Genomic DNA, 144,179 nt, shown 5'->3' on the forward strand with positions numbered 1-144,179 from the left:
TGGATGGACCAGGGCTCTATGAAGCAGTGAATGGAGACAAGCCACTTGTCTCTCCAAGTAGCTTCTCCACGAAGAAACCAGTTTTTCGAAGCACATTTTTCAGAGCTGGTGCCCAGGTCTCTGTCAGCTGGGTGCTGATCTACAGGAGAGGAACCTGCTCAGAGAGAAGTCTATGTGCCTCTTTGCAGTTGCAGGGGGTTTGGCTCTTTGGGGAGTGTGGGCAGTGGGATCACCCCATCCCTTCTTCCCCATGCCAGGGGCGTTGTATCCACATGTAGGCTAGAAGCTTGCTGAGTGAGAAGGGCTGGGGCTGATTTTAATATAAATGGATTTCTCCTCATTGCTTTCCAGCAGCCTGAACTGCTCTAAAAGGATAATTAATTGGAATGAATATGCCAGCTCTGGCTCCTTGGAGCAGGTCCTCTCAGGGAATTCACAATGCTTGTCTTCCTGCCTGTCACCCTTCCCGCCCCCACCCCGCAGGCTCCCTGTGGACTACTTCAGCATCTCAGCTGCAGAGGGGTGTCCCTGGCCATGTCCCCCTGTGGGGCAGGACGTGGCACTGAGGGCTTCTTACTGAGTGGCCACAGGTAGGTCAGTTTCAGGAGAGAATGCCATTGGTGATTGGGGGGTGGGGAGGGTCATGGGGAGAGGGCAGCACACTTGGCCCGATCCATGCCACAGGCACCTGGTGGTCCTTCCCCTCGGAGGCAGAGGCATCTCTTCTGGCCCAGCCTATTGTCAACTTCTTCTGTTCTTCAGAGTAAGACCGGTAGTGAAGTTGGGACATGGGTACTTCAACTGCCATTGTCACGAATTCTCATCAAGTACTTGAGTACCAGGCATTTTCCAAGTGCTCTGTGTGAATATAGAGCCTTCACAACTGCCCAGTGAGTTGGGTGCTATTTTAATTCCATTTTACCGGAGCAGGGACAGGAGCACAGAGAGGTTATGCCACTCGCTCAAAATCACACAGCTAGCATGTGGTGGCCTCGGAATTCGGACCAGAACACTTGACTTCAGAGCCCTTCCCTGTGCCCTGGTGCCTGGCTTGAAGGTAGAGGAAAGACAGAGCTCGCATACCCAGTTCCGACCCCTTGGCCAGTGCCTCTCTCCCAGTGATTAGCCCCCTGGAGTCTTCCTCTTCCCACTGCTAGTTCCTGCATAATCACAGTTCTGTTCCTCTCTCATGCCTGCTTTTCCCCCACAAATGGCCCTAATCATGGCTGGCTGATCAGCTCCGTTGTGAGGATACAAAGGAGATCCTGTGTTCTGATGTGAAATTGACATAATGAAGAACAAGAGTGCTCAGCCTCAAAAGCCCTTGAGAGATCCCAGAAGCCCCCTTCAGAATCGCCACCACAGGCTCCATGTACCTCCTGGGCCTCCCCTACCCCGTCTGCTTTCCTCCAGGCCCTGCCAACCCATGGCAAAATACCCACCACTGACTTCTTGGTGGACATCACTTTCTGTAGGGTTTAAAAAAGTTATGTTGGAAGGAGGGTGCCTCTTATATTCTCCAGGACAGAAAAAGAGAACAAGTATCAGAGCTCCAGGGTTGCCCAAACGGGCTTTTGAGGGCTAGCCTAGGAACCAGTCTACCTTTACAAATATGTTTCTGTGGAATGAGCTTGCCGGGTCCCAGAACCCTGGCAGGGGTGGACGTGACTTATCCATTGAACTTCTTACAATCTCAGAATGCCTCTGGCAGCAGAGAGGTGAGGTGCTTGGGGGAGAAGAAAGGCCTTTCTCCCTCAGTCTTCCCTACCCTAGCCCTAAAAGCATCAAAATGCCCATCCCAACCTCTTCCTCCCATAAAGCACTTTTCCACACCCATCCATAATGCAGGGGGCAGGGGTGGGGAAGGAGGGAGGAGACAGCCAGGGATGTTGTAGAGTAGAAAGCAAGAGGTGGCTCTATCAGTCTGCTGGGACTGCCTTAACAAATACCACAGACTGGGGGGCTTAAACAACAGAAATTTATGTTCCAGAAGCTAGAAGTCCAAGACCAAGGTGTGACGAGGGTTGGTTCCTACTGAGCACCACCCCCCACCCTTGGCATGCAGGTGGTGGCCTTTTTGCTGTGTCCTCTTATGTGTGGCCTTTCCTCCATGTGTGTCTATGTCCATGTGTCCTCTTCTTACAAGAACACCAGTCATCCTGGGCTAGGGCTGACCCTAATCCCTTCATTCTAACTTAATTACCTCTTTAGAGACCTTATCTCTAAATACAGTTGCCTTCTGAGGTACTGGAGGTTAGAACTTTGACACATGAATTTGGGGAAGGGGTGGGCAATTCAGCCTATAATGATGGCAACTTGACTATGTGAAATTTCAAGCACCCTGTGTGACCCGATGCAGGATGTCTTAGCTAGGTATGAGGTTGTCCTCACACAGCATCAACCACAATGGAACCACCTGCTGTTCCCCTGCCTTTTGTAAGGGGTTATTTGGGACCACAGAGCAATGAGCTATAGCTATATAGACTATATATAGAGACTGGTTCAGTTCATGGCATCTATAGACATTTCATTGACACTAAGATGCTGCCGCCATCTTGGGAGCAGGCTGGCGTGTTCCACACCTAGTGCAGAGAGATTTTGCAAGAATCTCAAGTTTCGATTTAGGTCACTGCCAGTCAAAAATCCCTTTCCACTGCCATGTTTCTCAACCCAGGTCACCACAATGGCCAGGACAAGTGACAAGTGCTTTATAAGCAGGAACAGGATGAGTAAGCCCTCCAGTGCCCCCGGCAACCCCAACTTGAAGAGGTTCGCCTTTTGTGTCTCACCTAATACTCTTACCTCCCTCTGGTGACTGGCCCATGTATCCTGAAACATTTCTGGGTGTATCTGGGATTGACTTAACACCGTGAAAGTAAGGCTATTGATTGGGTCATTTTATACCTGTAGATCATAAGATACGCAAAATGGCAAAAAGTGTACCTGTCACCTATAGGAAAGGTGAGACCTCTAAGCCAACAGAGAGCAGGTTACACCCAGGAGGCTTCTTTTATTTAATACAGGGCAAAATATAGGGCAACTGAGTACCTGATTCTGGGGAATAAGTCAAGAGGAGTAGGGAACAAAGTAGATTTGACTACTGGCCTTCGCTGCTTAAGAGGGAGCCTACTATAGCCCCCTTCAATGGGAAGAGCCCAAGATTTGGGGTCTAGAAGACCTGCATCCACATCCTGGTTGTGTAACCCAGGTAAGTGACTTACTCTCTCTGGATCCTCAGTTTTCACATCTGTAAGATGGGGATGAACAAATGACATCATCTATAGAAGTGATAAGCTGCCCAGTGGCTGGCACATAATAGTACTTAGTATATGACAGTTCCTTTTTCCCCTGTTCTCTCTTCTCCCAGTCTGTGTTTTTGGGTCTTCCCACACTCACCTTTCCCAGGCAAGGTGACTGTCTCATCTCTTCTTGCCACTTCTCCACAAGGTTAGTCATATTATAAGACAAAAAGGCCTGATATATGCAGTATAATTGACAATTCCTTGGTTTTCCAACCCATAAAAGCGTTGGGTCTGGTGGTATCTGAGTTTCTTCCCATCTCTGACTTTCAGGAATATTATAATCTATGGGGCTGTGGGACCTTGGCCAGAAATTCTATTTGGGGCCAGTTGGGACCCAACTCATCCTGATGAAGAAAGGCTGGCCTGGGGGACAGTTCCAGGTCACACAGGCCACTCCCAAACTTACAGAGAGGGCCGTGTGGGTGGGACTGGCCCAGGTGACAGAGCTAGGGGATGTTGCTCTAAAAACAACAAGTCTACATTGATTCCACGCTGACACTTTTCTACAGAGTCTGCATGACAACCATGACTTGTAAGAATTCTTTGTCAAAATAATTTCTTCATTAAAAAAGGAAAAATTCTTGCCAAAGCAGCAGAGCCATACTGTCCAGGTCTCTATGAGAAAAACTGGCTCAGAACGAGCTCTGAGCAGGGAGATCTGTCTGCTGGCCCTGAGAGACTGGGGGCCAGAGTGGGCCTGAACTCTGAAGGGTTTCTGGCTCCAAGTCTGGCACTCCAAGGTCAAGGTTCCACAGAAGGGTATGGAATAGAGATGCTTGGAACTCTGGTCCAACCTAGAGGGGAATACAGACTTGTTTAAGGTCTTGCTGCCCTCGCAGGCAGCAGAGCTGGAGCCATCTTATTCATGACTGAGAACTGGAGGATGGAAAAGGCAGCATGTTCCATGGTGCTCCCCTCTTAGACTCCGTTTTTCATTTTGAAAAGTAGGGGTAACAATGCCTAAGCTAGGGGTTTGTAATGGGGATTAGATGAGATGGTATATGGAAAGGTGCCTGGCTCAGTGATGATAGGGACATACATTCCTGAGAGTATTCTATGAAAAGGCAGAGAACTTGGATTCAGGAGACCTGGGTTTTGGGTCTAGCTCTGCCCCCTGGCCAGTCACTTGTGTTCTCTGGGCCTCAGTGTCCTCATTTACATAATGAGGGTAATAGCGCCTTCCAGGCCATCCTCACAGGGCATTATAAGGAGCCTCCTTTCTGAACAGTAAATATAATACTATACCTCACCAGGCAGGAGTAACAATAAGAACTGGGGTTTTCAGAATGCTCCTTAGGAAGCAAACCATAGTCTGTCCATTTTATAGATGAGGAAACAGAGGCACAAAAAGGTCGAGTGGCTTGTCTGGGATGGGCAGTGCAGGAAGCCTGGTTCCAATCTCTGTGCTCTTGATTATTGTACCACATTGTCCCTCTAGAAGGACCATGAACTTCTATAACAACAACAACAGTATAGAAAATAATATAAAAATAAAATAGTAGTATAATACAATAATAAAATAATAATATAATAATAATAACCTAAAGGCCTTCTGAACAACAAGTGTTTTCTTAACGACTAAGTTCTATGAGGACATTCTACTCACAAAGGAGGTGCTGGGGCCCGTGATCCGCCGACAGCATGGGGTCCTTCCTCCACAGTTCTACCTAGGGAGTGAGGATGTAGAACTCCTGGGGACAGTCTGGGTATAGGAGTTCCCCTCTGGGCTCTAGGCTGGTGTATTTCTCCCTCTTTCGTTATTGACCTTTTTATCTAACTGCCTGTGAAACAGCTTTGCTCTCCTGAGCCCTGGGCGAATCAGGCTGAAAATCAAAATGGTGGCTCTCCCACAATTCCCATGAAGCCCATGATAAAATGACATATCCCTTCTCCAGGGAAGTCTCCAAGACTTTGGTCTCTGGGCCACAAATCCCTAGAAGCTCTGGATCATCTTCCCGATGCCCTGTAAGTGGGCTTTGGGGAACAGCCTGTGTGTCTGTGGGTGACAGCCCAGACAGGAGTCAGGATGAGTCTAAGCGAGGGCCCAGCAGACTGTAGGCTGGCCTGGGCACAGAGGAGATGATGGCATCTTGAGTCCCCATGGCAGCCACAACACAGGCCTAAGGGGGAAGCATGTGGCCTTCTAGCAGCCCTAGAGAGCACCAGCTCCAAGCCCCTCAGGTTTGAGAGATGGGAACTGTAGACCAGAGATGGGAAAGGAGTCAGCCAAAGTCACACAGCAAATTGTTTGCCAAGTGGGACTAAACTAGATCTTGGCAGACCTTGTAGGATGCATGTTTGCACTCTTGAGCCAGTGAACAACTAAAGGCAAGTAGGATAGAGGCCTGGAGTGGAAGAAGGAGGGTCATCTTCTTCTCTGAGTTCTAGCTGCCCTCCCAGTGCCTCTACTATTTAGCATTGCACTGCTTGACCAGTCAGGGCTCCAGGTTTGGGAGGTCAACTTAAGACCCTGTCAAAGGGCCTTAATCAGGACTCAAATTTATGGGGATATGAGCCATTTCCCTTTAAAAATGGTATACTAAATGTCATTATATGGCACCTGGCTCCTTGCCCTTGCCTTTCTTGTGACAAGTGACCCAGCCAGAAATGTCCCAATTGGAGGTTTCCTGAAATAAGAGAGACCACAGTTCAGAAAGGGAGGCTTGCTGAGGAAGTGGCTTTAACTGGGCACTTACTATGGGACAGGCATGTACTGAAGCCTATATATAAACCTTATTTAAATTCTCATTTAAATCTCATATGAGTTGTGTGAGGCAGGTATTTTTCAATTTCCATATTGCAGAGGTGACAACTGAGGCTCAAAGAGAAGAATTTTTTTGCTCTAAGACACACAGCTTGTAGGCATTAGAGTCAGGATTCACAATCAAATCTGTTCAACTCTGAATACTTTCATCACTTCAAATTATTCTTTTAGGGGAACAAGCAATATGGGAGAATTCCCCCTGGTGGGCAAGAACTTGGACGATATACCCCAAAGCCTGAGACTTAGAGGAGAAGGGACACAAGGACCTTAGAGAATTAGCCATCTTTTACCTGGTGCTTTGGATTTCAGGCCCAACTTGTGGTATGGGCATGACACTCATCTCAGCAAGACCACGAAGCTAAATGTACAGATGGTGACACCAAGGCTCAGAGAGGCCTGTATACCAGTTCAAGATAACATTGTGTTTGGACCAGAGTCAGAACTTGAACCCAGGTCTCTGGTAACTCTGGGTTCTGCTGGTTTCCTAGGCTCCAGGGAGCTGTCCCTGGTGCTGACCCAAGATCCACACTGGCTTGGATTCCTACACTAACGGGCCCTTAAAATCTTATTTTGGTTCAGGAAGACAAAGCCCTGACAGGACAAGGGACTTGTCCAATGTCACATAGCAGGTCCCTGTGCAACTGGAGTTACCTTTTCACTCACACGGTCACTTGGGGACTTTGCATTTCTAGATTGACATTTGAACTTTTCTTATCTCCTGGGTTTCCCAAAATGCTGTTTGAGACTGGACTTGAAGCTTGTACTGGTCATTAACTCTGCCAAAGTAGAAGATAGAAATATCTCACAAGTTTGTGTTATTTGCTAATTTGCAAGATGTCTTCATCTTGAATTTGATGGAAAATAGAGATAAAATACAAGAGATTCAGAAAGGTTAAGTGACCTTCTTAAGTTCACCCAGCTAGCGAGTGGTAGAATCTTGAATACGGTTCTTTTCTTTTCCCTTCTAATCTTGATGTCTCCTGCACCAGGGAACAAAATGGGGAAGAAATTTTGCTGGTTTCAGACCTCTTGGGAACTGGACATATCTCCATCTGAGCCTGTGCCCCTACTCTATGCCTCAGCAGGCTTCTTAGCACCTGTTGGGGGGGTCTAGCTCATCTGGCCTTGGTAGATGCCTTCTTTACAGCCATGCCATGAGGGAAAAAGAGGTAGACCATTCACAGCCCATTCCCACCTTCCACTTCACCCCAGGCTGTGTCAGCCTCAGGGACTTGGCCAGGAATTCATATGCAAACTGTAGGAGAGCCCACAATCTGGACTAAAAAACCTTTCAAAGACTGGAGAATGAGCATGAAGGAACCTTCCTGGAGGCTGAGAGAAAGAAGACTGTGGAGGCAAATAGGAGTCAGAATGAAAGATGAGTACCCACCCACACTTCATTCAGCCTGGTGTTCACTGTCATCACAGGGCACCGTGACCGCAACACTTTCACAGTGTATGCAGACCTCTTTTGGGCTGGTAGATTGTGAAGATATTGGCAAGGTGGTTTTAATATATAGATTCAATTTCAATTATGGGTCCCAACCAGGTTACACATAATTTCAATTATGAGTCCCAACCAGGTCTCCACTTCCTATACTCTGTTCTTCCCTATTAATGAGTATCACTTCCCAAGGAGGGGTTAGTGACCATAGCCACTGTGTTTGTGAGTATGTGTATGCAAGGGATTAGGAATATATCAGTCCACCCTTTCTCTCTTTTATCTCTTTCTTCTTTTACCCTCACCCATCCCATACTTTCAACCAAGCAGAAGTGGGTGAGGACCAAGCGATCTAGAACCCCAGGGGATGATGGTGGGGGAGGGAGGGGAGCTGGGAGTGAGAAATTTCTCATCCAATCAGGTGATGAAAGAAAGACCTGCTTCTTCCCTCCTTGCCCTCACCCCACCCTTTATCCGTAATAAGCTCCCTTTTCCCAGATTGCCATGGAGGAGGAGGAGAGGGTGGAAAATTATTCTTGTTCTGCTCCTAGAAAACTTTAAAATGCTATCACCATGGAAACTGCTCTTGAGCACTCATGGAGCATGCTGTGGGAGACGGTGAGGCAAGAGAAGGGAAGTGAGGGGAGGATGAGGATGGTACTGAAGTGAGATGCACAAAGGGGTCTTTGTACCACCTCACCTCTGTTACAACTTTTGGTTTAGTTGATGCATGATGGAACCAGGCTATGTGGACCGAGAACTCTCCCTTAGAAGTGAGTGGGCACAGAGCCATCTCTGGACTGAAGGGGTCTGGGGATCTATTCCCTGATGTGTGTGTATGTGAGTGTGTGTATGAGAGAGAGAGAGAGAAAGAAAGAGAGAGAGAATAAGGGGAGGGGTACAGAGATAAAACACAAGCCCTGCCCTCAAAGGAATTTGATAATTAGAGGAGGAGAAAGAACTGTGTGCTCCAGAACTGACTATATGCCATGCAGTTTATTATATATTTCTTTTTTTAATCCTTGTGTTGGCCCTGTCAAAACAATCATTTTTACTCCCATTTTACAGAGAAGGAAACCAAGGCTCAGAAAGCCAAGTCACTTTTCCAAGGTCACACTGCCAGATAATAACAGAGTTGGATTTGAGAACTGGTCCTCTAGCTCTAAGTGATAATGACCAGTTACTGTTTATTCCATGTCTACTATGTGTCAGGTGCTATGCTAGACAATATATTTATAATTCTTACAGCCATGTGACCAGGGGATTTTTCCTTTCAATGCACAGAGAAGGAAACTGAGACTCAGTGAAGATAAAGAAATTTCCAAAGATCATACAGCTAAGAGATGACACAGCCAGATTTAGAAAGGTAAATGGGAAAGTCAGGATTTGAACCCAGGTATGCCTGATGCTGAGAAAAGCAGTGCATTTCCCAGCATACTTCGCAGCCTGTAATCTAGATGAAGACAGTAGGTGAATGCTGAGTGCAGCCTGGGGCTAGACTGCCTCACCTCGAGAGTCCATCATGCAGATGGATATTACAACATGGCCACTTTGCACACATTGTCACTAAGGCCATGGAGAGTTTGGTCCAAACGTGGAGGTGAGGAGAAGGCTCCACGACGAGCCCAGTGACTAACCTATCCTAAGGGCATGGACAATGGCAGAAGAAGCGTACAGTGGGCTTAGTGGAAGGAAATGGTTGAACAGGAGGGCAACTATGAAGGGCAAACCCTCTTGCAATTTAATTGGCAAGTTCTTCCTTTCCTAGAGGGAAAGGGGAAGGAAATATATCAGTCAGAATGGGTTAAGTTATGCTGTTGTAATGAACATCCCCAGAGATCAGTGGTTGAATACTCCTAGCTTTATTTCTCACCCATGCTACATGGTATCAGTTAGCTTTTGCTGAGTGGCAAACTACTCCAAAAGTTAGTGGCTCAAAAAAGACACATTTTATATTTTCCCTAATTCTCGGGGTTGGCTGGATGATTCTTATGGAATGTGGCAGTTTAGATGGGGGCTGGGTGTATACCACTCACATATTTGGAGCTTCATTTGGGACAGCGGAGGCCCTTCTCTGTCTCATTCACACAGCAGCTGAGTTCCAAGAAACAAAAGAGGGCTAGACATGCACGCATTTCACAAATCTCTCCATCACATCTTCTTGTATTCCATTGGCCAAAGCAAATCACACAGCTGAGCAGGTTCAAGGAGTGTAGAAATGGACTCCATCTCTGGGTGGGGGGCAGGTAGTAGCAAAGTCATGTTGGAAGGGGAGTATGTACAAGGATGGGAGGACTATTGCTGCCATCTTTACAATCTGCCAAATGCTGCTCCATCATAGGTCAGCTGGAGGAATCTGCCCATGTCGTCCTCATTCCAGGACCCAGGCTGCATGGCTCTATCTTACTGCTGCCATGACTATTGAGGCTGGAAAAAGAAAGCCTGGTGAAGTGCATGTGTGTTTTTAAAGTCTCCCTCAAGGGTGACACCCTGCTTCTGGTCTCATTTCATCAGCCAAAGCAAATTATATACATACCCAATTTCAAGGAGGGGAGAAGCAGGGTCCTACCATGTGCTTGGAAAGAGAACTACAGACCTTTGAGGAATGAATAACTTCTGATAACTACCATTGCCATCATTTATTGAGCACCTACTATATACCAAGCAATTTAAGAATTCCTCGGGGTGTTTTCCTGGCATCTTTCTAAAGTAGGGGTGATTATCACTGTTTTGAAGCAAAGCTGGTTGAGGAAACTACCTAAAGTCACACATCTGATAAGAGGCAGAACCAGCACTAGGACCCAGGGAGTCTGACCCCAGAGGTGATATGCTTTCCAGAATGTCATGTTCTTCCTCTAGCTCATGATAGAGAGGACAGATGAGATATTCCATAGGTGAATCTGGCTTCTTGCTAGAAAGGTGGCTGAGGTGACCTTTGTATCATTTGTTCACTTAGTCACTTACTCACTTGATCCATAATTATTTACGTGCCACCATGGGCAAGAAGAGCAGTGAACAACACAGATGGCATCCCTGCTATCATGGAGCTTATGATTTGAAACTCCCACTTCTGATCCCAAAGTCAAGAATTCTGTAAATTCTCAGCCTTAGAAAATGGGGAGTTTCCAAGGAGGAGGAGGACCTCAGGGTCTCTACTCTAACAGAGTTTCCCCAGGGATCAGAGGAGCTGGAGGGCAGGGTTCCAGCACCTGGGCTTCTTGGAAAACCTCAGTGATGCATCTTAGAGGAGCAAACAGTTACTGAGTAATGCATTCCACGCTGTGGGCAGAGCCTTTCCTGGCTGTTGCCTGCATCCAGAGAAGTTGGGCTGAGGGCTAAGCAGTAGAGTTCCTGGAGCCCACGCAGACGAGCTTCTTCGCCATTGTGAGCTAGGGACAGAGGTCATGGTCTTGTTAAGCCACCACGGTCCCAAGAGCTTCCAGTCTGTGTCAGTCCAGATGTACACTGGGACCCAAAGAACTTTGGGATCACCCAACCGAACCTTCTCTCTCTGTCCCCACTATGCTTCAGAGTGCAGCACTTGGCTGTTGCCTGTTTGTCACATGGTCATTTAGCTCCCTTTGGACCCCCTCCAGGGATGAGGAAGCCACTACCTCCAGAAGCAGTCTGTTCCAAAGTCCTTCTGATTCTTTGGCGACTTTGCCCAAAAGCCCACACAACCCACATGCCATCAGCTATGTAGAGATAGCACATGCCAGAATGCTGAGTGTCCTGGGTGCTGTGACATTCTCTTGGCGGGTGGGCTGCTGGTGGGGAGGGGCTGTTATGTGAGCATGCATGGCCCCAGGCAGATGGGCCCGGCTCTGCCAGCCTGTCGCTCAGAGATGCCGAAGCCTCAACTCACTCTGGTTCCCTGCAAGTACAACTATTTATAAAAGATGAGCCCCACCAGGGAACAGGGAGAGGCTGAGACACCTGCTCCCCCTGCCCGGGTGGCCAGCACTCACCGTGCATTTCCCAGCCTTGTCATCCTGATCGGAGGACCCCCCAAGATCTCAGCCCACCAGCCTCCAGTGAGCCCCACCAGCACCACCTCCCTGCCTGCCATGTCCTTGAAAGGACCATCTCAGGGATGGGTTGGGGGTGGGGGATGGTGCTCTATCCAGAATGGCAGCTCCCTTGTCCTGCTGTCTTCCAAATTCAGCTTTTGGAGAGGAGAGGACAGCTCCTCTTGGAGGGGCGAGGCTGTGCCATCCCTTCTGAGCATGTGTGGTATCTCTTTGTCTTACAGAGCTAGCCTCTGGCTACCTGGGCTTACTTCCCCCTCTGAGACTGGAAGCTTCTTAAGGGCAGGGACCATGGATGGTTCTTTTATGCCAGCTCTGAAGTATGGCCCTGCAGGAGCAGTTTCTCACAGCGGGAAGTGTAGCACAAGGTGGGGGATGGAGCTGGCTTTGGGGCAGTTTGGAGCAGGCCCAGAGATGTGGGATCAAATCCTGACCCTGTACCTCCATTTTCTCATTTGTCAGAGAAGGATGAAAATTACCTCCCTTTCACCGTTGTGATGATCTTAAATATTATCTATCATTACATTTTTCACTATTTAATGAATGGCTGAGTTCTGGACTGTGTAGCAAAATGGATAGAGCCCTAAATTACGAGTCAGGAGACCTGAGTTCCGCCGCTCCCGGCACCAAATAGTGTGATGTTGGACACTAAACCCCTCCTTTAGGGGCACCTGGGTGGCTCAGTCGTTAAGTGTCTGCCTTCACTTCAGGTCATGATCCTGGGGTCCTAGGATCGAGCCCCTTATCGGGCTCCCTGCTCAGTGGGAGGCCTGTTTCTCCCTCTCCCACTCTCCCTGCTTGTGTTCCCTCTCTCGCTGTCTCTTTCTGTCAAATAAATAAGTAAATAAAAATCTTAAAAAATAGGGGCGCCTGGGTGGCTCAGTGGGTTAAGCCTCTGCCTTCGGCTCGGGTCATGATCTCAGGGTCCTGGGATCGAGCCCCACATCGGGCTCTCTGCTCAGTGGAGAGCCTGCTTCCCCCTCTCTCTCCGCCTGCCTCTCTGCCTCCTTGTGATCTCTGTCTGTCAAATAAATAAATAAAATCTTTAAAAAAAAAAATCTTAAAAAATAAATAAACCGCTCCTTTGGAAGCCCCATTTTTAACGTGGGCACGATGGGTATCCTAATGACAGTGACATCTATCCTCTTTCTCAGGCCTTGTTGTGGGGCCGAGATGGGGGAGAACCAAACTGTAAAGCGCTTGTAGAGTTTGTGCCAATGGCGGCCATGTTGGGGTGTGAGCCGGGGATGCGACATGCCTGCGTAAAGGGTGAGAGGGTGGAGACAGTCCGGATAGACAGACTTCAAAAAATGAACAGGCCTGGGCATGGGGAATCTTCATTCAGTCCCCTCACTTCCAGTTGTTTTTTTTGGGGGGGGGGCAAATTGGGTTACCTGTCGTGAGTGTGTCTTCTTCTCTGTAACACTGGAATAACAGTATATTGTTCATGAGACGCTATGAGGAAAGCAAGTTTCCTGACTGTCTGGAGACAAAGGGGAAAGCTGGGGTATCCTGGGGGAAGGGGAGAGATGCTCCCCTGGGTGTAAGAGCGCGATGGGAGGGTACGGTCACAGTCACTGGTTGTGAAGTACCCACTGCTGGCCCTGCCGAGGCTGTTACTAGATAGTTTCTAATACAATAATCCAACCATGAGGACATTATCGTCTTCATTTTACAGATGGGGAAACTGGGGCACGAAGCGTCATCTAATGTCACAGGTTTGGCAAATGGCAGCGCCAGGAACTGAACCCCATGTCCCCAGCACTAGGCCTTGTCTTCTGCGGTTACATCATGCTTTGCCCACAGAAAACTTCCAGGCCCCTCTATGTTCATCGTGGTGGCATTGAGGGTAGCTGGGACGTTTTCTAGAGGGTCAGGGGGCTGGGATGAGTGGGCAGTGCCTCAGGCTCAGGCTGCTGAAGTCCTTTCAGACAAAACCTAAAAGTCTGTTCCAGCGGCAGTTTGGCTGGGGGGTGTGGTTGGCAGGGACAGGGAGGGGTACGAGGAGTTAAACTACACCCCCCAAAAGATCTGTCCAAATTCTAGCTCCTGGTACCGTGAATGTGATTTTATTTGAAGTAGAGTCTTTGCAGATGTAATTAAGTTCAGGAGCTCCAGAGGAGATCATCCTGGATTTAGGGTGGGCCTTAAATCCAATTACTGGTGCTTAATAAGATCAAGGAGAAAGAAATTTGGAGATACACAGACCCCAAGGGAAGGCCAGGTGAAGGCTGAGGCAAAGGCTGGAGTTAGCCGTCAAGAGCCAAGGAAAGCCAGGAGCTCCTGGAAGCTGGAAGAGGCAGGGAGAACATTCTCCCTTAGATCCTTCAGAGGGAGCATGGCCCTTTTGACACGTGGATTTAGGGCCGCTGGCCTCTAGGGCTGTGAGGGAGCACACCTCTGGGGTTGTGAGCCACTTGGTGGGGATTTGTTCCTGCTGGCCTGGGAAAGTACTAAAGCACTGGAAGGTGGTGGCTGGCCTGAGGTCTGGGGTGTCCCAAAGCTGGTGGTCTCTGGGCTGGAAGGAGGGGTGGGAAGGGGGCTGGGTCACGGTGACCATGCCAAGCTTCCTGCCCTAAGATGCTGGGTTGTGGGGCCAGGCCTGGGCTGGGGGAAGAGAGGAAGGCTGCTGACGCCTGGCCGGGCACCTGTGAAACATGACTGCCAGTGCATGGTGCGTTGTGCTGGTCTTCCCTACAGCCCCAGACAGCCTTGATGCTCAGGGCTCCCAGGGGAAAGGGGAAGTAGCAATACCCTCTGTTTTATTTCCCCGTGTACCAACTCTTTCTGGGACCAGGGGTGTTCCATCAGGGACCCAGTTTCCCCATCAATAGGTAGAAGGCTCAGCTCCCTTGCACAGGTACTGGAGTAGAAAGGAGAGCGAGGGGAGGGAGGTGGTCCCTCAGAGCATCTGTGGATGTTGGGATCAGACTAAGCTGAAATGTTCTTGGCAGGAGGACTTAGTCCCAGAGGTTTCAGGAAGACACAACTTTTTTTTTTTAAGAGTTTATTTATTTATTTGACAGACAGAGATCACAAGTAGGCAGAGAGGCAGGCAGAGAGAGAGGAAGGGAAGCAGGCTCCTGCCAAGCAGAGAGCCTGATGCAGGGCTCGATCCTAGGACCCTGGGATCATGACCTGAGCCGAAGGCAGAGGCTTTAACCCACTGAGCCACCCAGGTGCCCCAGGAAGACACAACTTTTATCTAGAAGAAAGGAAGAGTGTGGTGTAATTCATGCCTAAAGAGACACATCTTGGGTTGATTTTACTAAAGAGCATGTTGTTTCTCTCACAGAGGATGGAAAGGAGAGGGTTACTCATGGACATGGGGAGAACGGTGGTGGGAGGGACATGGGTGTCATCCAGTGTTGGATGGATGGGAGACTCTAAACCCAAGCCTGATGCACAGACATCTGGCTGGTGGGGGATTCCTTATACTTACCCCTGGAGAGTGGAATTGGGCTCCACATCCAGGAGAGTTTTATGCCAAACCCTACTTACAGATGGCAAAGGGCTTTGTGTGTTGTGTTCGAGCCCCATATTAATGATGAAGGGGTGGTGGGGGAGCAAGCTTGAGCTGGCCTTGAAGGATATGCAGGCAGAGAGAACAGTGTGAACAAAGGTACGGAGGTAAGAGTTAAAAAAAAAATTTCTAGAGAATGAAGTGCCTTCATCCTGTGTAGAATTGGGAATGTGTGTGTAGCCCAGTGGGAGGCAAAGTTGGAGGGATAGGGGCTGTGGATACTCATGTTTCCTGTGGGTTGCTATGATGCCAGCCTTCATGTGTTTCTTCTCATTGTATCCTTGTCATAGACTTGCAGGATAGGGACTGCGATACCCATTTTACAGAAAAAAAAAAATGGAGGCTCAAAAAAGTTGAGTAAATTTCCCACAGAGCATGGTGTGGGAACTGCCTGACCCATATGGAGGCACGTTTTGGAGGATCTGGAGAGCCGGAAAGAGATGTTTGGACTTGAGGCCACAGGTCATAGGGAGTCATTGTAGATGTTCGTGCAGGAGCATGGCACAATGAAAGTGATGCTGACGAAGCTGACAGAGACGTGACAGCTAAGTAGAAGACTAATAATAAAATAACAGTACAAAAGAATAACCATAAGAGTAAGAATGGAAGACTCAGGAGAATCTTGGCTGTCTAAGCATCTTTGTTTCTTAGTCAGAGGGCACCTGGAGGTCAGGCTGAAACAAAGGCATATCTGCGATAGAGAAAGGCTGGGAAGCAAGGTTGGGTCAAGTGAGGGAAGGGAGAGGATGTTGGGGGAGCGAGGAGAGAGGGGACTGATGAGCTCTGGTGGATCCGGAGAGAGAGAAGACGGGAAGATGAGCTTTAAGGGGAACTTGGGGATGGCTTTTTCTATGGACACCCTGGCAGGGCCAGAAGGGCAGCCATGTCAGCACTGGGTTAGGTGTGGCTTGGCTACTACCCTGCTGTGTGATCACGGGAAATGCACTTTATGTCTCTGAGCCCCTGTTTCCTCATCTTTAATATCCAGAGAATATATTCCCTCCCACCCCACCCTACCCCACCCCCCCAAAAAAAAGTTCTGTTCCATGGCTCCTCTCTGTGGCCCAAGGCTACTACTTGGGAGGCAACTTCAGGTAGAGCATCTCAGTCCCACCAGCCCCTTTCTGTAGAGGATGGGGTAGCTTTCCTTTGAAGGGGACCCTTGAACTGGTCTTGAAGGTAGGGATGCAACATTTGGAAAATGGTAGGGAAAAGGTATTGCTGGCAGAGGGCACAGCAGCAGTAAAGGCACAGAGACATGGATGGAACTAGCTTCTGAGGTCTTTCTTGGCTACTGTCTCATTATTTGTGCCTCTTCTGGGTCTGTTACTCTACACACTCCAAGCACTGGTGGACTCCAGTACTTGGAGAACACTTGTAGGTGGGGTTTGCACCCATTTCTTGGTTGGGGCAAGTTGAGGCAGAAATAACATCATTGCTCAGAAGGGAGAACATGATGCTGAGGCCCTGTCAGCTGTCAAGGAGCAGGCTGGGAGGAGAGGGTGCAACTGTTGTCACATTATTTTTGCTCCCAAATTGAAATTAAAGACCATTTCAACTCCAGATGCTGGAAAGGTCTGGGTTCATTACTTTCCAGGATTTTGTCCATGCTCTCATTCTACATTCAATTAGAGCAATTTAAGGTAATTAATTATATTTGTTATTTGATTAATAAAGATAGAAATTCAGCTAAGTTGCTGTGAAGGAGAAAGTCATATTGGGATTTGCTAGCAGAAGTTTGGGGAAACTGCTTCCTGCCCCCTGCTCTGCCTACTGCTCTCCCCAGTTACCCACTATATTGTCTCTGGACTTCTACCATTCCAGCTTGGGCCGAGGAGTGAGAGCTTCAGAGTCAGGGTCCTATGTGTGTTTGTGTTCTAGAAGGAGCAAGGAGGCTGGAGTGGTTGGACTAGTGTGGTCCAAAATGGAGAGGCAGGAAATGAGGAAGGTGTGAATAAGGCATTGCTTCATCTGGAAGGGACAGGGTGCTGGGGGGTGGGGGGCCCAGACACACAGCTTGGAGCAGGCTAGGAAGAAGCCGGACAGACACGGAAGCTGCAGGCCGCAGAAACCAAAGGCCAAACCACAGGGATATAGGGCGGGGAGGAGGGGAGGACCAAGCCATGTGGAGCTGTCCAGCAGAGGCTGGATACAGGTAACAGGTGCCAGGACTGGCAGTGGGTCAACCCAGGAACAATACCAGGTCAGGCCAGACACCAACATGAGGAGTTAGCATGGGTCAAAGTTTGAAATCCAGAGGGTTTCTAAAATATGACACAAACCCCAGAAACTCCAGATCAGTAAATGATATTTAAATGTAATTTTTAAAATCTACATGGAAATAAACACTGTAAACAGAGTCAAAAAACAAATGAAAAAAAAAATGGAAAATGCTGATGCTCCTATCACAGACAGAGGCTAAATCTTTAATATCTAAAGAGTTCCTATAAATCAATAATGAAAAGAAAAACATAAGACCATTTGGGTAAGGCCAGGTATGGACAGTTATTAGGAAAAGAACTTAAAATGGCTGCATGTGCAAAGTTGCTCATTCTCCCCCAGAATGAGAAAATTGCAGAGATATTCTTTTTATCTATCAGATTGGGCAAGTTTCAAAAATATCATATACTGAGTGGAAATTGGTGTGGAGAAATAGGTGCCCTCAAGCCACACTGACTATTCCATGAAGGGCAGTTTGACATTATGGATCAAAATTATAAATATACATAGTGTTTGACGTAGAGATTCAGCTTCCCAGAATTTGTCCTATAGATAATATAAGGATTTATTGTGGCACTTATTATAGCTTAATGGGAAATAGTGGGAGAGCTGGGAAATAATGAAGGTATAGCCAGGTAGTGGAATACTATGCAGCCACAAAAAAGAAAGAGGTGGCTCTCCATGGCTTAATGAGGGAAGATCGTTGTTGGGTGAAAACAAAGCAAGATCCAGAATGATGTGTATAGGATGCTGCCATTGATGTAAAAGTAGAAAAGAATGCATCCTACAAGAGCATTTTCACTTGTAAAGGTGTAGACTATCCCTGGATCACTAAATCACTTGAGTCTGGGAGCAGTGGCTGCCCTTTGGAAAGGGGAACCAGGTGACTGGGAGACAGGAAAGGGAGGGACTTACTTTTCCCTGTATTTACCTTTCATGCCTTTTGAATTTTGTATCAAGTATACGTGTTTCCTGTTTAAAAGAATAAATCAAATCTCAATACAAAAACCAACCTAGTAGACATTGGCATGGCAGGATGTGACAAAGTCAGGGTCAGAGATGCAAGGAGAGATTAGGGCAAATGTGATTTTCAGATCCAAGGAAGACAGGATGGGGACTCATCAAGCCCACCTCTGAGAAGCAGACCTCATCTCTCCATCCTCATTCTGTGGTGCTCAGTGAGGGAAGGCCCCAGTTGGGTCCTCCAGTGGCTCCTTCCACACCCTGGCACTCCATGTGGATGCATGATGTTCCCTCCCCACTGCCTTATTGTTAGACCTGGAGGGTGTGGGTGGCTGACTTGCTTCCCCCATACTCCAAGCCCTTCTTTTTGCCTCTTGGGGATCCTACAGTGACCAGAGGTCTCCTTAGCCGGTGGGACCATGCCCTTTTCTCTTACTCTAGGCAGAGTGAAAGGACACAGTGTGTCTGGGAAGCCATTTCTCCCTGTCCACAGCCTCGCCTGGTTCCCGCTGTGACCTCACCTGCCATCCTTTCCCATCACCTGCCGTATCCAAGACAACCGACAGCTCCTAGTGGGCAGTGAGGGGAGAATGGGGGGGCAGGAAGGGTCAAGTCAGCAGTCACGGCTTCCTGGCTGAGGAGCCACCTGTTCTGTCTGAGGATCTCATGGCAGGAGGGAGATCAGACCTTTCATGAAGCACAAGGAGGCTGCGGGGGACCTCAGAGGCATTGATGGAGAGGCTATTTCATAAACCAGTGCTGCAGGCTCTGGCTGTTGTCCAGCCTTCATGGAGTGATGGGAACAGCATGAATATGGAATCAGAACTGGACTGGATGCCCTCCTCCAGCTCTGACTAGCTGTGTGACTTTGGGTAGGTTCCTTGACATCTCTGAGTTTCTGTTCTGACTGGTTCACAGGCTCAGTAAGGGCCTGCAATAAAACTAAATGGGCTTTGTGAACACTAAAGCTTTAGTGGTTAAGACTCTCTGCTCTAGAGAGCCAGAGAATTTGAATTTGAATTCGAATCTAGTTGAATTTGAATCCCAGCCCTATAGTTTGACCTCGGCCAAATGACTTCTTCGCCTCTGTGTCAGGTGCTTTTGCTATGTAACAAACACCTCACAGCTCAGTAGTTCAGTGCAACAACCATTTATTTAGCTCATGGTTAAGTGGGTCAGCAGCTTCCCTAGGGATTGGCTGAGATGTCCTTCTGGTCAAGACGGGCTCAGCTGATCTTGGCTGGGTCCTCTCACGTGTCTGCTGTCAGTTGGTGGATCCTCTGGAACCGGCTAGTTACTTTGGTCTCAGCTGGGATGACCGGAATGACAGGGCCTTTCTCCATGAGGTTTCAGCCTCAGCAGGCCAACCTGGGCATGTTCCAGGATGGTTAAAATGCTTGAAAAGCAGCAAGAGAGCAAGCTCCAATCTGTAAGCCCTCTTCAGGGCTCTGCATTCTGTTTGCCTCTGTCTCATTGGCCAAAGCAAGTCACACATGCAAGCCCTGTGTCAGGGTGGGAGGGCACAACCCAAAGTAATGCCTTAATTCTCTGGCAGGAGGGAAAAGGGGACCCTTTGCAGCTCTGGATATAGATTTAGGCTTTGTTCCCCTCCAGAGCTGGTCCTGAGCTCCTTCCCAGGACCCTAAGGGATGCATTTGCTCCTCCCCACTTCCCTCTCTCCTCCCTCCAGGGATTGGGCACTTCTGGATGGGGAAGAAAGTGGTCTGGCTGTGTGCTCATCTAGTGGTTGGTCCTGGGAGACACTTCAAACACCTGTTAAGCTGGGATCCTAAACTTTCTCCCCATCAAAACTCACATAGATCAGCAGGCAACCCTATGCATCATGCACTGTGCAATATTTTCTCTGCTATAACCCACAGTTGCAGGACAGCAAATGACCTTCACATGCCTGTTAAGTGTAAGGTAGAGACTGGAAGTATTGGACACGTAATCTGGAATTGTGGTTGGGGATCTGTGATGCCATCAATAGCCAAACAAAGATCCTTGGACAGTTGTTATGACTTCAGGCAAAATCTAAGGGGCTGCCATTTTGGCATGAATATACAAGCCATCCGTAGGTGGGGAGAGGGCGACTGACTTTATTAGACTTTTTAAAATCTTGAAAACAGGATATACACAACTGCCTTCAGATATCCCTGCTTGGCAACCACAAATCTGGTTCCCTCTATGAATCTAGGAGTCCTTTCTGAGCTCCTTCTGGACTCCTTCTGGTCCCCCTTCTGGACTCCCAGGAAGGTGAAGGACCATTATTCATTCATCTGATCTTTGCCCTCTCCTATGTGTCAGGCCCCATCGCAGTCACTGGCGTTAGGACAGAGAGCCAAATCAGACGTGGGTCCTGCCCTCATGGAATTTATGGTCTAAGGAAGACAGATTAATTGATCGCAAGGATAAATGTAAAATTATATGGCCAGATGGTTTTCTATCTGAAATATTAATCTTGCTTCCTTCTGTGGCATTTCTTCTTCCTTTATGGGACAGTTGGACTCAGAGCATTCACTGCCACGGGGGAGGGATGACCCAGTGGAAGTTGGAAGTCAGTTCTTGCCTTTTCAGCGTCAGAAACTGAAGCTTGGGTCTGTATGTCAGGGGTGAGGGTGAGGAAGGGGTGTGGGAGGATGGAAAGAACCCAAGATTTGGAAGGTGCAGAGTGTTCCAAGTCCCCGGGCTAGATGTTTTGGAATGGAGAGTGTCTGGAGGAGCCATGCTGGGTGGGCTCCTTGCTCCCCACCCAAAGAGGTTTGGAGGACCTAGGAACAGAGAGGATCTAAGTCACCATCTCCAACGTAAGGCTTGGGGTGGAGGAAAGACCCCAGGCCATTTCCTGAGCCATGTGGCCCAGAGTGTATGGTGATTCAAAGCACAGAATTCTTAAGGCAGCCTTGAGTCTCCTGGGGCAGGGCCAGCTCTCCCACTGCCTAGTGGAAGCTCACCCTGGGGGCAGAGGTAACCAACCCTCCCATTCCTCCCACTGTTGGGCTCATGCCTGCTCTTCTAGATGAGTTGTGCTTCTTTTATTTTGGGGGGGAAAATGTTCCTCTGAGTTTCACTTTTTTTTTTTTTTTTTTTTGACACAAGCATATTTGTTGCCCTGGTTCCTTGAGCTAGGCAGGACCCAGTATTGTTTCTGACCGCCTGACCTACCCACGCTCACCCTCTGGAAGAGGCATCTCTTTGTGGGGCCTGAAGGTCCTTGTGGGAACGAGGCAGAGGAGCGACTGGCTTGAGTCTCAGCCACAGGATCAACCCTGTCCCTGGAGCCACGGCTCCCGGGGCCATCCACTGGGTGGGGGCCTGCCTTGTGAAGGCAGAGAGAGCTGGAGTGGGAGAGGGAGGCGGGGATAAGCCTGGCCACACCCCTGAGGTGGCCGTGTGCCCTGCAGGCATCAAGTTCTCTCCTCCACCTGTTTCTCCATTGGAAAGATGGAATGTGGGCAGTCTAGTTGCAGGAAGTAAAGGCTGGAAGACGAAGGCTGATGATCACAGTAAAACAAAGAAATTACTGAGCAACTCGTGTGCTAAGAGCCAGGCACTGTAATTAACTGCTGGCCTGGATTATCGCATTTATTCCTCTCACATCAGCATGTTATCTCCACCCTATAGATAAGGAACCTGAGGCCAGAGAGCTCAAGGAAGCAGCTGAAGGTCACCCAGTATTTGGCCAAGTCGGGATTCCAGTATTGGCGGTCAGATTTCAAAGCACAAGCTCCTCACACTCTTCATAATGTGGGGGGACTTGCACCCCGGGTGGGGGCGCAAAGGGTCTCTGAGATCATCTTGTCCACGCATTGTAGACAAAAGGAGATTGGCGCTCAGAGAGAGGAAAGGACTGCCTCAGATTTTATGTCATCTGAAACACCACATTGATTTGTGTAAAATGACAAACACTACATGTAGTTTTTGGACAAACGTATTTGAATCTACAAAAAGGGCTTTCTGAGGATGTTCAAACTTCTCAAAATGGGATATCCTGACTGAATAGCCCAGGTCCTGGGGAAGGCCTGTGGTGAGGAGAGGGAAACATTCTAGGGCCTGTGAAGAACCCCCAGAGCTCCCTGGAGTTAAAGGAACAAAGTGGGGACACCATCTCCTTCACCTGCCTGGGCTTGACTAGAGAGGGAACCATCAGAGGGGTGCCAGGGTTTAGGACTAAGTATGCGTACTGTAGCACGGGATCCAAGAAGGAAATATCTGAAGCCACCTAAATGTCCAACAAAAGAGGACTGGTTAATGGGGTATCATGAAAAGATATTTGGTCTTTGATCCTGCTTTCTGACACAGCTCTGAAGTCCCTTGTCATTTCCTGAGTGATAAGGTGAGAGGAGCGTCTTTTGTTCTAATGAGGCAACTCTTGGCGGGTCCCTAGGCAGCTTCAGGTGTGGGCTGGTCATTGGAAAGACCAAGCCTTGATTAGAAGCCTGGAACTTTCAGCCACAACCTCCGGGGAGGGGAGACATGTTGGAGATGGAGTCAATCACCAATGGCCAGTGATTTAATCAATCGTGCCTGTGTAATGAAACCTCCATAAAGACCTCTAAAGGATGGATTCTGGGGAGCTTCCTGGTTGGTTTTGGGAGGATGGCCCTCTTAAAGGGGGCAAGGAAGCTCGGCCCCCACCCCTCCTCTCCTGCCCTCCCCCCCAATAACTTGCCCTGTGCATCTCTTCCATTTGGCCATTCCTGAGTTGTACCCTTTAGGACAAACCAGTAAATGTGTTTTCCTGAGGACTGTGAGCCATTCTAACAAATCACAAAACTTGAGGAGAGGGTCCTAGGATCTCCTGATCTATAGTTAGCTGGTCAGAAGCATGGGTGGCCCAGGAACCAGGCAGTGTCTGCAGTGGAGTCAGTCTTATGGAACCGAGCCCTTCAACGTATGGGATCTGAGGCTAACTGCACATAGACCGAGTCAGAACTGAATTCAATCAAGTTGGAGAAGTGGTGTTGGACAAGGCCCCATGTGTTTTGTAGGTATCAGGGAGGGAAAAGCCCAACAGTTAAATATATTACCATGGTTTTGTTTGATTCTGGAATACAAGACCATGAGAACTGTTTAAAATGGTATTAGAGAAAAAAAAATCTCTAATGGCATGGGAATACTTTTCCAGTATAAAGTTAATAATAAAATAGGTTGCAACATAGGAACTATCATCTGATCTCAATTGTGTAAAATAAAACAAAGCAAAAGTAATATGCATATAAAGTTATAGCTTATTTTGACTTCATTATGCTTTCTTACATTTCCCCAGTTTTCTAAGAACAATCATGGCTCTTGTAATCAGCTCCCCCTCACATTCTACCGTTAATGCTCTCTCTGTAGGACAAGGAAGGAGCAACTCAGCAGGGAGGGGTCTGGCCCTGCAGGGCTAGGAGAGCCTGGCGGGCCACCTGCCAGGGAGACAGGGAGTGACTTAGGCAGCAGATGGAGGCCAAGTGGTATCCACAGCCCTTCCGGGGGCCTCTGAAATCTTAGCCATTATGAGAAATGTTTTCCAGACTGAGGACTGGGACCCCAGACCCCAGGCATCTGCTCTGTGCCAGGCTACCCTGCCAGCAAGAAGAACCACCAAGCTTACTCCCTGGGGGGCTTGTCAGGTCCGCCGACACTGAATAAGGCACTGGCTTATTTGTTCATTCATCCAACAAAATTTTACTGAGCACTTACTCTGTACCTGGCAAGACAAACTCATGGCGTTTCCTTCAGAAGGCATGCAGTGCCCACTGTCTCCAGTTTGGGGATGTTAGCAGCTGGCGATGTTTGAGATCCAGATCCACTAATCCACAGGGGGTTGCAAAATGGTGAGATTCTAATCCCATCATCCCTTCCTCATTTATTCGCTGAAATACTTCCAAAAAGGGGAATGTCCCTCATCTACAATTTGGCTACCCAGTGGCACAGTTTGTAGGGGAAGGATGAGATAAATGCTCGATTCTTTCCTTTTATTTACCAACTAATTACCTTTTAATGGAGTGGTGCTAACAGTTAACACTTGCGGAGCACTAACAGATCACCCGATGTTTTTATTAACACTATCTCATTTAATGATCACACCCAACTCTTGGAAGTAGATGGGACAGATGGTGTTATTTTTTAATCTCTTATCTATTCTTTTGCCAAGGAGAGAACTGAGGTCCAGAGTACTTCAGAGACTTGCTCCAGCTCAGAGAGCAAGTAGAAAAATTGTCACCAACATACAGGGAACTCAAACTCTGTGTCCAAGGCTGTTCTCTCCATGTACGTCTCTGCCTTGGCTTTCCCCAACTCTAAGAGATAGGAAGGGACAGAGACTGTCCCCATTTTACAGATGGGGCAATCTGAGGCCCAGAGAAGCTCGGGAACTGGCTGGAGGTTAAAGGATAGCAACAGTGGTTACTGTTTATCAAGCGTTTACTCTGTGCCAGGTGCCTTGCCAAGTGCTGTTACAATATAAGACAGCATTCTGCCGTCCCCTGTGTGGGGAGTTCTTGCCACACTTCGGGTGCATTGACTTGTCACAGCAGCCTTATGTCATGCTATGTGATGATAAGGAAATAGAGGCTCCGAGTGGCGGGGTCCTACTTCTGTATGTGACTGAGCTGTATTTCAGTCCATTTCTCTGTGAGCGGCTGTCTCAAACCGGGACTGGAGCCTCGATTTTTGTACCGGTGTCTGTGCCTCCTCTTCTTCCCCTTTCCAGCCTTCGTGGAATGTCTAACAGGGAAGAGAGAACCTTTCCCATGCGGGAGTAGCTGCCTCCTGCCTTCTCCAACTTCCGATTACCCACCGGAGAGACGTGGGAGACAGGCTGCCACACTTGGCGTTAATTGACAAGGAGAGGGAGAGCCAACAAGATGGGGGAGGGGGCGGAACCCCTCATTACCTGGCAAAAGAATGAGCGATTTGACTGCCTACACCTGTCTTCAGATGTAGCCGACTCGGCCTCTAATTGTTGTTCTCCCCACTTTTCTTCCAGAATCGGAATGTTAAACCCATTCACAGCCGCACAGGGATTGAAGGGACAGGGAAGCCACTTGGCCTAGCGGGGCGGGGCAGAGGGTGGGGCCCGCCCTTAGTTGAAGCCCACTTTTATCGAGGGCCTTCCCGGGTTCCCATTAGACATCATCACAAGGCCCTAAATCACGACAACCTCATTAACAGTTGTGATTCTGAGACATGCTGCTGCTGCCTCGGGCTGACAGGAACCGTCATGAACGTGAATTCTTAAAGGGATGTTCTCTGTCTTAATGAGATGCTGTGGCCTGCTTCCTGCACAGGGAGAGGCTCTTCGGAAGGCAAAGGAGATGGGGGGAGGGGAGAAGACAGGGGGAGGAAAAACAAGAATCCAATTAAACCCTCAATTCGAGCAGAGTAAATGAATTTGACTTTAGGTGATCAAGAGGGAGAAAACTTCTAATTAGACACACGGCAATCCTGGGGCTGAGCACGCTCACGACCCGCCCTCATGCCCGCCCCAGTCACTTTTTAGATAAATGTTAAGGATTAGAATGAGATGTAATTAAAATCCGTCAATGCCATCCACTTGCTGCGGACGGAGTCTGACGACCGCTCACCCACTTTCTTGTCAGAAGCTCCCGCCCCGCTCGGAGCTTCTGTGTTTTGATTGGTTCTTGTAGCCAGCCAATCCCTTTTGAGCAGGAGGAAGGCTCACTGGAGAGGGGCTCAGGAAGGAGGGGCCGCCTTCTGGGGGTCCTTCTTCAAAGGCCAAGAGAGGGCAGGGCTTATCTGGACCCCCGCAAATTGGCCAGGTGTCGCAAAGTGGAGTTCCTCGGACATTGTCTGGCCTACACGTGAGCTTCAAGGATTTGAAATGCATTTCTGACCCTGCCAAATCTGGGTATTTCACATAAATATTTAGGTTTTCTGGTTTCGCTTGAAACATCAAAGATCTGGCCATACTGGGGTTGTGTTCTCACACAGCGACCATTGGCTCAAGCTGATATGCAGGCCCCATGTGGACCGGATGTTTGTGACCCCGCTCAGGACATCTCCACTGTGGCCTGACTCACCCATCGGTGTGACCATTCGGCCCCTGGGGCATTGGAGTGTGCAAGCTCTGACCTACCTCTTATCTCTAGGGGGAGATATCTGAAGGTCAACTATAAGTCCCCCAACCCTCTCAACATACCTTTTCTCCCACTGAGCCCTCTGCTTGGAAAGCCTTTCCCTACCTGGATTCCCAAACACCATTCAAGGCTTCTGCCCAATGCTACCTCCTCCCGGAAGAATTTCCTGTCTCCCTAGCAGGCTTTTGGAGCTCTCTGTGTCTGCCCCTAGATAGCACCTGGTGTGTGATGGTAAATGCACTTGCCCAGTGGGCTGTGAGTTTCTGCAGGGCAGAGTCAAGCCTGATTTCCCTCTCAGTGCCTAGCGTGGGGCCTGGGCCAGGGTAGTGAATGTGGATGGAGCCCATTCCAGGGCACGACCAGCCTGGGCAAACCCAGCAACACCACGGCCATCCTGGCTTCTTCTCCACACCCTCGTTATCCCTTTCTTGTCTCCCTTTCCTCTTCCTTTTGCAGACCCCTCCTGGTCCTCAGGCTAGAGATCGTTTATAGGAAGGGGTGGGGAATGAGCACATCACCAAGGCCAGAGACTTCACCTTGCAAATGAGAAGAAAAGCAATTCCTAATGCGACAGAAAGACAGTCTCGTGGTATAATTGCTGGCGCATGACCATAGATAGACCTGTGGGAAAGAGCCTTTTTGAAAGCAAGGTCTACCAAGTGACACGTGCAGCCCCTGATTTGTGTCCCAGTCAATCTACGTCCCTCACTCGGCTATGACCCAGTGTCACAGGGCAATTCACTTGACCCATCTGAACTCCAGTGCCTCCGAATGAAAAGTGATGATTAGCAGTACACGCCAGCGCCTGGCTATGGGGTTTTCCTGATTGTAATGTAAGTGTCTGACATTGAACTTTTGATTACAGAGGCAATCATTTCAGAGACATCCTTGTAGAATAAACACCACTAAATAAAGAGCCCAGCCGCCCCACCCATGAAGTCCCCCCTTCTGGAAAGCCCCGGGTGACCACGAGGGCTGACCACAGGAGGGACTTGTGTTTCCCTTCCCACGCTTTAATTTCTGCTCTTCAGTTTGAGATTTACCAATAAAGAGTGAACCCACAAAGCCCTAGGCACCTAACCCTCACCCCCAATAAAGGTCGGAGCTGCACCCTTGCATTCTGCCTCTCCCTGGGACTTTGCCTTGTGGTCCCGGGGAATGCTGTATCCCCTCCAGGACTGGTGAGTAATAAACCTTGTTTTCAGAGTTTCCTGGTGGTGGTTGCTGAGGCGAGTCTGGCAATTGTAGTGAGAACCACAAGGGCTGGTATCACAACAGAGAGGCAGACAACCCCCCCACCCCGCCAAAATGAATACTTTGTGCACTTTTCTTAAAAAGTTTAACTCTCCAAACAATTCCAGCAATTCCACTCCTACATCTCTATCCAAGAGGAATGAAAACCTATGTCATGCAAGGACTTACACATGAATGTCCCTAGCAACATTACTCATGATTTGTAACATCCCCAAACTGAACCCAGGAACTGGGTTTTCAACTGGTGAATGGATAAACCAAATGTGGTCTATACATGCAATGGGAATACTATTTAGTCTTAAATAAGAAACACACTATGGCTATATATCAGTACATGGAGGAAGCCAGAGTCTGTGTGAAAGATGCCAGAAACAAGATACCACATAGTGTATCATTTGATTTATACAGAACATCTAGAAAAAGCAAATCTAGGGAGGCAGAAAGTAGGTTAGCCGTTGTCTGGGGCAGGTAGGAGGGAGGGCAGGGATTATCATAAATGGTCCGAGGGATCTTTTTAGGGTGCTGAAAATGTTGCATTGTAAACTTGAAGTGGGCAGATCTTATGATATGTGGAATTGTCCTCCATAAAGTTGTCCAAAAAAATCACCCTTGGCACAGGATGGTGGCGGGAGGCACTGGTAGAGCCCAGCGGAGTCCTTGGCTTCAAGGTGCTTCATAAGTGTTAGTTCTGCATTTTGTCTTTCTCTAGAGCTGTCTTCCAGAAACTGGAAGGTTTCAACGATTAGGGCAAAACAGCATGTGATTTCTGGTTTTCATCTGGGGCACTGTCTTAAGGACACTAAATATCTAGACTTCGTCTGTCCAGGCTTCCCTGGCATCTGTGTCCTGTCCACCCTCCCTCTTTGATGGTCTGATACCTGCTTCCTAGGCCATGGGGATAGCCTCTGGCCAGGCCTCCTTCTTGCCAGGGGTTCTGCTTGGTGCTTTCACCGCACTAGCTGACTTTAAGAGCCCCTGTGCTCACAAACCTTCACGGGCTCCCAAGTGCCCGAAGGAGAAAAGGCCACCAGCTTGCAGGCTTGGCTATGGATTTCGTTTGACTCTGGGATGTCTCTTTCTTCTTCTTTCCTCTTTCTTCCTCCTCTTCCTCCTCCTTCTTCTTCTTTCCACCTTCCAATGACTTTTTCCCTGGCCCTGGAACAGATTCCCTGGGCTCCAACTCTGGACGTTTGCTTGGCCCATTCCTCCTTGCCTTCCTGCTGTCCCTGTCCTGAGGGCTACACCCTCCTCTGAGCACTCCTTTGGGAGGAGGAAGTGAGTTTGAAACCAGGCAAACTCAGCTGGTTCTAGACCTGGCTCTGCCACCTAGTGGCCAAGACACTAAACTACTCCGGGCCTCAGTTTCCTCACCTGAGAAATGGGTTATGGGGCTGATGTGTAACACACAGAACCAGTTAATGTCTTTCTTGCTCACAAGATTGTGATGTCCAAGAGTGCAGGGATCATGAACTACACGCCTCCCTGCCCTGCGCCCCCCCCCCCCAGAGTATAAGTTCCTGGAGACCTAGGACAGTGCCTGGCACGGGGCTGTGTTCAATGGCTCATCCGTGAATGAGCAAATGAATGAATGCATGCGTGAATGAATATCTTGGTTGATTTTTTTCTAGTGCCTGGTGTGTGTTAGGTCAATGCCCCCACCCCACTGTCTTACTTGCCATTCTTCCAACAAGGGTTTCTCGGGTATCCACCATTTGCTGGATCTTGAGTGTGGTGTTCAGGCTGTGGGGTAAGAGCTGTGGGGTGTGTCACTCTACCTCTCTCTACCCATCTTCGGCTTGCCCTGACCTCCTGGCCCTGCTCCCATCCAAGCCTGCCTTTATTCTTTGGGACTTGGTCTCCTTGGTGTTTGACTCCTTGACTCTCAAGTGTGGAGGCAGACAGAGGTAGTCATTCCTTCATTTGTCTGTTCATTCATTCATTCACGTATTCAACGCATGGTTCCTGGAGTCCTGTTTGGTGCCAGCCAATGTTCCAGCAGAGAGTGGGATAAACATCCCTGCCTTTAAGAGCTATTTTCCAGTGTGGGAAGAAAGGTGACATAGTAGTAATAATAACTAGGTAAATAAACTAACTACTTCTCAGAGTGTCTGCCAGCAATGACTACTACAGAGAAAATTAAGCAAGGAAGTGGGTGGTGGTGACAATTTTGAAGAATGTCAGGGCGAACCTCACAGAGAAGATGACATTGGAACAGGTGCTTGAAGGAAGAGCCATGCTAATATCTGGGGGCAGAGTATTTCAGGCAAAGGAGAGAACAAGTGCAAAGGCCCTGAAGTGGGAGACTGCATGTCAGAAGTGGCTGGAATAGGGGGAGGTGACAGAGGCCAGTCAGAGCCTGTGGTTAGGACTTGAACCTTTGAAGTTGAACCTTCTGAGTGAAGGGGAGGCCATTGGATTGTTTTAACAGTGGAGTGAGGAGCTCAGGCTTAGTGTTTTCAAAGGATTCCCCTGGCTATTGTGTTGAGAGCAGACTAGTAATAACAGCAGCTCACATTGTCTAGTCCTTTACCCATTTCAACTCATTTCATCTTCAGAATACCATGAAGTGAGTGCTACTATCCCCATTTTAATGAGGGGCATAAGTGAGTGTCATGAAGACGATCTGCCCAAGTTCACCCAACCCCTTACATGATAGAGCTGGGTTTCGAGCCAGACAGGAGCCCAACCCAGCACTCATGTGCTTACTACCACTGCTCAACTCCGTTTTGCTTCTTGTATGGGTAAGAAGGCTGTGAATTCAGTGATGGACTTGAAGGCAAATCCTTGTTCTACTGGATAGCTGTGTGGCCTTGGGCAAGTTACTTAACCTCTCTGTGTCCTAGTATCCTCGTCTGTACCCTGGAGATCCTAATACCAACCTCAGAGGTTGCCAAGATAAGATGTGCTCCTGTGGGTCAAGTTCTTTGTGTGGCCGGGTAGGATTTCCTTAGGAGTGGAGACCTTGGCTTTTCTCTTTGACCCTCCCCTCCGCTTCATACCCCTGTCCTGTCTCCAGCAAGGGATGAGACGACCTTTGAAGATGGTGTCTCACTGCAAGGCCTTGGCCCGCTCTCTCCCTTTCCCTGGGCCTCAGCCCTACTGGAGATGCCATGCTGGCCTGTGTCTCCCTCATCTCTGAGGTTGAGTGATCGCCCTGGGGAAACTGTGCCTACCCCTCCCCACCCGCCTGCCCCTGGCCCTCCAGCTCTGCCCTGGGGCTCCAAGAAAGCACACAGGCATGAAAGTAGAGACCTGGCCAAGTTCCCAGCCCCTCACCTCAGGTCCTGCTCCTGGGGAGAAGGCCTTCTCATGGCCAGGGGATGTTTAAACGCTTTACACGTAGGGACTCCACTGTGAGAACAGCCAGCACGGTTGGGTCGGGAGCAGCTGTGCTGCCTTGACCTGCCCAGGACCCTCAGGGGCCTGAAGCAGATGGTTTCTCTCAGAGTCTAATTATCCACCCGCCCCAAGCCCCAGATGGACCCTCGTGTGCCAGTCATCATCCGTCTTCCTGGCCCTGGAGAGGGAGCAGAGGAAGGAAGGAAGGCAGCGTACAAGCTGGCCTGCAGAGGCAGCTCTGAGAGAGACAGGCCTGGGGGGCTACGGATGGGAAAGATCCTCCACTGCTTGAGCATGTCTCCCTAGCATGGCATCAGTCATGCCAGCTTATGTCTGTGACTTCGGTGTCTGTCTGGAGGCCTGAGAGGGCTGGAGCTCTGTCCGATTGATCTAGAGTCCCCAGTGACCTGCACACAGCACAGGACGTAGTTGGTACTCCGTAGCTGGTTGCTGAAATGAATACGTGATGGCCAAATTTTGTAACTGAGTATTTATTTGTTTTTCCTCTCGGGTTGCTGTCAGGGCTATACCTCGGCAAAATGGAGATGAACAAAGTTTGCCTGAGAGCCCTGCCCACTTTACTCTCCATGTCCTCCTCACTTTTTATTTGGTATCTTCTGTCTTCTTCTATCATCAGTCAGCGGCATGGAGAAAATGATGGGTGTGTCTGCTTTATACTCAAGTGAAAATGACTGATAGGACTAACTGTCATTCTTTACATTTCTATAATGGACAATCTGTAATCCAAAAGGATGAATCGTAATGGCCAACTGCAGGCAGGCTGTTCTGTGCCTGCCTCTAACCTGATATTCTAGTACTCAGTTTTTAGCTTCTCCCCGTTTCCCCATCTTGTGCATTTCTGGTTCTACCACACCAGGTAGCTCAGTGGCTCATTGGCCACTGGTCTCATTGGTCATCAGAGATGACCCCAGCCAGGCATAGCAGGATGGACGGTCCTCCAACTTCTGCAAGAAACCCCCCGAAACAGAAAGCACAAGGGACGGGGAGCTCACTATCTGTAAGGCCACCCATTCCATTGTTCTGCCAAAGGCTAAAACTTCTCTCCATGAGTCTGTTTTGCTCTTATCTGGCTTCTGGAGCAAGAGTCAAATGGAGTAACTCTGTCCCTTTCATATTGTAGCCCTTCTCCTAAATAGAGACCTCTAGACCTGCTGATTCCTGAATAAGTCCTGAAAGTACTTTTCTCCCTCCAAGACTTTGCTCTCTGTGCCCCCTGCCTCCTGAGGTCATGCTCCAGTCTGAGGTCATACCTCACCCTTGATTTCACTGCAAAGCAGCTATGATGGATGACACCCTGTGCCCAGTGACCTTGTGATTCTTTCCCAGCTCATGTTCTCAGAAATCCTTTGAGGAATGGGTTTGGGCAGTTCTAGCTGTTGACGTTAATAAGTAATGACCGTTACTGTGTACTGAGTGCTCACTAGCTGTCAAGCACTGCTAGCAGGAGCCTTCACATACTGCCTCCAAGAATCTGTATAGCAGCGCCTCGAAATAGGTGCTATCATTATCCCAGCTCACAGATAGGAAGACTGAGGCAGGCGGCCATTTTGTGATGTCCCCAAGGTCAAATAGCTAAAAATAGCAATGGTTGGGGGGTGCTGCCCCTGGGTGGCTCAGTTGATTAAGCATCCGACTCTTGATTTCAGCTCAGGTCATGATTTCAGGGTCCTGAGATTGAGTCCTGCATCAGGCTCCACACTCAGCGGGGAGTTTGCTTCTCTCCTGCTCTCTCTCCCTCTGCACCTCCCCCTGCTCATGGTCTTTCTCTCTCTAAAAATAAATAAGTAAATCTTTAAATTTAAAAAAGGAATAATAAATTAAAAAAACACAGTCTGCACATACGTGTGTGCACAAACCAAACACACACACCACACTCACACACCACACACACATCACATATACCACACACACATGTAAACCACATACCACACACACCACCCAGACACACATATAGCACACAAACACATCACATACACCACACACACACACACACACCACACACAGATATATCACACACACATGCACACACCACTACACAAACCACACTGCACACCACTCACATCACATATACAGACACACACTCCCACTGACATGCCACATATACCACACACAAACCACGTACACAACACACTATACATATACACATAGCATGTACCACACACATACAAAGCACATACACACACACACACTCCACACATACACATGCATGTGCACTAGAAGGTCCTTCTCCAGCCTGCTGCAGTGGACTAGGGCAATAGCAGAGTCAGGAGACTGGGCTCCAAATGTCTCTTCTACAAGAACTACCTGGGCACCCATACAATTGGGACCCGTGCCCGATGTTCAACTCAGGCTTCTCTTCTAGTTCCCAACGTCCAAATGGTCTTCCTACTTACACTGACGCCAAGTCCTTCTCATTCTTCAAGATTCAGCTCAGATGACACCTCTTTCAGGAAGCTTTCCCAGAAGCCCCTCTTCAATGTGCTGCCCTAGAGTCCTCTGAACACCCACCCTCATGACACCTACCACACTGTCCCCAAATTAGCTTCTCAAGGGGAGGGAGCCTTGTCTGGTTCTCTTTTGTTCTGCAAGACCTAGGAAAGGGGCTGACGCATCAGAGGTGCTTGATAAATCCTTGGCAAATTTAACTGAAGCCACTAGCTGTGCACCATGGGAAATATGTCTCATCCTCAAGCCTTGGTTGTCCCGCCTGTCCTGGGGAATAATAACAGCTGCTCTATTTTACCCTGCAAGGGTTTTCGCAAGGTTTCTTGTAAGATGGCATGTGAAGGGTCTTTGTAAGTTATAAGACCTGCACGTCTGGGATGTGTCACAGAGTTGACGGAGAGTCTTTATGCCAGCTACTGTGACCTAGCACAAGCCCCTCTAGCTCTCTGAGCCTCAGTTTCCTCATCTGTAGCAGAAGCAGAGCTCTGCCAGCTGCACAAGGACGTTGAGGGTCAGAGGGAGGACACGTTACACCATTGTGAGCTCCCCAGGTGGAAAGATGGCCAGGCTTCCACGAACAGAGGATTGGAAGGTAACCTGTGTCGCCTTGGACAGAAAAGCTACCTGAACAGAGGCATTTTGTTCCTTGTCTTTTGAGACAGAGAAGAACAGAGGAGAAAACAAAGTGAGACAGAGAGAAAATCTATGGTTCTGTGGTCCCAGCATCTCCGAGCAAAGGGGCCCATGCACGTGACAAGAGGGCTGGGAGGTTCTGGGGAATTGAGAATCTTGTTGCAGCCAGAGAATCACAATGAGGTACTCACAGCCACTTAGGGGGAATCCTGAAGGCTTTTGAGGCCAAAATTGCCTGAAGTCACAGAACCAGAATATCCAGGGATGCCTGAGTTGGAAGGGACACACCTACCCTCAAGCCCTAAGAGGCTGGGTGAGCTGTCCCCGCTGGTGCCTGACCCATCCCCTCCTCCCTGACACATCACCACCCTCCTCAGAGCCCTTCTTGGCCTTATGGGGTGTAATAAGACATAAGGCACTCTCCTAAGTGCTTTGTAAATGTTAGCTCATTTACTCCTCATAATTATCCAGAGAACCCCTATTACTGTTAATGTCATCTCCATTTTACAGATGGGGAAACTGAGAGGCCCAGGGAGGTGGCATACTTGATGAGTGACTGAGCTAGGATTTGAACCCAGGCTCCAGAAGGAAGAGTGGCGTGCTACTCTGAACACCGAAGGAGTGGACAGGCCAACTTGTCCCAACACTGTAGTCAGAACAGGGAAGCTGTGCCTTGGAGACCCACACAGTCCTGGGGGAGATTCAGGACACGGTGTGGAGTTTGCATAGACCTTGCTTCCCAGGCTGGAATGGGGAAACCCCTGAGAAAACAGTGGGGACCCAGTCAGAGTGGTGAAAAAGGTAGGGATCTCTGTGGGAAGCTTCTGTTGCCTGGGACAACTGGATACCAGGATGGGATCAAACAGAGGCTTGGTGCCCTGAGAACAGCGCTGTCCTCCGGCTTCTCCAACTCCCCTTGCTGTGCTGTCCCGTTGCCCCTTCTACCCCTCCCCCACAGGTCCCTGACATACTTGGCTTCCTCGGCCAGGATTGTACTTCTCCCCCTGCCCCCTCCCCTCCTTCCCCCCACACCCCAAGTCCTCCCCTCACCCCACCATGCCATTCCTTTCCCTGTTTCCCATCCCAACTTGAACTTCACCTTCCACCAAGTGGCTTTCAACCCTCAGACTAAGTCAACTCCTGCTGTACGTTCTCAGCATGTCCTGTATGCCTCACTCGCAGCTCTTTATCTCACCTGCAATTAAATGTTTCGTGGCACAGTTGCAAGTTTTTAAAAAGCTTTATTGGCCTGTGCGTGTTTAAAGTGTAAAATTTGATAACTTTTGATGTAAATTTTTCACTCATCCAACCATCACTGCAATTAAGAGAATGAGCACACCTGTCTCCCCTAAACGGTTACCCCGTGAGTCCCTGTATTTCCTACCCCCACCCCAACCCTCTCCCCGATCTGGCCAGCAATAGATCTGCTTTCTGGCTTGAATTTTCTAGAATTACTGGACTAACTGATAGTAGATATGCTTTTTTGTCTGGCTTCTTACGTTCAACTTGATGTCGAGATTCACCCACACTGTTGTGTGTGTCCGTGGCACCTTCTTATTGCAGAATAGTGTTTCCCTGTCTGCACGATCAGCAAATTGTATATTCATTCATCTGTTGATGGACACCTGGGTTATTTCCAGGTTTGAGTTATCCTAAGTAAAGCTGGAATTAGGATTTATGCACCAGTCTTTGTATGGGCGCATGTTTTTATTTCTCTGGAGTAAGTACCTAGGTGTGGAATGGATGGATCATGCAGTGGGTGTATATTTAAACTTTTGAAGAAATTGCCAAACTGCGTGTTGAAGTGGATGTACCATTTCACACTCCTGTCAATGGCATAAGAGAATTCTGGTCTCGCCACTTCCTCGCTGATGCTCAGGATGGGCAATCTTTTTAGTAGGAGCCATTCAAATAGGTCTGTAGCGGTATCTTGCTGTGGTTTTAATTTATATTTCCCTAATGATTGGTGATGTGGAGCATCTTTTCATTTGCCTGCATGCCATCCATATATCTTCTTTGGTGAAGTGTCTGTTCCAATGTTCAGTGTTTTTATTGTTTTTTTTTAAATTAGGTTGTTATAGTTGTGATCTTAAGGTCTTTCCCTTTTATGAAACTGAGAGGTCTCTGAGGGTAGAAATATTTTCTGCTCTGCTCGCAGTTATGATGAGGCTCAGAGCCCGGCATGGTGACAGATATCCAGTCAGCACTCAGTAACTGCTTGATAAATTTTAAATAAATTTGAATAAATTATTGAATGAATGAATGAATGAATGAACGAAGAGTGTTTCTCCCTGCGGCTGGAGTTAACCAGATATGCATGGAGTAAAGTCAGGAGAACCAGCAAAAATGTTGGGAGAGGGTTCAGGTAGAGTCAGCAATGAAGGGGAGAAGCAGAAGACGAGAGAACAAGATAGAGCCTACAGAGACTCAGCCTTGGTCTCTATGAGGAGCCCTCTAGATCTGGCTCCCGACCCCCAGGGTGGCCAGAAGCTTTTATGGTAAGCTAATTCTACCTAGAGTGTCAAGGACTTCTGGGAACCATTGTAGGTCCCAGCCTACTCCTCTCTGTTACCAGCCCTCTGCCCTGAAACCAAGGGCCTTGTCCCAAAGGAATGATTGACTTGCTAATGGGGAACGACAGGCATAGTAAGAGACCCTCGGGGCGATGTTAGGGCAGCTCAGTCATGGCTGTATGACTGACCCAGATTGAACAGTCCCAGACTTTGAACATCAAATGGTGTTGCCTTGAGGGCTGAATTGACCCTGTAACCACGAGTCTGAAGCTCCTGCAACCACTTCAAACTTCCTGTAAGACAAGGCTGGAGCCCACAGGGGAAACCTTCCAAGAAGCCTGAAAACTAAGCTCCCCACTCCTCCCTCCCCCTCCTCCAAGGTGCTCTTATGCTCACAAAGGGCATAACACTTCAGATTTAGTTTCCAGTGAGACTTTCCCTCAGTCACTGGACTGTGGGTAGGTGGCAAAGCATTCATTAGGTAAAAGCAAATATTAATTTCTGGTATATGGTGGGTCTCAATACAAGGATGCCTGGAAGGTTCACGTACAACCTCCCTGGGGCTGAAGTCTGGAGAATGAGGGCTTCACCAACTCCCGACCCCTGTCAGAGACCTCCATTGCCCTTTGCTCCAAACTGCAGCAGCCTGGCCCTTCAGAGGACCCAGGAGGTTTAGAAAAGCAGATCAAGCTCAGGGATGCTATGAGAGTTCAGCCACCAGCAGTCTGCATGGACTCAGTGATCACCCCAATTTCCAGGCATGTACAGGGCAGAAGCAATAATTCCCACCTTGCTGTCCCATCTTGGTCCACTGAGCTGGGGATGGATAGTTGCAGTGGCCATTAGTGCTGTTTGCCAAATATTTCTGGCAAATACGTGGGGAATCAAGTCTATGCTCAGGTTTTTGTGTTGGACAAGTAGGTAGGGTTTGGGGCCAGTGTGAGCATGGAGAAGGGGCCGCACAGAAGGAGGAAGTCACATTTCAGCATTGGGTGGGAGATAGGATCAGTTCTGTAAATGTTGACTTAGAAGTCCCTTTCAAATCTTTCTACAGATTTGTCTTCCCTTCTCTTGGCTCCCTCAACTCTCTCTTATTGTGGGTCAGTTGATGTGTTTGAACACCCTCTGTATTGTCTGGATCCCACCCAGAATCCTGCATTCCAAACTGAACACATGATTTCAAGGTTGGTGTGACCATGTTGGGGACAGCCATCCCCTTGCTGATTCTGTGGGATGTCCTGAGCTTGCACTGGCGTGGTTGACAAATGCATGTCACTGTGGGCTCATTTTGAGAACACAGTTATGAGGCTAGGAGATTTTTTCACTGGTGTTCCCCTGCTAAGATATATCCTCCTTCCAACCCCTGCCCTGTATTGATTACCTTCTACACATGACTTTAGAGTCCTCTTGACCTCATTTCTTACTCCAGTCACTGCTGCAGTGACCAGTCCCACACTGGCTGTGAGCAGCTTTGTGCAGGTGTAATCAGACAGCACTGCCCTCAAATCCTGGCACGTGCCTGTCACTTCCTATCCTGAGATGTCTCTGTCACTCCTTTTGAAGATGTCTAGGGGGGACTTCTGCATGAAGGCAGAACACCCAAGCATGGGGGTTCATGTCTCTGGGTCTACCTGGAACAATGAAGGTTGGGGGCTGATGGATAATGCTTCCCTGGACAATTCTAAGATGTATTTCATAAAGGCCCCTTGGAGAGTCAATTTCATGACACACCCTTATGCTGGATTTCCCACCCAATCATTCATTCATTTCACTCTCCTGATCCTGTTTTTTAGCATTCCTGGGACCATTCCCAAGCAAACCTCCTGTACTTGCTTTTGTCTTGGGCTCTATAGGGGGAACCTAGGCTAAGACACACCACTCTTTTCTAAGCTTGGACAGTTGACTTTTTGGATGAAGGGGTAAGGCTTTACACTTGTCCAGATTACATAAAATTGAAATTCAGAATAGTCTGGTATCTGAACTAAGGCAGAGAGGTCAGATCAGAGGATCTGAGGGCAGATCTTGCCATGTGTTTTTGTTTTCCAAATGGGGATCTGTTTCCTTTGGTCACTCATAGAGTCTCCTAGAGGACTTAACAATTTTCACTTGCTTCTGGAAGTCGTTGCAACTTTCCTGATGCTTCTTTTTCAGGCTTGATCTAAAAATTAAAAAAAATATATAGATATATAATTGAGAAACTTGTTTCACTGTTCCTTCCCAGGTCTCTGAGCTTGAAGAAATAACAACCTAGAGATTTTGTTTTCTGCCAGAATTATAAAAAGGACAGTGGTATGGCAGCCAAGTAGGAGGCTGGGAGGGATTAGGGGACAAGATGCTCCCGCTGGGAAGGAAATAAAGAGAGACAGCACATGAGAGTCTGGGGAGGCGTGCAGGTCACTCATGAAGGGAGGGAGAGCCTCTGCTTCTCTTTGCACCTGGAGAGCTGTAGCCCAGAAGATGGGGGCCAGCGCTGTGAGAAGCATGCCGAAAGACAGGTCTGTGGCCAGAGGAAGAAAGAAGCTAGTTGGGCACGAAAACAAGAAGGCCAGATTAGGGTGCCAGTGGGGGTGAATGCTGGGTGGTGTAACCCTCCTACCCTGCGTCATGCTCCATGACAGGAGAATGGGGGCACAAAAGGATCAGCCCTAGTAATGTAAACCCCAGGAGAAAGGTCTTCAGGTTTGACAAAACATAGTCATAGACATCACAAATCCTTTTCACTCCATTAATAGGTCAGAACGGGGACAAGGGGACCATAAGGATGGAGAAACAGCACTAACTTGAGTCTCATTTCTGTCTCTTATGATCAGAGGATCCATCACATAAGTCTCTGAGCCTCAGTTTTCTCATCTACAAAATAGGGATGATAATGTACACCTCATGGAGTTGTGGGAAGGCAGGTGGTTAACTTTATGTGTTAATTTGGCTAGACTGTGGTACTGATATTTGGTTCAATACCAGTCTAGATGTTGCTGTGAAGATATTTTTTAGATGAAATTAACATTTGAATCAGTAGACTTTGAATAAAGCAGATTACTTTCCATAATGTGGGTGGGCTTCATCTAATCAGTTGAAGGCCTTAAGAGACAAAGATTGACCTCCCCCAGTGAGGAGGGAAGACTGCCAGCAGACTGCCTTGGGACTTGAGCTGCGATATCAACTCTTTCCTGGGTCTCTGGTATAGGCTGCTACCCCACCTTTAAGATTTTGGTCTTGTCAGCCTCCACATTCATTTGAGCCAATTCCTTAAAATCTCTCTCTCTGTGTACACACATACACACACACACACACACACACACACACACACACACACACACCCTATTGGTCTGTTTCTCTTGGAGAACCCTAATACAGGAGAATTAAATGATAAAACTATAATGGCAGATGCCAGACACAAGAGTCCATTTTGTGTTATGCCATTTATATGAAATTCTAGAAAAGGCAAATCTAATCTACAGAAACCAAAATCACTAGATCTGTGATAGCACAGGCTTGAGCTGGGAGAATGAATGGCAAATGGACATAGGAAAATTTCGGAGATGATGGAATGAGACATAGGTGTATGCATTTGTTAAACTCACCGAATTGTACCCTTAAAAATAGATGCAATTGGTGTTGGGACCACTGGATATCCACACACAAGGATTGAAGTTGGATCTTTTCCTCACATTATACACAAAAATTAATTCAAAATGACTCAGAGACCTAAATGTGATAGCTAAAATTACAAAACTCTTAGAAGAAAATAGAGGAGAACATCTTGGATATTAATCCCTTATCCGATAAATGACTTGCAGATATGTTCTTGCACTCTATAGATTGCCTTTCTGTTGATAGTTTGCTTTGCTGTGCAGAATTTTAGTTTGATAGAGTCCCACTTGGTGCTTTGTTTTTGTTTTTTTTTTTTGTTTTTTCCTTTTTTTATTTCTGTTTTGTTTCTTTGCTTTTATTGCTTTTGCTTTGTGTGTCAAATCCAAAAACTCTTTTTCGAAGCTGCCATCAAGGACCATTCTCCCTGTGTTTGTTTTCTGGGGGTTTTACAGTTTCAGATCTGACATTTGATTCTTTAATCTGTTTGAATTGATTTTTGTGCCTGATGTAATATAGGGGTTCTGTTTCATTCTTTTGCATGTGGCTGTCCAGTTTTCCCAGCACCATTTATTGAAGATAATGCTATTCTCTTTCCTCCCATGTCATAAATAATTAATCATTTATGTGTGGGTTTATTTCTGGACTCCCAGTTCTGTCCCTTGGATGCACGTGTCTGTTTTTATGCCCATACCATACTGTTTTGACTGTTATAGCTGTGTGATATAGTTTGAAAGCTGGAAGACCTAATGTCTCCAGCTTTGCTCTTCTTTCTCAAAATTGCTTTGCTGCTTAGAGTCTTTTCATGATTCCATACAAATTTTAGGAATTTTTTTCCTATTTCTGTGCAAAATACCATTGAGATTTTAATAAGGATTGGATTTAATCTGCAGATTGCTTTTATCAATCAACAAGGAAGTGCAAATCAAAACCAAGATGCAGTATCACCTTATACCTTTTTTTTTTTTAAGATTTTATTTATTTATGACAGAGACACAGTGAGAGAGAGAACACAAGCCGGGGGAGGTGGAGAGGGAGAAGCAGGCTCCCTGCTCAGCAGGGAGCCTGATAGGGGGCTCGATCCCAGGAAGCTGGGACCATGTGCGGAGCCAAAGGCAGATGCTTAACGGCTGAGCCACCCAGGCGCCCCACCTTATACCTTTTGGAATGGCTGTCATCATGAAGACAATAAATAAAAAGCATTGGAGAATTTGAGGAGAAAAGAACTTTTGTGCACTGTTGGTGGGAGTGCAAACTGGTGCAACTGCTTTGGAAAACAGTTGGGAGTTTCCTCAAAAAAATTAAAAATAGAACTACCCTATGATCTAGCAATTCCACTTCTGGGTGTATATCCAAAGGAAATGAAAACAGTCAGTCAAAGAGATGTCTATACTCCCGTGTTTGTTGTAGTCTTATTGACAATGACCATAATATAGAAACAACCTAAATGTCCATCGACAGATGACTGGATAAAGAAGGTGCGGTATAGATATACAATGGAATTTTATTCCGTCTTGAGAAAGAAGGAAATCCTACTGTCCAAAACAGCATGGAAGCATCTTCAGGGCATTATGTTAAATGAAATAAGGCAGAGAAAGAGAAGTAGTGCATGATATTACTTATCTGCGGAATCTTAGAAAAAAAAAGTCCAAGTCATCAAAGCAAGGAGTATAAAAATAGTTTTCAGGGGCTGGGGGGTAAGGGAAATGGGAAGAGGTTGATAAAAAGGTACAAACTTTTAGCTATAAGATGAATAAGTTCTGAAGATCGTATGTAAAACATAGTGATTATTGTAGATTACCCTGAAGTGTGTAATTGAAATTTGCTAAAAGAGCAGAATTTAATGTTCTCTCTCTCTCTCTCAGACACACACACACACACACACACACACACACACATGCACACACGTGTGCACACACACACACATAAATATGTGAGGTGGCATGATAATGAACTAGGTGAGGAGAATCCCTTCACAGTGTATACAGATATCCAATTACCACGACATGCACTTTCAGTTTTCTTACAATTTTGTCACTTCTATCTCAATAAAGCTGAGCCGAAAAATAAGTTGAAAAAAATGTGAAGAAATAAAATGAGTTTGTTGTATGCAGATTGTAGTTCACTAAAGTTGAATAAAGGTTTTAGAGTGTGCGTGCTGTAGACATAGTAAATATGGTCATTTCCATATTTAGATGAAGAGACTGAGAAATAGGCACAGAGAGGGTAAATGACTTGCCCAAGGGATTCAGGGCCTCACTGAGTCCTGCACAGATGGAAAGCCTCCAGGTAGGTTAGCTCTGCAAGCAGTAGCATCAGGGTCCCAGTATGTGAGCAATGACTGTGACTCAGGACACAAAACAAGGGCCCCACATGAGCGACTGGGTCACGAGAGACTCCAGAATCACTCAGGCTGGAGAGGCCTGTGAAAGCAGCTCCCTAGGAACTGCTAGGAGCTCTGAGCCATGGGGCATGCTTCCAGGGGCATCCCAGTACCCACAGGGATGCAGTGCCGATGAGGGTACAGCATGTATCTGTGTGCTGAGACTGTACCCCATGCCAGGACCCTGCAAGGTGCTTCTTCATGATTACATTGAGTACTATACTCACATCCACCCCAAGAGGTGGGTACTGCTGCTCCCCCATATCACAGAGGAGATAACGGGGGTTAGATGCTTTGCCCAAGGTCGGGAGCTATACTGCTAGCCCATAGTGACTAAGGCAGGAGCTGGGGGCCTACATGATCCTGGTGCCCAGAGGTCCTCCCATCTCCTTGGGCCACATTTCTCATATCCCACAGGCCTTTTCCCAAGGCATGGGGCAGCATTTCTATTCTTCCCCACATCCTCACCCCTCTGGCAGTTCTGTTGCAGAGAAGCTGTTCTCCCAGAGTCTCCAGGGCACCCAGGAGCTGGCGCTCTTCTCTTCATAAGTTGGTCAGTGTCTAGGCCTGGGGTGATGGCTGCCCCACAGGCCACAGGCTCCAAGGTTGTTTAGACCTGGGTTTGAGTCCTGGCTCCATTTCTGAGTTGATGTGTGACTTCTTCTATCTTAGTTTTGGATTCCCATTTATAAAACAAAGAATCAGACGGTGTGATTGAAGGTCCCAGTGGCCTCTGCTGCTGTGTGAACCTGAGCAGGTTAGCACAGCAGACAGGGGAGGCCAGCACCTGTAGTCCATCTGAAGGGTAAAGTCTGGGCTGAGGCAGTATGCACTAATTAATTCCCCCGCAGCTGCTTTTGTTAGCCCACCTTGACCTTGGTGACAACACAGTGTTTAGCATTATAAGATCAAGTTCCCCTTGGCTAAGAATCTTCAGGAGCAGCTTCTGAAGCTGTCCAGGCAGAGCTGGGCCAGTTGAAAGGGCTACTCCTGCAGGTTCCCGCAACCCAGGGAAGGCTCGGCCTAGGGGAGCCCTCCCCCTACCATAGCTGTCTTCAAAGAGCTTCTGAGGGTCTTCTAGTTTTCTGAAATTGATTGTTCTCTCCCCCTACCATCACTGTCTCAACAAACTGGGTGGGATTTCTGAAAATTAAGTAGAGACATGGCTGTGGGACCCTTCCGGAATGCTGTCACCATATTAACTGGGGCTCAGAGACCAAACTGGGATTTGTTTCTAGGTTTAATGCATGTCCCAGGGGTTTCAGTTCAATAATACATTTATCGCCAGAATGGGAGAAGAGGCAGAATGAGACAGAGATATCTAGAGGGCCAGAGCCAGGGCAAGATAGGAAAGGAAGATATATGGAGAGATAGAGATTGAGTGATAGGTGTGAGGTTGTTCACGGAGATAGAGACAGAGGTGCATACATACCTGGGTGTGAATCTCACTTTGCCTTTTACTAGTTGTCTGACTTTGGATATAACTAGACCTTTGGGTTTTTGTGAGGATTAAAAGTTAAGGTATGTAATTCCTGTAATAGTATCTGACATATAATTGACACTTAATAAATGATTCTTCTGGACACTTTACCTCTCTCTCTCTCTCTCTCCAGACTGCTTGCCCTTTGGGAGCAGGGACTTTGTCCTATTCATCTCTGGGGCCTGGCATTTGGTCCTGAGACTACCTGACAAATATTGACCATTGAAAGAGCTCGACAATGCATATGGTCCTCCCAGGAGCTCCAGCCTACATATGCAGTGGGCAGCCACCCAAGGGTGCAGACCCAGGGGCAGCTGTGATTTGTGAAGACACCCTTGTAGAGTTCTCTCACATCCCTTTTTTCCTGGGGCCCAGGTCTCTGCTAGCCCCCAGATGTGCACCACAGAAGCTCTATCCTTCTATTTGGCTCCCTGTGTTGGCAGTCCAGTTGCCATGGAAACCAATGGTTTCACATAGGACAAAGCACAGAGAGACTCAGCAATGAACAGAAACTTGCAAACACATTATGTAGCATATAAAAAGAAGGTCTGGGAGAGTGAATGCAATAAATGTTTCATGGCCACTTGTTTAGGGGAAAAAACCCAAACATCCACAAGTCCCAGCTGGAAAAGGGTTTTGTTACCATATTTATATTTTTTCTTTTATTCTTTTGTTGTTTTGTTGATGATGGCTTTCTTTTCTTTTCTTTTCTTTTCTTTCCTTTCCTTTCCTTTCCTTTCCTTTCCTTTCCTTTCCTTTCCTTTCCTTTTTTTTCTTTTCTTTTTCTTGGAGACAGATCCTAGCAACTCACAGTCCAGCAGTGCTGTTGAATACGTTGCCTGCAATCCTGTTATCCTCCTCAAATGTCTCTTCATTCAAGCATCATCTCACTCAGAGTCCTTGAAATTTATTGGGCACCCCCACTGCACATGTCTAGCCAACCTTGGTTTTGCTTCTTAATGTTAGGGCAAGGTAGGGCCAGAGAGAGGCAGGAAATGGTGTTCTCTCTACCTCTTTAAGAACTATAATTGTTACACTGGTGGCAGCCCCTCTTAGGTTTATTTTGTTTCTTATTTTGAAGTCCTAGGATGGTGGGAGACTTCCATTCTTAGCCACACAGAGTAAGAGAGTCCAGAATTGCCCTCAGCCTGAAAGCATAAAAAAGTTGGACAAAATGTAGGAAACAACTGTTTTTCAAACTTTGGACAACAAGCAGGTAATGCAGGTCTGTGAACCCCGAAAGCAGGGAAACAAATGAGGTGAGTCCTGTGATTGCCCCAGTTAAATGCCAGAGGCAATTTTCAGACAGCAGAGCAGGGAGAGGAAAACTGAACAGAACTGAGCAGTCTTGCTGACTTGGAAAGACAGAGATTGAAGTTTGTGGAGGTTGAAACAATGAGAACTTGCTGAACATAGTGAAGATGGGGGGGAGAGAGAGAGAGATCCAGCTATCTGAAGATAGCTGTTCTCACATATTTGGCTGAATACTTGTTTGAGAATGCATAGAGCAAAACTCTAAGGGCTGGGACAAATACACCTGGGAAACCAGTAGGCAGAGAAATTCCCAGAGATCATAGAAGGCTGGGATAGTTTATGTTTCCACTATCCAGGATGGTTAGATATTGAACAGGGGCATCAGATAGAGTTCTCAGAAATCCTTAATAATAGAGCTAAGTTAGCCTTAGACTAAATGCTACTTTGGATTAGCCCCCCAAAAAGCTTGAAAAGCAAGGCTCAGAAAGATCAAACTGATCTCAAATGATTTAACCACATGCCTCAACTTTCAATATGATCCATAGCCCAAGAGGAAAATTAATCAATTGAAACAGATCTGAAAACATTAGAGACAACGAAACAAGAGGTAATAGTGTTGAAACATGTATTACAAATATAGTCCATATATTCAAGAAGGTAGAAGAAAATACAAATATGATAGGGAGAGAATGAAAAATACAAAAAGACTCGAAGCCTCTGAAGATGAAAAATATGGATATGAATTGAAAAATACAGTGGATAGGATTAAGAGCAGATTTGAAGCTGAAGAAGAAAAGACTAGTGAACTTGAAGACAAAACAATACAAGCTATCCAAAATATAGCAAAGATTTAAAAGAGAGAGGGAGGGAGGGAGAGTGGGAACATCAAGTTGTCTAACCTTTTGTGTAGTTAGAGTCCCAGAAGGAGAAGGAAGGTGAGTGGAAATAGAAAATAAATAACAGGATGGTTGATTTAAATCAAAACACATTAGTGATTACATTAACTGTAAATGGCTTAATGCCCCAGTTAAATGGAGAGATGATCATTCTGGTTAGAAAATCAAGACTCAGTTATATGCTGCCTACAAAAGATAATTTTGAATAAAGACTCAGATAGATTCAAAGTAAAAGAATGAAAAGAGATATACTATACCAGTAATACGAGACAGTTGGAACAAATATATCAATACTAGGCAAAATAGATTTCTGACTGAGGAATAGTAACAGGCCAATTCATCAGGAAGACATAGTAACCCTATATATGCATGTAATAAGAGAGCTCAAAATACCTGAAGTCAAAACTGATAGAATTGAAAGGGGGGGAAAATAAAATCTATACTTATAGCTAAAGATTTTTATATTTCTAAGTAATTTATAGAGCAAGTAAACACAAAGTTAGTAAGGATATGGAAGACCTGAAAAACACTAGTAAAAGTTGACTTAGTTGACATTCAGAGTACACCACTCAACAAAGCATGATACAGACTCCTTTCAAGTGACCATGGAATGTTCACCAAGCTCAACCATAAAACATGTTCCAATAAAATGAAGAGGATTAGATCATACAAAAGTATTTCCCTGACCACACCTACAACAGATATAAATAAGAATTCAATGACAGAAATGTTTAAGAAAAATCTTCAATTGTTTGGAACTTTATTTTTTTAAATTATTTTTTAAGATTTTATTTATTTGTCAGAGAGAGAGCACAAGTAGGGGGAGCAGCAGGCAGAGCAGGCAGAAGGAAAAGCAGGCTCCCTGCTGAGCAGGGAGCCCATGCCGAACTCAATCCCAGCACCCTGGCATCATGACCTGAGCCAAAGACAGGCACTTAACTGACTGAGCCACCCAGGAATCCCATTTGTTTGGAACTTTTAAAAGAACACAGATCAAATCCACAGATCAAAAAAAAAAAAAAAATCACATGCAAAATTTAAAGTTACTTAAAATTGAATGAAAATGGGGGCTCTTGGGTTGCTCAGTGGGTTAAGCCTCTGCCTTCTGCTCAGGTCATGATCTCAGGGTTCTGGGATCGAGCCCCACTTCGGGCTCTCTGCTCAGAGGGGAACCTGTTTCTTCCTCTCTCTCTGCCTGCCTCTCTGCCTACTTGTGATCTCTCTGTCAAACAAATAAATAAAATCTTTTTAAAAAAATTGAATGAAAATGAAAACACTTAATGTCAATATTTATGGGATGTACCTAAAGCAATGCTTTGAGTGAAATTTAAGCAATAAATATTTATGTCACAAAACAAGAAAGGCCTCAAACCAGGGATCTAAGCTTCCAAGTTAAGGAACTAGGAAAAAAGGGCAAACTAAACATAAATAGGCAGATGTTAGAAGATAGTAAGGAGAAGAGCAGAAATTGAAGAAAACAGCAGAGCAAATCATTGAAATTGAAAGATTAATAAAGTGACAAACTTTTAGCCAGACTGATAAGGACAAAAAGAGAGAAGACAGAGGACTAAATTAGCTACTACTAGAAGTGAAAAAGGGGACATCACTACAGTCCTCATATACATTAAGAGGATAATAAGGGGGATATTATGAGCACTATTTGGCAACTTAGATGAAATGGACAAATTCCTTGAAAGAAGTAAGTTACTAAAGCTCATTTGAGAACAAATAGCCAAATACCCCAAATAGCCCTGTAGGTACTAAAAAAATTGAGTTTATAGTTCATGACTTTCTTATGAAGAAATCTCCAGGCCTAGAATTCACTAATGAATTCTACCAAATATTTAATGAAGGCATAATACAATTCTGCACAAACTTTTCCAGAAAATTGAACAGAAGGGAAGACTTCTCATTCTTTTTTTTTTTAAAGATTTATTTATTTATTTATTTTAGGGAGAAAGAGAGGGAAAGGGAGAGAGAGCAAGTGGGGAGAGGGGCAGAAGGAGAGAGAGAGAGAATTTCCAACCAACTCCCCACTGAGTGGGGAGAGCCCTATGCAGGGCTCAATCCCAAGACCCTGAGATCATGACCTGAGCTGAAATTAAGAGTCACACACTTAATCTACTGAGGCACCTGGGTACCCCAGACTTCCTATTCTTTTTATGAAGCCAGCATTACCCTGGTACCAAAATCAGATGAAGACATTACAAAAAATGAGAACTACAGACTGGTATGTCTCATTAAATTAGATGCAAAAATAACTCTATTGGGGTGCCTGGGTGGCTTGGTTGTTGAGTGTCTGCCTTAAGCCAGGGTCGTGATCCTGGGGTCCTGGGGTTGAGCCCAAGTTGGACTCCCTGCTCGGTGGGAGGCCTGCTTCTACCTCTCCCAATCCCCGACTTGTGTTCCCACTCTTGCTGTCTCTCCCTTTGTCAAATGAATAAATGAAATTTTAAAATTAATAAAATAAATGAACTTTATTTTATTTATGTAATGTATAAATATATAATATGTACATAGATAAATATAAATATATAATATATAAAAAACTTTGAAAAATAACTATCGTGTCGAATCTGGCAATACATTAAAAAGATGATAAATCACGAAAAGTGGGCTTTATCCTAGGAAACAACTTAAGAGTCATTCAATAGGCAAATGATTAAACAAAGTATGGTGTCCCCTACGATACTACTCAGCAACAAAAAAGAACAAACTATTGGTATATGCAACAATCTGAGATGACTCTCCAGAAAATTATGCTGAGTGGGAGCCAAAAAGTAACAAATAATACATATTCTATGATTCCATTTATATAACATTCTAAAAATAATAAAATTATGGAATTGGGAAACAAGGGTTAAGGAAGGAGTGGGGATGGGAGGGATGTGGATATGGCTGTAAAAGGGCACCATGAGGGATCGTGGTGGTGACAGAAATATCCTGCATCTTGACTGTATCATTGCTGCCATCCAGGCCATGAAATTGTGCTGTAGTTGTATAAGATGTTACACTGGGAGAAACGAAGCAGAGGGCACATGGGACCTTTGTATTATTTCTTAAAACTGCATGTGAATCTACAATGATCACAAAATTGAGTTTAAGTTTTAAAAAAAGTGAAAAAAAAATGACCACACACAGTGTTGGCAAGGATGTGTAACAAATGGAATAGTTATTCACTGCTGGTAAGATTGAAAAGTGGTGCAGAGATCTTGGAATATTTAGCAGTTTGTAAATAAATGAACAGTTTGCACTTCTGCACCCAAGAGAAATGAAAACATACTTTCTTGCAAATGCTTATATGCAAATATTAATAGCAGCTTTGTTTACATTAGCCCCAAACATTCATGAATAGGTGCATGGATAAATAAATGGTGGTATATCCATGAAATGGGATACTACTCAGCACTGAAAAGGAACAAATCACTGATACATACAACAACATAGATGAATCTCAAAAGTGTTATTTATGCTAAATGAAAAGAGTTGGTCACAAAAGGGTATAGACAGTATACTTTTACTTATATGATATTCAGAAAAAGGCAAAACCATAGAGATAGATCAGTGGTTGTCATGCATTGGAGTTGTGGAGGAGATTGTAAAGGAGGAGGAGGGGAAGTTTGGAGGTAATGAAAATGATCTTGACTTAGGTGATAGTAGTTACATGACTATATTTGTTAAACTCATCAAATTGGACGCTTAAAATTGGTGAGTTTTATTATTTGTTCCCTATACCTCAACTATACTTGTTTTAAAATCCTATGATGGTGAATCTGGAAGAGATCTTGGAGATCAGCTAGTCTAACCACACTCATTTTAGAGGAAGTGAAAATAACCAGGGATGTGGATGGGGTAGGCAGGGCAACAAAGGCACCTGTTTGGCTGGAGCAAGGTGAGTGGGACATGAGGGGTGGGACTGGGAGACAAGGCTTGTCACATGGGAGGGGAGACAGGGTCCAGAACCCTGGAGTGCTGTTAGCTCTATGGCACCTTTGTGCAAATTAGGGAAAAAAGGCACCTTTTCTGGGTTGACCAATTAGGAAAAGAGACAACCTGTGGGCGGATTAATCAGTGAAAAGAGCCAGAATGCAGAGCTGGGGAGCAGACTTCATAGCCACTCATAACCTTTCAGCCCAATGTCCCCATGCAGTGCATGGTTGAGAGGCAGGCACGCCTGAATACCCAGTGATATTATCTGGGCTGGTGCCATCGGGTGGTGACAGCGATTTTCTTAGTGGTGTGCAATCATCCCATTTACATATTCTCAACTTTTGTTCCTCCCCTGGGGTACAGATTATAGCTGAACCCCTGTTCTTGCCCTCTAGCTGTTGGTATTCTGAATGTTCCTTGCCAGTGCACCCAGGTAGGTTAGAGCATTTGCGGCAAACACAGAGCAGTGTGTGAACTCTGCAAGACCCTCTCCTGCCTGTGTCCATTACAGAGTCCTCCAGCACATTACGGGTCCCTCTGGGATTATAACAACTTTTCCGGTCCTGTATCCCACCCTGGGCCTCATTCCTGGAGTACACCAGAGCATTCCTCCTATTGTATACAGTGTAGCTATTTCCACCTCTGCCCCTTGACTTATACAGGCTGTAGTTTTCCCTACAATCTCCCTTCATGGCAGACATGGTCTTGTGAAAAGCCAGTGTGTCCAATCAATTGGTTTCCCATTTCAATCAAAGCTATTTATTCTTTTGAAAAAGCAACCAGTGCCTTGGTTTGCACATCATTGCCAACACACGTCTGGGGAGTCTCTTTCTCTTCCTTCAAGTCAGATCTCCCCACAGATATCAGCCTCTGTTCCAGGATCCTAATTTTGGGGCCAACAGAGGCCACAGAAATCCTCACTCTCACCCTGGACCCTGCTCCAGGGTCCTAGAGCTTGGGAGCGATACAAGCCCAGTCTCTAGAGTTCCCACTCTGTTTTTGCTGCTGTAGGGAGAGAAGGCGTGGGATCACAAGCCTACGGGTAGACACTTATCAGAACCATGTAAATCAATTTTCCAGAATTTCCCCAGGTGGGCTTTCTAATGACTCCTAACAGGCAAGAAGGCCTTACTACAATCCCAGGCATTAAAAAACTCCTTTCCTGTTTCCTGTCAGTTTCCCGGGGAGAAATGGGCCTTCTTAATGATAGCTGGGCCAGACTTTGTGGTCTGAAGATCAGACCAAGGGTGAATGGTCTCTAGGAGTTGCCACATGTCCGCCTTATCAGGAGAGCCTATGGGAATTCATTTATTAATTCAACAAAGACTTACTGAGTACCTAGTATGTGCCAAAGACTAACTGAGTGCACAATATGGTAGATTTTACAAGTCAACTGGACTGGGCCATAGAATGCACAGATTGCTGGTTATGCATTATTTCTAGGCATGTCTCCATGTGCCAAGCAGTATTCAAGATGCAAGTATACAGTGGTGAGCAGAATATACAAAAAGTCCCTGGGTGCAAGGCACTTCCATTGTGATGAGGAAGAGAGGGAGGAATTGATAAATCAACATCTGTTAGTTGTCATAGCAGTTATGGAAAAAAATAGATCAGGATGCTGGGGTAGGGTACTATTGTTCTCAACAGCAAGGCCAGAGATAGTCTCACCCAGGAGCTAACAGGTGAGCGGGGTCTGAATTAATTGAAGAAATGGTCCAAGCCAGTGTCTAAGGGAATAGTGTTTCAGGTAGAGAGACTAACAGTTGCAAAGACGCTGGAATCACAGCATGCTTGGAATGTTTGCAGGGCAGCAGGAAGGCCAGTGTGGCTGCAATGAAATGAGTAAGGAAAAATGTAATTGTAGTCACTCCCTGTCTAACCCATCATCAACTCCACTGTCAAGAAAATGTTGTCAAGATCTGCTGAAATTTTGGGAGTTGCTTGCAATGGAGCATTATTGCAACAAAGGCTGATTAATGCACTTGCCACTGTATTTATAACAAAGTCCAAACTCTGTGTGGACTACCAGAGCTGCGTGACCTTATTCCACCCTGCCCACCTGCTATTCCTTCTCCCTTCCACATGGTGTTTTGCCCATGCAGTGTTCTCTTTAGCTTTTGAACACACAACGGAACACTCCCCCCATCTCAAGCCTTTGTACATTCTGTTCTCTCTCCCTAGAAATCTCTTTTCCCAGATTCTGCATGGTTGACTCTTTCTGGCCTGCTCAAGTGTCTCTTCTCAGTTGTCTCCCTCTTCAAGTAAGCAATCACTCTACTTTCTTCTCACTGTTTACTGCAAATTACTGAAAACCTCTGCTTGCTGAAATCATGTTTTGAAAAATTATGTTGTTTTGTTTATTGACTCTTTTCCTCTTCTAATATGTAAAAACCACGGGACCAGTGACATTGTCATGTCCAACTTTTATTCCCAGTACCTATTAAAAATGACCTACAAAAGTTAGTTCTTTGAAAAGATTATTAAAATTGATAACCCCCTAGCAACACTGAATAAGAGAGAAAGTACATATTGCTAGTGTCTGAAATGAAAAAAGGATATCACTGCACATCTTACAGACTAAAAAATAAGAGGATATTATGGTCAATGTAATGTCAACAAATGCAACAATCTTAAATAAATGGACAATTACATGAAAAACACAACTAACTGAAAAGAAACAAAATCTGAATAGCACCATATCTATTAAAGGTTGAATCTATACTTTAAAATTTTTCTACCATAAGGAAAACTATAGGCTTATATGGCTCCACTAGCAAATTCTTCCAAACATTTAAGGAAGAAATAACAAACTCTTCCAGGGAATAGAAGAAAGAGAGCATTTTTTCAGCTTGTTTTATGATGCCAGCATAACTTTTATACCCAAACCTGATAAGAACATTGTATAAAATCCATTGGGACATAAAATGAATAATATATCACAACCCAATTAATTTTATTCCAAGAGTACATCGATTGAGATGATCAAGGAGATTTCTTTTTTGTTCAATTAATGCTATAAATTATAAAGATTGGGTTATGAAGATTAAACCAACCTTGCATTCCTGGAATAAACCCAAAGTCAGAGAAAAGTCCATTCTACATGGCTGCATGGGTTTTCTATCACCTCCTGGATCCCACCTCCTACTGTTCTCCCCCAGTTTGTTCTACTCCAGATACATGGCCTCCTACTGCTCCACAAGCACCTAGGCATGTTCTTGCCTCAGAATCATCATATGTGCTGTTCCTTTGCCTGAATCACCTTTTCTAGGCAATCACATGTCTAGCTCCCTCATTTCCTTTTCTCAGAAGTGACCTTCTCCTTGAGGCTTTCCTGATTTCCCTATCTAAAATGTCTATCCCTCTCCCACCCCTGATGATTTCTAGCCCCTTTTCCCACTTCACTGTTTAGCATTTACTACTATCTAACACACTATACATTTTATTTATTTACTTTGTGCAATGGTGGATTTTTACATGTCAACTTGACTGGGCCACAGAATGCACAGAGATCTGGTTAAACGTTATTTCTGGGAATGTCTGTGAGGGTGTACCCAGAAGACATTAGCATTTGAATTGGTGGGTTGGGTAAAGCTGATATTTCCTAGTGTGGGTGGGCATTTTCCAAATCACTGAGGCTTCAGACAGAACAAAAAGGCAGACACAAGTTAAATTCACTCTGTTTCTGACTGATGAGCTGGGACATGGGTCTTTTCTTGTCCTTGGAGCTCCTGGTTCTCAGGACCTCTGACCCAGACTGGCTTCTATATCACCAGCTTTCCTGGGTGTTGAGGATCAGATGCAGACTGGAAACTGTGGAACTTCTCAGTCTCCATAAATGCATGATCCAATACTATATATATTATATATATAGTATACACTATATATACACACACACACACACACATATATATATAAAATATATATAATAATACATATACATATTCTTTTGGTTCTATTTCTCTAGAGAACTCTGACTAATGCACTGCATATGTTGATTGTCTTCCCTAATTAGAGCAAAAACTCCATGAGGGTAGGGATTTTTATTTGTTTTTGTACTGGTGTATCTCCAGCATCTAGAACAGTACTTGGCATATGGTAGGCACTCTTCTTTTTTTTTAAAGATTTTATTTATTTATTTGACGCAGAGAGAGAAAGATCACAAGTAGGTAGAGAGTGGGGGAAGCAGGCTCCCTGCTAAGCAGAGAGCCCGATGTGGGACTCAATTCCCAAGACTCTGAGATCATGACCTGAGCTGAAGGCAGAGGCTTAACCCACTGAGCCACCCAGGCATCCTATGGTAGGCACTCTTAATAAATATTAGAGGTATGAGTGAATGTCCTCAGTGTCCTTCATAGTAGGACACACATTCAGCAGTTCAGTTATGAAGGACCTACCATACCCCTAGGAGTGCTGGCAATGTAGAGATGAGTTAGGTCCCATCTCTACCCTCCAGCATGTGGTATGTTGGTGAGGGGCAGCATAGGGAAGATTCAGATACAGAAACTATTCAACTTAGTGAGACAGATACAGTTGATTTTCATTTTCTGAAGCACTTATTCTCTTTAAAGTCATTGTGACACTGAATTAAGAGTACCAAACTATTGCTCCTAGGGAAAATACAGGGTTAGTTTCCTGTGGGCCTCCAGTTACAATACTTTTGTCATCCAATCAATACATCACCTTGTTTTTTGTGTGTTTCTTCATATGTATTGCTGATTCACTAAAACTGAACTCACAACCAACAGAACTAGTATCCACGTCTTGATGAAACTTAGCTAACACATGCATTTTCTTCATGAGGTGCACACAGCCTTCTTGCACTTGGGAACATGAGACAGTAAAGGACAAAATTACCAAACAAATGCATAGAATGATAAAAAACAAAACAAAACAAAACAGGGCACAAAGTAGACCATGAAAGGACATGTTCACAGCCTGGGAACTGGAGTAAGAAGGGAGAGCGTTTTCAGCTGAGAACCCCTGTGTGGAAGGACTCAAACTTTTCACCACTCTGCACCAGTCTATGAATGATGGTATTGATTTTGGGGTGAAGTCCTAGGGAGTAGGTGAATTCACAGATATGGAATCTGCTAATAATGATGATCCACAGCATTTAATGGCACATCTGCAACTTACTGGCACCATCGCAGACCAAGAAGGGAGGTAAAAGAGAAGCAGTTGACAAGGTGGGGTGGGCACTGCTGGAGACCTCAAGTCCAAAAGAGAGGAGCACATTCCTCAAGCTCCTCTCTGAGACAGTTTCCCCCATACCCTCCCCTCTGTCCCCTTTGGACAAACACATTTGCAATCTGCTAACCACGGCTGGTTTGAATGGCTTGAGTTGTCAGGTCTGATTTTGTTCTCTGAAAGTCAATTTTTATTCTTAATACTTCCAGTCTCTCTGCAGAGTTGACAGCTTCCCGCAGCGTGTGTGCAACAGCCAGGGGAGATCTTGAGGGGAAAAAAAAGGCCCTCTTCAGGAATGAGGCTGCTTATGTGGCTTTCCTGACAGCTTGAACGGATTGTCTTTTCTTCTGCTCTCTGCACTAAGAGTATTTATGTAGGAACAACTCAGAGATTTTAAGTCTGCAAGTCCATTCCCAGGGCTGAGAGCATACCTAAAATCCTCATCTCCCATCAGTGATACCGCAGGGTTTCCAGAGCAACCATGGAGGGGTGGCAGGGCATGGGGGAAGGGTTCAGGTGAGGAAATCACAACAGGAGTCCTCCTCAGTGTGAACCCTTTCTCCAGCTACTCCCATGGCAGGAAGCAGATGCAAGGGAGGTGAGGAAAGGTGAGGAGGGTGTGTGTCCCATACAAAATGATCCCACTCGTTTTCCCTTTTTCAGTAGTGGGATTGGATGCTCTGGCTATGTGGTCTGCAGGATGGCCAGATGTTTATAATGCTCAGAGAAGATGGGTGGTTTCTGCATTATTTATCTTTTTCTTCATTATTCCCAAGGTCTCATACCATTAAAGCATTCAAGCATTCTATCCGTCAGTCAGCAAAACATTTACTGAACATCTACTATGTGCCCTAGCTTGTGCTAGGTATTGGGCACACAGAAGTGAACAGGTCAGATGTGGTTCCTGCTCCTGTTAAGCTAACGGTCCAAAAGTGGAGATTACACAAATACTGACTCATGTTGCTTTAACTACAAACAAGTGAAGAGTTACAAGGAGAAATTTAGGGAACAGGGGAGGATATTTTAAGAGAAACTAATTTAGTTTGGGGGTTCTGAGAAGGCTTTCTGGTGGAGATGGTATTTACATTGAGATTGGAAGTGGGAGTAGGAACTGGCCAGGTAGAACATGACATTTCCTGACTGAGGGGAATAGCATGTACAAAGGTCCTGTGGTAAGAAGACAAACTTGTAGACATCTTAAAGGTCATCTTGACCTCTTCCTTTCCCTATTTTATTGATGAAATATCTGAAGGGGAGTGAATTGCTCAAGGTCACACAGTGAATTAGAAGCAGCACAGGGGTTGGATCCTGAGAGCTTGTTCTCAGTATAGCTCTTTTCCCCTGGTTTCCATCAAGGCCTGTTGGCCCATCAATTTCTCTCTTGGATCACAGGTGATCCACTTGACTTCTCTCCCTCAATCCATAGCCCTTGACACATTGACTTGGGGTAGGTCGCTGAAGAATTGTGAAATAAGAAGAAATACATCTATGGTCCCTGGCCCCAATACCTGCCTGACATAGGGCTTCTGAAACTCTTGTAAACAGGGACGCTTAGATCTTTCACCCTAATATTTAATCTTTGACACAGAGACTGGCACAGTTACTGACACAGACCTCCTAAAGCTCTTGTACTTTTCTAAGTGATAAGAGTATTAGGAACACCTTTTGTTCTACTATTTGGTCTTTGATTCTGATTCCTAACACAGGGCTCCTAAGTCCCTTTGAATTTCCTTGGTAGGAGTGTCTTTTCTTGTAATGAGGTGACCCTGGCTGGCTCCTGGGTGGGGACTAGTCACTAGAAGGACCAAGACATCATTAGAAATTTCAGATCTTCAGCCTCACCCTTCATTCTTTAGAGAGGGGAGAAGGCCTGGAAATGAAGTTAATAATTGATTATGCCCATGTCATGAAGCCTCTATAAAAATCCCAATGGTATGTGTTCAGAGAGCTTCCAAGTTGATGAACACATCTTCATACCAGGGGATGATGTGCCCCCTAAAGGGATAGAACTCCGGTACTTGGGACACTTGCAGACCTTGCCCTATGTATGTCTTCATCTGACAGTTCATTCATGTCCTTTATTATATAATCAACCTTTAAACATAAGTAAGCATTTCTTTGAGTTCTGTGAGCTGTTCTAGCAAATAATCAAATCCAAGGGGGAGGAGGTCATGGGAACTTCTTGCTTTGTACTCACAAGAAGTTGTGTGTAACCTGAGGACCTAGCACTTATGATTGGCATCTGACTTGGGGGTGCACAGCCTTGTGGGACTGAGCCCTTTACTTGCAGCATCTGATGTTATCTCCAGATATAGTTCAGATAGAGAGTATCTGAATTGAGTTAAATTGTAGGATACCCAGCTGGTGTCAATGGTGTGGTGTGGGGACCCAGCCCCCAACATTTGATGTTGGAAGTTGTGAGTATGATAGTAGTGTGAAGGTAAAGGTGAAACACCCAGGAAGAGTGAGATTTTTCTTACACAATAATATATTGCAGGGCATAGTCAAGAGAGGAGAAACCTTTGTCCTTAGATACATGCTGCCCATGGCAGTACACATTCCCCAGGCTGTTGATGTTGTAGGAAATGGGACCAAGGGTGTGTGTGTGTGTGTGAGACCATCTCCTCACCAGCATCTGAACCAATGTCTTCCTGCCCACAGACATGCATGTGGCCCTGGGGTGGAGCAGGATCCCCGGTGTCAATTTCTTCCAATAAGGAGTGTGGAGCTCCTTGGTTGGAGGCCTCGCCAGAGCAGCCCCTACAGGACTTGGGAATCCCAGAGGGTGTAGGGACTCTAGTGAGGGACAGACCCAGATTGGAGACATGAAACCCCTCAGGAGGCTCTGGTAGGTTTTAGACATCCCCCAGTCTTTCCTTGTTGTGCTATTGATGATGCCCACAGAGGGAAAGAGATATATCCAAGTCCACACAATGGCTCAGGGGCAGAGCAGCGGTCCTGTGACTCCTGAGAGAGCCAGGGTTCTCAGCACCTTTGAAGCAAAGGATTATGGAAACCTTTAAGACTCCATTGACCATGGAGCTAAAGGTGATGTCACCTTCCCTCAATATTTGCAGTAGCTAAAGACGGACAATTTAGCATTTTGGTCAGATTCTGATTGCACTACAAGAGCAGAAGAGGCAACAGAAAATAAGAGTTAGAACCTAGGAGACAGGCCTACCGGCAACATCCTCTCCTTTTCCTTACAGATGCAAATATCACTCAGAGACCAGGAGGCATCAAGTCACCAGCTGTGTGTCCCAGGGTAAATCACTTATCAGAGGCTCAATTTTCTCATCTCTAAAATGTAAATAGCAATCCCTCTCTGACAGTGTGGCTCTGAGGATGAAATGAGATGTGAGCTTCCATTATTCTCCCCCCACCCACTTTGGTCTATAGTTAGCAATGTCTCTCTCTCTACCTCCCCCTCTCTCCCTCTGTGATGGTTAATTTTATGTCAGTTTGACTGGGTCATGGGGTACCCAGACATTTAGCCAAACATTTTGAGTCTGTGAGGATATTTGTGGATGAGACTAACATTTGAATGGGTAGACTGAGTAAAGCAGATTACCCTCCTTAATGTGGTGGGCCTTGTCTAATCTGCTGAAGGTTTGAATGGAGCAAAAAGGTTGAGGGAGAGGGAACTCCTCTCCTGCCTGGCTGCCTTGAGCGAGGACATTGGTCTTTTTCCTGCCTTCAGACTTGATCTAGAGCATTGTCTTTTCCTGGCTTTTGGAGTAGACTTTACATCACTGACTCTCCTGGGTCTGTAGCTTGCTACTTACAGACTTAGGACATCTTAGCCTCCATAATCTCATGAGTCAAATCCTTATAATGAATCTCTTTCTACAGTCAGCCCCCCACACAGCTGAAAATCCACATAGAACTTTTGATTCTCCCCAAACTTAACTACAAATAGCCTACTGTCGACCAGAAGCCTACTGATGACATATACAGTCAATCATCTCATATTTTGTATGTTCTATGTATTAAATACTGTATCCTTACAACAAAGTAAACTTGAGAAGAGAGAGTCATGAGAAAAAGAAACATCAGTACTTTACTGTCAAAATTCTCCATAGAAGTGGACCTGTACAAGTCAAACCCGTATTATTCAAGGGTCAACTGTATATGTATACATCCATCTTATTGGTTCTTTCTGAAAATTCTGATTAATACACCCTCCCTCTACCCCTTCAGGGGACTCAGAAGCTCTTGGACCTCCAGGTCTGATATCTGCAAAGAGTCTGTCCCCAGATATCCTTCCAGAGTCCCTGGCCTGACCCAATCCTTTCCCTGCCTCCATCTCTGCCCTGGAAAACATCTTTTCACCTCACCCACAAGGGAATAAAAGATATGGTGAAGCAGAACCAGTCCAGAATCCTGGGTTCAAGTTCTGTTGTTGCCACTTAATTCTCTAATCGAGAATGAGGACTGAGCCTTGCCGTCTTCATCTCCTAACAGGCTTGACGATCCCTCACTGCCCGCCCCACAGGATCATTCCTAAGGATGAAAGCAGAATTGTGACTCTTCTCCCGCCCCATCCCTTTCTAAGGCTACAAGGTGTGTGTCTACAGGGTCTGTAGCTTTTTATTCCTGTCCTAAGCTCCGGGTTTTGGACCTCGCTCCTGTAACGTTCCCCGTGACCAACTGAAGGAGCATTTGAAGAGTCCCTGTGTAATTACAGGAGACACCTGTCAGAGGCTCCAAAACCCGGAGATGTCCGAAGACATTCTATTAAATGAGATGGAAATGGAATGACAGACCAGGTCGGTGTGCTGGAGGCAGAGGAGGACAGCACTCAGGAATCCAGGGGCGACGGCAGGCTCGATTCCAAGTACGTTTTTGAGCGAGTGGTGGAGCCCAGTGAACCTTGGACATGAAGCTCTTTCCAAATGAGTCTTTAATAAAATTTAGTCTAATACAAATTGAGCCTAATTAAATTGTACCCGTTGAAAATGCACTGCTGTACATCCGAATGATGAAATTGGGATCAAAAGCAATAGAGAATAGAAGCTAAGGTAATTTTCCACTTGTACTAAGCAAGCTGGGATCTCCAAATTGCAGTTGCGTTGAGCGCCCACCCGGGATTATTAAAGGGCCAGGCTTCCAGGTTTATGGGTTCTCAAGGTCAACACCATCTCACCCACTCCCTTCCTCTGGCTGCCTGCCCCCTGTCCTCTAGAGGAGAAGGCAGAGGAAGGCAGGAAGGGCTACTAGACTTCTCTCTAGTTCTCTCCATGTTTCTCCCTGGAAACATGGAGCGTGTTCCGTCCTGGAGGTCTCTGCTCCTGCCTAGAAGGACTGCCCGGTAGGTGTTTATGTGGCTGACTTGTTTTCACTGTCTATGCGAGGGCTATGGACAAGCTTCCTTGGCAGCTCCCCATGCTCACCCATATCACCCACTCCCCTGCTTTGTTCTATTTGCTTTCAAACTCCTCGCTCTCTGGGAAGCATCCCTTGTCTTAGGTCCCTATCTTTCCATTTCTTCCCCCACCCCATCCCGCTATCCGGATGTAAACTCTGAGAGCTCAGGACTTTGTCTGTCCTGTTCTCTGCTCTCTCACCAAGACCTTGACACTGAACAGGTACTAAGTGAGTCCTCATCAAATAAATGGGCATCAGAGCTTAGAGCATCCTGAGGTCAAGTAGCCAACCCCATTTTAAAGCCCAGAGAGGGGAAGGGGCTTTCCAAGACCACCCAGCGGCTCCTGGTCAAGACACCCTTCTCATTGCCTGTCTGATCTACCAGTGTAGTGTAGGAGGTCGCCCAGGTCACCGGAGGGTGTGGGCTCTGCAGGCAGACCACCTGGGTTCAAGCTCCTCCTCTGACTTCACTAGGTGTATGGACCCTGGGCCCGTTTCAGAACCCTGGTTTGCTCTTGTAGAAAATGGAAATGACAGCGGTACCCAGCTCCCTGGAGCGGTGCCATGAATCCTGCCAAGCGGGTGGCACATGGCAGCCAAGAAGCCAAGGCTCAGAGGGTTCGGTGACTCGCTCAAAGTGACACGGCCAGCAGCAGCTGGGACAGGACTTCTGGACTCAGGTCTCTGCCCTTGACGCTGCCCGAGGACTGCCAATCCCCACCCCCTAGGGGCCCCCCCCCCCCTCCCCGTCCCAGCCCTGATTGATGGGCCTGTGACCGCTGACTTCTGCTCACCAACCTATCTCCTGACAAGGCTGCCTCCTGTCAGGTCTGAAAACAAGTTTACAGGATAGATTTAAAAGCATCCCAGACAGGGAAGCTGGTTCACACGCCTCTGGGGCCAGTTCAGCTATCTCTGCTTCTAATGAAAACAGACTCCTGGGTCCCGAGTGGGCTCCCCACTCGGAGGAGGCTCGTCCCTGAGAGCGGGCGGGAATGGTTTGCTGCAAGGAGGCGCCTGGGGTCCTCAGTCTTGGGGACCTGGGGGTCCTCCCCCCAGGACCACTTCTGTCATTTCCCTCCTCTTTATCTGTTCTGTCTCCCCTTTCCAGAAACATGGCCACAAGGCTCTCAAATGGGCAGGGGAGGTTAAGTAGGTTCTGGCCGGTAGATGAGATGGGATGACCCAAATAGTGATTTTTTTTTTTTTAAAGAATTGAGCCAATATTTAAAAGCCAGAAGATTTCTTATTTAAAAAATTGGATTTTTACCTTCCTCGTAAAAATATCTGAAGACAGCAACCCCACCACACACGCGCCCTGCTCCCATGGCAACAGGGGACTGGGGCAGAGCAGCAGTTCCCTCTCTGAACAAAGCAAGTTTTTTTTTTTTTTCCCGCTTTCCCACCATTCCCACCTCTCCGAGGCGCCTGGGCTCCTTCTCGTATTTGCATTCGCTGCTTGTTCCCTGTAGGCACCTCCGTTTCAGACCCCCATCATGCTGCACAGGCTGGTAGGGAGTTAGGCCAGTGATGAGGAAAGTGAGGTCCAGAGAGGGAAAGTGACTTGCCCAAGGTCCCCCCACGAAAAATGGATCACAAGCCAGGACTAGGGCCCAGGGTGCTCTCTCCCAGGGAATCCTCTGCAGCCCTGAGCAAGGCCTACACACTGGTTTTCTGGGGCTTTTCCCCTGTGGCATCTCAAAGCGGCTGCAGCCTTGCCCACATGGCTCCCGCCCCGCCCCACAACGTGGCTGCCAGAAAGAGCTTTGAGAACTCAGATCTGATCTCATTATGTCACTCACTTCCCAGCTTTGAGAAGAAAGAACATTTTTCCTAGTCTAGGGATGCAGCCAGCCTCCTTGGGATGACATTCAGGGCCCGCACTCCATGACCCAGCCTACCTTCCGGCCTCACCCTGCTGACCCTCTGCCCCGCCCTCCCTGGCAGCCACCATCCTGTTGGACCCTTCACTCTTCCCCCAAACACCCCACTCCGCCCCTTCCTCAGGCTGCAGGCCATTCCCCTTCCCCAGATGAAATTCTGCTCAGCTTTCAAGGACCCCCGCCTCCTGCATCATTCCCCAAGAGAAGCCTTTCTTGACCCTGATCCCGCTCCAGGGTCCCCACGTCAGGGTTAATGACGTCTTTCTCCTTCGCCACTCTGTGCACTCCCCCACGGAGCATTGAAGGCTTGGGATTCCTGCCCTGAGGTGCCATATTTGCCATAGTCACCTGCCTATTAATAGTACCATTTACAGAGCGCCTAGTGTGTGCCGAGACGAGCCTTTCCGCTCCTAAATCCAATGGTCTGTTTTCGTAGATACGTCTCCCTGCTTGTTCAGATAGAGAAACTGGGGGACGACAGAGTGAACTAGCATGTCTAAGGCTGCTCAGCCAGTAAGTGGCGACGGCAGGCTCCAGGTGGGATCTGGGGGTCCCGTGCTGTGAGTGGGGGGTTCTGGGCAGGAGAGTGCGTACTTTCCTCATCCAGGGCGCTGTGCCTTTGTCAAATGAGCCCAGAGGGCGTCCTCAGGGTCAGGGCCAAGTGGGGCAGCTCCTGGGGCAATTTCCTTGGTTCTCAGTAGCTCAGGCCCATTGTCCAGCCCCCATTTCCTGCCCTGCCCAACATCCTCCTCTTCTCCCTCTCCCTCTCTACCTGCACCCCTTCCTGTCCTCAAAGCCCAGAAAGCAGCTTTCCTCGTGGGGCCACCACAGACCAGAATGAACTATTGGACTCTCCCCACACTGTCCCCGGCCACCAGGTCTTTACACAGGCTGTTCCCTCTGCCTCCCACACTCCTGGCCTCGTTTCAGAACTCTGGCCTGTCCTTTTAGAGGTAACCAACCCACCCCTCACCTGGCCACTGTCTCTCCGACCTCACCCGCAGGCCATCTTCTCCTTGCTGGCTCTGCCTCAGCAGCACTGGACTCCCTCTGTTCCCCACACAGGCCAAGTCTTTTCCTGCCTCCGGGGCCATGCACTTGCTTCCCCTCTGCCTGGCATTCTTCTTCCTGCCTGGGCATCTTCTTGTCATTTAGGTCAGAGCTCAGATGTCCCCAGCTCAGGGTGACACATGCTCTGTGTGTGCCTTCATAGCAACCCGCCACTGTTTCTCATGTCTGTTGTCTATTTCTGCTGCTTTTAAGCCCTGGGGTGGGGGAGGGTGGGGCAGAGGTCTCGTCTGTCTTGCTCACCATATCCCCAGGTCCCAGCACAAGGCCCAGCAAGAGGTAGGTGCTCAATAAATATTTGAGTGAATACGAGGAAAGGAAAGGGAAAAGAGAAAGCAAGAGGAAGGGAGGGAAAATAAGGAGGGAGGGAGCAAAGATGGACAGAAGGAAGGATAGAAGGATGGGTGGAAGGAAGGGAGGGAGGAAGGAAAGGGAAAATAAGAAAGAGAGCTTGGTTCCTGTGGCTCTGACCGAGTTGCCAGGTTGCACTCTGAACAAAGTATCTTGTCCCTGTCCCCAGGAAGAAGGGCAGTGAGAACAAGAACAGGAAGGGACAGACATCTCTCTTCACCCTCCAACGGCAGCATCTGTGTGATGCCATCATTCTCCATTGTTCTGCCCCTGAGAGCCTTTCCCCCCTCCCTGGTCCAGAGAACAAAGGCAACAAATGAGGACAGGCATGCTTACACGTCATGTGCACTAGGAAGGGCCAGATAATGATCAGGTTCGGCCTGACCGGAGGCCAAATCCAGGACAAGAAAGATTAGAGTGCAAAGAAGACAGGTGTCCTAGTGAGGGTGGGGGGAGCGGCCTCCAGGAGGCCCCAGGAGGTGTCTGAATGGCTGTCCACAGCCATGGTCTCACTAGCACCTGATAAAATACGATGGTGATCCGGATCCCAAATTTGAGCCAGGGTCCCAGATTAGCACTGGAATTAAGTACTGTGAGAATTCAAGGGGAGAAAAAATCACATAAAATTTAATTTAAGGATTAAGCAATCATGCTTTCTGGTGGAGTCATTTTCCTGTGATTATTAAATCACCCTGCACTTGAGCAAGATCTCCTCTGCAGGCCCACGAGCTGGCAGTGGGCGGCACAGGGGGCGACACATGATGCTGCCAGTCCCCGGGCCCCTGGGGAAGGAGTGGCTCTGGCTGCTCGACCCCTGCCCAGCAGTCCAGCCTCTAATCATCTTCCGGGTCACGAAGGGAAAGAAAGCAAGGAGGCGCAGTGGCGGGGGCGGGGGGGCGATCCAAGTCAGCCCATCACCCCCATGGGCAGCAGTGAGTCTCCCAACAGCACTCCAAGTGGGCAGGCTAAGTGCAGGATTGAAAGGTAAGACCTCCAGGAGGCCTCAGAGATTCTCAAGTCTACGCCTCCTGGGATGAGGAGAACGAGATCCAGAGAGTAGAGAGAGTCATGTTAGGCCACTTAGTTAAATGTCAGGGCTGGAACAGGGCCCCACAGCCTCTTGACAGCTGGGTTTCATTCCTCAGTGACAGCACAGGCCTCTCAGGCAGATAGTTAGAGCCAACCAGCATCTGCCCCAGGACTCTGATTGAAATTCTCAGAAACAAGATACTTTTCTCCCCCTGAGATTGTTTAGCTGGCAAGAGATCATGCTGGATCTGCTGGAGCTCATCTTTGTCATCAATTGGGCAGAATTCCTTGAGGGTTAAGCCAGAGGAACCAAAACTAGGAGATGGACAGAGATGAATCCAGATGACATCATTTGAGCACCTGGATCCAGCCATGCCTGAATGCATGAACATGGGTGGTTTCAGTTACATGAGTCAGAACTTTTCAAGTCAAAGGTCATTTAAATCGGATTTCTATCATTTGAAACTATAAGAGTCCCAATTAGTACAATTTCCCTCTTCTGGAGCGAAGTATCCAGGCTTCTAAGAATGGCCCTCAAAGCTCATCAGGATTCAGCACACAGCTCCATATTCTTCCTCTGCATTCCTACAATATAAGCTTCTTATTTCAGCCACACCAAATGGCATGCTCATTCCACCCAAGCCTTGTGTCTCCATGGATGCCTTTGTCAAGAATGCATTTTCCACTTATGTGCCTGGAAGGCTCCTCTTTAGTTTCCAAAATCCTTTCCAATAATCACTTTTTTTCCGTCTCAGACTTCTGCAAACGGACTGTTTCTTCCTTGTGCCGTGTCTAACTTGTGATATATGAGGTGTGCTTTTTCTCCTGGTTTGGAATGGGCCACTTATTCGTTTGCTTCTCTTAGAGGGAAGGAACTGGTTCTCAAATGTCTTGATGTCTCCAATGCTTAGCACAACACTTGGTACCCAGGGTGGAGCTGATAAGCTGTTGCAGAACTGAGCAAAATGCGAAATGGAAAGGCACTAAACAGATATGATTGGCTGATATCTCTCAAAGCCAACCAATAGGAGTGCCCGTCCCCAAATACCTCCTCAAGCCCTCTGCCAAAACTGGCCAGAAAAGGTATCAGAAAGATGAGCCTTTGCATATGTTTCCTTCAATTTCTGACTTGCCCAAGAGCCTTGGTTCTAGAATCTTATCACTTGGGCTCAAAGCCTGACTCCGTCTCTTCCTACCCATGTGTCTGCAGGAAGGGCCCTTAACATCTCTGGGCCCCAGGCTTCTTTTTGGTCCTTGGGATGCAGTTAGTGACACGGTATGTATAAAGAGCTTGAAACGGCGTCTGGCACTTTGTAAGCACCCAATAAATGTTAGGTGTTATTATTCACTGCAGAGAAAACGAGGCGAAAATTAACAAGAACTTTGACGAGGACCTCTTGTACCTTTCACTACGACTGTTTCATATTAAACTGTATTTTATGTGAGTACTTACTATGTCACCCTGTTTAATTGATTTAGAAGCACTTCTGAAAGCTTGCTCCTGCTCAGAGCACAGGTATGCTGTTTAAATGTGATTAACAAAGATGTTTGTGGTCATTTTATAAAATGTTGAGCATCAGGTCTTTAGTGAGGAACATCATTACTTCATTTCCATGGGAGAATTAGATTAGATTTAGATCATTTCGACTAATAAATGCATTTTACAAGCTCAGGCTCTCCCAAGCTGGGGGTGGGGATTAGTTCAGAAATGGAGGAACTCACTAGGGATCAGCCTCCAGAACCAGGCAGAGAAGTTTCATGTACACACCCTCGTGTAGCCAGATAACATCCTCAGCTCCCGGGAAAGGAGCATGGCCCCTATAGGACTCTTTCTAATGATTTAAGGGCTTACCTAAAAGGGCTCTGGGCTCCCCTTATCACAAAGTGTTCAGAGGGATGGAGAGGGGCTTGGCGAAATCTCGGTTATGGCAAGCCTCCTGGGTGCCAGGCAATATCTCATTCAACCTCACAGCATCTGGTGAGAAAACGGATATGATTAGATCCATTTTATGAATGAGAAAACAAAGCCCAGTGAGGCACGCTGACTTGCCCAAAGTCACCCAGCTCCGTAACATGGGGTAGAGGCCAGATGACCTCACCCCAAGGCCTATGCTCCTCCCATGCCTCAGCCTCTGGGTCCCAGGGTCTTGTGTCTGGGAGATTTTCCCCAGCCTGATGCTGGGCCGGCATCTGCTTCAGTCCCCCCTGTGCCCTACTGATTCCTATGTCCAGCCCTGGTGGAAAATTTCAGCACAGGCTATCTTTCAGGGAATGCAGAAATGACAACTCCTTGCAGTTCTTAAGCTACTGAAGTCAGCTTCTGATGGGGTCTTTTTCATGAATACGACAGCCCATCCGGGGAAGAACAGATCACAGTTCATATCCTAGTGTGACTTATTCCAAGGTTATGACAGATGGCAGGTGAGCTATATGACCCCTGAAACTTTCCTCCAAGAGTATTATTAGATGAACTCAGGTTGTGGGTTCAGAGAGGCCAAGGGGACCTGGCCATCTCGGGGTTGGCTGCCTATCTGGGATTTGTCTCGCTTTATGGGGAAGAAGGACTCTGTTTCCATCAGGATGTTGGGAGAGTCTCTGGGGACTCCAAAGAGTGAAGCCATAGGCTGGCTCAGGCCTCTTCTCCACCACCCATCAGCCAGGAAGGAGGTCAGCCCCTCTGTCCTGACTCCTTTCCCCCTGCATGAAGAACACCTTATAAAAGAGGCAACCCCCTGGGCTGGCCTCTTAAGATGACATCAGCATCCTCTCCTTCCTGGACTCTCTTCTGGAGGGAGAGGACTTCGAGGACCTTGAGGAGGTCCAAATGCTTGAGGAGAGCAGAGCTATGAGACAGAGGGATCCTGGCTCCCTGAGTTGCATGGAGCAGGGCTCATGCTCTTCTCCCGACCTGCTTTGGACTGATGACATGAATGATAAACAAAATTTTCGGGAATCCATGACTGGGATTTGGAGATGTTTGTTACAGCAGTTATCCTATACTGACTGATACACTTTCCCTTCAAGACTCAGGCCCGAACCTCTTCCTCAAGTGCCTCCTCTCACTGAATCTCAGTTTTTGCCATCTGTTTCCTGGTTTCCAAGCACACCTCTTCCTGGGGTAATTCTCCTCTTACCCTGATGGCCGTGCTAGGGATTGGTACTCCTCTCGGATGCTTCTAGGCCTCCTGGGAGGTAGCTGCTTCCTTCCAAAGATCAAGTGATGGAGGAAAAAGCAGACTAACGTCTCTGGACTGAGAGCTGAGTTTTTGAGGCCAGTCCGAGCTCCATCACACACCTGCTACATGACTGTGGATAAGTCATTTCCCTTCTCTGGGTTTCAGTTGCTCCATCTACAATATACAGAAAATAGATGTTTGAATTTTCATCCTGGCAGCCAAGTTGGATTCGATTGCCAAAAGAAGATTCACAGGACCCCAGATGACAACACTCACGAATCCACAGTTTGTTATGGGAAAAGGATACACAGCGTGACTGTGTGGAAGCCAGGCTATGCTTCCCAGCTGGGATCGTGGTGTGGCCAAGTGAAGGCTCCTACCAGCCTCCCTCTCTAAGGCCATTGGCACAGAACCCCTCCCACCGGGGGGTGAGTCTTGGTTTAGGTATTTTCTTATTTGCTGGTCAGGTAAGCATTTCCCTGCTGCATAACCAGTTTCCTGGGCAGAGCCCTTCAGGGGGCTCACCAAGACCAGGTGGGAATCATTGATCTCACTGTTCCCCATTAGCAATGCTCACAGGCTAGACGGGGCTGCTCTGAACCTCCACCATCCCCCAGCTACAGAGTGACACGATTGCCCCCGCATGATTACTGCCCGGCCTTCGGTCCATGTAGACCCATGCAGAGGCACTGGCAGAACAGCTCACAGAGGAGCCTGCCCTTTTGTCCCACAGGCCAGGTCTTTTTATGACAAAACTACCATAGTTTGACAGCAATTAAAATGCTTAGACATCAAACATCAGTGATACCCGGTGAGGTCATGGGGACAGATTTAAACAAACTGAATTATCCAATAACACTAGCACAAATTTTCTCATAGTTTCGTGATTTTATTTTGCCTCCCTGATCTATGGCCACTTAATGGTATGTTTGTTGAGTGCTTAACTGTAATCCATCTATTGGTGTTTTTTTTTTTTTTTTTTTCTTTTCCGAAAGAGAGAGAGAGTGAGCGAGCAGGGGCAGAGGGAGAGAGAGAATCCCAAGCAGACTCCACACTCACTGTGGAGCCCAACGCCGGGCTCGATCCCACAACCGTGAGATCATGACTTGAGCTGAAACCAAGAGTTGGAAGCTCCACCGACTGGGTCACCCACGCACCCCCTATAATCCACCTATTATTAACCAAATCTCAATCTTCAGGCCAATTCTCCTCCACATGCATAATATCCTGAAGGTGTTTCGATTCTCTCGCCCAAGGCATTTGATCACAAGCCTCCTTGTGAATTCTATTAGCTTCTACAATATTAGCTCTACCTCCAAATCCCTATTACACCAGAGAGCAGTACCCTGTGCCATCCTGGACATGGGGTTATGACACAAATAAGACATCACACAGTATAATTACTTTATCCCACCCGACAAAATCTACCTTTTCCCATAAACCACGTATTACTTCTTGTAGGAGTATAAGTTACAGACCATGTCTCTATTACTTCACGACTCCAAACCTCTTGAGGACACCACAAAACTCCTTTTCTCAGGTTGTGTCATTTGATAGACACTGGTTCCCAGGGAGAGGGATCCCCAGAGGGCTCTTTTATCCCTCAGGATGGGGGGTAGGAAAAGTCCTTGGGTCATTGTCCCGGGCTCTACCGTTCTTGAATGCTTTGACTGGAAGAGAGGAAAGATTCTGGCTTGGGCGGGTGCCCAGTGAGTTAAATCAGTAGATTGGGCACGCCGCTATTCAGATCTCAGAAGAGCAATTATTCCCTCCTCTTTTTGTGCAAGAGGCCTTGGATCATAAACACATTGATTTCCTATCAGGCAGACAAGCTCGTCTGTGGCATGAACAAGCTTCTCAGCAGAAAGGGGAGGCCTAGCTAAGTCCCCTGGTTTTGCTGAATCATCTTGGAAAATGCTAATGCTGGCCCCAGGAAAGGCCTCATTTGGCCCAGAGCCCGGAGCCCCCATTGCCTCCCCAAGGTGGGCTGTGTCACAGTCCCCTGCTCCTTGAGCCAGTACCAGGACACCTGGTATTCTTGCCCTTGGCGTTCTTTTGGCTTAAACCCTGCCCTGAACAGCGTTCTCGGAATACCTGCCGTGTGCTGGCCCTTCCATCTGCATGCACCTCACCGCGTTAAGTTCTCACATCTCACCCCAGGGGAGGCAAGAACGGTTCATGCTCCATGGAAGTTGTGTCTGAGACCTGGGAAAGGACAGTAACTTACCCAAGGCACTGACCTTGCAGGAGCTGTGGCGGAGACTCCAGCTCAGGTCACTGACTCTACCATAAGCTCCCCATTCTTCCTGCTTTCCCGGATTGGACAGTCTATGAGGCTGGGGTCTGCCCCTGGCATCCTCACAGCCTGAGTCAGAGGGAATGGCCACCCAGGGCCCGGGAGAACTGCGAGCTGGCAGAATGAGTTTCTGAGAAAGTTACCATGCCCTTCTCATGCTGGATGGCTCTTTTTGATGTCTGCCATCGGTTGACAAAGGCCTTTCCCAGAACAGTAACGTTTGCAGCAGGATAAGTACCCATTTTACAGATGAACAGATTGAGGCTGCAGGAGGCGATGACTTCACCACGAACCAAGGTCAGGTCCAGGGCTCTTCAGGGTGACTTCCCCAATGCCTGGGGAATGCAGCCCCCAATTCTTGTCGTGAAAAGAGTAAGTGAACAACGTACAGATTTCCCATTTCTTTACAGAGTTTTGGGACTTCTAGAATGGTGACATCAAAGACTATTGTGCATTAGAGCATGAAGAGGTTGTACAGATCATCCAAACCCCTTATTGTACAGATGAAGAAGCCTGAGGCTTAGAGAGGCCCAGTGACTTGCCCACCATCACCCAGCCAGTCAGAGGGAAAGCAGTCAATAGATTCCTTGTTTGGGCTCAGTGACCTGATTGATCTCAAAGGCTTCCTATACAGGGCACAGTAAAGGACCAATAGAAACACCTTTGCAAACGGCCCCTCTGGGTGGTGAGCAGGCTGGGAGAGGGGATGCTTTCCTTCCTGGAGCTGCTATAATGAAAGGGGGGCCAGGCCTGGGGCTGGGAAGCAGCATGTTTTTCTGCGGCTCCAGGGGAGAGTGAAGGGGGAGGGGAAGGCCTCCCAGGGGCTTCACGAAGGACTTTGCAGGGTCTCAGAGCCAGAAGGATCCTGGAACCAGGAATCAGGCCACCCAGTTCACGTCTGCAGAAATTACAAGGGAAAAACCTAGGGCCTCGCCCTCATGGACCTGTGGTCTGCCCACTGCCCATCGGTGAGAAACCATGGGAGGGCAGACTCCCCTGAGGGGGGTGCGCTGCTCCAGCTCCCAGCTGGTCTGCTTTCTGTCTTCTATCCCCTGTCCCCCCCAAGTCTGCTTTGCTTCCCTTTATCTCCTATTGTCTCCCCTTCCAGAACCCTCCGTCCTTGCTCCGACCTCCAGGGTTCTAACCACCAGGCCCCTCTTGCCTGCGGCTCTCTGTCCATACCTTTCTCTATCCCTCTCTCCCTCTCATCTCCACCACGTGGGGCCCTCGGCTGGGCCAGGGCACGGTCCGAAGTCTCCACAGGACACCTCTTCTCCCTTTCTCTCTGACCTCGGCCTGATGGCCTATCTCTGCCTCTGCCGGCTCTCTCTACCCCGCTCCCACCGTCCCAGTGCCAGCTAGCCTACTCTGGAGGAGCCCTCCCCGCGGCCAGCCAGCGGGCTGTGAAAACACCCGGGCCTCATAACCCGAAGGGCAGGATTGATGAGAAAATAAATTCCTGATTAGTGTTTTAATTTTAAGGATCTTTAGAGGGGACTAAACAGCAAGGGAGACTGGTGGAGAAAGTCTGCATTATTAAAACCATAAATCCTCTGTGGGACGGATGGAGGGGAGGGGCCGAAAGGAAAGCGGAGGGGAGCAGACAGGGCTTCCTTTGGAATGGGGGATTGAGGGGTTATAGGAGGTGGAGGCCAAGGGTGGAGATGGTGTCCCCTCCCTCCTCCACCCAAAGAGTCTTCCCTGGGATGGGGGGTGGGGGTGGGTGGTGACAGACCCTCTGGCTAGGCCACAGGATGACTGCCAGCTCCTGGGGGTGGGTAAGTGGGAACCGTGTTGGCTCAACCCTCTTTCCAACTGACCTGTGCAGCCTGAGCCCCAAAAGCCTGAACCAGCGGGAGAAGGGAGAGGGCAGAGAGGGAAAGTGCAAGGACGGGGTTTGACTCCCCACCTGAAATCCTCGGCTTCCCCATCCCTTGAGTGGGGAAGATCCCAGCCCCCCGCCATCCAGGTGGGTGACAATGAAATGAAATAATGCGCTTACGGTGTGGGCTCCCAGCCAATGCTTAGCTTTGGTTCTTAGTGCTGGCAGAGACCATGTTCCCCTCCACCATTTCAACTCGAGTCTCACCCCCTTTTACAGATGGACAAACTGAGGTCCAGAGGGCCCAGCCCCTTGTTCTAGGTCACAGGGACTAGAGCCCAGCTCTGAAGCCAAGTCCTCTTTGGGTGTCCCTGGGTCTGCCTTCACAAGGGGTTGCACTCTATATGGAAGGAGACTTGGTCCAGCTGGCAGCCCTGCTGTGCAGGTGGGGAAAGCACCACCAGCAAGTGAGACCGCTTGCTTTCAGGGACGGAGGGGGCCACGGGGCATGCTGGAGGCGGGGATGGTCTACCCTCTTCCCTGGCCCCACCCAGAGAGGAAGAAGCCTTTGGCTCTGGGCCAGAAGCTGGGCTGCAGGCTGTGTAAGTGTGGCCAGCAGCCCCTGGAACATCCCACCCCACCCCCGGCCCCGGGACCTTCTCCTCCGTTTGGCCCCTCAGACTCTCCATCCTCCCCTGGGTCACCTTGAACTCCCAGGGCAGTCACTGTCCTAAAGGACCGCACACCTTACCCCCGCACCTCTGGGGCCAGTGTTCCCATGGTGTAGAATGTCATACGGGGAGGGCTGGGTATGGTAGCGAGGAAGCAGCCCCTCCATGAGATTTTCTCCCCAAGTCTTCAGGCCCTGCTTTAGAGAGAGGAGGGTTGTTCTTCCAGAGAAGGGAGCCTGGAGACCAGGGCCCCCTGTGGATAATTCAGAGGAAGGGGCTTGGGGGCCTTCTCGGGGGAAGAGGCAAGGGTGGTCTCCAGGGTTGAAGGCCGGTGAGCTGGTGAGCCCAGCCATGGGACGTGAGGAAGGCTATGGCCTGCTGTGCCAAGAGGAGGGGAAAGAATCCAGCCAGCCAGCCAAGGAAGCCTCTGGGGGACTGGGGTGGCCTCTCCCCTCCCTTTTCACGGCAAGACTGTTCTCACTGGCCAGAAAAGGTCACCTCGTCCAGAGTCATGGACCTGGGCGGAGCTCTGGGACCCCCAGCAGCACATTCCTGGCTGATGGTGCTGATTTGGTCCCGAATTCCTTTACAGGCTGCCCGCCCCCCCCCCCCCCCCCCCCCCTGCACCGGCTCCATGAGTCTAAACTTAATAAGGAAGCTTGAGTGTGGGGGCAACTAGGGCCTGCTGCCAACCCACCCCCGCAAGTTCAAGGGCCCAGGGCCCCTCCTGTTCATTTAATTGTTTCCTTTCTTTAGTTTTTGATTGTTAGAAATTGTCTTTGGAGCCTGCCCTCTTTCTCATGCTCCAGGGCAGGTCAGAGGGAGGAAGAATTTGGCGGCCTGGGGTAGAAGGGGGCTGGCTGGCCATCAGCCTGGTTTTCCTGCTTCCCTTGGGAATGCATCTACATCCTGGCTCATCTGAGGTTCAGGACAGAGCACACAATGGCCTGCTATGACTTCATTTCCAACCCATGGTGGGCTGGCGTGGAGAGTGTTTGATTAACAGACTGCTTATGTTCTAACTCTGGATTTGCCGCTTTCTGGCTGGGTGATCTTGGGAAAGTTACTTACCTTGTCAGTGCCTTGCTTTCCACATCTGTAAGGTAGGGACACATGTGCTCGGAGACCTGTTGTGAATCTGTCCCCCAAACCTCAGCCTGGTAACCAGGCCCAGTGTGGTGCCTGCTGCCCCCCTGGGCCCTATCCACCCAGCGGCACACTTGGCCACTTCTTCTGGGGCACCAGCTGCTGCCTGCTGGCTGGAATGCCTTACTGTTTGGTTTCACTCAGTTTGGTCATGACTGGTCTCTCTGGCATCTAAGCCACACCCTCCTGGATCCGCCCCACCCAGGCCCCAAGCTGCCCTTGGCCTTGTGAGTAATCACCTCCACCCCTTGCCACTGATACCAGGTAAGGCATCGTTGGATTGTTTGATGTGCAGTCTTCCAATATCCCTGCAAGGGAACCTGAGGCTCAGTAAGCAAAAGTGACTTGCTCAAGGTCACATAGCTCAGATAAGGTGCCGAGGGATTTGAACTTCTGTCTCCCTGCAAGTGGGCAGGATTCTGACGGGTGGGGATTGGGAGAAGAAGTGTCTGGAGGGGTGGATAGTAAGGGACCAGTGCAACTGTAGGACAAGAAGAATAAGGGAGGAGAGTGGGGAGACAGGGAGGAGACTGGGAAGGGGAGGGCTCCTTTTCCTCTGTGTCACTGGCAGCTTGAAATGGCTGTGAATCCTTCCGGGAAAAGATAGGGTAAGGGATGGCCCATGGAGAAGAAGCCCAGATTGATGGGTTCAGCAGACAATCTTCCCCGGGTTTTCCGGGCCGTGGCAGTGGCGAGAGGACCTAGTCAATTCGGTGGGCGGTCCTGGCCCCATGCACTCCATATACAGTTAACAGGATGCGACACAGAGAGAAGAGCACTGGCTCCAGAGTCAGGAGCGATCTTGGTTTAAACCCCTAGACCATCACTACCTATGTGGTCTTAGATAAACCACTTAACCTGTCTGTGCCTCCGTTCCCTCCTCTGGAACGTGGGAACAGTAGCACCCACCTTGCAGGGCTGGATGGACGATTGGGTGAAAGGCAAGCCATTAACACAGCTGTTTGCCCTGCCACTCTTCCATCGCTGAGTTCAAGGTTGCCCCGGACCCCGCTCTAAGCTCTGGTGTATCTGGATGGAGCCCTGCCAGTGTCTGCATTTCCATTTCCTGGTCTTTGGCAAGGGGGAAGGGGACCAGCTGGTCCCAGTGGTCCTTCGGGCCAGGATCGGTGACTTTAGTCTAGGCCAGCCTTCCCCTGGAGCCACGGGACCATGGACAGGGAGCCAGTTGGGGCCAAGGGACTTCTGCAGTGGCACGGAGTGAAGGGAGCCATTTGTCCTGGACTCGAGGGGCCACATACTGAGGCAACACGGCAATGTGCACTGAAGCACAGGATCGGGCCGCGGGGAGGTCATAGTTACCGCTAAGCCAGGAAGAAAGCTGAGGCAGGAAGGCTTGGCTGCTCTGTGTGGGGCCCGGGGCCTGGGATGACCATGCGTTGGGCCTGGGCAGGGAATCGTGTCAACCTGTCTGGAACCACACGCCTGTTTAGGCCTGTTTCACAAACAGCCAGAGACCTCCAAGCTCAGGCCAGGAAGTCAGGACACAACCATGTTTCCCAGCCTTTAAATCTGGGGAGCTCTGTAGCCCTGATGGACTGACAGCTCTCACTGATCTCTCAGGTGCTCTGGGACCTGACTCAGTTTCCCTGACCTAGTGAACCTCCATTTCTGTGTCTATAAAGTGCGGTTAATGACAGTAACTATTCCGTAGAGGAATGTGACATGCGTACAGGAGTGACTAGTACCTGGCAAGGACTTCCTAAACCCTAGCTAAGTGTGCTCATCCCCTCCTCATCACACCGCAGCGAGGAGGTTGCTGCCCCCTTGCACAGATGAGAAAACCGAGCCTGGAGACGGGAGGGATTGCCCAAGGAGGGAGAGCTTGTAAGTGGAGCAGGAGTGGGACCCCAGGGATGGCTGACTCCCAGGAGACCCCCTCCTCCATCCTCACCCTTGTGTCGGGTCCCTGGAGTTCTGAGCACAGGTGGGAAGGGAGAGGGATTTTTCTCCTGAAAATTCTTGCAGCAGCGCTGAGAGAGGCTATTGGGGTCCTGGCTGGGTGGGAGCGTCCTAGGGTTAGGACATCTGCCCAGCCCCTTCTCCCATCTTTTTAAATAACTTCTCCCACTTCCTGAGCCCTGTCCTAGGTCAGCAGCCACGATAGGCATGCCGCCCACGTGCTCTCGTTTAATCTTGACAACAACCCCGTGGGGTAGTTGCCCCTTTCCTGCTTCGCAGTTGAGGAAGCAGAGATGAGTGCCTTGGCTCAAACCATACAGCGGGCCAAAATAAGCAGCCTGCACCTCCACCTACCCCCTGGCTGGAGCACTAGAATGTGATCATGATGTATGCGTGCTGAGCCTCAGTTTCTCCATCTGTAAAATGGGAGTGACAAGCATGGCCCCTATGTCTCTTCGAAGACTACTGTGAGGATTGACTCGGATAAAGTACACCGGAAACATTTGGGAGAGTGAGTGCTCCTTAAGTAAAAATGAGCTGTTTTCAGCCAGGTCTTAAAAGGCTGAGCTGGGTGGACGTACTTGGCATTTACTTAACATTCCTGGGGCATTGGTGGGATGTGGGCCCTGCACAAACCGTAGTTAATTTACTCCTCACGAGGCCCCCCGAGGTAAGTAAGAACTGTTCCAGGCATCCCCTGTTTACAGATGAGTAAAGTGAGGCACAGAGAGTTAAGAAAGTTACCCACGGGCAAGCAGGGTTTGAACCCATCCTCATGTTCTTGAGCAGTGGAAGACACCCTGAGCCCCGACAGCACGGTACCCAGGGCAGGTGGTGACTTTGCTTTGCCTCTCGCCTGTGGCCGGCCAGGCCCCTGGTCCCAGTCCTCATGGGTCTTGCTGCTCAACTGCTCAGGGTTGGGCTGCCCAGTAGATTGGAGACTGGAGCTGGGAGACCAGGTTCTGGTCTCTGCTCTGCTGGTTTGTAGCTCTGGAGCCTTGGGGAGGTCTCCCTGAGGAGCCTCAGTTTCCACACAGAGGTGTAGGAAGTATTGGCAGAGGGGCTGGGCCCTCCCTGTATATGTGTGGCCTCTTCAAATCAACTCAGAATAAACACAGCATTTTCTCTCTATTGACCCCTCTCATGGGGCTGTGGCAGGGGAGGAAGGAACATGGAGAGTCTAGATCATCCAAGTCCCAGCTCTTGGAGCTTTCTCTGGCTCCAGCTCTGGGCCTGTGTATCAGTCAGCTAGTTCCATGATAATGCCTTGAAACAAACCATCCCCACACTCCAGCGAGCAGGAACTCTCACACTCGTGGGCCTATAGGCTGACCACAATTCTCCTGAGCTAGGTTGGGCTCAGTGGGGTGCTCTGTCTCAGACTGCAGGTTTGGGTGTGAGTCGCTCCACAATGGGTCCATTCTGTGAGCCCCGCTGGAGGGCAGCAGTCTCCCCCCACCCCGGGATTCTCCTCTCACAGGCACCCTCAGAGTGCAAGGGAGCAGCTCCATCCACACTAGCACGCTTCACACCTCTGCTCTGCCATGTCTGCTAATGTTCCCGGTCAAAGCCAGCACATGGCCAAACCCAGCTTCCATAGGCAGGGGGTCACTCGGTGCCCAGTGGGACAGGAGCGTGGTAAGTATTTGCTGAGTAATAATCCAATCTGTCACGGCTGGAAGCCCCCCAAGCTGAATGTACAAATAGGGAGAGGCCCCTTCTGGCCACTGCTGGCTTGGATCCTTTTGCCCTCTAGGGTTCAAGTGTAGAGTGAAGAAATAAGCCCGTGCTGGGCTAGGAGGCTGTGGGGTGGGGGGATGGGGTCCTGGTCTCAGTATGGGGTGTTGGTTTCACTGCATGACCCTGGGCGAGCCCTTGACCTCTTGATGCGCCTGTTCTACACCCACACATTCTCCTTGGCCCCTTCCTAGGGCCCTGCCAGGCGGGGGCCCTCCCTCCCTGTCCCTCCCTGCCTGCGGCTGGCTCCCATGGAGTGCAAAGAGGCCCCGCCACACCCAGCTGGCTGGCATTTCAGCTCACAACACTTCTCCCTGAGAAGCAGATCTAATTTCCTCCCTGTGAAAAAACGGTCGTCTCGTGCCCAGGCAGCCCCCGCCACGGGGCAGCCAGCTGCTTCCACCGTGGAGGAGGGGGACAAACGGGTAGAAATCTGGATCAGGACCCGTCGCGGGCACATGGATGCTGACTCATGAGAAACAATTATTCCTGGTCCTGGGGTGTGGAGTCTGGTAGGTGAGAGCCGCAGGGAGGCGGGCGATGGCTAGGAGTGCTAGGCTGGGCCAGTCCAGTCCTGAAGGCCTTGAGCAAACTACGTCCTAATCTGGGCAGTGAGACTGGGGTTCTGGATGGCCCTTCCTAGCTCTCAAGTCGTCTGGCTCGGAAAGGACCTACCTTTGTTCAGAGATGGAGTTTTGTAGCTTTTTCCCAGGGCTTGACACAGGCCGACGCCTGGTGGGGTGGAGGGGGGAGGGTCCAGATGGAGCCCTGGTTCCTGGAACGCCTTCCCCCCCACCCCCGCCAGGGGCTTGGCTTCAGGGGCCTCAACCAGCCAGGGCCCTGGGGCTGAACAGGCTTTTCAAAAAAAGAAGGTCACTCCGTTCCCAGACCAAGAGTTGGCTGATAACCCTAAAGGTAGCCCCACATGCCCCTGCAGGGGGACCAGAGCCGTCTCCCCAAGGACAGACCTCCCTCCCCCGTCCCTCTGACAAAGGGGGTGGACACGGTGCTAATAACCGTTTCCAGCCAGGAGTGTGAGAAAGAGAGGCTCCAGCCCCATTCAGCCCCTGCTGTCTGACTGGCTCCCACCCTCTGGGGATAAATGTCAACCTCTCCCTGAGCTCGGTCCCCCAAGCTTCATCCTCTGTGCCCGCCCCGGGCTTGCTCCGCCGCCACTGTGACGCCGGGCACCAGCACTATAAGCTGTCGCCTGCTGCCCTCGCTCCTGAAGGCCAGACTCACAAACCCACCCGTATGGAAAACTGGGGTGGCTGTCTCCACCCCCAGGCTTGAAAGGGCAGGAGGGAAAGCGGCTGCCAGAAGGCGCACAGGCGCAGCGCTGTGTGGGGGAAGGGGAGGGGAAGGAGGGCCGCCTGAAGGAGCTGTGGTGTCAGTGCGGGGACAGTGCCTGCCTGGCCGGGAGTCACTCCCTCTCCTCCTCCCCTCTGTTCTCCTGCCCCACTGAGGGCAGGAGCCCTTTAGCCAGAAGCCAGCGGGTGAGGACTGGGGAGCTGTGGCTGCTGCCTGTGTGGTCAGCCTCCCGGGACACAGAGTAGGGGGAGAAAGAGGTGGGTGGGGATGATGCCCAGCCCAGGGATGCTGAGATCTGGGAACTGTTAGACGGCTAAACTGCCACCCTGTCTATTGCTCCACCCTCAGGCATCTGTCTCTCCCCATGGGCATCAGGGTCTGGGACATATCGGGGCTTTGGATTCTGATGGACCGGAAGCAGAATCCTTGCGCTACACCTCACTGGCTATGTGATCTTGGGCAAGTTGCTTAACCTCCATTTCCTCTCCTGTAAAGTGGCCGCAAGAGCACCCGACTCAAAGCATTAGTGAGAAGTGAATGAAAACTGGCCCGGCATGCGAATGAAACACAGTATGTGCTCGATAAATTGGCTTTATTTTTATCCTCCTCTGTCTGCTCTTCACCTCGTGGCTGGGTTTACAGGACCTCAGAGCTCCCCACTGCTCCCAGTCTCAGCCCTGCTAATTCATCTTCCACATGGCCCCGGGAATGACCTCCCTAAGACCCTGCCAGATTATGTTATGGCCTTTCCTTGCACCCAGAGAATGAAGTTCAAGTTCATGTAATAGCCCAAGTCACTCAGCTTAATTCCCCACCCAGGCCCCGCCAGTCCCTCTCTTGGTCCCCTTGATCAAGCAACATGGATCTACTCTGTCCCCACTCTCCCCAAACAGCCTTCAGGTCTCCAAGCCTTGCCAATATTGTCCTCTCCACCTGGATGACGTGTCTTCTCATCTCCCTCCGGTGACACTCAGGTGCCCATCTTCCCTGAAACCCCTCTCACTGCGCCCAAGTATAATGGTCCATGGCATGACCCCGTGCTTCCGCCCTCACTCCATCTTGCCTACTAGAAGGAGCAACTGTGACATGTCTGTGACCTGTCTGTCCCTCAAGGGTCTTTGAGTGTTTTGAGGGCAAGGTCTTGGCCTTCATATCTAGCTGTCTACAATTCCTAAGCCAGTGCCGGACGTGGGTGAGGCCCTTATGTGCCAGGGTCACCTGATCGTGCTGATCCTGAGGGCAGCTGCATTAGGTGTGGGTGCCATTATCCTTTTTTACTAATAAGGAAACTGAGGCAAAGCCATCTGCCTTAGGCCCCTTTCCTAGGCAATGCAGGAACAGCCTCTGGCCCCGGGTTGTCTGGGCTCTAGTCTCTGGGCTCTGAAATCTGTGTTTTCCCCACTCTCTAGGGGATTCAAGAACTATTTGAAAACTGGACCAGCAGACAAATGAATGAAAAGTTGGCAACAGCACCGTGCCGTGGAGGTCAGAAGCAGGAAAAACTTGGGTTCAAGTCTAATACTTAGGACCTTGGAACTACCTTGGAGAAGTAACTTACTTCTCCAGGTAGAAAGAGGCGCTCAGGGAAGGTTTCTTTCCTACCCTTCCCAACCTCCCCGCATGCCCCATCTTTCTGCACAATCCATTCTCCAGGGCCTGTTGGTGAATCCCACTCTAGGACCCAGACTGGCAGCAGGGGCCTTCCCGGGGGGTTGGGGGGACGAAGACCCCCATGACTGAGATTAATGCTGTGTGACAGGCCCCCAGCCTTAAGGGAGGACAGGCAGCTGCTGTAATAGCCCTGAGAGCCCAGGCAACAAGCATCTCAAGAGGTCTATTCCGACACCCAGCATGGGAGAGGCACCTCGTACACCCACTCACCTCTCTCCCGCCTGCCCATGGACTGTCATCACGGTGCCTCCCCCCTTTCACTCTTACTCCTCAACCATCAGCCTTGAAGAGTAGATCCCGGCGGCTTGGCTGGACAGCCTGGTTCTCCCTGGAAAGACGGGGGCTTTACAAAGAACCCCAAAGGGACCCCCCAGTGTACCTCCCTAAAGGCTGGCTTTGCTGAAGAATTTTGCCAGGAGGGGCCGGGCAGCAACTGGGGCTCTGCCTGGGGCAGCTGGGGCCCGGGCCTGGTCGCAGAGTCCACTGGCCAAACAGCACATCAGCAACTGAGCAAGACTGCCCTTTACCCTCCCCTGAGAGGGGCGCCGGTGACCTGGGTCATAAATCAGTGACTTCAATTCTCATCAGGGACAAGTCTGGCAAGAAGGTCGCCAGCTGGGTATGAATGGGATGAAAAGTCAAAGAGCGAAAACGGTTAAAAATGGTGTCTCGCCCCGAGGCTGGGAAGTGCCAGCCCGCAGGGCCCGAGTCACCCTGTGGAATATTTCTGTTAATGACGGAGACACGACAGGAAGGCTTTTGATATGTGAGGTGCTGGTATTAGTGTCCTTCGAGCCTCAGAATCCACCACCGCCAGCTGGGAAGGGGTGGGGAATCCAGACAGAAGGTTGTTTTGGGCTGTCAGGGATCCGTTCGTTCATTTCTTCACCTGCTAGAATCTTCTGTCCTGAAGTCTCTGCATGGCTGGCTCCTTCTCCAGATTCAGGTCTCCACCCACAGGCCACCTCCTCAGAGAGGCTGCCCTGACCACCCTTTCCGATGGAGTGCCCTCCTCCTGTCCCTCCCTGATGTTATCTAGTACTCTGTTTCATTCCCAGTAACTGAGGCTCTCTTGTTTGTCTGACGGTGGGTGGGCTGTCCACCAGGCCTCCTGGACAAAACTCCTTGAGACGAGGGGTCTTGCCTTCCGGTTCACTGTTCCGTCCACCAGTGCCTGCCTCCATGCCTCATCCATTGTGGCCCCTCATCCACCCTCTATCTGCCAAGAGCCCCCTAGTTGTCCATGCTGGGGCTCAACCATGGCCATAGTGTGGCCCTCGGGAGAGTCTGGCCAATGGGTTAGGGGCATGTGCATTAACTGTGTGTTTCTGATGCTCTGACATCCGGGCCTCGGTGACCTGCGAAAACAGCCCTCCCCGGGGGTTGGTCAGTTTCTTGAGAGAACAAACAGCTTGCTTGTGAGTGCTCCCTTTAGGCACAGACCAACCAGAGACCTACTACAACCACCTTGTTTATTCCTCTGTGGGTTCACCCACTCTGAGCCACCATCCACCTGTCATGATCACCCCAGGGCCGGGTACCAGACAGCTAGGGACTGGCCCTAAGGCCCCAGAGCTTACTGAAATTATTCAGACTAGTCTGCTTATCTGCCCACCCATTCTTTCCAGCAGAAACCACAACAGAGGCTCTGGCCTATGTTTTCCTCTTGCTGTCTCCTGACCCAGCCTGGTGCTTCCCTGTAAGACTCCCCACGATGCGGGTGCTCCTCCTCTTGGGATCTGTGAGTAGTGAACTATGTCCTGATCTGCTAGCATTACCGTCTGTGGATAATACTAAAACCTGCATTTTACAACAGGATGGGGGAGGTGGGGGGCCTTCTAAGTGAAGGGCACAGTCCAGGCAAAGGCTTGGCAGGCTAGGGAAGGGACAGAGCTTTCTGGTCATTCAAATGGCCCCACATGGCTGGAGAGGGATTGGGAGGCATCTCCCAGGTGGGAGACTAGAGGAGGATGGGGTCATCCTGGAGGACTTTGAATGAGGCTGGGCTCTGTTTTGGAGCAGCAACAGGAAGGGAGTGGGGGGCAGGGATGGAGGGGGCATGGGGGGTGCTGTGGGTGGAGCTCATCAGATGTGTAGTCCCTTGATGTTTTTCCTCCAAGCAGTGCCCATGTGGCTGCTGGCTTGCATGCAGGGGAACATGAGTGTCCCCCCCACCCCCCCCCAGACTCCTGTCACTCAGCTCCAGTCCCAGCCCACACCAGCCCTCGGCACCCCCACCCTGCTCTTCGCTGAGTCACAGAAACAGCTGCTATTTCTGCTGGGGGCCCTAGACTGAGTCACACCTGCCCACATTCACCCATCTCCCACTCTCTCTGCCTCCCGCCTCCACGGGTGGGGCTCCATGGGTTGGTGGAATGATCGGGGCACATGGCACCCGGGAGCTCAAATCCCCTGAGATTCTGACTCCAGTACCAATTTCCTGAAAGAGACCGAAGTGGGGCTGGAGTGGGGATTGGGGCCACACGGACGGGTGACAAGTGAGGACGTGGCCCTGTCTGGGTCCCCAGAGGCCTGATAGGCTTATCCATCTTCCTCTCCTATTACCTCCTTACAAGCCTGGCCTGAGATCTAGGAACCAAGATAGGGCCACCTCCGCACTGGCTTGGACGGAGCATGGATGCACGGAAGGAGGCCCGGGCCAAAGGACAAAGCCCCATGGCCGAATGCCTTCAAGCCAATGTCAGGATGGGTAAAGACATGGACCAAACCCTTCACTTTCAGCAGCCTTGCCCTGGAAGAAAATGACACAGGCTCCTGGAGAGGCGGCTTGTGGCTACAGACATCCACTGGGCAGCTGTCCAATTTATTCTTTCAGTCATTCAGCCCATGTTTTTCCAGGGCCTTCCGTGAGTCAGTCGTGTGCTAGGCGCCAGACGCCTAGCCGTGCACACAACGTCCCGAATCTCTGTCATCTGGGAGCCCAAATCCTGTCCGGGGAGACAGCCAATAAGCGAACAAGGAAGTAAATCTAACGTCTGTCAGGGATGCGTATTAGGGAGCAAAACGAACAGGTTTGAAAGAAGAAGATTCAAGAAACACTGGGCAAATAAAAGGGAAGGGGTGGGAGGGTGCCGTTAGATGTGACAGGGCATAGAAGGGACACAGACGGTCCCTCCTTGAGGCAAGGGGCCTGGCCTCTTGGATTCATGTGTTCCTCGGCCACTGGCTCCTGCTGGGTCAAGGGTGATTCTCCAGGCAAGGGGATAACTGTGAACCATTAGCGGCTGATCCTCACAATAAATGAGGAATAGGGCATGGGCCCAAGAAAGGGATCTGGGTGGAACACCACCCACACCCACGACAGCCTGGCCTCTGTCACAGTGAGCCAAGCCCACCCTGGCCTGGCCAATGGTAGCTGCTATGGGATCATCACTCAGATGGTCTGGGTGAGTTGGGGGCCCTATGCACCAAGATCGGCAATAACTTGTGTTCCGTAAGCCCTGGGGGGTTATCTCTCATACTCTCTTTCTCTCTCATATCTCTCATACTATCTTTCATACTTTCATTACAAAGTATCTTTCATACTCTGACATTTCACAATTCTATGACTCCAAAGAGCAAAAGATTAAGAGTGTGTGTGCGTCGAGGGAGGAGGGGTAGAAAAACAAGAAAAATAGGTTAAGAAACTTGGTTCAGACCCATGGAGATCTCCAAAGTAGATGGAGAGAGGTCATAGCTTCAGTGCCCACAGAAAGCAAACTCTAAGACAGTTGTCTGTTTTTTCAGACTGACTTGTTAACATTGGCGGGTTTTGGAGAAAATTTATTTGGCTACAACAAATACTGAAGAACAGAATGGAACAGAGTAAAATTCAATGAAATTGAATGGAATATTTTAGATTTCACTGTGATGGGGTTCAAGACGCACTACCCCAAAATATGGCCCCTTGGCATATTGAGTATTTAAAGCTAAAGGAGTTTGAGAGAGTGGCAGGTGCAGAAGGGTAAGTGTGAGCCCCTTTCCTCCTCACCCTTCTTTCCTGAAACAGATCATGAAACTCTCATGACCTGCATGTGAGTGGTGCCCTCATAAGTGGAGCCTTCTTATGTCTGAAGACCAGGGAATCACCCAGAAGAACACTAACAAGCAATTGTTGGTAGATGCCTGCAGTTTACAACAGTTACCTCACACTGTCATGTCACTCCACGGCTGTCTGCTTGTCATCAAACCTTGCATAAACATACATAGGTCCATTCCTCTGGGTCTTCATTTCCTTGTGGAGGCTCCCATGTCACACAAAATTTATATTAAATAACTTTGCAAGTTCTTCTTCTGTTAATCTACTTTTGTCAATTTAGTTTACAAACCCAGGCAGGAACTCTAAGAGGGTTGAGGAAAATTCTTCCTCCCCTGCAAATGTAGACGGTAAGGTTAAATGCTATTCTGTGAGTTTTTGTTTCAATTATATATGTATATATGAGGAAAGTCATAACTTTTTTTTAAAAGATTCTATTTATTTATTTGACACACAGAGAGAGATCACAAGTAGGCAGAGAGGCAGGCAGAGAGAAAAGGGAAAGCAGGCTCCCTGTTGAGCAGAGAGCCTGATGCGGGACTCAATCCCAGGACCCTGAGATCACGACCTGAGCTGAAGGCAGAGGCTTAACCCACTGAGCCACCCAGGCACCCTGAAAGTCATAACTTTTAACTGTAGCTCATGGTCCAAACATTTGAGAGACTGTGAAGAGACTGGATGACAAAATATGCTTTGCACAGGCCAGTCCTGGTTCAAATCCATCAGTCTGGTGTAATTATATAACAACTTCCTTCACTCACATGGTGATTTAAAAATATGTCAATGCTTTTTTGGATACTTTTTCCTTCAAAATGTGGGGTCTAATTCTCTTCTCTTTGAGTGTGGGCTGGACTTAGTGATTGGCTTCTAATGAATAAAATATGGTGGAAGTGGCAATATGTCACTTTAGGACTATGTCATAAGATACTGTGGCCTCCTCCTTGCTCTTCCTTGGACCAGTCACACTGGTCCTCTGATCTGTCATCCCGTCATCCTAGGAAAGTCTGCTGTTGTATCATAAGGAAAGTTGAGTGTTGTACAGAGACATATGGGGTAAGAAATGGAGGCCTCCTGCCATGTTTGTCAGCCATCTTGGAAATGCATCCTCCAGCCCAGGCAAGCTTCCAGATGACAGCAGCCTGATCAACATCCTGGGTAAAACTTCAGAGGAGACCCTAGTCCAGAACCTCCCAGCTAAGCTACTCCCAAATGCCTCACATACAGAAACTTTGAGCTATTAAATATTTATTGTTTTAAGTTTTAGGCTACTTTGTTATACAGCATTTGATAACTAATACACTCTCAAAATTATCTCCTTTGACTGAAAATGATATGGTTACTTTATATAGGAAAGATTTCCAAGATCCTGCAGGGCTTCCAGGAGTCAGGGAGAACAGAAGCATCGCATGGAGGCAAAGTTGTCTTGGTTTGCCAAAAAGCAGGGAAGCTGGAAGAGTGGATTCTGATCACAGCAAAAAAAGGTTTAGATTGCTTGACTAGACAGAAAGTGCAGAACATCTGGAAAAGAACGCAGCACGGTCCAAGGGCCAGACCGGCTTCATCAGTCAGGTTTCCCCTGATTAAACATTGCCTCCCTTTCCTAGGATGACGGGATGACAGATCAGAGGATACAGAGCAGGTTCATGGAGGTTTGAAGAGCCCTCACCCAGCGAGTCTGTGCGGAGGGGGATGGATCGGGAGGGGGGACTGGCAATGTGCCCGCTGCCTCAGCTCTAACCTGTCTAGTGATTTTGCCAGAGACTTGGATGAAGTCACAAAAGTTGTGTTCATCCAAACCTCGAAAGCGCAAGTTACTCTGATAGAGCTGATTTATGATCCAAAGCTCTTCCCAGCCGGGATGCTGGGCCAAAATCAACAAGAAGAAATCTAACAGTAATCAATGTAAAATCAGGCACTTTCAGATCCAAAAAATCAATGGTCCCAGGAACAAGCCCAGGATAGGTGGATGGGGCCTGCTTGGCAGAATTCCACTGGAAATGATCTGGTTTTTTTTATTTGACCCCTCAAGTCAGTGTAAGCAGGAACAACATAATGTGGCTGAAAACAGTGGACACTTCCTAGCTGAATGGGGAGGGTGAGATCCCTTCTGTGGCACTGCGGGTTCAAATCTGAACCCTGGACTTTGTAGGCGCAGTGTCCAGAGGGGAGACCCAGGAGGGGGCAGTAGGATCTAATGTCTTCGTGTGAGGAATGATGGCAGGAACCTCAGGGGAAGCAGCGAGGGATGTGGGACAGGAGAGGAAGCTGAGCAGGGACTGCCTTGGAGCCTTTGGGGATGGAGCTGGAGAGGAAGGAGGAGCCAAGTCTGGTGGGTAGGGGGGACAGGGTGGTGGGTTTGGGGTTGCTCGGAGGAGGGGTGTTCTGACAGGTGGGATCCTCTGTGGGTGGTTGGGCTGCGGCTGCAGTTGGTGCTTCCATCCCTGGGGTGGGCGACGAGAGGCCAGGTGGCCCACAGTCTGGTCCCAGTGGGAGACTGGACCACAGGAGTCCAGAGTCCCTCCCTTCCTCTGTCCAGACTCAGCCTTGGTTGCCATGGGGGCCTTTCCGCTGGTGAGAGACGTTCCTTGGTCAGGCCTGGGGAAGGATGAGCCAAAGAGAGAGGGGCAGAGAGACAGGCAGAATCTGCACCCCCCCCCTCCACCGCCCCGCAGGGCTCCACGGACACTCACACTCTTAGAGCGGACAAGGTCACTTCCCACAGGCGTCCATCACATAGGCTGGTCAGCGAGAGGGAGGGAGAAGCCAGGGGACTGGGCAGCCCCAGCTGTCAGCTCCTGCAGGGCTCTGCGGGGCTGCAGGGAGCACACTCTCAGGTACGTGAGCACACTTACCTGCACATATGCACAATCCCGCTCAAGCATGTTCAAATGTTGCCTTCATGCAAATGCTCACTCACACACCTTCATACACAATCACATGTGTTCTCCCCAGCTGAAGATTAAACATCCTCTCTCTCATCTAAACATCCTCTCTCTCATCTGTCTGCATGCGGCTCAACCCCCCCCCCCCTCCCCCACCACGTGCACAGGAGCCGCCCCTGCAAAGGAGTGAGGGAAGCAGGACAAAGAAGACAGAGGAGTTGAGCCCCAGTGCATCACAACAGGCAACCCCCACCCCCGTCCCCTGCCTCTGGACATCTCTAGGGAGCTCTGAAGCTTCAGGGCCCTTCAGAGAAGTCCAGAATTGAAGTGAAGGGGCTGGGCCTTCCTGTCCCTGCATGGACCTGTCACTGAGTACAGGGAGGGGGGACTGCTTGGATGAGGCAGCTCTCTCCTGCCTGGGGGGCGGTCTTCAGAGATGGAGGAAGGTGGTCCCCAGAGACGGACTGTCTAGTAGCTGGGTGAAGGGTGGGCCCAGATCTGGGCAGCATCACAACATCCACGATACACTGGACACACGCTTGCACGCACAACCCTGGCTGGGCGTCTCCTCTCCAGCCCTGGGCACATCTGCTCTGGGGACTAGACCTGCGAGGAGGGGAGGAGGCACAGGGGCCCTGCTGGGAAGGCTGCCTTCCCCACCAGTGATGGGAGGGGTGGTGGGCCACTGTGGGGGGAATGAAGGAGAGATGGGATGACCCAGGATGAGTGCCTGGTGCCTTCCTCACCAGTTCCATCAGTTCTCCAAAGAAATCTCCACGAACTGCTCCCTCTCTGCTCCATTCTTTTGTGCCTTTGATCTGGCTGTGGGCCCAGGAATCACGGCCCAGGAATCACGGAAGCAGCTCTCAAAATCTTCTTTTGTTAAATCTTTCCGCGGCAATTGGCCTCATTGCAGCTGTTGTCAAGAAGCTACAGTCTTGGGGTCTGCCTGGCCAAGGCTCGGTCCAGCTCTCTATTGTAACATCTTCTCACACCAGCCCGGTTTGGAGCATGTCCCTTGCTCTTGACCACCTAGGTATAAAGGCCAGCTCTGCCCTCACCGTGGAAGCTTGGTCAGACTGCTCCATCTCTCTGCGCCGCACTTACCCAACCTGTAAAATGGGTTTAACACGCACACAGGCTCTGGTCCGCTAAGACGCACGGAACCACCCGGTGTGGGAGGTGCTCCTCCAGTCTCTCCTGACCCACACAGCTCAGAAAGCTCATCCCCTCCCCGATGGCCTCCCCTCCCCTCCCCGCCTCACTCTCCAGGCTCTGCGCTGCTCTGCTCCTAGAATAGATCTTGGCCGACACTGGCCTTAATTGTGTGTGTTTGATAAATGGCTCTGCTAGATCTCTCCAGGGCAGCAGCTGTAGACCAGAGTCGGGATGGAAATGGCTACAAGGAAGGTCGGAAGCACAGATTTCAGCCTGGGCGAAGGATGCAGGGTCCCTGCCCCCTCGGATCCAGTGCACTGCGGTTGGAACTGCCCACTCATCGCCCCTCTGCTGCTCTTGGGGTGGCAGAAGGCGTGGCAAGCTGAGAGAGCCTAAAAGTTTCCTTGGATACTTGTTCCCACCACTCCTATTTTCCCAAATGAGGATGTTGAGGCCCAGAAGGGTTGAGTGACTTGTCCAGGGACACACAGCTGATATAAGGCAGACTTGAAAGTCTGATTTGGACCTCTTGACCCCCAGGCCGAAACTTTACTCACTGGCCCACCCTGCCTCATTCCACAGCCCCCCAGCCGAGATGCTTCCTCCTCTCTACTCATTTGATTTGCTGGCAATGTTAAATCGTCCTCCGCCACCCTTCTCGCTTCTGAAATACCCAGAGTGGGAAACGTTTCCTGTGGCACCTGATGACGGAAGCTCAAGCCCTGGACCTTTTGTTTGTTTTCTATGTGACTTTGGGTGATTTACAGCTTCTTTGAGCCTCAGTTTCCCCATCCGTAAAATGGAGATGCTGCAGATGGTTATCTCCCTCACAAGGTAGGTGTGGTAAATACGATCGTACAAGAAACATACTGAGCAACGTGGCGGCACAGAGGAACTAAATGTTGTCCATTACTATGACTGGGTCAAAGAACGAAAACTCATGAATCAGGCAGCAGCCCACCTAGCAAGCAGAGGGGAGATCCAAGGAGGTACAAAAGGGATGGTCTTTATAGGAAGGTCAGCGGGGCAAGAAAGTTACTAGCAAGAAAAGAAAGGGTTGTTTCAGGCAAGGTCACTTTCTGTTAGGGGGAAGAGCAGAGGGGATCTTATCATGCAGATGACCTCATCTTCCTCGGAGGAGGTTGGGGGGAGGGGTGGGGCTAGAGAGGGCACTTGTGACAGATGACCTCACTGACACTGACCAGAAATTTCCTGACTTCCTGGTAAAGACTACATTTCTGGGGGAGGTTGAAACTGGAGTCAGGCTAGGTCTTAAGCCTGGGTTTGGTGACTTGATCTAGCATAAGTGACTCCATTTTGTACTTGTGGTTTTCTTTTCTTTTTAAGGATTCTTAGGGCTGCCTCGGAAGGCTGGGCAGTTTGTGCACTGCACAAAGGTACTTAGTAGGAGTATGTAAGGCTAAAATGCAGCCTGTAATCATCCCCAAGCTGTGTACCTTTGGAGCTGTGTCTGTTCCCAGGAAGTTCCATTTTCTGATTCATCGACCCAGCAGGGACATCGTTTCTTAATCTGTGCAAAGGGGCTGTGTGGTGCAGCCCTGTATGCCCCGGCTGGAATTGGAAAGGTACAGGGCAGGATTCCAAACTACTCTCATCTGGAGACCGCAGAGCCTGAACTCCACCATTTAAGCTTCCCCTCGGGTCCCATGGTCATTTTGGATGGCCCAAAAATCCTATTTAAAGTGGAACACCCTCCGGAACAGTAACATCCTAAAAATACTGACGCCTTATCCTCATTGTCATTATCACCCTCACCACCGTTCCAGATCTTGAGTGGATCAGTCTTCATGCCATGGGGGTGGGGTTGGGGGGCAGGACAGGGACTCAGGATAGGGCGGGGGAAGCAGCCTGGGGTGGGGAACAGGGTGCCGCAGTGTGAGGCCGGCCATGGCGAAGACCCAGTTTTCTCTCTGCCTTCACCATTTGTCCAAGCCTGACTCCAGCAGAAGGAACGAGCCCACTGGGTCCCCAGTCACAGCTGCAGCGGCAAAGGCTCTGATTTACTGGGGAGCCCCACTCCAAGGAGCAGTATTAATGCCAGTGATAAAGCTGATCCCCGAAGCAGCTCCATTTTAAGGGGAGTGAGGGACACATTCCAAGGGAATGAATCTCAAAGGGTGGGATTCCAGACAAGGTAGAGGCAATGTGGAGGAGCTACGGGGCCCCTCCTGGTCCTTCAGATCACACCACCGAGGTGGCTGCCAGTGTCGTACATACGAAAGGTCTGCCTTGCGTGTGGGGTCCAAGTGACATTCCAGACACGGGGCATGTTGGGGAGCCCCTAGAAGCACTTGGATGCAAGTGATTTATCAAGAGAGCGCTCTCCCAAGGAAGCCTCGAGACAGCTGGGACAACAGGAAGGAAGCTGAGGAAGGTGGACAAGGATGTGACCTCAACCCTGGTCTTGTGGGGAGGGGGGACAGCTTCAGCTGGCAGTGCAGAGGCACCTGGGGTATAAATTGTGCCCTGACGTTAGTTAGGATGCTGGAGCTTTCATATGCTGAACCCATTAGTCACTGGTGAAGTGCCACCCCTGGCACTTCGGCTCCCTGCCTTTGCAGCAAAGGGGCAGAGCTGGAGGACAGGACGGTCCTCTACGAAGGGACAAAGAGATGAAAGCACTGGATCTGGGCAGAAAAAGCACATGGAAGCCCAGCAGCTACTTCAAAAAACAGGGTGAAAGATAACAGAATCTGGGCTGGGTGCCTAAACTATCTGCTAGATGGGACAGAGGGTGTGTGTGTGTGAAATCTTAAATGTCCCCTCTGCGGAGGAGGAATGAAAGGTTATCTAATATTCCAGCCCCCATTTTCTACTCTCTCCATGCCATAGGAAACATACTATTTGTCCCACTGCCTCTTTGTGGAAGGCCCAAGATCAGGGGGCAGATGTGGGGTGTTTGCCCTGAGGGTCTCGATGCTGGGTGATTCTACCTCAAACGTCTAAGACCTAGGCCACCTCAGCTCTCCCACCATTGCTGCTTTTTTCTCTTTTTTTGAATGATCATATCGCAAATGAGCTGGATTACTGATGTAATTTTACCCTCCCCGCCAAATCTCACACACATCAGAAAAGGGAGTATCGCAGACACGTGTGCTCTGATTTTCAGTCTCGTTGGGCCCATGGCAGCAAGGGCTGCATTTTAACGCGGGTTCCCAGGCCAGGCTGGAGTAGAGCAGGATAAATGGAGCCATTGAAGGTTGTTAGAGAACAAAAATTCAGCCGAGTAAATTGTAGAGATCTAATTGGCTTTATTAATTGATTCATGAATCAGGCAGCGGCATATCCAGTGAGTAGAGGGGAGCGTCAAAGGCTCCAGAAAAAGAAAGGTTTTCAAAGGTAGAGAAGAAGCAGAGAAAAAGAAATTGCTTCCGAAGAATCCACTGTGTGAGGCCAGGTTGCCCTCCTAGAGGGAACAGAAGGGTTCTAAAATAAACTTCCTAGGGCCAATCAGGAAATTCCCATGTGGAGCTGCTTAAAGGTGACATTCCAGGGGGTCGAAGCTGCAGTCAGTTTAGGTATGAAATCCCAGTTTACTGACTTGGGGTCTTAATCTAAGTGAGGCCATTTTGGGTCTGTGGTTTTCTTCTTTAACAAGGTGAGGGATTGCTCTCCTTTTGCCCTGGGGCTCCATTGCCCCAAATTCCCTCACACAGGTGTATCGGATTGAATGTGTCCCCTCACTTCTGAACTGATGTCAACCCAGAACCTCAGAATGTGACTTGTTTTGGGGGCACAGGGTCTTCACCGATGTAGTTAGTTAAGATGAGGTCGTACTGGTTTAGGGTGGGCTCTACGTCCAGTAGCACTGGTGTCCTCATAAGAAATGAAGTAGAGACACACCTGGGGAGAAGCCACGTGAGGTTGCAGGCAGATTGGAGTGCGGTGTCTACAAGCCAAGGAATATCGAGGGTCACCAGCACACACCAGAAGCTGAGAGAGAACCATGGCATGGACTCTGCCTCAGGCTCCAGCAGGAACGCACCCTAACTGCACCTGCATTTTGGATTTCGGACTTCCAGAACCTTCAAAGAATAGGGCCCTGTTGTTTAGAGAGCATCCGGCCTGTGTTATTTGTGGAGGCAGCCCTAGGAGACCAATGCAAGAGGAATCCAGAAGAACCAGGAGGGGCATCAGCACTCAGCCCCTTGCGGCTTCTGTCTCTTGGTGGCACTGCAGATCCTGCCAGGCCCCAGGGGGCCTGGGAAAAAGCTCAACTGAGCCTTCTCTGTGGTACCCCTCGGCCAGAGGCTGGAGAGAACTTAATGTCCTTCAGATGCCCCTAGACCCTGAGATGCAGGCACTGGCAAAATGGCTCTGCTTGGACACTTGGATCAGTCAGTGTACTGAAGTACCTAGTTTCTAACTGGATTTTCTGGGACCCTGGGGGTAGGGTGGGTATGTTAGGGTTTTCCAAGGAAACAGAACTAATAGAATGTGCATGTATACATGTACATGTGTGTGATATATCACACACATCTAGATCATAACATATATGACATGTTATCTATCTCTCTCTGTCTGTATCTATTTAACACATATATAATATGTATATTTATATATAACATATATATCCATATAACACATATATGTTATATCGATACAGATATAAGGAGCAGATAGATTTATTTTAAGGAATTGGCTCATTTGATTAAGGAAGTTGACAAGTCCAAAATCTGCAGGATGGACAGACAGAGGGGAGAGCTGACAATATGATTCAAGTCTGAAGATCATCTGCTAGAATTCCCTCTTGTTCAGGGAAGGTCAGTCCTTGTTTTGTTCAGACTTTCAACTGATTAGATGAGGCCCTCCACATTATGGGGAGCAATCTGCTTTCATCAAAGTCCACTGATTGAAATGTTAATCTCATCCAAAAACAACCCTCACAGAAACATCCAGAATATCGTTTTACCAAACATCTGGACACTTTGGCCCAGCCAAGTGGGCACATAAAAATTACCCATCACGATGGGCAAGTATTTTGCTCTCCCTTCTAGAAAGAAGAAAAAAAAAGACACAGAGAGGGTGAATGATTTATCCAAGGTCACAAAGCAAATTAACTGTGATGAGGAGTCACAGTTACAGAGGAGTTACCAAAAAGGGGTTGGGCTGACAATGAGAAAAATGGATTTAATTCACATGCCCTCCAGACCAGAGCTTTAAATCTCTGTGGCTCTCCCACATGGCCCCAATGGATAAAGATAAACATTTCCCATTCATATTTTCATTCATGTAGTACCTTTTGCTTATATAAGGCCCTGCAAGGCAGGAAAACAGAGGCCACCGTGGAATGAATATCGTTTTGTGCCAGCAACCATATTTGTGAACATCCAATCATCTCAATGACACTTTGAAGTGACTATCATTGCCTCCCTCTTATTGATGAGGAGACGGATGTCCAGAGTACTGAGGAGGCTGGCTAACACCTTACAGCTAATAGGTTGTCTGCTGGACTCTAGAGTCTGCTCCCTTGTCTGCATATGGCCCACTTTCTTCCTCAGGGTGTCCTGACCAGGCACTTGGGAACTGAGTCTTCCACAACATGGTGCACAGTAGCTTTACCTGGCAGTCACAGCAGCTCTGTTAAAAAACAGGAACCGGTTCCATCTTTCAGAGCAGGAGCGGAGGTGAGGAGAGGTTAACTGACTCATGCTGGGTCACACCACTAATCAGCATCCTGCCCAGAATGGAACTCACTGAAGAACTGATGTTAGGGTTAAGAAGGCACAGTTTCACATTAGTTGAGCGATTACTGTATTTGAGGCCCACATATCAGCTTAGCTAATCCTTTCCACAACATAAATGTAATAGTCGACAAGGATTCAGCATCCTTCAATGAGTTTTCATTTGACCCTCCCTACAAAGCCAAGAGATAGGTGTGGGTATGACTCTCATTTTACAGGTGAGGAAACTGAGGCACTCAGAGGTCAAGTGACTTGCCCAAGGTCACTACCAAGCTACCAAGTAAATGGCTGGGATTTTAAAGCAGGAAGCTTGATCCCAAAGCCTGTTGTAAGATGTGTTTTTTCACTCATTCATTCAATAATTTATGAAGTGTACTATATGCTGGGCCCTCTTCTACTGAGGTGACATGCTTTCTTCTTCTGTTTTCCCTACCATTCAGAGATATAGAAGGGGCAGAGATATAAACTCAGTCTTGAACTCTCCCAGTTTAAACCTATTGGTCTCTTAGTGGGGGACAAAGCCAAGAATAAAGGAAACAAAAGCCTTTAGATAGTAGAAGTGTGAGAAAAAAATAAATGAAGGAAGTCTGAGGACAAGCTTAGCTGTTGGGAAGGGACTCTTTGGGGTGGAATTTTTTAAGCAAAGCTCTGAACAACAAGAAAGATCCAAGCATATGGATATCTGAAGAACAGGTATTCCCAGTAGGAGGAAAAGCAAGTGCAAGGGCCCTGAGGTAAGAATGAGGGGATATGTTTGATCAGCAGAATGAGGGCCAGAATGGAGGAACCTAGTGAGAAATGGGAGGAGGTGAGTGAGTAACCAGGTGCTTGGTCATGTAGAGCTTATGCTTCAGATGTTCTTGGTGCTAACAGCCATTTTCCCCTTTTAGTGGCTAGTGGAAGTCTGTTCTTAATCAGATGGCCCTCTTTCTTCACCCCACAACTCAGGCTTTCACGATGTTTAGTCTAAGCCAGTGGTTGACCAACTTTGAAGGCCCAGGTAGTAAAGATTTGGGGCCTTAAGAAGCAATCATATGCTCTCTGACACCACCACTCCACTAAGCTTATGTCCACATGCTGGAGGTAGAAATCCTGCCTGAAGAAAAATCTTCCCCTACAGAACTCTTTGTCTGCTTTCCAAAGTATATAAGAACTTAAAATACAGGCCCTCAAATGCCTGACATGTAGATGACCCTGACTAGCACGAGAGCAGCCACACAGGCAGTGTGTGAATGAATGTGCACTATGTGTTCTAATAAAACTTTATTTCCAAAAGATGAGAGAGGGATTGCTGACGCGGCTGGGCAAGTGGGTCCGTATAGGAGCGAATCCTTGAGAAGGTGGCTGCCTGTCTCTTCATCCCACAGCGTCTCCCTTTGCTCTCTCCCTGCTCTCTACATTCCAAGCAGCTCTCCCAAACATGAGTAGCTGCTGAGAGGGCCTGGGGTCTCAAGGATTTCATAAAATCCAAACAAATGAGGCAGTGGCAAGCATACCGGTGCTGGGACATCCTCAGGACCAATCCGACCGTCTCCTCACCATCCACCTTTGGCCTCTTCCCTCCCTAACAAGTGAGAGGCAATGGAGTATAGGCAGAAGGCAGGAGGGAGGAAGAGAGCCCCTCTCCCTGCTCTGGCAGCTTCTGTAGTGAACCTTCCCCACGTGACAGATGCTTACGGCTCTAGACAATGAAACAGATCATCACCTTCTATCTTAAGCTGGGGTCATTACCCCTCAATTCTGCAGAGGCGCATCCAAGCCTTAATATTTTTGTTGTTTGCATATGAGATCATTTCAATTAAAGAGAACTGGAAACACTTCCCTCCATTTCTTTAGCAAACACAGCCTTATTGCTTCCCACCCCAAAAAGCAAAGAAGCCAATATTACAATTAAAAAAAAAAAACAAACAAGCAACTCTTAAGCAGAGATGGGCATGCTGTGGGTGAAAGGACATTTGTACATATAGGGATTTTATCAGGAAAAACACATCTGTGACCTTCACTCTAAGTCAGTGAGTAGTGGAACTAATTAAAACAGCCTGACACAGTGGGATCACCCTTCTTTTTTCCTTGGTGTTACTCAGGTCTTCTGTCACTCTGATTTGATGCCAGGGAGACTGTTCGATATGATGGAAGGGAAGTGACTCAGGGACAGACACAACGTCCCCCCAATCACTGGGTACAAGAATCCAGTGGGGTGATTGTTAAAATATGGATTCTTAAGCTCTGCCCTTGAGAATAGAATCTCCAAGGAAGCATGCCAGAGAATCAGTATCTTTAACATTTGCTCCAGGCAGGTGTGGCGAGTTCAGTGTATGATGTAAATGATACACAGGCAGAGCAGGGAGGTTGCCTGGGTCCTGAGAAGTCAGGAGGAGCCAAAGTTGTAAGACGGCAGATCCCATAAATAAGCAAATACCTTGAGGCAGGAAAAAGAGCTGAAGGTAAAACTCCAGTTTGTGAAAGGAGAAACAGACCCATAAAAAGAAGCAGAGACTGAACCTAGCTCACTCAGTTGAGTGGAGAAAAGCGTCGGAAGGAAGGTACACGATACCAGGCATGCGCAAGATCAAGGAAAAGCAATGTGCAAGCAAGAAGGTGGGACAACGTTAACAGTAGGCAAAGTAAAATTGGAGGTTAAAAGCACATATGAATACAAAGAGACATCATATGATGCAAGGCCTATTTTACAGAGAAGATATTATGGTCATAAACATGTATGTAGCCAACAACGCAGCAGCTAAATACAAAGGCAAAAGTATTAGAGAAGAAAGGAGAATGGCCCCTAAAATAGACAGTTTCAGTGGAAGATCTTTAGTACACCCTTTTCAGAATTGTATTAAAAAAAAAAAACAACTGTCTTGTTTTGGTAGCCACTCACCATATGTGGCTTTTGAGCATTTGAAATGTAGCAAGTTGAGATGCACTGTAAGAGTGAGATATAGATGCCAGATTCCAGAAACCATTAAAAAAAAGAGAGAGAGAATGTGGAATATCTCATTAACAATTTTCATATGGGTTGTTTGCTGAAATGATCATATTTTAGATGTATCAGTTTAAATAAAATATCATCAAATCAATTTCACATGTTCTTTTTTACTTTTTTTATTTGGTCAATAGAAACTGTAAAATGACATAAGGGGCATGCATTGCATTTCTTCTGGATAACGCTGCCATTGATGGACCAAAGAACATCAAGTGGTTCTCTGGGAACCCATCAGCTTCTAGTTCTCATCCTTGGATTCTAAAACCTTCCTCTTATTTCAAACACATCCTTAAAACCATCGCCCCTTCCTGGGCCTTGGCAAGTAGGAAGTTTGTTGTGTTCCAAGAAGCTGTGGATCCCATCCTACTTTGTGACTCCCTACTGCAGGTATCTGGGTCTTAGATTTGTTACTTATAAGATAAAAAATAAATCTTACCAGCAGGATTGTTGTGAGGATTAAATGGGAAATCGTACTCTCCCGTTTTCTGAAAAGATAAAATTAAAAATCAGACAGAGATGATGGGGGCCCGCAAATTCTACTTCCTGTCTCTGGGCCCCATGCATGTGGAGCTGTCAGTGAAAACTCTGAGGCAGATCCCCGCTGGAGACAGAGCCCAGTGGAAGGTGGTGTGTGGGAATTGAAGATTTCCCACCCTGAGGATTTCACACTGTGACTATCAGGAGTGTACAAGTCAGGAGGCCTCACTCCGTCTAGAATTAAGATGCTTTCTCCACTCTAGATGCCTTAGAACCCAGACATTGAACTTCAGCTACTCTTTGGGGAAATGGCAGACCATGGTCATTGTGGATTCCTAGCAAGTTCAAGCCAGAAAGCCCCAAGTAGTCAATGGTATGGTTGAGATTACCGAGTTGTCCCAGTTTATCTGGAACATTCCTGGTTTTAGCACCTGAAGTCCCACATCCTGGGAAACCTCAGTCCTGAGCCAAATAGGATGGGTGGTACTCCATGTCCTCACACCCAGGTTTTAGAGACTTTCCCTTGTTAGAAGAATCACTAGGGGATGTTTGTTAAGATCTGGATCTCCGGGCCCACCTCCTCATTCAGAATCACCATGGTAGCAGCCCCAAACTGGGGACCTCCCACTAATATCCCAGATGGCTCTGATATCCAGTCAGGTGTGGGAACACAAATGGGAACAATTATTTTGTTATGTGGATGGGGAAACAGAGGTCTGGAAAGGGGCACTTAGGTGAAGTTGATACCTTTCAAGGGCCCCTTTCCTCATAATGATTCCCAGTGACAGAATAAAATGGGCTGTAAAGCAGGTATAAAAAAGTTAACGTGCTGGTGTCCCCCCTTAGGGTCTATTTCATCTATTTTTTCATGTAAAAATCATGTTGTAGGTGTCCTCTTCCTTTGTTGGTGCTCATGGCCCAAACATGGTCTATCTCCTGGTTCATCCTTAGGCAGTGCCATGCCTAAGACACCCAGTGGAGGTCCTGGACCCCAGCCCCTTGCCATGACAGATGGTACTCGAAACCACAGCTATTTAGAGAGTTCTGAGTTCCTCTCTCTAACCTGGGAAGCGGAGTTTCTGCTCGGGTTTGGGAAGCGTCATGGATACACTCCTTCCAGGTCCTTCCGTCACGGGTAATACCCAAGGGCAGTGCAGAGTCGGGAGCTCCTCCTCTGTGGGAGTGGGGACTGGTGATGAGAAAAGTGGAGGGACCCGAACTTTGTGAAGTCTCTGTCCCCACGGGACACCCTAGGGCAAATTTTGGGACCCTTTAGTTACCAATGCAATGAAAAGAGAGCCATCGTTTGCAACATGCAGACCGTTTATCGCACATCCATTACCGGCTCAGCTGTGCTCAGTCAAACCTGATACTCCCATCTTTTTGGTTTCTTGGTTGCCAGAATTTTCCTTTCTTGGGAAGGAAACTCCCTGCTGTTCTGGAGCTGGACAGTGTGGGTCCCAACTTCAGTGTTGTCACCTTCTTGCTAGTCACTTAGCCCCTCTGGCTCTCAGAATCCCCTTGAGTGAAATCGGGTGACAGTACCAGCCCTGCAACATTGTCCTGAGGATTAAGAGACAGTGTGCAAACATCTGAGGCACAGAGGAGGAATCCATAAATAATAGTAGCCACATAATCAAAATAATATACAGAAAGTGTCTGGTGTGTATTAAGGGCTCAGCTCCTGTCTTTGAGAAGGACTCCTCTCCCCAGCGACCCCAAGTACCCAAGGGAAGAAGCTACACGAATAAAAAGAAAGGTATGCTACCCAGAAAGGAGCAAACAGACAAGCAAAGACATCCAGGCAGTTGGTATTTTCTGGCTATGAGACCTGCCCTAGTTTATTTTGGCAGCTGCCTCCACCATCAATATGGATGGAGAAATGGCAGCAAAAACAAATGGATCGACCAAGGAGGGGAGGCTGTTTGGTTCCAGCTTCCAAAGGAGAACCCAGCTGTCCCTGTGGTTGAGATGTACTGGGTCCCTAGTTGCTGGTCTGGCCTTCCCATGCTCACCCTCAACATAGAGGGATGTTTCCAAAGTAGCTGGGCTGGGAGGAGTTCAGGTAGTTCAGGTAGTGGTGCTAAATTCGGGCATATCAGCCATCTATTTGCTCGTGATTCTGCAGTCTGGACCAGACGCAGGGGCTCCCCAAAAGGTCATCTGGAGTCCTTCTTGGGTGGTGCATTCCTCTGGCAAATGGGACAAAGATCCAAGACAGGCTCTTGGACGTGTCTGGCACCCCAAGGAGCTCCGACTGAGTTGGCTGAGTTGGCAGGGAAAGGGATGTCTCTCTCCACGTGGCCTCTCGTTCTCATGGAGCCCAACCCCAGCTTCCTCAAGGGGAGTCTTGGGGCAGCCAAAGGCTGTGATTGGAAGCTGCACACCCCTTGAGAGCTCACTCCCGCCGTGTTCTATCAGCCAAAGCAGTCCCAGGTGAACCCAGATTCAAGGAATGGGGAAATAGACTTCTTCTCTTAAAAAAAAATCCACCCTGCAAAGGATATGGGTACAGAGGGAAGTGGTTCATTAGAGGCCATTTTTACAATAATTTACCTCAGCAACACAGGACATTTTCTAGGATTTGACATTTGAGGCCCTGGTCCTCTGGTTCCAATCGCCTTTCAACTTCCTGGTGAGCGTCTGTGCTCCAGCTCCTTCTCTGAGTGTGTCAGATGCCTTCCCTCCTCCAGGCCTTTGTCAGTGGGTCTCCTTTGGTCAGGTTCAGTGGGAACAAGAACACAGCCTAGAGTCAGGCCGCCTGGCTCTATCCCTCACTCCCAGCTGTGTGACCTTGGTCAAGTCTCTCGGCATCTCTGAGCTTCGTTTCTTCCACTGTTAATGAGGAGCACTTTTCTGCCTGCTGAACACCTACATGTTTTTCTATGGCACATCCTTTGAAAGTTTCCCCTGGGTCCTTCCAACCCTCACCCCAAGGAGAACTGGTCACTCCCTTCTTTCAGCTCCCAGGCCCCCTGCCATACCCCAGTTCTGTCCCAGCCCACGGTGACATGTACACACGTGTCTCTCCCAGAGAAGGAGTTCTTGTGTCTAGGAGTCACATCTCAACAACCTTTTATCTTTAGGGCCCAAAACATGGTGCGTGCTCTGTATGTGCTTTCAAAGAATGAATGAGCAGTTGCCTGGGATCCTACACCTCAGGGACACACTCGTTTGTCTAGGACCCATTTCTCTCACACCTGATTGCCACAGAAGAGGAGTAGAAGAAAAACAAGCATTCGGCTTTCGTGCCAGGGATGTGACCTTTGGACAAGTGATCCAGGGAGATGCTGGCTGCCATGGCTCCTGCAGCCCTGTCTGCCATCCCTAATTCCAGAGGAAGGGCACAGTCCTCCTGCAGGGTCATGATGCATTATAAATTAAGGTGTCAAACAGGAAGGCTAGCTCAGTACCCAGGAGATAAACATGCATTATTCCTTTGCACGGAGCAGACATCCCAGATGCTGTCAACCCCATTGGACCACGGCCTGGGGACCAAAGAGGAGGGCTTCAGAGGGGCAGACCCCTCTGGCTCAGCAGGAAATACTCCTTGCTGCTGAAACTTCCGGGGGCGGGACAGAACTGGGTTCAAATTCTAGCTCCATCACTCAGTTCAAACGTAGGCTAATCTCCTCTCCTCTGGTTTGTTCATCAACCTCCATTTGTTCATCTGTAAATTGGAGATCATGGTGACTCTCTGGAAGGGCCACTGGGAGGATTAAATAGGGTAACAGAGGTGGCATATGATGGGCACAGAACACCTGGTTTTCCCGTGGCTCCAAAAAACCTTCTCAGATTCTCCGATCTGGGATCATTGCTTTGGCGGATAAATTATTACATAAGATAAATGACTGAACTTGTTAAGTGTCTTCCTAGACCCTTAACAGAGTTTATTGGATTTGGGGAAATAACAAAGTGTGGGTGCTGGGAGGCGTCTAGGTTCACTCACTGGGCGCTAAGTATTGGGAGCTAACAGATGAGTACTTAACGTGAGCCAGAGCCCTTCCTAAGTATTTTACATACATTCCTTCAGGCTTGCTAACCACTCTGTGAGGTCGATGCTATGCTTTTTCTAGTTCTACAGAGGAAGAAACTGAGGCCCAGAAAGGGTCGAGTTCCACCCACAGTTACACAGCCGGGAAGCAGCAGCACTGGGATCCAGACTCAAGGGGTCTCGCTCCCTGGAGGCTGTCCTGCCTTGGCTGGCTCATTCTGGTTTACCGACCTGATGGCATTTACAGAGCTAACTATGCAGGAGCAAGCAAACAACAACAAGGAGAGTACCAGGTATTTGCAGAGCACCTGTTTGCCATGTAAACACGCCTTGCCGGGGCGTCTTTGAATTGTTACGATGGCCGTAGGAGGCCAGGACTCTTATTTCCATCACAGAGATGAAGAAATGGAGATACAGTGAACCAGGATCTCTTCCAAGGTGACACAGGATGGAGGGTGGGGCTGAGATCTGAATTTTGGCAGACCCACCTCCCACCATCATAGGGTTATTAATACGTGGAAGACGGCAGGTGCACAAGTATCCGAAATGGTCCAAGTTTTGTCCTGGCATGTTATTAGTCAACTGGCGTGACTCTGTTCCAAGACGGTGTGCAGGACAGCTGAGACAACCCACCCAGCCAGCTGCTCCAAGAGGGCAGCTCTCCTTCCTGAGCCACTCCCCCTGACCCCTCGAAGCTGCTCCTGCTGGATCTCTCAGCATCATGCTCTCCTTCCCTTCATCAGAGGGTCTCCCTCAGGCAGGACTTAGCCCCCTGGGTCCAGAGGCTCGTTTGGAGAGAATTCAGGCGGTCAGAGAACTTGGAAGGGAAAAATCACATCTCTGAGTTCACCGCTCTCGGCTGAAATGGAGCATTTCTTTTAGTTGTATGTCACCTATAGAAATCACAGATAAATTCCTCTCACATCATATAGTAGCAGATGCCTTGAAATACCACTTATGCCTATCACCGCTTCGAAATTATGGTGCTTATTAGACCTGTCATGGGATCTTATAATTGAATGCTTTAATAAGGAAGCACGTATATTGCTAAATTATAATGTTGTGTTTTTAATATTTTGATGCTATTTTTAATGTAATTAGTACACTTTCTAATCCTATATATTTTTATTGGCTGCCTTGAAAAACAATATTCCCAGGAGTCTATAGTCTGCCTCAGACTTCCAAAGAGTTCCCCGGCTCATGAAATATTTATAGCAATTCTTTGAGGTAAGACTCTATTATAGTCTCTCATAGTTCCCATTTTACAGAATATATAACTCAGGCACAGAGAGGACAAGAACACAGCCCAAGGACACATTTAATAAGTGGAGAGCGAGGAAAGGAGTTCAAGGCAACCTAGACCAGAGCCTGTCCTCTTGGCCAGAACACGTGGTCAGGCCCCCTCGGTGCCCATGGAGAGCTCCAGTTCATTCTTCACTGGAATGCAATCGTTGCTTTATCCCTTGGCAAATTCCGAAGGACCCTGAGCCTCTTGAGGGTTGGGATGGTTTTATTCCTCTCTGAATCCCTAGTGCCTGATCCAATGTTGAGCCCAGAAAAGGTTCTAAATAAAAGTTTTTGAATGAACGTGTTTCCGACCCGTAATGTGTCATACATCATTGAGCAAAGACCCTCTTCTCCTGCCAGATTCTTTATTGCGTTAACAAAAAGGCCCCAAACCAAATAATCCGTCCACATTTTATAATGGCATTAGTACAGAGTCGTGTATTTTTATAGCACTTTTGACGTTGCCAAGAATTTTTATATCCCTTTGACTTGAACCTTGCAAGTGTAAATTAGTCTGGACAGGAATGAGGTACCTTAGTTTCACAGAGAAGTAAATGGAGGCTCGAGGCGATTGGTTCCAGGCAGTAAAGCACATGGGCGAAGGGCAGAGGCAGGGAGCACAGCGGTAGCCTGGGTTCAAGCCCAGCTCAGGCACTCCCTGGCGGACCTCGCAAGAGCTTCTCTGAGCCCAGTGACCTCACCCACAGAATGGGGACAGCCATAGCTACCAAATGAAATTGCTGCCAGGGTGACACGAGGGGATGCATGTTGTCCAGAACAAGTTTCCGGGACGCTGCAAGGACACAGTCCACAGTATCGGTCCCCCAAGATCAGCGGAAGTCTGGTACATCACAAGGGCAAATGCAGTGGGGATCGGCTGTTCTAACAGAGCTGCGGTGGCGTTCTCATCCCGACTCAGCCACACGCCCAGAATAAAACTCGGTCCTACATTCCCTGCATCTTGGTTTCCGGATCTGCAAAATGGGCCGGTAGGGAGCTGGGGGAGGACAGGCTCAGGAGGCACGGGCTCAGAGTTCCTCCTTCATAGGAAAGTCTGTGCGGAATCAATTTGGAAAAACAAAACAGAGGGCGGCCCAGTGTGTAGACAGGGTGGGACCCCTCACCCCGAGGAGCTCTTGGGGGCACTGCTTGAAGTCAGCTGGTACAGCTGGGTTTAACTGGAGCTCAGCACAAGAGTAAGAGCTGGATTAGACCTGCAGACCCTCTTGTTTGGAGGGAGGAGTTAGAATGGAAGGTGCGTGCACAGGGTAGCAGGCAGTTAGTGGGTTTCAGTGTCTTTTTTTTTTTTTATTTTTTTTATTTTTTTAAAGATTTTTATTTATTTATTTGACAGAGAGAGATCACAAGCAGACAAAGAGGCAGGCAGAGAGAGAGAGAGGGAAGCAGGCTCCCCGCTGAGCAGAGCCCGATGTGGGACTCGATCCCAGGACCCTGAGATCATGACCTGAGCCGAAGGCAGTGGCTTAACCCACTGAGCCACCCAGGCGCCCGGGTTTCAGTGTCTTTAGGGGAACCTCCTGAAGGTAACCCCGTTTCATTCATGTTCAGATTTCTCCAGCCCAATGCTTCGAGTGTGTAAGACTTTAAGGAGAGTCGGGATCTCCCCCACACGTCCTCTACCCCCCCTACCCCAACCCTGAGCTGTCCCCTTCTTTCCTCTGATTATAACTCTCATGATGATGATCCTTGAAGGCTCCTGAGAACGTATCATTCATGCAAAAAGCTGACGACCCAGGGTCTCTGCCGGGGGACGCTCTTGGGAGCAGCCAATGAGCCGAGCTGGTGGAAAGCCTCCTCCTACAGACGGGTTCAGGAGCCCCCCCCCCATATAATTGGCCTCCAGTACTTCATATTGTCAAACCATGGTAGGGGAGACTGGAACTACGTGGGAGAAGGTAGTGGGGTCAGCCCAGGCCATGACGGGGCTCCGGAAAACCTATTGAACAGATCTTCTTCCTCAAATGACTTTCCTCATGTAAAATTGTCTTCTATTATTGCTGGAAAAAGGGTTTTTAAAAGAGGTTAACATGCAATTTAATAAATATGAAGTAATAATGTTCCTTGTATCAAATTAAAATTCTAAGACTGCCACATGAAACAAGTGCATTATGAGTATCCACCATTATGTATTATTATTATTGGACTGCTTGATTGCCCTACATACTTGGGAGTAAAAGAAACAGCTCCAAGCCTTGCATTTGAATTGGCAAGCATCACCCTCAGAATGAGAATCCGGGCAGACTGGAAGCATGCCCACCTAGCTAACGGAAGTCTTGGGATATTAAGATATTAATAGTCCTGAGATATTAAGATAATATCTCCTGATAATGCGGAAGGATAATGGAGCAGATAGACAACAGCCTTGAGCTCCTGGGAGCTGCAGAAAAAGAAGAGTATGTATGAATTTTGGTTCTAGTGCCTCTATCCTTATGCTGTGTGACTTAAGGCAAGTCACTTTACCTCTCTGAGCCTCTATTTCTCCACACTATTATTTAGTTTGGATGTAGGACCACTCTGAGAGTAAACTGAGGTTATAGATGTGACAGCACTTTGGGAACTCTAGTGGGCTACAGAGTTCTGGGGACTGAGGATCACGGAAAAGTCTCCGTGATGATTTCCTCCCTATTCCCTCCGCTCCTCTAATTTCTGATGACTGGTTGCTGTGTGTAATATTTAGTAATAGTCACCCACACTTAGGAAGCACTTAGTAAGGACCTGGTATTATTTCACGCCATTCTACTGTAACTTTAGGTGCCAAGTGTTATTATTAACTCCATTTTATAGAGTAGGAAACAGAGGCTCACAATGGCTTGTAAGCCACCCAAGGCTACAGGACCAGCAAGTGGCAGGGATTTAAACCCAAGTCAGAATACTCTAAAACCTCTTAGTTCACCTGCTGTATTTGCCTCTAAAATATGCCTGACAAGCTGCTTCCAAACTGTGTTTGAACACCTCCAGGGACGAAGGGCTCATTACCACCCTCGTCCCTCTCCTCACAATGAGTGCTCTCCCCTGACGCATAAAGCATTATTATGGTGATATTATTATCTGTAAAATAGAGTGATTGGAGTAGATGCTCTCTTAAGGTCTATTCCAGAAACATCACTTGAAGAGCATGAGCATTTACTGACAAAGCCAGCCGGGCTGCGGAAGAAAGGATTGAACACCTCTGTATGAAAATGGAACACAGCAAGTAAGAGGTGTGCGTGAATGGGGGCAATTAATCCTCTTTTGCTGATCGCTGTAAAAAAACATTTGCCGGAGAGGAGGCATTTATTCCCTGCAGACACATGGTGTGATTTTGAAATATCTCCACAGAAGGCAAGATGATGGAGGAAATACAAATCTATTAAATGTACAGGGCAAAAGAAAAAGGGGCTTCCATAAAAGGATTTCTAAACCATATCAAAGGCTTCTGGGGTCAGGGAGGGCTGTCGGAACACTACCAATTAGACCTAAATGGGAAACCGGCTTAAATCTCAAAATTAAAGATGAAGAGCAGCAATTAACCTGTCTTCCAACAGGAAACATAGCCCTTAATGCTCAGTGTAATTTAATATTTCAAAATTATGACCACAAGCATCTAAGGCTCGTGTTCGACAATATAAAATGGACAATAAAAATTGCGGGGCGGGGGGTGTGTTTGTCTCTCCTGGGCAAAATGGCGGTGAAGTCCGTGGGCAGAGGGTGGCTTGAAAGTCACCATGGCTGGACTGGCCCCCCGGACACAGTCAGAACCTGCCTAGGGACACAGAGTCTGCAAGTCCAACCCCATTTTCCAAAGACCCACTCTCTGGCCAGCAGGAAGCTTTTGATTTGTGTTTCGTGGGCTTTCACAGGGTGGATTATGCTGATGTGAGTGGAAAGGAGCACACACACCTCCACCCCGCAACAGTGCTTCTTCACCTCCTGGAGCTTTGAAAATGCCTCACCCCTGGGCCCTACACACCCCAGGGCCAGGGGCTCAGGATCTTTGAAAGCTCCCAGGTAGTTTCCACTGGCACCCAGGCTTGAGAACCGCTGCTCTGAAAGACTGTGGGCCCATGGAGTAAGAGCAAGCAGATGGACGTCTGAGACATGGTCAAAGATTATGCTAGAAGCACCAGGATGATGTGGCCACGCTGACATTGAGCTGTGCAGGTGAGGAGATGGGCCCACGGAAAATTGCCTCCTGGCAGGCGGGAAAGGGGAGCTGAATAGGACCACCACAGAGAATGCAGCCCCTGATGAAGTCTCGGAGCCTAAAACCAGGAGTATAAAACCCATGACTGAGAACCTAGGTTTTTCACGGACACCCCAGATGCATGAGGGCCCTGTGGGTGGCTGGCCTTCCCTGGGAAGAGTGAAACTGTACCCCCCTATGTGGGGCTTTCCTGGTTCTCCCCCTGGCTTTCCTATCATTCTCTGTGAATCCTCTCCCATGGCCTGGGTAGCAGCGCGGAGTCCCTGGAAGGTTCCCAGCTCTGCAGACAGATGGGTGAACGACCACTTAATAAGTGATCTTGGGCCAGGAGTTCTCCTCTCTGAGCTTGCTCAGTTTCCTCAAGTCTAGAAAACCCAGATCAAGATAGGACCACGGGGTTAGTGTAAGGAGTGCCTGAGATCATCTCTGCGGGTCCCCAGCGTGGTGTCTGCCACACTCTGCCACATATGTGACTTCATGGATGTCCCTTCATAGACCTGCTCTCAACACCTTCCGTGCACCTGCTCTCCCACGCTTCCCTGCCTTCATGCTTTTGCCCAGCCAGCTCTGATCCCCCCGGAGTGCCTTTTTCCTCTTGGTCCATCACTTCCTGTCCAATTCTACAATTATTCACCTTGATCCTGGGTTAGGTGCTGGACTCTACTGCTCTTTTCTCTTGGCTTCTTCTCCATTCTAGAATTTAGGTTTTAAACTCTCTAACAGGACAGCTCTCTCCTCTGACCATTTACCTCATCTGTGTCCCGGACCCCTACTCTGCAGTGACCACTGTCTGCCCAAATCACACCATGACTCCCACCTACACTGAGTATTCCCCTGAGCAATGGACGTGTGACATTGCATCTCCTGTCCTGAGCCAGGATGGAGTCTCAGAAAAGGGAGGGGCTTTGCCACCGATCCTCCCAGCAGCCCAGTGAGTTCTATTAGTAGCCCCACTTTATAGATGAGGAGACTGAGGCAGAGGTTAAGTCACTTGCCTCATGTCAAATAGCTTTTCAGACCTGGGGCTCGAACCGAGCCCTCTGGCTCCCGAGTCCTGGCTCTTTGCCACCTTGGGATATATCCTTGCAGAGTGCAATGAGAATAAATAGGAGGGAGAGAGTCAGGACTAAGGAGACTGGGTTATAGAGACGCCCTGAGTGCAAGTAGGAGCAGAGAGGCTGTCGTCAGCATCAGGGACCCTCAGGGAGGCCAAGTGAGCACCAAGCGTCCTTTCCTGTCCCTGTCTGTGTGGACCATCAGGGACAGGCTCAGAGGTCATTGATTAGGTATCTGGCAAGATGCTGGTGCCCGGACGCTGCCCAGCCTTCCTCCAATCTACCTGAATGGGTGGGTAACTGAGTCCAACAGTCTAGTCCACTAGAACTTTCCCCCAACCAGAAGGCAGGGCCCTGGGCATCTAGAGCGATGGTGGTGGCATGAAGAAGGGGAAGACCACACCTTGGCCAAAGTCAGACGAAAGAAGAAAGAGCAGCTGGAAACCTCCCGTCTAGCAGGGCTGGCATGAAGCACAAGCAGCAAGCACATACCATGGGGCCCACGAGTCCGCGGGCCAGGGCTCAGCTACAGCAAAGCAGCCCTTGTTTCTCATGACTGGGCTCTAGTCGCCTTCTCTGACACCCCTCTGACACTGCTGGCACCCACAGCCCTTCCCACGCCTCTCTATAATGACAGTGTCCACTCTGCTTCATGCTTATGCTTGTGCTCCGTCCTGCAGCCGGCGCTCTGCTTGAAATTAAGGGTCCGCTCTTCCTCCTCTCTGCCTTCCCCGTGCCATCCCCCAGCATGCACCCAGCAAGACCTCAACTAGCCAGGGTTGGCGGCATGGATGGTGTCCTCCGCTAGACAGCTGGGCCAACTGGTGCCCATCACCTTGACCTGGGGGGAGCATGAATTTATGAAGTCTCTTTCCCTATGGCCAGCTGAGGCAGGGCTGGGGAGGGGGGGTCCATAGAAGGGACAACTGTGCCTGCCTTCCAGAGGCACTGGAGGAAAAACAATGAGTTGCCTTTTAGAAGGAGCTTAGCCCAGGGCCTGGCAACAGTGGCTGAAAACTCTCCTCTGTTGAAGTGGGTTTCATGGACAAAACCAGAACGGGAGCAGTTTGAAAACTCAGAGTGATCTGAGGCCCAGAGAACGAGAAACATTCAGAACAGAGCACAGAGCAAGGTCGACTCCGCGGAGCGGGGAGGGAAAGCACTAGTCTTTTTTTGTTCCCCCAAGTAAAACATAAGCAGTTTGGATTTCCCACTGCTTGTCTTCCTTAACGCTTAATGGAGGGTCTGCTTCTGCTAATTGTAACCTTAAAAAAAAAAAAAAAAAAGGCAGAAAACTCCTCAAGGTGTTTTTCAGATTCCCAGGACAGCCCTTCGGGCTTTGTTTTTATATTCACAGATCCATCCCATTCTCCCAGCAATACAGAGAGGTGGTCGAACAGGGTCATTTTTCTTGTTTTACAGATGACTAAGCGGAGGCTCAGAGAGGTCCAGACACCTGCCCCAGGTCACCCAGCTGGTGAGTGCTGGGCTGGGGCTTGCACCCTTTCACCACCAACTGGTAACTTCCTCTTTGCATCCTGGGGTTTCTGGGGTTCTGGAGTGGGGTTGGGGGGGAGAGCAAGCAGGTTCCCGGCTTTTTCCATGCTTGTGTCTCTCACCAGCTACAGCGACTGCAGGCAGAGAGCAGAGCCCTCGAAAGACTGTCTCGAAAGCAAGAGGCATGGCACGGGGGGAGCCTGGGGAGATGCACACATGGATTAATTTTTGGCTCCTGTTACACGTTAGGGGTACTTAACTCTTCGTATATCAGTTGGGCTTCCACGTTGACGTCTTTTGAAGAAAGGGATAAACGGCTTAAAAATAATTGGAAACCAGTGCACCAAACCAAGTCCAATCTGTGACTCCTTGTGGCTACCGGGCTGACTTGTGATCAGGTGGTTTTCTGTGCGTGCCGTGGCGACGCGAGGAAACTCACAAATCTGGTAGAGGCCGCGCAGCCGCAGAGGGATCAGTGTGAGAGGGGAGGGCAGTGCCTCTTCGGTGAATCAGAATTTAAAATCTTCCGCTATGAAGAATTGAGCAAGAGTGGCCTTAATGTGGGCAAGACCCACGTGGCGACCCAGGGCAAAACTCCAGGGAAGGTTCTGTAATTCCGCACCGGTCTGAGGGGCAGGGCTTTGCAGTCAGGTCCGCTCCTCATCCCATGATCCCGATCCTGATCTCTGACCTCTGGGCGGGACTGAGAGGTTTTCCCTCATCCGAGCAGAATGTCACACGTGGGTACCTCGGGTCACCCTGGGGCAGGCGATCCGGCAGGGCAACTTAAGAGAGGCGGAAGTTTAAGGAAGTCTCTGAAGTCGCTCAGACATCTGCAGAGGCTAAAACAGCAATTTCCTCTTGGTTGTGGGACAGGGTGTTCCTGGAGGAACACGTGGTCCCCATGTGCTCAAGGGCAGCCGCAGTAGTCCCTGACCCTCTTCCTGCCGCTTGGCCCTGCTCAGAACCAGAGGGAACCTGCTTGAGAGGCGACAGTTCCCACATTAGGCAGGGCCAGGGCTGGGGTCACTGTGACCTGTAAGACATGGTCCATGTCCCTGAAGAGCAGGGGACATGTCAGGAACCTTTGTCTGCTAGCTGGTGGGTTCTGGAAATAACAACTGCAATAGACACTACAATGTATTGAGAACTTACTGCATGCTAAGTGCTCTACATGCATTACCTCGCTGAATTATTACCACCTACCACCCCGTGTAAGTTAAGTCCTGTTTCTAGCTCCATTGAACAGATGAGGAGACTGAGGCTCAGAGAGGTTGAGTCAGACAGTAAGAGGCACAACAGGTCTGATGCCCGAGTCTTTACTCTTGACCAAACTCTGTTGTCCAGACCCAGCGTACCTAGAGTAGTAGGACCCCACTCCCAACAAGGACTCCTGCCTTAGTTTCTCTACACTGTACATACTCAGTGGGGACAATGCCCCCATCCCCACTCAGGGAGCAGCAATTGCTTCTGGGAGGAGGGGTGCCACCCACCCAATCCCACCCGGTCCACCCTCACTCCATTAGCCCCTGTTGTCGAGGCCCCCAGCAGGCTCCATGCCAGAGTCTCCTTGCATTAGAACCAGGTTCACCCCCCCCACAACATCCCTGGTTTCTCCTTGGAGGCCCTGACCCCCAGAGTTGTCTGTTGGGACTTGTTACAGGTTAAACAGGTACAGGCTTAGCTCAGCTCAAATGAAACTTGAACACTTCAGGTTCTTTTTGTCAATTCTCCCAACACAGGGAAAAAGGTAATTGTCAATTAGTGAGCCCATCAGCTGAGGCAGGAGGAAAATCAATAACATGGACCAATACAGAGGGTTCTAATGCCAGTCAGGAATCCAGGAGCGGGAGCCTTTCAAACAGGTACACGGAGTAATTGGCTTCTCCCTTGTGACCCGTCCCGTGGACTTACAACTCTCCAATTAACATGAACCGTTGACAGGCACACAATTATTTGGGTTCACTGTGCCCCAGCCGGTGTTTGTTCAATCAGAACTTGCAAATATACAGAAAGTGCACAGAATAACAAATGCGGGATGGCTCTGGGGGAAACCAAACAGCGAGTAGATCTTAAAGGAATCCTGGACTTGGGATTTCTCTTCCAGAGAGCTGCCCTCAGCTCAGATGCTGGCCAACAGCCCCGTTCTGGCCAGCTCCTGACTAGATCTGTCCCCATCCCCACTGAAGAACTCAGAGGGGGCTGCCCATGGCTTGGCAAGTGCCATCCCCCATGATCGACCAGAGAGAAGGTGACTACCTTCCTTTGCAAAGAAGGAGCCTTCTGCCAGGACGGCCATTTCTCATCTGTTGCACCTGGATTGTTGTGATCCATCTAAGCCAACCTCCAGATCCTCAAGGATTCTTCTTGGATCTCCCCAGGCTAGGTCAAAGGCCCTTTTCCCAGACACCAAAGCATCCTGGGCTTGCTTCTTCCCTAGCACTCACATCATTGGGTTACCCCACTGATTGACCTCAGTTTCCCTCACAAAAGAGTGAGCCCTTTGATGTCAGAGACTAAACATCTCAAAACACTGCGCCAGCACAGAAGGCTCTTAGTAAACGGTTGTTGGACGAATGTATAGGTAGGTAGTGCACAAAAGAGTAGGTGAGTGGCTGGGAGGATTTATGAAGCATGAGGGAAGTGGTGGGAAGATGGAGAAACTGGCGGAGAATGAAAATGATGAGAGGGCAGAGGATAAGTAGGGAGATCCATGGGGGTTGAGGGGGTCAGTGGATAATGGATGGGAGGATGGCTAAAAAGACAGTTAGGAGGTTGGATGGATGGTGTTGGGCAATGTTTGGAGGGCACGGAAGGATAGATCGATGTGTAGATGGTTGGGTATGTGGACAAGGGGTTGGATGGAGACTTGGCAAGGGAATGAATGGATGGACAAGTTAATGCATACACAGATGAGGGGATGGATGGGTGGTGAAGAGGAAGGGAGTGGAAGGAAGGTTGTACACAAGAATGGATGCTCTAAGCCAAAGGTAGCAGATGGAACTATCGCAGGGAACCCTCCTCTGAACTTGCGCAAAGGTGTCAGAGATGCTCTCTGCTGCACCCTCCGTACATCCAGGTTTTATGGTTCCTAATGGGAAATCCAACCAGATTCCCCACTCCCAGATACCTAGGTCTGCTCCTACCATGGCTCTTGACAGTTCACAAGTCAAGCCAAGTTTTCCAAGGGTCCTTGTGGAACTGGCTAACTGGTAAGTCAGTCCCTGTCCTCCTATCGCAGAGCTGTGCCCACAGCCCAGGCGGAATCTTCTCCTAGATCGTGACACCCATGGGCCTGGTCCAAGTCCCCTGGGGCTCCAAGTCTGCACTTGGACATCCAATGCTCCACCTGAGGCAGCAGGACTCAGCTTTGCCTCTATGACTACTTTCATGTCATGGAATTATCCTCAGCCTTCCAAGAAACCAAGAGAATTGACTGAGCATTTACTATGTACCAGACCCTTGTCACTTATTATCATATTTAATCAGCATTACAAACCTAGAAGGTAGAGTGCAATTATCTCTGCTTTATACTGAAGTCAGGGGCTCAGTGTCACAGAGAGCAAGTGGAGTTAGGATTGGAACCCAGTCTCCTACTCCAAACACCAAGGCTCTTTTAACCGCCTTAACATTCTTGGGGTCCTCAGAAGAGGATGGGGTGTAGGCAAACTGCTGCTTGGGGACAAAGCTGGGACTATGCCAGGATTCTGAACCCCAAGGTAAGCCTTCTAGGGATAAAATTATATTTCTTATTGATTTTATGGGAGAACAACTTGGCTAGAAGAAGATCCATTTATCTGTTCAAAGAGTTGGACAATTGCCCGCCACCCCCAACCTTATTCCGTGTGATGGTGAAGAGCGTAAATAATACAGACAGTCCTTTGGCCACCAAGTGTACCACTATCTGATGAGATATCTCCCCAGTGGGAATGGTCTTGGTACTGGTGAAGTAGGAGAAACAGCCCCTGCCTCGGGTTGGCAGCTAATCCTGAAATCAGCTCGTGATCCACTCTCAGGGCTCCTTGGGTCTTAAATGGGACTCTTGAGAACGAGAAGCCTTCAAGAATCATGGATTCTTCAAGAATTCTTCCACAAGTTCAGGATTCCTTCAAGAATCCTGAACTGTGGGATTCTGGGTGTCACCCAGGGGTCTCTCATATTGTCCCATGTAGGCAGTCTGACACACCTCCCGAGTGGGCAGATTCTCTTCCCTGAGCCAGACTAGATGCTTTTTGAGGCAATGGCTAAATATCTAAAATTTTGGAGTGCTGTCTGATGCTCACATACCATGGCATTGGAGCCTCGAAGTAGCCTCAGTACAAGAAAAAAGGCATTACAGGCCAATCTCACTTACAAAATTGGGGAGGAAATTCTTTTTTTTTTTTTAAGATTTTATTTATTTATTTGACAGACAGAGAGAGAGAGCTCACAAGTAGGCAGAGAAAGAGGGGGAAGCAGACTCCCTGCTGAGCAGAGAACCCGATGTGGGGCTTGATCCCAGGACCCTGAGATCATGACCTGATCTGAAGGCAGAGGCTTAACCAGCCACACAGGTGGCCCTGGAGAGGAAATTCTAAATAAAATATTAGCTAATGGAATTCAGCAATTCATATTTTAAAGTACGTCATGGTCAAGGAAAGTTTAACCCAGGAATGTAGGGTTAACTGAATATCACAACATGTATTATATAATATAGCACCCTAATAGTCTACAGGAGAAAAATCAGGGTATCAGCTCAAAAGACACAGAAAGCACAATATAATTCAACACATACTCACGATTAAAACAGAAACTTGTGGTGAAGTAGGGGAAAGGGGAGCATTCCTACTCTGATAACGTGTGTCTATAAAAAATTCAGCAAATATTTTACTCAATGATGAAGCTTTAGGCATAGTTCTGTTAAGTCAGGAAAAAGACAGCGATGCCCTCTCTCACTGACTCTGTCCAGCATTGACCCAAAGACACTAATCAACACAATCAGGAATGAAGAAAGAAGCAAACTGTGTAAGAATTGGAAAGAAACAAAACTGTCTTCATTTCTGTTTCTAGAAATTCCCAAAGAATCTACAATCTTCTAGAACAAGTAAGAGAGTTCACTATAATTGCCCAATACAAGTTCAATATCTAGAGATCAGCTATGTCCCAATTCATTCTTAGTAACCAATTCAAAACTCTTAATAGGGTGGGGGACTTGGAGGTTGGAGGGTAGAGCCCCAAGTACAAAAGAAGAGAAGATGCTTTGGCTGAAGACCAGGTCAAGTGTGGACGCAATTGCTGTTATACTGTCTCCCTGGCACCTTTCCTGGAGAATGTCTGTTCAGCTGTTGGGGAATGCTGAACTTCCATTTGGGTTTTGGCCAGGAATATCCATTCCTAGTGGAGGGCTCTAACCTCACAGAAGGTGTGAGGGCGTCTGAAGTCATTCAGTCGTGTCTCTCTCTCTCTCTTTTGGAAGTATATGTCACATAGTGTTATATTAGTTTCAGGTGTACAATATGACTCAACAATTCTATACTTTTCTCAGTCCTCATCAAGACAAGTGTACTCTTAATCCCTTTTATCTATTTCACCCACATCCCCACCCACCTCCCCTCTGACAACCACCAGTTTGTTCTCTGTATTTAAGAGTCTGTTGTTTTGTTTGTTTGTTTATATGTTTGTTTTGTTTCTTCAATTCTACATATGAGTGAAATCATATGGTATTTGTCTTTCTCTGACTGAATTCTTTCACTTAGCATTAGACCCTCTAGGTCCATCCATGTTGTTGCAAATGGCAAGAATGCATTCTTTTTCGTGGTTGAGTAATATTCCATTCTATAGCTGGATGGATGGATAGATAGATCAATAGATAGATACCAATCACATGGTCTTTATATGGCATATCTTTTTAACATAACTCCCAGCTAGCAACTTAGAAACCCTCCTTCAGTTTTTGTTTACATGTGGGAGCCTGCCTTCTGGAAGGCAACTTGCTTCTGGCCCTTTCTAGCCCTCTCCTTATAGAACCAAAGGATTTTGGCATTCAAAGGGAAATCAGAAGCCATGTCCTTTGTCACCAGGGAAGCTAGAGTACAAAGTAGTGAAGGGACGGGTCCAAGTGCCTACAACTGGGAGCGGCTGAGCCTGGATTCTACACCCCCCAATCCCCATCCACCGGTGTGGGCGTGTGACTCACTCAGAGCACATTCATGGACACCCATTGGGTGCCAGACACTACACTGAGCCCTGAGGTTGCAGCTGTGATTAAGACAGACTTTCCTCTTCTCTGAATCCTCACAGTCCCATAGAGAAGACAGCCACGAACGAGTAATTTGCATTAGTCAAATGCACACAAATAAAGACATTAAGTGAACAAAAATTAAAACTGGGAGAACCATAAAGGAGACCCCCAGGGTGCCGGGAGTGGGGAGGTCAGAGACAGCTCCAAGGAGGGGCTAACACAGAAGCTGTGTCCTAAAGAAGGTACCACTCAAACAAACACTGTACAAGACAAAAAAAGACTCAGTTCGAAACAGCAAGACAATCTGAAAGATACTTAAGGAATAAACTGAGCAAAAGACGTACCCGACTTTTATGGAGAAACTTAGAAAGCATTACAGAAGGAAATAAAAGAAGAATCGGGACCCTGAAGGCATGATGGGAAACGTGAAGGGGGGGCAGAGGCTGGCAAGAGGGGCCCCCCCGTTGCCCACATCGGGTGGGCTCTGCGTGGACAGAGCAAAAATTCAGTGGAAAAGCAAAGAACAATAGGGATTCTGGGCTCCAGGCACTTGAGTGAGATTTTCTTTCTGGCAATGGGCTGGGCTTTCATGCCCACTTGTTACAGGGAGAGCTAATGCACATGCAATTTTGTAAGCAGCTTTTTCCCACTTAACAACATGGCATGGATATTTCCCACATCATTAAGTGGTGTTTGATAAAAAAACCATAGAGAGTGCTTCTCCAAGGCAGACTGAATTGGTTGTTTCCCGGATTTTAGCGAGAGGAGGACGGTGAGGGGTGGAGGGAAGGGAGGGCTGGGAAGGGATGGGGGCAGCTACAGTACAAGCACAGAAAATCATCCCCACCACCGTGATGGGATGCTGAAAATTTCCCTTTATTTTGCAAATGAGGGAATGGGGCAGGGGGTCCAGGTGCCAGCTGCCCAGGGTCTCCAGGGGTCTGGGCTCTGTGCTGCTCCCAAACCACGCCTGTCTCCTCCTTTGTCTCCCTCTGAGCGCTGGCACCGTGCTGTGTGGAAGGGCACTCATCCAATTGCTCAACCCATGGACGCTGCGTGCCCTCACTGGCCGGCAGCGTGCTGGAACGTGGGCTGCAGCAGAAAACAAAACCAAGATCCTGCCTTAGTTTCTTGGCACTGACACCACACGTTCTCACAGCCCTGGGAAACGTGTTCTCTCCCAGATTGGGAGGGTGGCAATCCAAAATCAAGGTGTTGGTAGGGCCCCAGTGGCTCCTGAAAATCCTTGATTTGTGTCAGCATCACCCGCCGTCTGTGGCCTTCTTCCTGTGGCCTTCACCATCTTCCTGTGGCCTTCTCCGCTGTGTCTCTGTGTCTCAGATCTCTCTCTTCTCGTACAGGGCATCTGACATTGGCTTGAGGGTCTACCCTAAATCCAGGATGATCTTATCTCTAGATTCTTAACTTGATTTTATCTGCAAAGACTAATTCCGGTAAGGTCAGATAACAGCCACAGCAGCTCAGGACTTGGGCACATCTTTTGGGTTGGGGGGGACCAAATTCAACCCCCTACACTGACCCACATTCTAGTGAAAGAAAATGATGAACAGGTAAATATATCGCACATTAGATGGTAGCAAGAGTGATGTCAGAGGCAGAAGAAGGGAGGGAAGGAAGATGGAGTGTGCGGAGATGGGCACGGCAGTTCTAACTGGGATGCTTTGGGAAGGTGTCACCATGAAGGTATCTGAGCAAAGATGCGAAGGCGGAGACAGAAAAAGCCACATAGGTATGTGCACAGAAAGTGTTCCAGGGAGAGAGGATAGCAAGTTCAAGAAGCCCAGAGAGGAAGCATGCCTGGAAAGAGTCAAGCATGGAGAAGTGAAGGAGTAAGGGATTCCAAGTGGGAGTGTGGCCTGGACCAGTGAAGCTCTCGCAGAGTGTGGTTCCTCCGAGCAAGACGGGAGCCATCGGAGGATTTCGAGCAGGGGTTAATGTAATAGGGGACCGTCGGCTTCCATGTGTGGACCAGCAAGGAGGTAAATGCAAGACCCAGACGGGAGATGTGGGCTTGGACAGGGATGGTGGCCGCAGAGGTGGAGCACTGAGGGGATTCTGGGTGCATTACGAAGGCAGGGTCAGCAAGATTTATGCTGGGTGTGGAATGTGAGAAAAAGGGAGCGGTCTTCGAGAACAGCTGGCATAACCACATTGGTGAGGGCGGCCTGCGAGCAGAATTACGGGAAAGCTTAGGCATTACATTTTGGACATGCTGAGTGTGAGATGTCAATTAAGAAGAAAATACTGGTTGCGTTGGATACTTGATTCTGGGTTTGGGGCGAGGGCTGAGCCGGAGATATAAAGCTGGGAGTTGTCCGCGTGGAAACACTATTTAAAATCAAAGAATGGATGAGGTCACGATGGGAGGGAAAGTAAAGAGGTCCGAAGAATGACTTTACCAAGGACACCCCAACATTACGAGATTGAAGGGGAAAACCACAAAGGAGGCGGATAGGCGTGACCTGTGCGGTAGAAAGAAAACGAGCAGAAATGTGGCAGCTTGGAAACCAAATGGTGATTTCAAGAGGAGGCAGATGGTGCCAGGGCAGCTCCATCAGTTAACCGCCCAACTCTTGATCTCTGCTCAAGTCTTAATCTCAGGGTCGTGAGTTCAAGCCCCGAGTTGGGCTCCACGCTGGGTGTGGAGTCTAGTTAAAATAAATAAACAAACAACTAAATAAATAAGGAGACGGTGACCAATGACGCACGGTGTCTTGGAGGTCTTTGCTGTCGTTGTTGAGGGCGGTTTCTGTGGAGTGCTGGGATGGCGGTGGTTGGCCTGGAATGAAAGGAAGTGGGTGGAAGGAAACTGGAGACGCCCACAGAGACGACCTTGATAGGTGTTTGGCGGTAAACGGGAATGAATGAAGAATTTTGAGCTCCACGAGGGCCACGGGGCTTTCTCTTTTGGTCACCCTTATGCTATGTGTCTATCCCCTAGCAAGGAGCCTGGCACTTAATATGCATTTGTTGATGACCTAATGCATGGTTGAGCATGTGACCAGCGAACAGAAGAGGTTGTCCCAGCTGTCTGAGAGTGTTTTCCTTTTGGCCATCATTATCTTCTCTTGGAAGATGGAACAGACCCTGGGCAGCTAAGCCTGTGGCACCAGCCCTATTGCGCGAAGTTAATTAACTCGGGGTGTTTCTCCCTTTTGTTCTGAGCAGTGGAGAGCAAACCTTTGTTCCTGATACCTCAATTAGCTACCACTTCTCCTGAGCTCCCCTCACCCACCCCCGGACTAGAAGGCTGGTGCTGGGGTAGCCAGCCCTTTTCTGGGGTCGCAGACAGCCTCCCCAGCCTCTCAGACCCCACAGGCAGCCCCTATGCTGGGTGTGCCCAGGAACAAAGGCAAGGTGGTGTCCCACCCTGTCCCACCCCTCCTGCTGATTGGTGGTCGGGACAGCCAGGGGCTGCGCTGGGCTCACTCTGGAGCCCAGGCTCCCAGCCTTGTCTGTTTGTTTGTTTGTTTGTTTACTGGGCTACAGAAATGGTGGTGTGGAGGTCAGATAGATGGACAGTCCATCCCACCTGGAAGTCTCGGGAAGGTATGGGAAGGAGGGGAAGGGGTACTTGGACTGGGAGTTTGGATCCATTGAGGGCCTTGCAGATGGAAAGGGATGTGGTCAGTGCAGGAAGGGTCAGAGCGGGGGAGGGAAGACCAGTTGGGAGGCTACTTCCCTGGCTAGCTACTGTAATAACCCGTGCAGGGAAAGAGAACAAGCAGGAGTTGGGCTGCAGACAGGCCGGAGAAAGGCAACCAGACCAGGCCCCTGTGCCCAGCTGCTGACTGCTGGAAAGGCAAGCCGTCTTCATAAGGCAGCTAGAAGTGCTCTTGGGCAATCTCATCTCTGAAAGTCTGAAAGACTGAATTTCATTATAATTTAAGTCTTTCTTGGGTTTCATCAAAGGCTATGAGTGTCTTGAAAAAGAGAAGCATCTTTTTCCTCAGGTGAGGGGAAAACATGCCAGAGCTTTCTCTTCTAATATAAACGAGACAAGGAGATGCAGCTGAACTTGGCAGGCCTGCCAGAGAAGGCTAATAGACTCGACGAGAAGAGAATTATAGAAAAAGACAGCTCCAGAGGGTGGGCGGGGGCGGAGAAGAGAGGCTTTAGGACGGCCACCCCCAGGTGGGCTCCTGGGGAGCTGGGATCAGTGACCTTGGCAGGAGGGCCCCAGGGGCCTGGACAGGCTCAGCTTCTCATCTGGCTAGAAGCTTCTCTGCCTGGACACCAGGCAGATAAGATCCCAGGCCCCTAGCACCCTTCCTGGTGCATTTCCAGTGATCCCATTAATTATGGAGACTCAGGGGCTGGAATGGAATTCGTGGCGTTTCCTGCATGGGAGCTCTCAGTGGGGGAAGCTGGAAGTGACCTAAAAGAATTAGCCCGGGGAAAAAAAAAAATTAAAACCCACGCAGGTTTGCCGCTCCCAGGCATGGGGGGCTATTATGGGCTCATGTATGTTTGAAAATATCACAGGCAGTTCGATGTCCCATGGAACCCTTGGCTTGGAAGGAGGTGCTCTGCTTTTAGAAAATCAGATTATATTCCTTCCACCTTTAATAAAAACCAGCGCTAGTCTCTGACTCACAGGCTCGAGACAGCCTTCGCTGGTGACAGGGGCTGGGACTGCGGCAGTGGCACCGGCTGGAACTGTTCTCAAATAGGAAATCGAAGACCCAGAGACAAAGGAGGGGAGAGGGAAGGGGGGAGCAAGAGGCAGAGCAGGAAATAAATGCAGAGTTAATGCTCATTCCCTGGGCGCCTCTGCAAGGCTGCTCAGACCCAGGAGTGAGGGATGCAGGGGTCCTCGGCTCCCCACTGACTCCCACTGGCAGCCCATTTGTCCCCTGCCAGCCAGCCCTCTGCACCGCAAGGCTGCTCATCCCATCTCCTGCCAAAGGCTCCTGAGTCTTAAGCAGAGCAGGAGGTTGTCGCCTCCACAGGGAGGGCGTGATCACTTAGAGTTGATGTGGTGGCTTTGAGGCTGTGGGAAGGGCTGAGATGGGGTGAGAGCCCCAGGAGAGGCCAGAGGTGGCTTCTAAGAGAAGGTGTTCCCTGTTCTGTCTTGTCTGTCTGTCTCTCCGTCTCTGCTCTGGCTTTGCCTTGCTTTGTCTTCCTCTGTCTTCCTTTGAGTCTGGTCCCTTTCATCTCATTGTCTTGCTCATTCTTTGTCTCCTTCCCTCTCTCCTCTGTCTGAATCTCTTTTATTCTCTTAAGAAAGATGGCCGAACTTGTTAAGCCAGAGATCAAACACCCAAAGGGCTGAACGTGTAAGAAGGCAACGCGGCTTTAACATCTGGTGTGCTCGTGTGTGCGTGTGCACTCGTGCGCGCTCTCTCTCTCTCTGCGACACAGTGGGTTCCCCGCAGAGAGGAAGGGCAGGGAGGGGGTGGGGTGTGGGAGAGAAAATCAATGAAACTTTGTCACTCCTGCGCCTGGTAACAGTGGCTAGAGCAGCGGCAAGGGCGAGAATATTCCTTAAGGGCCAGACAGGCTCCAACCGGGGCTGGACCACCGGGCAGGTGACCAGCCCCACAGGAAGAAGCAGGTCTGATTCCCCAGTGAAGTCGAGGGCTCTGAAGTGGCCGGCTGACAACCAGCTGGGGCCTCTGCCTTTACAGGAAGTGAGAGGACACATTAATAGGGGTGAAGAACAGGGACAGAAGACGCCCGAACTAGGGGCACGAGGGATGGCATTTCATCCTCCACCAGCCCTGGGCTGAAAGATGCATGAGGCTCAGACACGCCACGGAACATGCCCTCCACACATGGCCGCGAGGAGCAGGTCTGACTTGTTGCCCTATTTATTCCCGGGAGCATTTATTGTCGAGGATGGAAACTTGGTCCTTGGTAGGTTTGGCATGAAGGCAATCCGGCAAAGGTGGGGCAGGTGGAGGGAGGGAGGGAGGGAAGGTTGAGGAGGCAGAATAGTGGAGGAGAGTGGTGTCCTGTTGGAGACTGGCCCTCCAGAGGTCACCTTGCAGGGACAGGTTGGGAATGGGGCTCCTCGTGCCCGTGTCCATTCTGAGAAGTGGAAACATTCTGTTGCCTTGAGGAAGGATGAGAGGGGAGGAGGGAAAGACAGACAGAGGGATGAGAGAGTGAGAGGAGATGGGTCTTTTCCACACTCCTGCCTCCCTCCCCTCCCTGGAATGCTGGCCTGTGGAATGTTCCCTGGAAAGGCAGCCAGCAAGGGCAGGAGAGGACACTCACTGAGCCTGCCCCACGCACCCCCCCCCCCCAGGTGTGCTCTGAGATTCGAGCTCTTCCCACCTTCCTAACCCCCCTCCTCACCCTCATTTTGCAGAGAAGGAGACGGAGGACCAGAGATGTTCAGCAATTTGTTCCTGATCACACAGCTAGTAAGTGGCAGGGCCAGGGCCCTCCCTCCCTCTATCTTCCATAGCCCCAGGCTCTCTCTCTGTGTCCCTCTGTCTCTCTCTCCAAGCACAGAGTGGGGAGTGGGGTGGTCAGGGTGAGGGGACACGTCACCCAATCCACTCCGCTCCAAGGTTGGCTGGGAGCATTCCTGCCACCAGAAGAGGAGGAGACAAATGACAGAAGGGGCCCACACAGCCGCTTCCTTCCCAGCACCCTACACCGCCTGCTGAAGTGTCATTTGTAATCGAGGCAGACCTGTCCCAGCCCCTTGTCTGCCGCTGGAGGAGTAGACTCCCTCTCCAGGCTTCCCGGGAGAGCGCGGCTGTGCGCTGTTTGTGGGAGGGCTCTAGGGTGGGCGGGGACCCAAGGAAAGGGGACACCTGTCCATCCTGGGCTAGGACATCCCCAGGCCCCCGACCTGTTGGCTGCAGAGGACAGGTGAGGGCCTCTGGGCTGGGGGCTGGGCAGATCCGCGGGCAGGCCCGGCCACCGACATCTGAGCAGACACAGGACTCTGAGAATATTCGAGTCACGTCCCAGCGGCCACCACGTAGTTCAGGTGGAACCCCAGGCTGACCCAAGTTTGCTGCACACTCACTTCCACCAGAGGCAGCCGGCACCCGCTTCTGACAGCCTTGTTAGAACAAAACTGGGATCCCTGGGATTCAACGAGGTTTTTTTCACCCAGGACTGATAGGGGGTTTTCACTGTTAAAAAGTTTTTGAGACTTTTTTTTTTTTTTTTAAATCAGGAGATCGATATACAGATCAGAGAGTCTGGCTATACCCAGGGCCTGGGAGGGTGTGGGGGGAGTAGAGTTGCTGTTGGCTTCCCAGCTGGGTACCGAGCAGGGCGCCCCCTCCAGGCAGGGCTAGGCTCTCCCGGTGGACCCCAACTCTGCCGGCCCCGTCACAACTCTGCCGTTTCTTGACTAGTGCAGGGATGAATGCAAGCTGCTGTAAGTAAGGAAGTCTTAGCCTCGTCCTTCTGCTGCTGCCTGTCCGCAGACGGCGGATGACATGCTTCTCCAAGGACACCCTGGCGGGCCATGGAGAGCTCGTCATGGTGGCAAGTGGGAGTCCCCGTCAAGGGCTCATGCACTGCCAGGGAAGCCTCTCGGCCTTCTGCTCAGAGAGCTGGTCAGGCAACCCCGAGGCTTCAGAGCCAGGCTGGCCCTCCCTGGGGGTTGCCATGGGAACCGGAGCTGGGGCTAGGCTGTGTCTTTGCTCTTCAGAGCTTGTATCTCCTTTCTCAGTTCTTGTTCCAGGAATGTTTGCAGAGCACCCGTAATGCGCCAGGCCCTGTATGAGAGATGAAAGGAGGTGGAGCTTCAGGCCCTGCCTTAAAATACCCACAGTACCAAGAGGAGACCAAAATGGACCACGAATGACCATACATTCTGGCTGGCTTTAGCATTCAAGGTCACAGAGAGAGAGGCCCAGGTCGAAAAGCCCTGAAATTGGAGTGAAATCAGGAAGGTTCATGGGGAATGTGGCTTTTGAGGGTGAGGGGGTCAGAGAAGATGTTCTAGCCAGGGGTGTGATGGGGGGAGGGGAGCAGGACCAAAAGTGTGGAGGTGGGCAAGTACAGGGTGGGAAGTGGGGCCCATCCAGCTACAGCAGCAGGTTCAAAGGAGCTGATCGGCAGGGCGTTGTTTCTTCCATGATCAAATAAATCTGGGGAAGACTGGGCTAATTTCCAAGAAAGCACAGAGAATACAGAATTTTCCAAGTTTGTTCACAGGCCATCTACCCCTTCCTTTTTTATGTGCAGCTGGGAGAGAGCCCGTTGGGCTGGGGAGGGGGGCGGCAGAGGAGGCGATGGGCAAGCGCCTGGAGAGCAGGCACAGCAGGGTCGCGCAGAGCCTCAGGCCCAAGTTCGCTCTGCAGGTAATGGGAACATGAAAGGTTTCGAGGCAGAAGGTCACCACGTTATCTGGTTTGCTAACATTTTAGAAAGGTCGGGGCTGCTTGAAGAGGATGGAGTGGAGGACGAGAGGAGGGGTGGGAGGGGAGAGGCTGAGGAAGAAGATCTCAGCCCTGGACCTGAGAGAGGAGGTGAGGACAACAAGGCAGGGCGTTGTGGGCGTGGGGAGGGGCCAGAGGGAAGGAGCCTTTGCTGGCGTTTCCATGGGGAGCAGGGGCTGCTGGCTTTTCTCAGCGGGGAGAGAAGCAGGCATTCCTTGCCCAGAAATAGGGAGCATTCCAAGGGCCTGCGGGGGCTGCCCACCCACGTAGGAGAGCTGCACCCCCACCCCAAGGGCACAGATGGCCTCTGCTATCTGCAGAAGGGGTAGGCCAACAAGAAGGACTCCCTAGCCCTGTGTACTTGATCCCTTGTGCCTCCAGCTCTCTGACCGAAATGGGGAGAGAGACGGACCAGGAGCATCATAAGCATCAGGAAGCTGTGTGGGGCCTTACAGGCAGGATTCAGGGGGGTTATTTCCATGGTACGTAGGCTAGCAGCTTCTTATGAATGAAGGTTCTGGAGCTGAGCTGGAATCAAAGCCTGGCTCTGCTCCGTGCGAAACCTGCATTCGTTGTCTGAGTCGCCTGACTTGTCTAAGCCCCAGCCTCCCTGTCTGCAAATGGGGCAAATAATCGTATTCCATCATGGAGTGGGAAGGAGGGAGCAAGAGATCGCACTGTAGAAGGTGTTATACAGTGTCTGCCGCCGTAAGTGCTCAATAAATATTAGCTATTATTAATTTTAATATTAATGGGTTTTTATAGTATTTGTAATAAAAGTCCAATTTGGATTTATATTGCAGAATTTTTAAGTGCAGTCTTATTATTTTTGGGTACATACCGTGACCCCTACTTGGTTACCACCAGCATTAGCAGGAAGAGTCTTCGGGGGCTGTCTCAGTGTGTTCAGGCTGCTGGAACAGTACACCATAGGCTGAGGGCGTTACGGATACCGGAAATGTATTTCTCGTAGTTCCGGAGGCTGGGAAGTCCAAGTGCAAGGTGCCAACAGATTTGGTGTCTGGTGAGGGCCTGCGTCTGGCTCACAGACAGCGCCTTCTGGCTTCAACCACACATGGGGGAAGGGGCAAGGGATCTCTCCTTTCTCTTTTATAAAAGGGGCACTAGTCTCGTCCACAAGGGCTCCCCCTAATGACCTAATCACTTCCCAAAGGTCCCACGTCCTAATAGGATCACCATGGGCCTGAGGATTCAATATTTGGTGGAGGACACAAACATTCCAGTCCATAGCTGGGGCCCATGTTAATCACCGGAGAATAAAGGTTATAATTCTTGGCTTGTTTCTGTCTCTCAAAATTTGCCTCTCAAGTACTTAAAACACTTTCTCCTGTCACTATGGCTCAGAGTCCCTATGCACCATGAGATTGCAGACGCTGATGTTTGACTCGTTGGCCACATGTCTTTAGGGACTAGCATGGCCGAGGTCTACGTTTGGCTCGGAATCATCACCAGCCAGGAATGGGTTATAGTAGAGGGGCTGGGGACAGTTCTGACTACAGAGAGCATCGTGCAGAGAAATGGGCAGGCAGAGCTGGGAGAAGCCCGAGATCCTCTCCCTGGCGGCAGGAGGCAGGGGTACAGCTCATGGCTCCAGTCCCCAGGCGATGAAAGCACCAGGACCCTGGAGCCACCTACCCGATGACCCTCCAGCCACCTGCTCCCCGTGACCTTCACTCTGCTACAGCAGGTTCCTCTGCTAGTTGCCCACCAGACACATTCTTGCCTTCCTCCAGGGTAGTGGGATCCTATAGGTGGGCACCTCGCTGCCCAGCCAGATACACTCCCTGGCCTTCTTTGCAGTTAGGACAAGTCCTTGCCTTGTGCCTTCTTTTGTCGGAAAAGGTGGCATATGTTTCAGGTGAGGCAGAGCCTCTAAGACAACGGGCACACTTCCCCCGGGGATCTCTTTCCACCTTCCCTTCCGTCTGCAACGAGGACATGGCGGAGACCCAGCCTCACCCTGTAGATGTGTACAGTGCCCTAGGGAATGGTGCAGAACTGAGATGGAAAAAGCCTGACTCACCAGACAATCGAGTGACGGGCTCTGCGTACCCAAAGCTAGTAGAAAAAAGAGGAGGTCATGTTTTTGTGCCTTAAGGTACTGGATTGGGGTGGGGGTGGGGATGAAAGGGTCTTTGTTACAATGGCTTAGCTCCCCCTCACAAATAGGAGGAGCTTCCAATAAACATGACAGAGGAGAGTAAGAAAGTGCAAGGCAAGTCACTGTGGAGTCTGGGACACTCTTCCCCCAGCAGGCTGCGAGCATTAATGTCTCTGTACCTTTGCTAGGGCCGTCCCCTGTGCTGGAAGTTCCTTCCCCTTCTTCCTCACCCATGGAATGGTCCTCATCCTCCCAGACTTCCTCTGTGGTAGCATTAGCCCTTCCTCATCCAGTCATGCACATCGGGAAAGTGCACTTCCCTCTGGTTTCTACTTGGTGCCTCAGTGGGTCCTTGGAAACTGGGGATGTCCCAGGGCAATGAAGAAGTGCTCAAAAATGTTCATTCGTTTGACAGACACTGAAGAGGCCCCACACTCAGGACAAGAGACACGGTAGTGAATAGGACACATGTCTCTGCCCGTGGACGGCTTATGTTATAGTGGGGAAAACAGACTTTCATCACACACACATAGCAAATATATAACTACACACAGTGGCGGCTGAAGTAAGGGAATGGACACTTTGGATGGATGGCTGCTTTTAGCTGGGACATGAGGGTAGGTCTCTGGGGGAAATGTGCCCTTTAAGCTGAGACTTCAAGTGAGTGGGCATTAGGAAGGTGAAGAAAGGTACTGAGGTGGGGACGGTGTTGTGGGCAGAAGGCAGAGTATGTGCATTTGCTCAGAGACAGGAAAAAGCTTGGTGTGTAGCTTTGGGATAAGGAGTGGTGGATGATGGTAAGAGATGGGGCAGGGTGGGTGGTGAGGATTTGGGGCTTTCATCTCCTGGGCATCAGCCCGTGGAAGGGCTTTAGGTGGAAGAGTGACCTGATGTGGTCTCCCTCTGCTGGAGGGGAGGGTACTGCAATGGTCCAAGCCCAGCTTTGTGGAGACTTGGCCTTGGAAGGTGGCTGTGGAGAGCGAGAGAGAGAGGCAGGGATGTCTGAGAGGTGGGAGTTGAGGGAGATGGAAGAGGGGAACGTAGGGGAGTAGAGAAGAACAACGAAGGGAAAGGGCCCATGTCTTCAAGTTGAGCAACTGGAAGGGCTACAGACGCTGTATAAGGAAGGCTAAATGACTCAGAAGGGAATGGCACCATTTGTCCCTTTAAACAAGTCTGGTCCACAGTGTGATGAGGGAGAACAGAATTTGTTAAAGACTCACACTTCTAAAGAATGGCAGCAACCCACCATTCATCAGCGGGGGACTGGTTAAATAAATTCGGGCTTTCTCTTTCAACAGACCACTACGCATCCCTATAAAAGAACAAAGAACCTCGATACGGATGAATAAGGAACTGTCTCCGAGATACATCATGGAAAAGCAAGGTGCAGACGGTGGGCATCGTATGAGACCATTTGTATTACAATGGACGAAATAGAGGAGTATAAATACATAGTGTAATTTTTTTTCCCTTGAATATAAATAAGCTATCTCTGGGAAGCACACAAAAGACAGAGAACACTGGTTGCCTCCAGGAAGGAGGACGGGAGGGAGACTTTTCTTTCTCTATCCTTTTGTGCCTTTTGGATTTTCAATCATGAGAATGAGTTGACTATTAAACAATTAATAATTATCATAGAAAAGAGAATATATTTAGGCTCATAGATTAACCAGCTGTAACATGACACGTTAGATCTGAAGAGGAACGGTCCAGGAGGCTTCTGTCTGCTCTGATGGGATCCCTTCCCCCGCCCCTCCCTCCTCCTGATCCCCTGGGGCCAGGGAGGCAACAGGGAGCCAAGGGACCTCTGGCTCTTTGCCTTCCTGTCCTATCATGTCCTATCAACCCAGACGTAAAGCAGCTCTATGATACCGGGTACGGGTTTCTACAGTTTTGATTGCTGCTATTAAAATTGATTTTTTTCTTGAAATCACCTAATATACCAAAAATATATGGTCAGTTCCACGGCAGCAAATAGTCTAAATCAGCCCACTCCGAGGTCAGAATCCCATGCTGAAAAGTTTCCACTGAAAACAGCTCATATGTCACCTGGTAGGGAATGGTCGTGCCCTCAAGAGCCCCAGAGCCTGGTGAACTCTGGGAGGACCCAGCCACTGCTGGGGAGGGACAGCCCGCAGGAGCCCCCTGATTCTATGCCTCGGTGGCCCCGAAAGGGACCAGTCATGAGCCCCACTGCCCAGGCCAGCCAGGGTGAGGCACAAGACGGGAGAGAGAAACGTAAGGCTCAGTGTTCAATGCTTCAAAGTTAGTAGACATTTCAGGATGACAACAGCAGAACACAACCAAGCACAGGGTCTTTTTGAGCAAACATGTCCTGCAACTACCCATCTGGGCGGGCAACCCAGATCAGACTCAATGAGACTAAAAGAGACACCCACGGGCACAGGGCAACTTAGCGGAAGGACCCAGCTAAAGCCCATGCTTCTTGCATAGCCTGACTCAGACAAGAGTGAGAGCCAACATGGAATGCTCACTCTGAGCAGGGCCCTGTTCTAAGCATTATCCACTCCCACTCCCCTGCTTCATTGAATGCGCACAACCACCTGCTGTGTCCTCTTATTATCCCCTTTTTATAGATAAGGATATAAGCACAGAGAAGTTCAGTAACTTTCCCAAGGGCACACAGCAAGTAAAGAGCAGAACTAGAATTCAAGCCCAGGCAGCCTGACCCCCAAAGCCCACTGTCATCTCCACACTCTCCTGGAGAGGTGGGGAGGGCTTCAGTAGAAGGTCCACCTCGAGAGGTAGGCTCACGGGACTGAAAGGAACCCAGCCAATCGCAGGAGGGCCGGTCAGACTCTGGAGCAGAAGGGGAGAGGCCAGAAAGGGCTCTCTTCTGACTGGTTGCTAGGTCTGTCCAGGACAATGCAGAAAGTTCGGCATCCTCCTGTAGGTCTGTAGCGCAGGTCCTCTGCATTCTGACTGTTTATGGGAACACGGGCATCCACATCTTCATTGATGGCCTCGGGCGGATGGGATAGCAGCTTAGAGTAAGAAGGAAAACAATGACAGGAAATGCCAAGAGAAATTTGAATGTTGATGCCCTGCCCCAGGTTTTCCCCAGTGAGGATGGACAGTGACTAACACAGTGTGTGTGTGTGTGTGTGTGTGTGTGTGTGTGTGTGTGTGTGCGTGTGTGTGTGTAAAATCCCCCCTTCCCCCAGAACCTCCTGCTGCTGGCATTCCACAGAACGGACACAGAGCCCGCCCAGGCCACAGCTGTCGGTGCGTCCTTGCCAGGACAATGAGACTCTGGAGAGGGGTGAGGAGGAGGAGGGACTGGCCCCTGGCAGGTCAGGGCAGGAGACCAGCATTTTGTGTCTATGGCTAACAGAGAGAGCGAGTGCTCTGGTGGGAGGTACGGTGATCCCCAGAGACACAAAATGCAAGAATTCGACTTTGTACCCCAGCTCCTTATCCTGGTTCTGTGGGATCCCTGTGCCAAAACCTTCACCACTGGGCTCACTGCATCCCCCACACAAACCTCGAGCCCTAAGGATGGTGTGATTCCCATTTTCTGGGTTGGGGAAACCAAGGATCCAAAACAGTCGTTTGTCTAGGAACACCCAGAAAACAAGGCCAGAGCTGGAAGTCCAGACAGGTCTAACTCCGACACCCGAGTGGGGGACCACTATGATATTCTGTTACGCTGGCTCCTCGGGCAAATTTCCATCTTTTCTGAAAACGAGGACTGAGTTGCTGCACCATGCGGACTTGGGTTAATGCAAAAATAAGACTTGTAGATAGAACTCCTAGCTCGGCAGCTGGTACAGGGTCAGTGTGCAAGAAATGAGCTGCACCGAAGGGCCTCCTTGGCTTCTGGCCTGTCCAACCTCCTGTATGGGCAGTGGGGTCAGCTGTAGGGGGTTGTAGAATTTTATCTCGGACATCCAGAGTTCGGTCCTTCCAGGCTCAGCACACTAATGGGTGTAAAGGAGATGGGAACCAAGCTGTCCTCAGGTACACAGGAAACCAACTCTCTCTCCTCTAGCTCTCTCTCTTTTTCTTCTGAGCATCGAGGGGATGGGCTCTCCCTGAAGACGATCCTGTGTTCATGATGGTCACCGCTGGTTCTCCCGAACAGACGATGGCACCTGCTGCTGGGGTCCTTCTTCCCTCTCTGTGTTCCCGAAGGAGCCAGTGGGGAGGCCTTGATCAAAACAGCTCGGAAGACAAGGTGAGATTTCCTCTAGCTCAGGACTCAGGATGGAGGTCGGCTCTAAGTCACTGTCCCACTGGACGCATCTACGTGACCACAGAGACGATGGCAGCAACGGGACTTGGTGGACTTCTGCATGGTGTGATGGGTGCCGAGGGGCAGGGTGTTAACCACACACAAAGGCCCGCAAACAACATATGCAGCTGAGAAAGGCCAATGGAAGGGAGTCCCCAGGGCCGCCCAAGGAGGATAAGTGGCAACAGACCCTTGGCATCTGGAAAGCAACAGGAACCGGGGTGAAGGGCAACCCCTTCCCTGTGTCCACTCACAGCCCCCACTACACAGGAGCTGCATGCCCCCATCATCTGGCGTTTCCAAAGAAGGTACAAATCTTGACTTTCAAGGCGACATTCTTGATTTCCGGTTCAATGTGCTCTGATACCACTGAGCTTAACAAAAGTTTGGGGTTTTCTAGCTCACGGGTCTCCTGCTTATAGAATCTTATTGTAAGTGGTTCTCCATTTTCCCTGGGGTCATAGACCGTTTGGAAACATGGCAATGCAAGTCAAAAAGCAAGCCATGGTGTGAGAAGATATTTGCAACTCTTATAACCTCAAAGGATTGATGTCTAGAATATAAAAACCAAAACAAACCAAAAACCTGATATCAATCAGTCAACAACCGATCATACAACTCTGTAGAAGAGTGGGTAACAGACTCGAACTGTACTTCCCAGGGAAGAAACCCATGACCAACAGATGTATACCAAGCACTCAGTCTTACTAAACACTGGAGACATGCAAATTAAGTCCCATGACCAACCTCCTCGCCCCAGACACATCCCAGATCAACAACTCAGAAAATGTCTCACACTGTCGGCACACTGGTGAGATGTGGGGGGAACTGGAACTCTCCCCCATGGCTGATGGGCATGTGCGTTGGTAGAAACACTCTGGAGTCAGTTCGGCACTGTCTGAATACCACGACCCAAGGATCAACTTCCCGGTTATTTTCCCTGGAGAAATGCTTGCGTATGTATAAGTGGATGTCTGCAGAACATTGTCCATAAATGTCAGATCCTAGAAATACCCCAAACGTCCGGGACCTGGTGGGCCATGGCTGAGTGAGGGAAAGCAGGACAGGAGAGCAGAGAGAAAGAGCAAACCTCAGGTCCCCACATCGACAGGGATGGAACTCACAAGCAATGGAACGTGGCACTCGAAAACCAAGTCTGACCATTTATAGTACAAATCCATGAACAGGTCAAAACTGGGCATAACCAAACAACATGTGATTTAGAAATAAGTTCATAAGCAGTAAAGCTCTAAAGAGAGAGAGGGGATGATAATTCTTTAAAAACTCAGGAAAGCAGTTAGCTCTGTGGAAGGAGGGAGATGCGATCTGGGAGGGGCCCGCCGGGGGTGTCTGAGATAGTGACAGTGTCCTATTTCTCAATCTGGTTGATGGGTGCACGACCTTTGAATCGTATTCTTTACAACATACACATACACCTTATATACTCTTCTTCGTGTATATCACATAAGAAAAGGGATATAAAAATAAATCAATCTTTTTGCCATTACGAAAAAATCCAATGAAAACTATGGATCATGCTTCCAGAACAATTAAAAACATCCCAGTGTTTCATGTCACTGCCGAGGCTCACAGGCCCCTTCGAGACCCTCTACGGGAAGCACTGCTGCTCCAGTTGATTCTCGCGCTCACCGTCTCCAGAGGTGGGTGACATCTTTATTCCACCAGCACCGCGATGTTCCTCGTGGAGCAGTGGAGACAGGAAGGTTCCAGTGTCTTCAGAACCAAGCCAGCACCCCCAAAGAGAACCCTCCATGTCTGCCCGACCCTCCCAAAGACAGCCCCGCCCCCTTTCCCACCCTTCTGGGGGCATATCTGGCTCCTGAGATCCCAGGACCCCCATCGCCTGCTTCACGGCAGCGGCGGCCGCTGTGGCCAGCACCCCTGATTGCTGGGTCCTCTGCAACCTCCCCATCTTAGCCCTTTGGAGAAGAAGGAAGTGAGGAAACACCAGAAGGTAGCTAATTGCTTGCGTTACAAATAGCGATCTTGCTCTTTCAACCTTTGGAGGACAATGATCTGTTTTTGGTGTATTAAAGCTTAATTGTTTAAGTAGGGGAATAAGAATCAACTTCAAAACAGGGAAGCCTAGAAGCAGAACAAACATCTTCGAGAGAAGCGAAGGTAGGACAAGAACACCTGCCATGTGGCTTGGGGGAAGTCGCTTCTTCCGTCTGGGACTCAGTTGCCCATTGGTTCAACAGAGGAGATGAGCTTCTAGAAGACGCCTGACATCCAGCCCTGACATCCCAGGGTTTTGAACACTGGCTGCATCCACTCCTTTCTGGAATGTAAGAGACGAAAACAGTCATCCTCGTAACAGCCCCGTGCCTGGCGCACAGTGGGCGTCCAACTCGTAAGGTTGTTGCCCTGTACTTCTCTTGCTCCCTGCTCCTCGCAGGACCCATCCCACACAGGAGCCTTAGCTGGCCCTCGATATTGCTTTTCTCATCTATAAAATGGTGAGTATCACGGATGGCCAATGTCAGAATTACAGTACGTGAAAGCCTTGTCCAATGCCTCACACACACCAGGTTCCATCTAGGGGGTTCCTGTCTTGCCTTGTCCTTCACTGGTCACTGAAATCATGCCTATGTGTTGAATGAGGCCTCCCCTCCCCCAGCACACACACAGAGCAGCTGCTCTGTCCCTGGGATTGACCACCATGCCACTGGATGGATGGTCCAGGCTGCCGGCAGGTAGACCCCAAGGCGGGCCAATCACTCTGGGTGGCCGGGAACCCTGGCACGAATGGAATGGAATGCTAAGCTTCTCTACCCCCTGGAGCCCCTGAGAGCCCCTGGGTATTAGACTCAGTCCCAGGGTGGCTGGGGCCCAACACCTAAACAACTAACTCCACACCTCTCTCTCTCTCTCTCTCAATGTTAAGTCAAAAGGGAGGGCACTTCTGGCTGGAGAGTGGCTCTCTGAAAGTGTTGGCTGTTGAGGAAGATCGAGAGTGGGGGACTGGGAGAGGACAGAGAGGAGACTGGAGGAAGGAAGAGGGAGAGGAGAAAGGGGGAAGATGGTAAAGAGATGGAGGGAAGAAAAGAAGGGGGCATGGAGGGATGGGGTACAGAAAGGGAAAAAGATAATTTGAGGTCCTGGTGGTGAGAGCTTTGGATAAATTTGATTTTGTATCTGCAGCCTGCCTTGGCCTCACTATCCAACTTGGTCAGGATCAAGGTGGCTGGGGTCAAGGGTGTGGATCCATGCTGTCTGTTGCATAGGCTGATGGTTGGCTGGGCTGCCTGATGCTGTTCTCACAGTTGAGAGGAGACACACACTCAGTCCCCGGGGCACAGACGGCCTGAGACCGGGGGCCAGGGGCTCGTGATGGGAGCCAGTAGTGTCCTGAGACTGAAGGTCACAGCTCCTGCCAGGCAGCCCTCTCTACATGGGCGTGGGGCTGGTAGCCAGGACAACTGTCACCTGGGGCACAGCATTGTCCCTTGACATTTCCCTGCACCGCACCCAGATCTCCATAAATAGTCCCTTTATTCAACTCTCCTCAAGTGATCCCATCTGAGTGAGCAGTCGGTTTCGTGCTGGGACCCACCTTAAACACATGGTTTGTTCAAGCCAACCCTCCCTCCAGTTTATTCCATTTCCATATAAAGAAACTGGAGCCTAGAAGCTCAGAGAGGGGAAGTGACTTTTCTGAGGCTGCACAGTGGATGACAGAGGCATTGGGATTAGACCCTCAGTCTACCAGACTTCCAAACCTGGCTTCTTTACATTACTTGGATTTCTTAATGAGAGTGAGGAGACCAGGCCAGTGGTCAGGATGCTCAAAAATTAACACTATCACCGCCCCCCTTCTATGTTCTCCCTAAGCTAAAACCTCAGAAGCAGCCAGGAAACCCTGCCTTCCTCACTCACCCAAAAAGCCCTTGTCAATCTCTTCCATAGAAATGTCTCTATCATACAAGAAAAAGTGCTCAACATCACTCGGCATCAGAGAAATACAAATAAAAACCACAGTGAGATACTACCTCACACCAGTCAGAATGGCTATAATTAACAAGTCAGGAAACGACAGGTGTTGGAGAGGATGCGGAGAGAGGGGAACCCTCCTACACTGTTGGTAGGAACGCAAGCTGGTGCAGCCACTCTGGAAAACAGAATGGAGGTTCCTCAAAAAGTTGAAAATAGAGCTACCCTATGACCAGGAATCGCACTACTGGGTCTTTACGCAAAAGATACAAATGTAGTGATCTGAAGGGACACGTGCACCTGAATGTTTATAGCAGCAATGACCACAATAGCCAAACTATGGAAAAAGCCTCGATGTCCATCAACAGATGAATGGATAAAGAAGATGGGGTGTATATATACATATACATATACGTATATGTATATGTATATATACACATATATATGTATATATACACAATGGAATACTATGCAGCCATCAAAAGAAATGAAATCTTGTCATTTGCAATGATGTGGATGGAACTAGAGGGTATTATGTTGACTGAAATAAGTCAATCAGAGAAAGACAATTATCATATGCTCTCACTGACATGAGGAATTTGAGAAACAAGGCAGAGGAGCATAGGGGAAGGAAGGGAAAAATGAAACAAGATGAAACCAGGGTGGGAGACAAACCGTAAGAGACTCTTAATCTCAGGAAACAAACTGAGGGTTGCTGGAGGGGAGGGGGGTAGGAGGGATGGGGTGACTGGGGGATGGACACTGGGGAGGGTATGTGCTATGGTAACTTCTGTGAATTGTGTAAGACTGATGAATCACAGACCTGTACCCCTGAAACAAATAATACATTATATGTTAAGAAAAAAAAAAGAAGAAAAGAAATACCTCTACGAAAGCTTCCCTCCATCCTCTGTCCCCACTGCCAGTACCCTTTGTCAAATGCTTCCTCATTTCCAGTGCCCTGGCTGGCCTCCTGCCTTCATCAGCCTCACCACAGTGGAAAGGATCTTTCTAGAATGCCCACCTCACTTTGACACTTCTCCCTCCTAGGATCGGTCCGTGTCCCCTCATTGCCTATGGGACAAAGTCCAGACTCCATGGCACCATAAATGCTTCCCAGCCTGGCCTCTGCTGACCTCCCCCAGCTGGCCTTCTCCCTACCTCTGCATGGTAGCCCCTGGAGTGTTCCTACTGAGGCACGCACCCTACCTCTGGGCCTTTGCATAGACTTTCTCCTCCACCTGGGGCACACTTCCAAGTCACCGATTCCAGGTAAACTCCATTTTTCATGATCAGGCTGAAGCATGATTAAGGAGAGGGTCTCCTTCACTCTCCCTCTATCACTACTTCCCTGCCCTCAGCATGTACAGAGACCCTCTCTCCTACTGTTGCCCCCGAATCTCTGTTCCTGCTTCGGATATAGCATTTTTGGCTGTTGTCTCAAATCCCTCAGGGAATGAACCACGGAATTCTACCTGGCATCTCCTGCCTTCCTCCCTCGCTGTGTCAGGAACTTGGGAGGGCCGGCGTGTAGCTTCACTCTCTCCGTCTCCCGGTCAGGGCCCCATCCTAGCAGGGCTCAGTACTTCTTGCTGACTGAGCCACGAGGATGAAGGATCCTGAGCCTGAATGAGGAGTGGTTGCTGTGTGGCCCCGGGGCGAGTCTCTGAACCTCTCTGTGCTCCTTTCCTCGTCCTGAAGTCTGAGTAGAAAGATCTGCCTCCCGCTCGTAAACATTTAATGATCCTGTTCCCCCCTCCCTCAGAGCCCAAGCCTCTCCTGAGTGCTAGCACGCTTTATATTTTATGTTCATCCAGAGCCTTCTTTTAAATTCTCCTCTTTGAGTTTCCCCCAAGTCCTCCTGCAGTTGATTTATTTATGCTCAGAGGAGAGCTGGCTGGATCACAGAGGTGGAGCTGGCGGGGACTGGGAGCCCCCCCTTCGCCTGCCCATGTGAGTCGTCTCATCCATAAAGGATTCTAGAAGGCTCCTAAGTCAGAGTGATGGGCCACGGGAACGCACGCCTTCTGGGTACTGCCAGGCCTTCAATGGCATCCTGGACAAGGACTCTGAATCCTCTGGAAACCCAGGCAGAGTAGGAAAGGTGGGGGTGGGGAGGTGGGGAGGTGGTTCCTGGACAGCGATTCCCCTCTTCTAAGAATCAACCAGTGTTCGGGGCCACCATCATTCTCTGCTGGAGATTCACTTTTCCCTGTCGGCTCCTTCCCTTCCCCACCCCAGCCTGATAAATGGGCCGCCCCTCCCGGAGGCCAAAGTCATCTGGAAGCAAGGCTGTGTGAAATATCAGGCTGGTGGAGGCCACCCCCTGGGAAGACCTGGCCTCCCCTGCTGCCTCATTATCACGAGCTTTCCCACACACTGCCTTCGATTCATAGATCCCAGGAAGCCATCCGCTTACAGAAACGTGACTTATGATTTATGGTTATGATTATGATTCTTTTTTTCATTCCTGACTTTTTTTTTCTCAAAACATCTGATTTAATAGGGAAAATGTTATCTGGAGGAGCTGTGAGCTATACGAAGGCAATAGCAGGGGGGAAAATGCTGCTAATGGTCTCTGCTAGTGACCAAGCCTCCGCAATCAGCTCTCCAGGCGGTCATGGAAGCTTCCCAGGAATGGGCCTGTGATGCTCCCACCAGGGCCTGAGAGAGCCCCCAGGCTCACTCTGGGCCTCCTGATAGAGTCTGTAAAGCTCAAAGGCAGTGCCCCGCCATTCTCATGTTTCCCATTGCCTCCAGGCCCCATCTGTCCTCCACTGTCAGTGAAGGGAAGCAGGGCAGGGACCCCAGACTCTGGGGCCAACAGCCCCTTGCTAGGCTCTAGGCTGAAGGAGGCAGCCAGCAGCCATGGCCAGGCTTCCCGACCTACCTCTTTCCTCCAATCACAAGATTAGCAACCGTGACACACAGGTGACCTAGTTGAATTCCTATGAGCAGCCTGGGGTACCAGGGGCCCCACTTGGTAGAATCCCAGATATCTGGGTTGAGGGGACTTGCTGTGTGACCCTAGGCAAATCCCTTCCCCCTCTGGATTTGCTTCTCTCTATAACGAGCAATTGGATAAGATCTCAGGGGCTTCCGGGTAAGCACGGCAAGCCATATTATGCTTTTAATTCGTTGGAATATACGTTCCAAGAGGGCAGGATTGTCTTACTTGCCATGTGCCCAACACTTAAGGTACACCTGTCACTGAAAAAATATTCATGGAATGAATTGTACAGAGCCCCAGACAGATGCCAGGAAGGTTCAGGGAGAGAGGGTCGAGGAGAAACCCAGGGCAGCTCAGAGCTCTTAGATCAGGCGAGTTACTTTTCCAGGACTCTTCCACTCCTCTTTTCCAGGACACTGTAACCCCAACGGTAAGCTCTTTCTTCTTGCTTGAAAGAAAGTCACATTCCTGGGGGCAACGCTGCTGACCTCAGGTCAGCCAGAGGGGCTAAGGGTCCCCAAGATTCCTGCCTCGCATGTCCTATCAAAAGAAACAGGCCTGGCCCAGAGGCCTGGGGCTTAGGCCAGGGGAGCTGCTGCCACCCTCTGACACGCTCAGCCCTGACTTGGGGGTTGGCTCTTTGAGCCCACATCTGGCTAGGCCTCTTAAAGCTCTGGGTCTCTCAGCAAACGGAAAAGTAAATGGACAGTTTCCAAAAAACAAAGTTTGCCTTTGATGAGTTGAAGTCAAGATGGGGAAACAGTCTGAGATCTCCCTGAGGCCAGGGGCCTTGACTCGACATCACTGATGTTCCTGCTGCCCCATCTGTGTGAGCCCGAGGGGCTTAGGGGAGAACAGAGGATCCAATGGGGCTCTCCAGACCCAACTTATCTCCTGCCCACCCCCCAGGGCTCCCTGGCATCACTTGGCAGAGGAGGCTCTGGAAATTTGAGACCCACCTGCCTCTTCTGCTCCACTCTGCAGTGGGTCTGAAATCAAACTCAACATCTCCACGCAAATCTGGTCCTCCATGGGCCAACGAAGACCCCACCTTCATTCCTGTCTCCGTCTGCTACAGAGCCCTGGATCCCATCTCTTTACCACCTTTAATCAGCCCCTCATCTCCATCACCTGGCCACCCCCCTCCCCTGTCCCCATCCCTCCTCCTGTCCCCATCCCCCCTCCTGTCCCCATCCCCCTCTCCTGCCTCCATCCCCCTCTCCTGTCCCCATCCCCCTCTCCTGCCTCCATCCGCCTCTCCTGTCCCCCTCCCCCTCTCTGGGAAAACTTCTTGTCAAGGCCTCCTCAGTGGCCTCCCTGCCTCCAGTCTGGCTGTCCGCAGTAAGGGGCTGAGGGCAGACTGTTTTGAGGGGGATGAGGATGTGAGGGGCAGGGGAGTCAGCTGAGGCTGGGAGACAAGAGGCAGGAAGCTGGGCTTGCTCTTCACAGCCATGGTAGGACCAGTTTGGGGAAAGGCAGAAGGAAATGGAGGATGAGGATCAGACGCCCTGACAGCCCCCCATGGTGGGTCCGCCCCAGACAAGTTGCTCCCAAGTGACTCGGGCCAAGCTTCTCTGATCTGGGGTCTGCGCAGCTCCCGCACTAAGCACAGACCCGCTCCCGGCATGTGGGAAGGGATGCACGGTTGGAGTTGATTAAGCACCCGAACCACCTGGCCCAGCTCAGTCCGTGATCATCGTTACCTTCCTCTGTCCTCAGACAGGGAGCTCCAGGGACCATCTGGGGCCTGGGAGGCAGTGGCAATTTTTACAATCCACAGAATGAGAAAGGGTGCTGCCTCGTTACGGCATTCCAAGAAACGATCTGGTCTTTGTAACAATCACTTTTTCGTGACTAGCTCAAATTCGACCGGTGGAAGCACTGTAACTTAGGGCGCAGCAACAAGGGAAAATGCTTAGGGTCAGAGTGTGAGGGAGTGGAGCAGACAGCAAAATGGTGCGTTCATTCTGGCTCCGCCCATTGAATGGTCTGCCCACCTGTGGAAGGGAATCAGTTCCCATAAAAGCTGCTTTATGGACGGTTCTTTCCCACGGTGTTCTTTAATATTATTGACGCGCTCTGTTTTTACTTCGGTTTTTAGATTGTGCTTTGGACCTTCCTGAAGTCGTAACACGCTTCCAGCCTCCTCTGCAAACTCTGAAAGTGACTTTTGGGAAAGAAGAGGTGACAGGGGCGCAGAGCTGGGTTTCAGTAGAGAAGCGTCAGGCGGAGAAGTGGATAAGTACATAGATTGGTGAGAACACCTCCATCTCCAGCATGCAGCCAGCGAGCCGGGAGTGAGGCCGAGATTCCCCAAGCAGAGAGCCAGAGAGAGGGAATACACTCATATTCGTGCAGAGGTACCTTCAGAACTCTGGGAGGAGAGAGTGTCATCCCTCGCCCGGGGACTCCCAAGCTCTGTCCAGCATCTGCAAGGCTGAGACCCAGAGCCCCAGCTACGGGGTGAAGAGCCTGAAACTGTTGAATATTAACAGCCATCACTGCTAGGAAGTGCTCGGATCTGTTCACTCATTCATCCCACAAACACTTCATCGGTACCCACTCGGTGCCTGATGCTAGGGCTGTTGGGCTGATCCCCACCCCTCTTTCTGATAGCCTGAGAACCTAAGTCTGCTGTTTCTGCAGCCAGACCCCCTTGCAAAACCTCAGAACCTCCCTGCAGGCAGGACCCCTTTCCAAAGCCTCCCCAGCCACTCTGTCATTTAATTCCGACCATGGGTGTGACAGGTGGACAAGGAGAGCGCATTTCCTCCCATTTACACATTAGGACACTGAGGCCCAGAGAGGCTGACCAACTCACTTGCCCAGGGTCACACAAGCCAGGGTACAGCACAGTCCGGACTAAAATCTGGGACTTCTGAAACCCACAGGGACTCTTTCCAGAACACCAACCACCTCACTAGTCTGATTCTACACATTCCTTTTTTTTAAAAAAACCTTCAAAGAAGTCCTGTTCCCTCCCAATCCACTCCTGAGCTTGCCCAGCCCTCCACCTCTGCCTCTGCAAGATTTCGCACGCCCCTCGGCCCTCACCCTTTGCTAGCTAGCAGCCTGCCGCAGAGGGGAAGTGTAGCCACGTAAAGGGTTAAAATTCCCAGCGTCTCTTATAAATATTTCATGAAAAATATCTGCTGAGATAATGTCGATGTCGACATTATTGCACCTGCACATTTTAATTGGTCCAAGAGAGCTGGCCCATAATTGGTGCCTGGAAATCAGCACAAACCTGACTTGTTTGTAAAAGGGAAGACTGGGTTCTCCAGGGGGTTTGGGATTTTAACTCCTATGTGGCCGAGGGCTTGGTGGGGGGGAGAGGGGCAAGTCAGACAGGGATGGGGGGACACCCCACCCAGATGTGCCAACCCTCCAGCTTGTTATACGGCTTCCCTCAGGTGAGGGAGAGGTGGCATACAGGGCTGAGTACCTGGGAGGCAGGTGGGGGGGGGGTTAGGGGTACAGCCTTGGAGGGGGTGTGTCTTAATCTTTCCTGTGCCACGACTGTTTGGTAAAGACCATGGCATCTTTTCAGAACAATGTTTTTTTAATTGCTTAAAATATACCTGACTACAAAACAAGCCAATTATATGTGAAAAAACAGTTATCACAAATTTTTAAATTGGGTCATTGCAACGTTGATATGTGCTTCTAATGAATTTAATGACAACCCCTAACATCCAGTCTGATAACTAGAGTAATGTCACGGTAGTGATGGGCACAAAGGGAATTTCCAGATCTCTGTCACGGTAACAGCACAACACGGACATATCTGTGATCTAGACTGGAGACAAAGTCACAGGTGCCGCTGTGTAACTGTGGGGTGCGGCTGACATTGAAACTTGAAGGAGGTGCTACATTTCAATGAACGGCGAGGGAAGGGTCAGGGGTCTTCCTTTCCCACCCAGGTTCACAGACCCTAGGTCGAGGATCCTGGCCGCAGAGCCTGACAGCTCTGATATTTACTCGCTAGGGGCTTTAGCCTTTCCTGGCCTTGGTTTCTTCATCTGCAAAACTTTGGCTTTGGAGGCTGGCGGAGCTGGCTTTAAAGCCTGGTCTGATGCTTATGGGTGCCCTTGGAAAGTGCCCCGACGTCACGAAGCCTCGGCTGACTGGCTAGAGAATGGAGTATTTCCTCAAAGTCTTGGATGGGACACTGCCGGCCAAGTGCCTAACAGAGCACCCAGCCGAGGAGCTCAGAATGCAGTAACCTACAGAAACCCCCAGAACGGACCTGATGCTTCGGCGTCCAGCCCGGGCTACCCAGTGTGATAAGCTGATGTGAAGCCTACGTCTCCCCCCGCCCGACTCCCAGCGCCCAGCATACTGCATCTCCTGTCTGTCCCATGTTCACTGTCTCCTGCGCCCCCACTGTCCTGGCTTCCATTGCTTCCTCCCACTGCCCAGATACAGCCACCCTAGAACTCTACAACATGTCGTGTCCAGAGTGGGGCTGCTCCAGGACCCTTTCAAGTCAGCGCTTGCCAAGCAGCTGCGATGAGGAAGCCGGAATAGGTCCGCTCGGCAACTGGCACGTCCCCGCTTTGGGTGCAAGTGTCCCCTTTAGGACTATAAATGAGTTTCCGGCTCTCACCCTGCATGTGTCATGGCCTCCCACCCCCACTCCCCATCTCTGCTGAGGCCTGATGCCTCACCCCAACTCTGCCAGTGATTGGGGGGAGCAGACAGTCCTCCAAAGACTCAGACCCATCAGGCCAGGCGGGGGTCATGGCCGGCCCCCTCTGGGCCTCCTCCAGACACAGAAAGCAGGGGGCATCTCCTCATGCGGCGGGTCAGGCAAGGTTGCCATGGCTACCTCCTGTTCTGCTTCCAACCTGGTCCAAACCCACCCTGTTCTTGACAGGCAGCCGCAGAGCCACGTCAGCCCCTCCCTGTCCTCTTCTGCGTGTTTGTAGCAAGCCACCTGCAGGATCCTGGAAGGTGGCACCCTTTTCCTGACCCTTGGGGAGCCCTCCATTTCCCAGGGGGCTCCTCTTCCTCAGCATTTGCTAGAGGCCCGGGTGGGGGCAGGGAGACATCACCTCATTTTGGAGGCTGTAAGACCCCACTGGTGCCCAAGTGAGCAGAGAGTGCCTCGGGGGAGCTAAGGGGTTGGGCTGGGCTTGGGGAGGTGACGACATCCTTGGGAGAGCACTCCCACAACTCCAGTCTGGGTAAGTGGAGGGGGAGAGGATGGGTGGCCAGGGGGCAGAGGGGCCGGTGGTTCTCTTGGCTGTCAGAGTGTCTCTGTCCCTGCACACACCCCAACCCCCAGCCTCTGCACCTTTGTAGGCTTCTGCTCCTCAGCCCCCCGCAGCTCCCCTGGAAGGAGGGGAAAGAAGAACCAATCAGCCCCGGGTGCTTCCACTTCCTTCCACTTCCTGGGATCCCCACGGATGCTTCACCTTCCAGAAATGGAGCGTGAGGCTCAGCGAGGGGTTATGTCACAGCCCAACCCCCCACAGCTAGAAGGAGCGGGAATTCAATCTGATTTGTCTGTCTCCAGAAACAATGACTGACTTCAGTTCAAAGTGATTCAGCAAATACTAACTGAGCACCTACTATGTGCCCCACCTTGACCTAGTGGATCTGTAGCAGTAAACAAAACCCAAATCCGCCCCACTATCAGAGCGTTCCTTCTCTGCGGGGAAACAGACAAAAACAATGGACCAAAGGTGAGTCACAGAATACTAGAAGGTGACAAGTGGTAAGGAAAACACAGCAGAGTAAGGGAGGGTGGGCAAGCCAGGAGTGGGGTAGGAGCATGGCAGGTACTAAATAGGGCAGGAGGGCAGGCCTCCATGAGAAGGGGATATTCTAGCAAAGACCGGAAGAGCTGAGGAAGTGTGCATACCTGGCCCGTAACAGATGCTCACTAAACATTTGCTGAAAGAATGAACTCATTCGAGGACTCCCCAGGCAGGGGGGAATTGCACACCTTTGGAAGTAATAACAGTTACTAAGTGTTAGCACGGACAGGGTCACAGTAGCTTACTCCTGCTTCACAGTGGGGTGTGGAGAGAGATACTCTGGGCCACCCACTGGAAGACAGGTGGGGGGACTGCCTAGAGCGTACCTGGTCTGCCATGAGCGCTGGGGCTGAGCTCCTCCCCCACGACAACTCAGTTCTGCTCTCTCTGGGACTTCTGACTTTTCTGGAAGGGAGAAAACTGCCAACCACACAAAGGCACACTGGGCAAAGACCCGCGGGCAGGCAGACAGTCTGTGAGGAAATGGGGGTTGTGGCTTTGTGGCTGGGAGCTAATCAAGGGGCCGGGCCTTTGGCTCTAAAAGGAAAACCCAGG

The sequence above is a fragment of the Enhydra lutris genome, unplaced genomic scaffold (assembly GCF_002288905.1).
Source record: "Enhydra lutris kenyoni isolate GAN:26980312 unplaced genomic scaffold, ASM228890v2 scaffoldscaffold22, whole genome shotgun sequence".
NCBI lineage: Eukaryota > Metazoa > Chordata > Mammalia > Carnivora > Mustelidae > Enhydra > Enhydra lutris.